This window comes from Podarcis melisellensis (genome assembly GCF_964234715.1).
Source record: "Podarcis melisellensis genome assembly, chromosome: 15".
NCBI classification, from domain to species: domain Eukaryota; kingdom Metazoa; phylum Chordata; class Lepidosauria; order Squamata; family Lacertidae; genus Podarcis; species Podarcis melisellensis.
The window spans coordinates 29,806,830-29,928,725 of record NC_138532.1 but is presented as its reverse complement, the minus strand read 5'-3'; the positions used below and the strand labels follow the sequence as shown (position 1 = coordinate 29,928,725).

Genomic DNA, 121,896 nt, shown 5'->3' with positions numbered 1-121,896 from the left:
CCTTGATCTAAAATGACACAAGTTGTTTGGACTGCTCCTGAGTTTCACCGCTCTCAATTATTTGGTATTTTGTTGTGTTTTTACTTATCAGAGAACGAGTGGGACACAAAAAATTCCAAATAAATAAAATTACACATATAACCCGTAATTCTAGTATTTAATCAATGTAGGATTTAAAAAGTGTTACGTGCTACACTAATACATTAAATAACATATTATGTAGTAATATGCACAACTAATTATAGACATAGCATGACTATTGTCTATGGTCTATGATCTATGAAATACTATATATTAAATCATTATGCTATACATATATTAGTGTATTTCATTAAAAAATGTATATCAGTACTGCGTTTTATATCTATCTGTATATCTAAACATAGGTTAAAAATAAATACTAGTGCTATGAATTATTTATATTATTTATATAAAATTATTTAGATTCTTAAAGGAAAACACTTAATTTGCCTCGGAGTAAGACATCATGAATATAGCATGAGGCGCTTATGCATATTCATGGCCTAGTTTGCCAACGCCGGGGCCGAGGCCTGCCACGATTTTGCATAGCAACCGTCTCTAACTGCCATCCAGGCCGCTACCGTTTGCGCCCGAGGCGGCTTCCTCCTGAGCGACGGGTACGCCGGACCAATGGGAGCTGAGAGGCGGGCCCCCGAAACCGCGGAGTATTCTAGAAGGGGCTAGGACGCCACAACCCCCGCCCTGTCGGCGCCTGCGCCTGCGCGGGGACGCCCCTTTCTCTTATCACTCCCTTTCCTTTTCCTCGAGGCGGGCGGCCGACATGGCGGTGAAGGCGCTGAACCCCAAGGCCGAGGTGGCGAGGGCCCAGGCGGCTCTGGCCGTCAACATCAGCGCGGCGCGGGGCCTGCAGGACGTGCTCAGGACCAACCTCGGCCCTAAAGGAACCATGAAGATGTGAGGAGAGGGGAAGAATTGGGGGGATGGGGGAGGCCGGTGGGCGCGCGGGGGGGGGGAGGGGAAGGACCGTGGATGCCGGGATGGGCGTGGCCACGTCGATCTCAGCCCACCCGCGTGGCGCTCGAGGGCGGAAATGGCGGCGCGTGCGCAGAGCGCGCCAGTAAACCCCGAGCCGGCTACGGGCTCTAGACTAGCGTGTGCATGTGTACAATGATTTGGTTAGCCCTGCTCAGAGTAGACCCATTGGAATTAAGATGATTTAAATACTATGCTTTAATGTTGTAACCCGCCCAGAGGAACATTCGGGTGAAGAGCGGGTAATAAATAAAAATAGTAATAATAATGATAATAATAATAATAATAATAATAATAATGACACAACTAGTGTAGGCCATTAATTTTAGTGGTCTGCTCTGGAGGAAAATGAGTAATAATATATAGTAATTTATTATTTATGCCCCGCCCATCTGGCTGGGTTCCCATTGTCCAACTCGTCATTAATGCTATCGTTATTGATTGATTCCTAATCTCCCCCCCCCCCCTAGAAATGTTGAACTGTAATACTATGGCATCTGCCACTACCCTGGGGGTATGAGGTGAAGCAGAGTCAGGCCATTAGCCTACCAGGCTCTGTATTGCCCACAGCAGCGGTGGATAGGCTTTCAGGCTTGATGGATTTGCTTAAGATTTTTACTATCTAGCATTGAGATCCTCAAGCTATAGAGCCAGAACAAAATGATGGCGCAGGCTGAGCTGTACACCTAGAGTTAAGGAGCAGGGTGTATCTGAGCATGTGCTCAGCCAAATAATTTGTTTTGGTACCACAGACTTATCTCATCTTGGACTTCCATTCACAATTACAAATCTATTCTTTGTGAGCTGCTGCCATTTAGATGAGACAGCAGTGGGATTGATGCATCCATGGTATGACTTGACCATATGTGATGATAATTCAAATGTGTCAAGAGTTCCCTCTCTTGCACAACTCCTAAGAGTACTGGAGTCATCTGTTGTTTGGTGAGGCAAAGCAGCTGCAAAGAAAATCAGGAAAGGAATCTGGGTCTGTTTGTTTTCATTTGTGTGTGTGTGTGTGTGTGTGTGTGTGTATATATATATACACACACACACGCACACACACACACACACACGCATATGCATATACATATACACACACACACAACAGGGGTGGGCATAAAGTTTATCTCTGAGCAACTTGCAGTATACTTACTGCTAGCTGCCTGGGCAGCTTGCAGTAGACAAACACATTTCTGACTCCAAATTCTAACAAAAGGCAATAAACAACCCACCCCCTTGTGCCTAAATTATACTGGATGGGGGTGTCCTGGAGTGGGTTTTTGTATAAAATGTCTGAGTTCAGTTTTGGCTTCCAAATAAAATCTTAGTCTTCTAGTTACGGTACTTAATTCTAAATGTATGTCTTTTGCAGCAGGGTCTGGTTGATGGATCTTGGGTGGGGCAGGGGGGAGCAGATCCCGGTCTGAAACTGGAGAGGTGCTGTCAGGAAGCGTCAACAATTGAGCTAGATGGAGAAATGTCCTGACTTGGTATAAGACAGCTTCTTATGTACTGAACGGAGGGCAGCAATTTTTGGCTAGCCTTCCCCAAAATAGAGGATAAGCCTGTCAGTGGTTGCATATTACCTCCAGTATTGGTGTACTATGCCTCTGAATACCAATTGCTAGGGCATCATGAGTGGGAGAGGCTCTTGGTATGCATGTCCTGCTTTTAGGCTTGCCAGAGGCATTTGGTTGGCCATGGTTTGATCAGAATGCTGGTCCTATATAGGCCTTTGGTCTGAATCAGCAGGGTTCATCTTGTATGCAGCTACAAGGACCCAGCTGGCCTTTCACAAGTGGGCAGGCAGAGGTGCTTAGAAGCAGCTCCAACATTGCCCCTCATCCTTCCCAAAGAAGGATGAGTATCTATGGTTGTAGCATGATCCCTTTACCTAAAAAATTGAGTCATTTTGCATATGCTGCCAGCAGCAGGGATGACTCTGCTATAATCACTTCCTGTCCTCAGCAAGAGGAGGCTGGGACCAGAGGGTTGATGGCTGTGCTCTGTCCCCACACAGGCTTGTGTCTGGTGCTGGAGATATCAAACTTACCAAAGATGGCAACGTCTTGCTTCACGAAATGGTGAGTTCTTCCCTCCCCTGGAGTCCACTAAGAACGTAACATTGGCATAATCTGGAGGTTTGTGGTGGTAACTGTAGGCATGAAGAATTGGCAGCAGGTTGAACATAACTGCCCATCAGAGGTTCATAACTTGGAAGATTATACGCAACCTTAAAACCATGAGGTGTATCCAACTAAGTCCTCAGAGTGCACCCATTTAAATGGACAATCTTGACTTAGATCCATTGATATCAGTAACTTAATTGCAAATGGCTTTAGTTGGGTACAACCCCAGATGTCTAGTCCAGCCTTTCAGTTGCTGTTGAGCTCTGGCTCCCATCAGCCACCACGTCAACATTTGGGGATGATGATGGGGATCCCAACAGTAACTGGAAGGCTCCTCCAGATTAGGGAAGGGCAGATCTTCTTGAAGGATCACTCTTAGGTTGTGTCTTTTTTCTTTTCTTTGAAACATAGTTTTTATTTTCCTCTTTCAACTGTTTAACATGGTTGCATTGGGATATATCTTTGTTTACCCCAGAGCATATGAAAATTAACATGCAGTTCTGAAGTGACTGTTCGCCATCAAAGCCTGGTTCCTTCTCTGGTTCGGATCGTGGCATAAGATGCCAAAAATACCTATGCAAGGTTCAGTGATGGGCTGATGGGAAAGCACACTGATGAGGAATAACTCTTTTGGCTATTGTTCCCCTTGTACCTCGCAGCAAATCCAGCACCCGACAGCCTCCTTGATTGCCAAAGTAGCGACAGCGCAGGATGACATCACTGGCGATGGGACCACTTCCAATGTTCTCATCATTGGGGAATTGCTCAAGCAGGCAGATCTCTACATTTCAGAGGTGTGTAGCAACTTTATTACTTTTTTATTTGCCCTTTGCTGGGTTGTGGTTTTTTTGTTTGTTTGTTTGTTTTTTAGGTGCTTGGCTGCTCTTTAGTTTCAGATTAAATAAGTTCACTTACAAGGTTTCATCGTTTAAGTGATGCTGGCACAAGCCTTTGGATGAAGATGAAATGGATGATACAGGAGGAATTTCTGTTGTAGACTCTGACACTAGAATGTATATTTTTGGAAGGAGCAGAGCTCATCTGTCTGGCATCTTTACTGCGGAGCTGGACTTCTATGTTTCTTTAGACCAGGGGCCGATGGGAGTTGTAGTCCGAAACAGCTGAAGGGCAGCAGTTTGGGGGAGGCTGCTTTCTTCATACATCTGCTTCTTTGTGGTGTAATCAACAGTTGTCTGTGTAAAAATTTATGGAGCCTTCAAATCCCATTGCACGGTGAACACCCAAGTGAGCTCTGTAGTTCCCTTGGCATAACTCTGTGCTAGAGTAACCTGTGCTTTACCCTCTGCATTGCAAGGAACATACTTCCTTTCAAATGTATTCAAAAGGACAGGACAGTTGATCCTCGGTGTCAGGGTTTCTGGGAGAGAGGAGGAGATGACAGAGGAGACGGAGAGCGAGTGGGAGGAGGGGCAGAAGGATGAGGAAGAAGATGATGGAATTCTGAGGGAATCCACGAGTCTGAGCAGCGAGTCAGAGGATTCTCAAAAGGGGGTTACCTTAATCAAGCAAAGGGGAGGAGAAGGGAGAAGCGGAGAGGAGCCCAGTGGAAGACAGAGGAAGCAAGAGACGTCTCAGCCGGAACGGAGTAAAGGGGGTGGAGTCGTCAGTCTCTCGGAGGGAGCAGGATTAGGAGAGAACAGAGAGAGGGGGTTGGAGCAGGGTGTTCAGCCGGAAAGGGTGGAGAGCAGAGCAGGGGGTGGTGTAGCGGTCGAAAGAAAGGTCAGCAGCAACGTACGCGCGCCAAGTTCAAACGTAGAGGCGCGCGGAAGTGGAGAGAGCTCAGGGGAGGAGCCCGGCCCTAAAGCCAGAAAGAGGGGGGAAGAGGCGGCAGAGGATTCAGCCTCAGGCGAGTCACGGAGAGAGGGAACCCAGGGGGGCAGGAAGACCCTGCGGAAAAGAAAGGAGAGGAAGAGGTGGTCTAGAGCCAGGCTATTAAGTTGGTGCGGAAGAGGGGAGGAGTCAGAGGGGACTTCAGCGGTCTAACGTGGCAGACGTACGGCCACAATGCTGAACTGTATGAGAAGCAGAAATCTACAATAAACTTTTCCTGTAAATAAGCTGCAACGGAGTGAGGTCTCTTGTGAGCTGGGACCCATCCTGGGTGGCCGTGACAGTAAGTCCCCTCTCCGAAAGCAAAAATTTTTTTTTTGCGAAGCTCACGAACGGGAGCAGCCATGAGCGCTGAGGAGCAGCTGGTTGCATTGCGGAATCAGGTTACCGCTCTCACATCGGCAGTCATTGCTTCGCAGAAGAAGAATGACGACTTGGAGAAGACGTGCCAGGATTTGCAGGCAAGGTGGGAGCGCGCGGACAAGGCGGGGGCCCCAGGATCCAGAGCGGAGGGCATTGCGCTTGGACGGAGGGGGGGTGCCCTAGTTCCGCATTTTAATGGCAACTTGCAAGACTATCCCAATTTCAGAGCGGACGTTGTATATGCACTGCACTTACTCCGTCACGATTTTAAAGATGAGGAGGAGAGAGTGGGGTTCATTGTTTCGCACCTGCATGGGGAGGCCAGGGCTTGGCTACGCAATTTGTGGCGCGAAGATGGACCGGCCCGTCGCGATTCAACTGCGTTCATCAAAGCGATGGATTCTTGTTTTCAATCCTCTGTGGATGTGGACATTGCGCGCCGTCAAATGCACGGGCTGAGGCAGGGGAAAGCGACTGTGCGCCAATACCACTCTAAATTTTTTGCATTGCTCACCGCCTTAGATTGGCCAAAGGACAGTAAACCGGTCAGAGATCTTTTTTGGGAGGGATTGAGCCCCCCCATCAAGGATGAGATCGCTAGGGGGGACAGACCCCAGACCCTAGAAGACGTGGTGCAACGGGCTTTAGCTCTTGGAATTCGACATGAGGGGCGTCCGTGGCACGAGGAGGACGGGCCCCAAGCGCGTGCGCAAGCAAGGACTCTCCCTTTTGTGCACAGGGACTTCAGCCGTGCGCACCCCTCGCCAATGGGGAAGGACAGAGAGGAGCCAATGGAGATTGGTGGTGCTAGGGCTCAGAAGCCATCCCAGAGCCCTGTCCCTGGTGCAGCCAAAGCGAAGCCTCCTAGAGGAACCAGGAAGTGTTACATCTGTGACAGTGCGCACCATATGGCGAAAGAGTGCCCCCAGAGGCTCCAGAAGCACACTGCAGCGCTGGCAACTGTAACAGCAGAGGTGCAACCAGGGGAGCAGCTTCAGGGAAACGACAGTGCCTGGCTGGAAGCAGAGCTACTGGGGCTCAGCCAGGCGGATCTGTAGACAAGCCCCCAGCATCACTGCAGAGCGTGGACCCTTTGCCTCCCAAACCGGCAGTTCTGCTCACAGCAACACTCCAGTTGCCTGATGGGAGACTCCTCGAGGTTCCAATAACGATCGATTCGGGAAGCAACGCCGACTTCATGGGACTGCAGTTCGTTAAGCAGCACAACATGGCGCTCCTGCCTGCAACGACGCCTCTGAACGTGGTCACGGTGGACGGCAGGAAGTTGCTGGGGGGGCAAGTGGTGCAGCAAACCCCTCCCATGATGATGCAGATTGGCAACCATCGAGAGCTTATTAGTTTCAATGTCACCCACTTATCGGACACACCCATCGTGTTAGGCATGAGTTGGCTGGAGAGGCACAGTCCCGCGGTTGCGTGGTACCAGAGGCAGATCAACTTTTGTTCATCGTATTGTGCTCAGCATTGCTTTCAGACCGATCAGGGAGGAGAAGCTGAGCAGCCATTGCATCTGGGTATGGTGCAAACAGTGCCTCACAAGTACCAGGAATTCTTGGAGGTTTTCTGTGAGAAGGAAGCTGACAAGTTGCCGCCTCATAGACCTTACGACTGCGCGATTGATTTAGTGCCAGGGGCGCAATTGCCTGCTGCCAAGCTGTACTCCATGTCGGAGGACGAAATGCAAGAGCTTCGGGAGTTCATAGACCATAACCTCAAGCGAGGTTTCATCCAGGAATCTAAAGCAGCGGGAGGCAGCCCTGTTTTCTTTGTGAAGAAGAAGGACACGCCCCAAAAAAGGCTTATAGTGGATTACAGGTTCATCAACAGCTTGACTAAGCCCAAAGCTTTCCCCATGCCCAAGATTGACGACCTTTTAGCGACCGTCAGGAGGGGCAAGATTTTCACCAAGCTGGACCTACGTGGAGCTTACAATCTCATCCGCATCCGGAAAGGAGATGAGTGGAAGACCGCCATGTTCACCCCTCTGGGCACATACGAATACAGAGTCATGCCTTTCGGCCTCCAAAATGGCAGCCACGTTTTTCAAGCATTTATGCACCACGTGCTAGCAGGTCTCCTCTACAAGAAGTGTGTCTGCTTTCTCGACGATATCCTGATTTTCTCGGAATCGCCGGAGGATCACGATAAGGACGTGAGGGAGGTCCTGCAGAGGCTGAAGGAACACAGGCTGTACGCCAAGTTGGAAAAGTGCCAGTTTGATGTCAGAGAGGTTGATTTCCTTGGCTACAAGTTGTCCGACGAGGGACTGGCCATGGACAGGGCTAAGGTTCAAGCGCTGTTGGACTGGAAAAGCCCTCGAAATCGGAAAGAGGTCCAGAGGTTCATCGGCTTTGCCAATTTTTACCGCAAGTTTATTAAAGGTTTTGCGAACGCGACGGCGGCGATCACTGACACCCTCAGTTCCAAGAAGAAGAAGTTCGTCTGGACCGAACAAGCGGAGCGGTCCTTCCGGACGCTTAAAGGTCTTTTCGCCTCCGAAGAGCAGCTGCTCCACGTGAATCCCGGCAGACCCATGCGGGTAGAGACCGATGCGTCAGATAGAGCGGTTGGGGCCGTTCTTTTGCAAGAGGATTCACAAGGCAACTGGCGACCGGGTGCGTTCTACTCCCGGAAGCTCAGCAAGGCGGAGCGCAATTATACCATATGGGACAGGGAGTTGTTGGCCATTCATGCAGCTTTCAAAGCGTGGCGACACTTCTTAATAGGAGCCAAGCACACGGTGCAGGTCCGCACGGATCACAAGAACTTAGAGTATTGGCGGACGGCTAAGTTGCAGACCCAGCGACACATGCGCTGGGCGGAGTTCTTTGCGGACTTCGACTTCAAAATAGAATACATCCCAGGAGACTCCAATGTTATTGCAGACGCGCTGTCCCGAAAGCCGCAATACTTGGAGGAAGCAGCTCCAATCGCAGCAAAGCACATTTTCGCACCGCAGGCGTGGACGTGCGCTACCATCGCAGTCGACCTGGACGCGGTGCGACGCGCGTTGCAAAGGGATCAGTTTGCACAGTCTAAGATGGAGGAGCTACGCGGAGGGTCGCGACACAACGATGAGTTTCAATTACAAGATGGACTTTTAACTCGTAAGGGTGCCCTTTACGTGCCCACCGACGATCTTCGAGCCAAGGTTCTGCAACAGTTGCATGACGCCCCTAGTGCAGGCCATTTCGGCAAAGAGAAGACGATGGAGTTGGTGGCTAGAGACTTTTGGTGGCCCCAGATGAGAGGAGAGGTGGCGGACTACGTCGCCAGGTGTGATATCTGCCAGAGGTCCAAACCAGTGCACCAGAAGCAGGCGGGATTGCTAGAACCGCTGGAGACACCGCAGCAACCATGGGAGAGGGTAGCGTTGGACTTTGTTACAGACCTGCCCAGCTCCAGAGGTAAGACGGCGGTGTTAGTGGTGGTGGACTTGTTCACCAAGATGGCGCACTTCATCCCTTGTGCCAAGGTGGCGACGGCAGAACAGACCGCAAAGCTCTTCATCGATCACGTCTTCAGAGTGCATGGACTTCCGCAGTCCGTCTTGTCCGACAGGGGGCGCCAGTTTGTTTCCACTTTCTGGCGAAAGCTTCTGGGCATCTTGCACGTCAAAATCAACCTGACATCGGCGAGGCATCCACAAACCAACGGTCAAGCGGAGAGGGTCAACGCGATCATGCAGCAGTACCTGCGGTGCTACGCCAACCAGCGACCTGCGGCGTGGGTGGACTATCTGCCGATGGCTGAATTCGCCTACAACAACACGAAACACGCTTCCACCGGGGTGACGCCTTTCTTCGCGAACAATGGCCGTCATCCCAGAACCTTCCCGAGATTTGCGGCACCAGGAGGGGGGGGGCCTCAAGATGCCGACCAGTTTGCAGCGGAGTTGCAAGAGGTGCACGAGGAGCTGCGGAGACATTTGGAGCTGGCAAAACAGGCGTATAAGGTGCAGGCCGATAAGCACAGGAGGGCGGGAGAGGACATCCAGGTTGGGGACTGGGTGTGGTTAGCAGCCCACGCGATGCCGGCCAGGTCATTGGCCAAGAAGAAGTTAGGACACAGGCAGCTAGGGCCATATCAAGTTGAGGCTAAGATCAATCCGGTGGCTTTTCGTCTAGCCCTTCCGGAAGGTTCCAGGGTGCACCCGGTCTTTCATAGGTCGGTGCTCACTCCCTACAAAACCCCACACAGGTTTCAAGAGTCAGGAGCACCCCCAGAGCCACGTAGGAGGGCGCCTGAGAGGGGGGAATCGCCAAGACCAGGACCTCTTAACGAGGTCACAGAGATACTGGACTCGAGATGGGGGGAGGAGGGAGTTGAATATTTTCTCGCCAGGGAGGGCACACCAGCCGCTGCTAATAGTTGGGTGCCAGGCTACGAGTTAGACGAACCCCTTTTGAAAGAAGAGTTCCATGCACTTTTCCCACATAGACCCATGCCAGCTGAGTACTTTGATGACTGGCTTTTCACACCCACATTGTCAGATAGCACGTTCAGGGGTTTCTCTTCCCCCGAGGAAAGAACACCAGAATCAAGCCCGCCCAGGGGATCGTGCTCGGGGGTGGACACGGAAACCCCTTATTGGTGGGAGGAGCAGCCAGAGGAGGAATGGCGTAAGAGGTGGCTGATAGGTCCTTGGCGGGCAGCACCGGAGGAAGTAGCGATGGAAGCAGAGACTGAGAAGCATTTGGGGGAAGAACCCGACTTCGAATACACTTACACAGAACTGCCAGCAGAGAACATTGACGTAGACGACCTGTATCCTGAGCCTACCCCCGAAGAGCCGCAGTTTCCACAACCGGTCCCCGGCGAGAGGGAGGGGGGAAGGGGGGGCTTCGAGGGGGGGATGGATGTCAGGGTTTCTGGGAGAGAGGAGGAGATGACAGAGGAGACGGAGAGCGAGTGGGAGGAGGGGCAGAAGGATGAGGAAGAAGATGATGGAATTCTGAGGGAATCCACGAGTCTGAGCAGCGAGTCAGAGGATTCTCAAAAGGGGGTTACCTTAATCAAGCAAAGGGGAGGAGAAGGGAGAAGCGGAGAGGAGCCCAGTGGAAGACAGAGGAAGCAAGAGACGTCTCAGCCGGAACGGAGTAAAGGGGGTGGAGTCGTCAGTCTCTCGGAGGGAGCAGGATTAGGAGAGAACAGAGAGAGGGGGTTGGAGCAGGGTGTTCAGCCGGAAAGGGTGGAGAGCAGAGCAGGGGGTGGTGTAGCGGTCGAAAGAAAGGTCAGCAGCAACGTACGCGCGCCAAGTTCAAACGTAGAGGCGCGCGGAAGTGGAGAGAGCTCAGGGGAGGAGCCCGGCCCTAAAGCCAGAAAGAGGGGGGAAGAGGCGGCAGAGGATTCAGCCTCAGGCGAGTCACGGAGAGAGGGAACCCAGGGGGGCAGGAAGACCCTGCGGAAAAGAAAGGAGAGGAAGAGGTGGTCTAGAGCCAGGCTATTAAGTTGGTGCGGAAGAGGGGAGGAGTCAGAGGGGACTTCAGCGGTCTAACGTGGCAGACGTACGGCCACAATGCTGAACTGTATGAGAAGCAGAAATCTACAATAAACTTTTCCTGTAAATAAGCTGCAACGGAGTGAGGTCTCTTGTGAGCTGGGACCCATCCTGGGTGGCCGTGACACTCGGGAGCAGACTTATTCCTTGATGAAAATTTGACAAGATTCTTGCAGGGGAAACTTTTTACTGCCTTCACAGACTTAAAGGCAGGTTTTGATTCTGATCTCCAGAGTCAGGTTATGGCAAAAATTGGATGGTGCTCTTGTGGAAGGCTTCTTTGCCTTATTAAGGCTTATAAGGATATACTCATTACCCTGGGAGTTAGGAAAGGTTGTATATTCTTGTCCCTACTCCATCCAATCTGTTTTTCAATGATCTTGTGGATCTGTTACGTTGTGAGATTTCATTATGGCCCATGCTCTCTCCCCCCCCCCCCGCTTTGCCCAATAGCACATGACTGAAAATATTAAGGGTGGTGGAAGTGTGCAGAAAATTTTTAATTGTTTGCTTTGGTGTTAGGGTTTGCACCCTCGAATAGTCACGGAAGGGTTTGAAGCTGCCAAGGAAAAAGCCCTCCAGGTCTTGGAGCAAGTCAAAGTGGTCAAGGAAATGGACCGGGAGACTCTCCTGGACGTGGCCCGGACCTCCCTCCGCACCAAGGTCCATGCTGAGCTTGCCGATATCCTCACAGAGGTGAGCATTCAAGAGCCCTTTTTGTTTTCCACTTCAGGAGAAAAAGAGGCGAGCTTTCACGTTTTTGATTGGGAGGAGAGCAGCAGTGGAGGCTGGTCCATTAGGGTGGGGGGGGAGGGGTTGCCCCACCAGCCTCTACTCAGCCTGGCCACACCTGCCGGCCTTCTTACCTGCAACCAATCAGGAGGTGGCTCTGCCTCTCATTGCCTCTGGCTCCACCTACCATTGGTGTTCTGGCCTTCCTCCCAGTCTTATGGCCGCCAGCTCCCACTGCATCAGCAGAGGGTAGATATTTGGGGAGAGGCTTGCTAGGTCTTGGAGTGGCCTTTGATGGGTGCTGCTTTTTCTCTTTCAAGGCCGTCGTAGATGCCATTCTGGCCATCAGAAAACCAGAAGAACCAATAGACCTGTACATGGTAGAGATAATGGAGATGAAGCACAAATCTGAAACAGACACAGCGTAGGTACAATGGAAGGGGTCTGCCCTTTAAATCATTCTTTACATTTCTTCTTCCACCTTCTTCCTATTGGAAATCACACAGCTGCCACTGTGTTTCATTTTCTGCTGCTGAGGAGATGGCAACGTGCTTAACTTTCCATGTGGCAAAGAGACAGAAGGCATATATGCCATGGCTAGCAGCCTCCCCTTTGTCTGTGCCAAGGATGCCGTTCTCCAAATGGTCTCAGTTAGAGGTTCTGAGCTGTGAGAGTCAAACTGGCGTAAGCTTGAGGGCATGGATGAATTCTGTGTTGGCTTTGACAGTGGCCAATGGAGTCAGACACCATGCAAAATGAAAGTTCCTGCTGTGGACACTCCTAGCGGTATGCTGCATATTTGGTAGCCTGCCCAAGTCTGGAATGGATACAGGTCTAAATTGTTTGCCACGTATTAGGAGTCAGGGTGGTAGTAGAAAGCAGGTGGCTGTGCATAGAATAAACAAGACACAAAGTTTGTTTTAATCAGTTTATGATTTGATGATTCAAACACAGAGTTAGAAGGGACCCAAAGTCTTTGTTCCTACCTAGGTATTTGGTTAAATTGGAAATACTAGTTGTTGCTGCTGTAGTTTTGCTTGTTTACAATAGAATTGTTTAGCTGCTTATTGGTCGTATTTAAATTATTTTGTAGTTAGTGTGTATTGTTTTCCTCTGTTTATTTTTATTCTGTGTTTCCCTGCTCTGGGATTGGAAACATTCAGTGAAGAGCAAGAAAGATGATATCGGAGGGGAGGGGAGTTTCCTTTGTAATATGACTTTTCCTTAGACAAGCAAAATTAAATATCAAATTAAGTAACCTAGGACAAAATTCTCAATAAAATACCGTAATACGTGAAATAAAATAAAAACTGCTTCTTAACAGGCTGATCAGGGGACTTGTCTTGGATCACGGCGCTCGCCATCCAGACATGAAGAAGAGAGCTGAAGATGCTTACATTCTCACTTGCAATGTATCACTAGAATATGAAAAAACGTACGTATGCATTGAGGGTGGCAGGCTTAATTGGCTGTAGGCTGGTCTGGTCTTCACATTCATGGGAGGAGATTTTTGGTATCACCTGAGTGTGCTTCCACCTATGTGCTTACTGTGGTGAGTTTCCAATCATGTTTTTTCTGTTCTCAGAGAGGTGAATTCTGGATTTTTCTATAAAAGCGCAGAAGAAAGAGAGAAGCTAGTTAAAGCGGAACGGAAGTTCATTGAAGATAGAGTGAAGAAAATAATAGACTTGAAAAGAACTGTGGTTGGAGACACAAATAAAGGTTTTGTAGTAATCAACCAAAAGGTGAGATAGTTGGAGTGAGGAGCTCAGAATTGATTGGGACAGTTTTCTAAGAATAGACCTCTCGTTGCATTAGTTGTCTTTCAAACTACAATCTGTAACATTTCAAAATAATATTAATTTCTATTTTTTCAGGGGATTGACCCTTTTTCCCTAGATGCTCTTGCAAAAGAAGGAATCGTCGCTTTGCGCCGAGCAAAACGAAGGAACATGGAGAGGTCAGTTTCTGGAAGGGTGGGAGGAAACATCTTGGGCACCAGTTTTATAAAGTTCATAAGATTTATCTACTACTTGATTGTGCAAGATCTCAAAACAGTTTACAAAAAGAATAAAACAATAAGATTTTTTTTTAGTAAAAATGAAACAATAAAAAAATTAAAATCAACAGTAAACTAAAAACATCAGTATTCTAAATATTTGGTAAGGCTTGTGTAAAAAAAATGTTTTTAGCAAGTGCAGGCACCTGCTGGATGTCAACAGTCGGGGAGTTACAAATGTGGAATGGATATTTTGGGGCACCTGTAGCAGTGTCAGTTCAAGAGGGCATATATGAGAAAGGTAATCTTACAAGTAGATTGGTCCCAAATTACAAATCAGCAAGCAGTGCAGATCTGAGCATATAGTAGTTCTTATAGTGATCGGCTGTTTGAGGGACAGCCTGAGGAAGAGCTTGAGAGAGCTGGTCTTGGGCAGAGTTGGTGGAGAGGGCCCACTTCTCCCACATGGAGCCAGTTGTCCTGGCTGCTGCTGAGCTGGTCTCTGGTCAGGGGGAGAGAAGGCCTGATGGACAATAAGACAATTGCGAAAAGGGATATCCCTTGTGCTGGAGTGATGCACAGCAGCTCTGGGAGGAGGGTAGACTTCTCTTGTGCCATGATTCTAAGTGCAATTGGAAGACCATCAGCACTGGTTTCAGTGAATCTTTGCTTCCAATATAACTTAGCACTGCTGACTCCAGTTAGTTGTGTTTAGCCAAGCTGAATTTATTCTTTAGTAGGAATGGGTATACCTAGTGCACTCTAGATGATGATGTACTGCAGCTCGCATCAGGGATGGCCCAGTGGTCAGGGATGATGGGGGTTGGAGTCCAACACCATCTCCGGGATAGTGCAGGCAGCTTTCAAGAAACCAGTCAACCAGTGTTATTGGTTAGGTTCAACCGCGTGACCTTAAATGCTGAAACATGGCTTTTCCCCACCTCCTAGGTTGACCCTTGCTTGTGGAGGCGTTGCTATGAATTCTGTGGACGACCTCTCTGTGGACTGCCTGGGACATGCAGGACTCGTCTACGAATACACACTGGTATGTGTCACCTTCCCCTTTCACATTCCTGGCAACAGTTTTGTTTCTGTGGCAAGTGTTGCAAATTGGGAAACTCCCAAATGAAGTCTTCTAATGCCTTCTGGATCAGTGAAGGCTTCAGTACCTGTTTAAGTTTTGCCAAATGGTGGTAAGATTCCCCCCCCCCCTGTAGTACTACACAATTTTGTTTTGTTGCTCAGTTAATTGGAAAATGCAACTTGGACCACTGCGTTAAAAATAAATAAAAGCATCTCGGGGAATATAGTCAGCTCTCCTTTCTGGAGCCTGGTAGATTGTTGTGGCATTTATAACACTCAAATAATTAATTCCCTCTTCTTCTTGGCCCCAGGGTGAGGAGAAGTTCACATTCATTGAAAAGTGCGACAACCCTCGTTCTGTGACGCTGTTGATCAAGGGGCCGAATAAGCACACACTGACACAAATCAAGGATGCCGTCCGGGATGGATTACGTGCTGTCAAAAATGCCATTGAGGATGGTGAGTGGGTATTAGAAGCGCTTCATAAGGCTTTGATGGGCAGGGCATGGTGGGTTAAAAGGGGAAACTTTGATTTTGCTACATCTTCTCTAGCAATGGTGGTGGTGGTTCAATTCCTAAAGGGGGAGAGCCCCCCCACAAAAGGCCCCAATTGGTGTGGAAATAAGAATACGAATTCTGTATTGTTAATAATATAAGAGAGCGTCCAAAGCATGTAATTTGAAAAGTCCTGTGCAACCCCTTGTAAAACAATGAACAGCAGAATGTTACAGTTGAAAGGAACAAACATATAATAGTCAAAAGGATGCACATGTTGCCTTGAATTCAAAGCCAGTGCGGTGTTTAAATGCTCTGTCACATTGTCCTTTTTGCAGGGTGTGTGGTCCCAGGTGCCGGAGCCGTGGAGGTGGCTATAGCTGATGCCCTCGTGAAGCATAAGCCCAGTGTGAAAGGAAGAGCCCAACTGGGAGTCCAAGCTTTTGCTGATGCTCTGCTTATCATTCCAAAGGTCTGCTTGATGGGAAAATAAATCAATTTAAGGTGTTAAATTTACTTAGTTTTCTACCCGGTGGTTAAGGCAGCTGGGCTGATGGAAGTTGCATTTGGAATGCACCAGGCTGGCAAAGGCTGGGTTAAGGGGAGAACCATCAATAAAATTTCCCAAAGTTGCTTCAGTTGCAGAGGGAAGAAAATGCAGATGGAAGGGCAGGTTAAAAGGAAGAAGAGGACAGACCGAAATCTGAAGTGACATGTGTTATGAGTGTTGGCAGTTGTAGGGAGAAACCTGAATTTTCTTTGTGTTGTGATTCTTTCTCAGGTACTTGCTCAGAACTCTGGCTATGATCCACAAGAAACGCTTGTGAAAGTTCAGGCTGAGTACGCAGAGTCCGGGCAGCTGACTGGTGTGGACCTCAACTCTGGTAAGGGAAAGCATGCAGTAAAATAGAGGTTGGCTTGATCTCAAGAAGGGTTGGGACCCTGATGTGTTGTTGGAAGTCCTTCTGGATTTCAAACTTGGTGGAAGTGGAAGAGAGGTTGGCTGAGGAGCCCCCAAAACGGCTTATTTGACTTTCAAGTATTCTTCGTGTGGCTCTGAGTAACTATTTAAGGAGAAACAAACTCTCACCCAGAACCCAGCCTCTGGAGAGCTGTTCAGAATTCCAGCTTGGTCTAAACCAGTTCATTTGGCATGCTTACCTCTGTGGAAACCACAGAGATGGAGTTAGTTGTATGAACTGGTAGCTGCAGTTGAGGGTCAGCTCTTCCTTTATGCAGGCATGAAATGGGTTGGATTTTTAAAAAATAAAAATAAAATAACCTCAAACTGGTCTGTGTGAGATGTTCTTCACTGTCTGACCTCCAAAGAACACAGTGAGTTCTAAACCATAGAAAACCTGGGCATTGAGGGCTATGGCAAATGTCCAATCCCAGATCCAGTCCCCACCATCTCCAGGTAGGATTGGGAAAGGCCTCTATATGAAGCCAAGGAGAGCTGCTGCCAACCTGTGTAGAGCAGAGGTTGCTTACTCCTCCCCAGCTCCATGGATTTGGACTAGTACTCCCCAACACCTCTGAGCAGTGGGCTCATAGGAGTCCCAAGAACGGCTGAAGGGCCCATAGATCAGCTACTTAAGGTGGTTACAGTTCTGAGCCAGGTGGGCCAATGGTAGAAGGTCTTTGGTATAAGGTAAAGGGACCCCTGATCATTAGGTCCAGTCGTGGACGACTCTGGGGTTGTGGCGCCCATCTCGCTTTATTGGCTGAGGGAGCCAGCGTACAGCTTCCTGGTCATGTGGCCAGCATGACTAAGCCACTTCTGGCAAACCAGGGCAGCGCACGGAAATGCCGTTTACCTTCCCATCGAAGTGGTACCTATTTATCTACTTGCACTTTGATGTGCTTTTGAACTGCTAAGTTGGCAGGAGCTGGGACCGAGCAACGGGAGCTCACCCCGTCACAGGGATTCGAACCACTGACCTGATCGGCAAGCCCTAGGCTTGTGGTTTAGACCACAGCGCCACCCACGTCCTTAAGGTATAAGGTAGTTGCCTATAGAAGCCCACTGTTCCTTCCTCCCCCCCCCCCCAACTCTCTTGGAATAAGATGGAGGTCATCATTTAGCTTCTCTAGGTTTTGCTTCAGGTTTTCTGTGCTCAAGGCAGAATTCAACCCAGGCTGCGCGGCCTAAAGCACACACGAGCTTGTGAATAAATTTGTTCAGTCTCCATTACTGTTGTTTGAAGTATGTCAGTCAGCTACAGCATTGCTGTTGCTTTTTAAACATTTCTTTGTTGTGTTTTCCAGGTGAGCCAATGTTGGCGGCGGCAGCTGGAGTTTGGGATAATTACAATGTTAAAAAGCAGCTGCTTCATTCAAGGTAAAGGTTTTTTTCAGCTAGCAGAAGTTGGCAGTTAAAAGAAGAAACACTTGGCTTTTAAAGGGCTTGGCTTGCAGTCCTTCATAGATCTGTTGGTCAGTCAAGTCCAGTTGCATTTAGTAATGCTTCCTTTTCAGCAGGCTGGGGTGGTTTTGCTCTAGACTTTGCCTGTAGTCCAAAACAGCTAGAGGGGAACCTGCTTGGCAAAGGATGGGGTAAACAAATGATTGGCTTGAAAGCTTTCAGGGGTTTCTGTGAGGTGGCAAATATGAAGCATACATATCCAGAAGGCTGTATGGGAAGTAATGTGAAGGAGGGAGGCAGGATGTTGGTTGCATTCCACAATCAATGAAATCTCTCCTCTCTCCCCCCTCCCCCCGTTTTCTCTTTTAGCACCGTCATTGCAAGCAACATTCTCTTGGTTGATGAAATCATGCGTGCGGGGATGTCTTCTCTCAAAGGCTGAGCTGAAAAGCTGGCTTGAGGGCAGAGTTTGTCTCTTACAAGCAGCCTCTGGAATGAGTTCAAGGTGTCCCCCTGTATCCCTCCCTGCACAATTTAGGTGGATTTTCAGGCCAGCACAAGGAATTGGAGCTCTGCCTTTGGGAAATTCTGGCCACTCACAGATGAAAATTGTTAGCTTCTGTTACTATTTATTTTTTACATGCACTGACTGACTTAATACATCTGAAGTTACTGTCTTTCTACCCAATAAACAGTTCTGCTCTCTGCTTTGACTGTAGCAATGTCAATTTATGCCAGTCTGTTCTTTCGTTTCTTGCTCTCAGTAGCTGTTCCTGGCTTCCTCTCTGTGTTGTTGGCAGGAGATTAAGAGTTAAATTCTCCGGCAGGTGTCTCTCCCTCCCCCCCCCCACCCTCCTTCCAGGTTGATTTCTGGCTCCATTATCAAGGAGGGTGTTTTCTCAGGTCTTGTTCATATTTTTAGCTGGTGGGGAAAGAGGGGTTTCCAAAACAATTGCAGAGGTGAATCTTGTCCTGATGCTTGTCCATCTTGCTCCATGGGGAAATGAGCCTGGTGAAAAGTTATTCTTAATGTATCTCACCACCTTTGACATGGAACGGGCTACCTTGGAAAGCGGCAAACTCTTCTCCATTGGAGATTTTTAAACCAGTTGGGTGGCCATCTGTCAGGGATTTGCTAGCTGTGATTCCTGCATTGTAGGAGGAATGAACTAGATGAACCTGGGGGGGGGGGGTCCCTTCCAACTCTACAGTTCTTGGACATAGTTTTCCCATCTGACAGGTGGGCACCAGTCACCCTGGCAGGTTACTTGAACAGTGAGTTAATTGAGTCACCAGCCTTTGCTAGCACCCACAACATTGAGGGTTCTAGTCTGACACTGGAGGAGTAAGAAGAGCCCCATGTGGGGCATAGGAGAAAGTGTGTGCATGCATACACACAGATCCACAAACCTTAGGTGGGTCCCATGAAATGGGCAGGGTAGGTGCATGGGGCTGTTGGCTCTGAACAGTCAAAAAGAGGAGACCCCCAACAATTTAGCCCCTGCTCCCCCCCCCCCCCACTGGAGACAGCTTTCCTTACAATATCCTGTCAGAGATTTTGGCTGTTAACCCATTACCTCATGTCAGTGGATGAATGTTCTTTTCAGGCTGTGGTAAGAACCCCAGAGATGAACAGAACCCGAAAACCAGAGAGAGGAGGCTTAAGGGGAGAGGGCATGACAGGTCCACAGAAAAGGAACAAATCTCTAAAGCAGATTTTTAAACCAGTGGTTCTCAAAGCTGGTGGTGGGATTACCTGGGGGGACCTTAAGAATTAAGAGGGTGATGGAAAGCTGATGTCACTGGGTCAAGTTCATTTAACTAGTTTGAATTGCATTTTGAATAAATGGTTGAATTTTATAGCATTATTTTCCTTAGTGGATTGTGAGATTTTCAACCTTTTAGGGTCCACAGCTCCCTTGACCACCTCCATTCTTTCTGTGGCACCCCTGTGGGGCTCAGGAGCCCAGTTAGGCCACCCTTTGCCTGCAGAGCTGGCAGCCTCTCACCCTTTTTCAAACAGCCCCCCCCCCTTTGTGGAGTGTTCCCTCAGCATTTTCTCTCCCTTCTTCGAATCCCTCCAGGCAACTGCTGCTGTGGCCCCTGGTCTCTGAGCTGCCCCCCTACCCCAAACCACAGTTTTAAAGGGTAGGCTATGGGGCACCGGGGATGAGTTTATGAAACTGAAGTAACAGGAACCTGAAAAAGATTGGGAGACACTGGTCTAAAGATTGCTTTTCCAGCAATCAGAACCTGTTTGGAAGCCCCCAAATGAAGATGTGAAAGCAGCAACCCACACCCCTTCTCTTTATCCTCAGCAACTGATTGCTCTAGACTGCATTTGCAGCTGGAGGTTCCATTTATGCAGCAACCCTAACATGGCCCAATAGACCTCTCCATCTTCCACATGTTTGCCCAATCTTCTTTTCAAGAGGCCTCAACCAGCGACCATGTGAATTAAAGCAGGAGTGGCCTTCCACGTGTTGATAAGATTTGGGGCTCCTCTGTGGCCATTTTCCATCCTTGGGAGGAACATCTGAAGGGCTGCAGGTGAGGCAGTCCTGCCCTAAATGAATGCCAGGATCCCTCCTTAAACATTCTCTACTCACATCCCCTTGGCCTTGTTTTTGTACTGGTATCCATGATCTGTCCAGCTTGCTCCTTGGGGCAGAGACCTTTAATTCTCGTGTCATTCCATAAGGCAGCGCTGGGCGGGTGGGTGTCACATGCAGCCTTTGCTACAGTGTTTTACTTTGAAGTAAGAAAGCAGAGGATAAAGAAAGACATGGTATTTTTTTATGAATATTACAACAGAAATTTTCAATTTCCAGCTTTCTAATAAGAAATTAGCTGCGATTCCTGCATTGGGAGGGGGTTAGAATAGATAGAACAGATAACCCTAGGGGGCCCTGTCCAGTTCTCCAATTATATGAATGCTTTGATATCTTGATGGCTGCCTTTTGATATAGCCCATCCATTTACCTGTTATTAATTTGGAAAGAGAGACCTGTTAAAAATAATTGTCACTAATAATTCAGGTTATTTATGTATGCAACAACTGGTCTGTGTTTTGTTAGCCCCAAAATGGAAAGTGAGCGAGGTCGCAACCAAAGAAGATTGACAACTTGAGATGACACAATATGTAGAACTTGCAGATTTAAGATATAGAATAAGAGAGCAAGAAGAACATTTAAATAAGTGTGGAAAACATTTATTGAATATATCGAAAATATACAGCTGAAAACGGTGGCAACAGAGTAGCTAAATATTTTTTGGCGGATGTAAAAGTGGAAAAATTATTTGAATGGTTATAGTAAAATATGCAGGGAAAATATGTAAAATCAACCATGGAAAGAGAAGAAGGGAAGTCACTGGATATTTTACAGTTCGTAAAATGTTTATTTGAAATTGTAAAACAAAGTTAATAAAAATTATTTTTTTAAAAAAATCCTTCCAAAACAGGGAAGAGGAGTCCCGCATTCAGCGCAGTTTTATTTTTTATTGGGGGGCGGGGGGAGAAAACGAAAAGAAAGCTTCCCACGTGCTCTTTCCTCGGCTGACCCCGGAAGCGATTCCTTGCCTTGCCCTCGGTTCCCTTTGCTGCCTTCAGCTGCAACTCAATTCTGGGCGCGGGAAGGAGCCGGTGGGCGCCTCTCCCGCTGCCATGACGTCCGGACCGGCGTCGGGGCGCCGCGGCGTCGGGGTGCTTTGGGCGGGCCTGATCTCCGCCTGGGCGCTGGCCGGGAGCAGCTCCCAGCAGCCCGGTGAGTCTCCCGCCCAACTTCCTCCTCCGGATCGCAGGCTGGAAAGTTTCTCCAGGCTGGTCTTCCTCCTCATCGGTAGACCCATGCCTGGCTTGCCCCGCGGGAGAAGTTGCATGAAACTAATTTCAGCCTTGCAGCGAATGAGTATTAGTATTAATATTATTATCGATGGTGCATCTGATGCATGAAACGGATTTCAGCCTTGCAAGGCAATTATTCGCATTACCTTTATTATTGCTGATGCATGAAACGGATTTCAGCCTTGCACAGAAATTATTCTTACTGAACCTTCAGCAATGGGGGCTGCTCAGACATGGCTTCATTAGGCTCGCTGAAGTTAATGAGCCTGGTTAGGTGCATTGAGTGTCCCTATCTTCAGGTGTACTGGCACAACGCAGGTGTGAGCACACGGACACTGATGCATCAAACTTATTTCAGATTTAGATACCCATCATCTTTCCCTTCCCTGTTTTCAACCACTGCAAATGGGCGCACTGGAACGATTCCCCCTGGTGCCCTAACATTTAATGGTGTCCTCTGTTGGTGGATGCTAATATAATTTAGGCATATTTTTTTCTGCAGAGACATCATTTCATATAATCGTAGCGTTGGAAGGGACCCAATGGGTCATCTAGTCCAACCCGCTGTAAAGGCAGAAATGTAGGAATCGTAACCACCATTTTTGTGTGTGCTGACTCTCTCTCCCTGTTGATTTACACCCTCATCTCAGCAGACGACAGTGTGGTGCGGCTGTCTGGTGGGGTGTTTCAAATCGGGGCAGGTTTCTTGGACAGTAAAAAAGGAGACGGAGCCTTCAGGATAGTCAAACCGTTTCTGGTGGACAAATATCCAGTCACCAACAAAGACTTCCGGTAAGGCATAAATCCCACGCTTGCTTGAGGCTGGCTGTGCTCCTGGGTCTGTGAGGATGTGGCATTGCAAAATTGCAAGGATTTCTGTCTCAATAGGACATATGAATAGGACTTCAGAGTGTTCAACATGTTCTGCATACAGTTTATTTTTAATTTAATTTATAAGAGTATTTCTAAGCTGCCAGCTCGTTCCCATGCCTGTTCTACACTGGCTGGCAGCAACAGGGTGATATTTCCAGCTCTGGCTGAAAACGTCAGGGATTTGAACACGAGACCGTCTGCACACCCTCTGCTGCTGAGCTACGAGGGCCCTTCCCTGAAGCAGCTGTCGAGAAAATTCAAATATTGGCTCTGTTGCACTATATAGTTTAACTGTCCAGTGGGAAGTGTTCAGATTAGGACCAGTGTAACTGATGGCAAAAAATGATGGTGCTTTCCTCTACATTTATAAAACTATGCATGAGGTTGAGAAAGCGGACAGAGAAAAGCTTTTCTCCCTCTTTCTCGTAACAATAGAACTCATGGGCATGCAGTGAAAGTGAATGTGAGAAGATTCAGGACACATAAAAGAAAGTCCTTCATGCAGTGAAGGGGGCAGGGAAATGTTCATCCTTCTATAAGAGTGATGTCACTGAAATGGTCCATGTTGACATCCAAGAAAAGGGAGTAAAAAGTGGCCATTAGCTGGAGCCCACAGATCAGCATAGAGCCTATATTTGGAAACTGCTTTGAGGCTTTTCAAGCAATGTATGAACTCTGTGAAATAAAAGAATTAAAATGCCACAGTTTACAACCTGACACACCAGATCCTTATTTCCATCCACCTGTCGCGACAAGTAAAAGAACGTCCTGCTTCATGCAATGCCTAGTTAAACTTTGGAACTCCCTCCCACTGGAGGCAATGATGGCCACCAACTTGGATGGCTTTTAAAGAGGATTAGATGAATTCATGGAGGAAGAAAGGGCTATCAGTGTCTACTAGCTGTGATGGCTGTAGTCTGTCTCCATGGTTGGAGGCAGTAATGCTTCTGAATGCCAGTTGCTGGAAGCCTCAGGAGGGGAGAGGGCTCCTGGGCTCAGGACATGCTTGCAGGTTTCCCATTAAGAGCATCTGGTTGGCCAGCGTGAGACCAGGTTGCTGCCTAGATGGGCCATAGACTTGGTCCAGCAGGTTCTTTTTATGATCCTGCTATTTCAGACCTCCCATCCAGTAGCCTCCCAGGATGTTTATGGTTGGGAACATAATAGGTAGAAAAAGAAAATGGGTCAAGAGAGGTGTTCAGATGTGCTGGATGAGAAAAGTTGGACTGTCAATCAAAGCTAGGCTTTGCCGGGGCTGATGGGAGCTGTCCTGGAGGGCACCAGGTTGGGGGAGGCTGATCTAGGGATTTGTGTCTAAGTTTCTGGTTTGAAAACCAACAGGGAGTTTGTGAGAGACCAGAAGTACAAAACAGAAGCGGAGCAATACGGGTGGAGCTTTGTCTTTGAGGATTTCGTCCCCGAAGAGCTGAAGAAGAAAGTGACACGGAAACTGGAGGTAGGGGACAGCCCTAGAGACGAAGGGTGTTCCTGGTGGGGCCTTAGGTCATGGGGGTAAATGTCCATCAGAAGCCTGTTCCTGCAAACAATATGTTTCCTCCCCCCGAAGATTCTGGATGTTGTCCCTCCAAAAACTGAGACTTGCCAAATCCTAAAGTTTCTGTGCCATGCTATATAAAAGGGTAGCTTGATGCTACCTGCCCATGGTTTGCCCTGCTCTCAAGCCATTGGCCAAGCTTCTGTGATGTCACTAGTAATACCTTTTTCCTAAAACGGGGACATAATTATTGTAAGGGGGGAGGTGGTTTGTATTAGCACTGGTGAGATTTTTGCTTTGAACACACTTTTCTTCCTCCTTTTAGTCTGCCCCGTGGTGGCTTCCTATTGAGAAAGCATTTTGGAGACAGGTGAGTCTTATGTAGGGGCAGGGGAATGTTCATCCTTCTATAAGAGTGATGTCACTGAAATGGTCCATGTTGACATCCAAGGAAAGGGAGTAAAAAGTGGCCATTAGCTGGAGCCCACAGATCATCATAGAGCCTATTTTTGGAAACCGCTTTGAGGCTTTTCAAGCGATGTATGAACTCTGTGAAATAAAAAAATTAAAATGCCACAGTTCACAACCTGACACACCAGATCCTTATTTCCATCCACCTGTCGCGACAAGTAAAAGAATGTCCTGCTTCATGCAATGCCTAGTTAAACTTTGGAACTCCCTCCCACTGGAGGCAATGATGGCCACCCACTTGGATGGCTTTAAAAGAGGGTTAGGCAAATTCATGGAGGAAGAGAGGGCTATTGATGGCTGCTAGCCAGGATGGCTACACTTTGCCTCCACGGTCGGAGGCAGTGATGCTTCTGAATATCAGCTGCTTGAAGCCACAGTGGGGGGCGTGTGCTCTTGTGCTCAGCTCCTGCTTGCAAGTTTCCTAGAAGAGGCCATCCGTAGAACAGGATGCTGCACTAGATGAGCCATGACGATGTCAGATGATTGACACTTGTCAAAGTTCAAGGGAGGTTGCTTTAACTTGCATCCATCTGTCAGTGCCAATTAGCTGGTTGTCAGTTACAGGGAGCCCCTCTGAAGTCTCTGCAGAGGGGAAATTGCTCCCCAAAACAGAACTTTATTTCCAGAGGAATCAGTTTGTCTTCAAAGCGCTGGAGGAAGCTCTTTCAATGCAAGCCACTGCCTCCTCCTTCCTTGGCTACACTAGGAGGCTAGTTTGGTGTTTGCCCCAGAGAGAATGAGCAACAGGATGGAGAGTGAGAAACCCCTTGGGAAGGGAAGGAACATTTTTCTCTGAAGCCCAACTGACTTGGACAAGAATCGACCAGATATGGATAACTAGAGGTCTGGCACCTAAGATCAGAAAGGTGGAAATCTGTCCAAAGACATGCTCCGACCATAACGCACTGAGAATGGACATGACATTGATTCCAACCGGTTCCTTCAGATGGAAGATGAATGATGGCCTGTTTAGAGATCAGGAGATTACTAAGAAGGCCCAAAAAGCTCTAAAGGATTATTTTGAGATCAATATGAACACCATAGTGGAAAAAAGAACTATCTGGGACGCAAGTAAGGCCGTGATGAGGGGGTTCCTGATACAACAGAACACGGTAAAGAAAAGGAAACAAAACGAAAGGAAAGATAAAATTTTGGAAAAAATCAAGGAGTTGGAGAAGAAGTTAAGACTTAATCCGAAGTCTCAGCCGATTCTGAGAGAAATCAAACTTTACCAAGCACAATATTGCAAACTGATAAATCAGGAAATAGAATGGAAAATCAAACTAATGAAACAAAAAACTTTTGAGTCGGCTAATAAATGTGGAAAACTGCTAGCTTGGCAGTTGAAGAGGAGACAAAAGTTAAACACAGTGACAAACTTAGAGATTGAAGGAAGATGTATCCAGAACCCCGGAGAGATTAGAAAGTGTTTCCAGAGATATTTCAAAAAATTATACACTCAAGGGCCACAAGATGAAGCAGCGATTAAACAATTTTTAAAGACAAATGGACTGGCAAAGTTGTCAGAAGAAAATAGATCAATTCTGAATGGCAAAATAACACGACAAGAGATTGAGCAGGCCATCCAAAACATGAAACAGGGCAAATCACCAGGACCAGACGGGCTGACCTCCAAGTACTATAAGACATTGAAAGACTATTTGATACAACCACTGATGGAGGTCAGCAATGAAATTTTAGAGGGGAAGAAGGCGCCAGAATCGTGGAAAGAAGCTTTCATCACATTGATACCAAAATCGGAAACTGAAAAGACACAGCTTAAGAACTACCGTCCCATCTCCCTTTTAAATGTGGATTACAAAATATTTGCAGACGTTTTGGCAAGTAGATTCAAGAGGGTTTTAAACAAAGTAATCCATAAAGACCAGGCAGGCTTTCTCCCAGGTAGACATATGTCTGCTAATACAAGGAACATTATAGATATATTAGAGCTTTTACAAACAGACATAAATACTAAAGCTGTTTTAATTTTTATAGATGCGGAGAAGGCCTTTGACAATATATCCTGGAAGTTTATGAAAGGGAATTTAAAAGAAATGGGAGTGGGCCGGGGGTTTGAGAATGGGATTGATGCAATATATTCAGAACAAAAGGCTAAACTGATAGTTAACAATGTGGTTACAGAAGAGTTTAAAATTGAAAAAGGAACACGACAAGGCTGTCCGATTTCCCCGTTATTATTTATTTCGGTCCTGGAGGTGCTCTTGAACACGATTAGAGGGGACAGGTTGGTGGAAGGGATACAGGTCGGAGCGAAACAATACAAACTTAAAGCGTTTGCAGATGACTTAGTTCTGACATTACAGGAGCCAGAATCTAGTACGAAAAGAGTACTACAACTAATCCAAGATTTTGGTCGGGTGGCGGGATTTAAACTAAATAAGCAAAAAACCAAGGTGTTGGGAAAAAACTTGACAGATATTGAGTCGGAACGGTTTCAGAGAGAGACAGAGTTAACTGTGGTTAAGAAAGTTAAATACCTAGGGGTAAACATAACAGCAAAGAATTTGAGTCTGTTTAAAGATAATTATGAAAAATGTTGGTCTGAAATTAAGAGAGACTTGGATAGCTGGTCAAAATTGAAACTTTCATTGTTAGGTCGAATAGCTGTTATTAAGATGAATGTATTGCCAAAAATGTTATTTTTGTTTCAGACATTGCAGATTGTAGATAAAACGGAGTGCTTCCGGAAGTGGCAGAAAGATATCTCCAAATTTGTCTGGCAGGGCAAAAAGCCCAGAATTAAGTTTAAGATATTAACGGACGCAAAAGAAAGAGGGGGCTTTGCCCTGCCAGACTTAAAGTTGTACTATGAAGCCGCAGCTTTCTGCTGGCTAAAAGACTGGCTACTTCTGGAGGACACGGATGTGCTGGATTTGGAAGGTTTTAACAATGCATTTGGATGGCATGCATATTTATGGTACGACAAGGTTAAGATCAACAAGGTCTTTAAGAACCATATTGTCAGAAAAGCAATATTTAATGTCTGGACAAGATACAAAGACTTATTAGAAAACAAAACACCGAGGTGGCTGTCACCTTTGGAGGCTAAGGCCCGAAAAAGACCCAATATGGAGGCCAATTGGCCAAAATATTGGGAAATACTAGAAAGGGATGGAGACAATTGGAAACTGCAGAGTTTAGAGAAAATGAAAGATAAAGTGCGAGACTGGTTACACTATGCTCAGATTAAGGAAGTGTTTAAGATTGATAAAAAGTTAGGATTCCAGGTGGAGAAATCGAAACTGGAAACAGAACTGCTAGAACCTAAGACCAAGGTACTTTCAAAAATGTATAACTTGCTGCTGAAATGGAACACACAAGACGAATTGGTTAAATCGGCTATGATAAAGTGGGCCCAGGATATTGGGCACAACATTATGTTTGAGGACTGGGAAAGGTTATGGACCACCGGGCTGAACTTCACAGCATGTAATGCTCTGAAGGAAAATGTAATGAAAATGATATATAGATGGTACATGACCCCAGTGAAATTGGCTAAAATATACCATTCGTCTGATAACAAATGTTGGAAATGTAAGGAAAATGAAGGAACATTCTTTCACCTCTGGTGGACCTGCCCTAAAGTGAAGGCCTTTTGGGAAATGATATACAATGAGTTAAAAAAGGTATTTAAGTATACCTTCACCAAGAAACCAGAGGCCTTCCTTCTGGGCATGGTCGGCCAGAACGTGTTAAAGAAGGACAGAACATTTTTTATGTACGCTACAATGGCGGCAAGGATACTTATTGCTAAGAGCTGGAAAACCCAAGATCTACCCACACTGGAAGAATGGCAGATGCAGCTGATGGACTATATGCAACTGGCTGAGATGACTGGCAGAATCCGCGACCTGGGAGAGGAGAGGGTTGAAGAAGACTGGAAGAAATTTAAGATCTATTTACAAAAGTACTGTAATTTGGTTGAATCCTAACAAGGAAGCCAGAGCAGAAATAACTGTCTACCATTAAATTATAATTTTTTATTTGAGTTTAACCTAAATATTGCACTTAAGAGCATAAACAAGATGATAATTTGCTTGGAAAAATTCGTTTTTAATGATGAAAGTGGAAGCGGGAGACGTGAGGGAGTCCACAATAGAATGAAAGGATGTTATGAAACCTATTCTGTTTGTTAAATATGTATTTGTAAAAAATCTTAATAAAAATTTTTATAAAAAAAAGAGAATGAGCAACAGGCTCGCCCCTCTACCACCCAGTTCAGAGCTATGGTTCAGACTTTTTCAGGGCCCCTTGGTCCCATAAATTCCTCCCCAGTGCCCCCTACCCTATAAAAAGCATTGTGCAGAATAGCGATTTGCATGACCCGCTAAAGAAGATCATAACATGGTGACATTCAAAACAATTACAATTAATTGCACATTTACTCAAAAATCCTGGTAAGACTATTTACGGTAGTTTAATTAACTCAACAAAACTGATGCACTTGATCCAGGGATACCAACTTCTCTGATAGTCAGCAGTGGCCGCCATCTTGGGTCTGCACTGGTGCTCTGTGTCATTGTTGTTTATTGATACTGTGGGCTGGTTCAAGGCCTACTCAGAGTAACCCCAATCAGCCCGCAGGTCCCGGATCTGGCATCAAGGAGAGGCTGGACTTCCCGGTGCTGCACGTGAGCTGGAACGATGCCCAGGCCTTCTGCGCGTGGAGAGGGAAGAGGCTGCCGACCGAGGAGGAGTGGGAGTTTGCTGCCAGGGGGGGCCTGGAGAGTACGTAAGCGAAGGGCCTGGGGTCACGGTGGTGGCAGCTTCATCTGGTCAGCGTATCCAGACCAGGGGAGAGCAGGCTAGTTTTTTTTTGGGGGGGGGGAACCTCATCCAAAGAGACCAGCCTCTGAGGACAAAGCTGGCTCTGAACGGCCTCAGACAAATTGTCAGGGCACGGGGAGGAGACAAAAACGAGGTTTAGAAGTATTTCGTTATTGCTGGCAGCTGTTTTTGTGCCCTGGATTCCTATAAAGTGGGGCAGGGGCTATTTTTTCTCCCCTTTCCTCTCTCTCTCTGCTACCTCCTTTTCTTTCTCTCCCCTCTCTCTGTGCCACCCCCTTTACCCTCACTTTCCGCCCATTCCATCCATGTGAAATTTAGGCCTTCTAGGACCACATAGGCAGTACAAATGGCAGCAGATTTATGAGGGGTTCTCTGGTTAAAGTGGGGAGTGTGGCATAAGGAGGACTCCCCCCCCATACACTCTAAGGCTACATGCACAACAGGATTCAGGGATCGGGGAGTCAATTTAAGTTTAGCCCAAAGGCATCAAAACCGTTCTGACCATCTCTCTCTCTCTCTCTCTCTCTCTCTCTCTCTCTCTCTCTCTCCAGGCATAAGGGGGGGGGGGTAAGATTTCCGGCTGAGCTGCTGCTTTTCCCCTTCTGCATCATCATCAGTCATTTTAATTTAACATTTTTAGGATAGGATTAAAATCACCCTTTCCTGCTTGCCTGGTTTGCTAAGAGAACGTGGTGTTTGTGTGTGTAAACATGTTGGACTTAAAAAATAACCTTTTCTAAAAAATAAAAATAAAAATGACCTTTTCTTTTTCCCTCCCTATCTTTTGCCAGACAGGTTGTATCCTTGGGGGAACAAATTCCTCACCAACCGTACAAACCTCTGGCAGGTAGGAAAACTGGAGAGCAGGGCTTTGGGAACCTTGGTTCTAGCCTTTTCCCAACCTGGTACCCCTGGCTGATGAGAGTTGTAGTTGGAAACACCTGGCATACAGCCTACTAGTCTTCCGTTTGTGTTTTGTCATGACTCCTATTTATTTATTACATTTATATCCTGCCTTTCCTCTTAAGGCGCTCTAGGTGGCTTATCTGGTTCTCTCCCTGTTTGTTCCTCACAACAGCCCTGTGAGTTAAATTAAGCTGAGAGGCAGAATGGTTGCCCAGCAAGGGTCATGGCTAAACATGGAGGGTGCGGATTTGAACCCTGGTCTCTCTGAGGCCCTAGTCTGACACTCTAACCACTATGCCACAGCTGGCTGTCACAGACTGGCCCCTTCTGCAGGAGACTCTGTGACTGCAGTATCTCCCCAGCCTCTGGGGAGTCTTAGGAAAGCAACGAAGCAACACTCAAACTTTGAAACTCCCTGCCTCTTGACATCAGGCAGGCGCCTTCACTGGACTCTTTCTGGTGTCTGCTAAAAAACATTTCTGTTTCGACAAGCTCGCCTAGATGTTTAGAAAGCTAATGAAAATTTTAATTCTGTTTTTAGTCTATTGTTATTTCAGCTTTTCGAAAGCCTGAAATGATTGCAGTTATTCTTGCTTATCAATAGCATTACTGTTTTATCATTTTTGTAATCCCCTTTGAGGTGTTTTTTTCTATATGAAATAAAATAAAAAGCTTGTATCCCACATGCCTTTAACTCTGTGGCGTGACCACACTTGGAATCTTCTGTGCACTTTTGGCAGCTGCATCTCAGAAAGCCACCTGACCATTTCCTGCTTAGTCTGAACCTCTGATCCTTCTGCTTTTATTATCAATAAACAAAATAAGCCAAAAACAAGGAGCATAAAGAAAGACCATTACAGCACGTTGAAAGCAGCATACGGTTGGACATTATCATTGAACTTGTTGTTACAAACGCTACGAAAAGTACAAACGAACCTGGTTTATATGCATTATTTTGCAATAAGTCAATTAATCATAGTTACTGTAAATAATTTTTTCTCGATCCATTTGGATATGCAGGCAACCCCCTATCTGTTCCAGGTCATCTCGCACAATGACGGAGCAGGCATAAGCCCCTGTTCTGGCCACTTCCCAGTCACTGTGTTGCATGCGTGGCTGCACATCAATTGGATGTGCTTAAATCAGTCATTGCCACCCACCAATTACTAGCTGTTATAATCTCAGCAGCAGCTATAACATTGAAACACTATTTTTTTATCATTTCCTGCAATAACAGGATAACCAAGCAGAAATATTTTAGGTTCCCAGGGTATATGGTATCCTAACATATCAGAGACATTAGCCTGAAAGGATTACCAGATTTCTGCAGCTTCTTAACGGACACAATCCTGAGTGTTTTTTCAAGGCTACTTCTCATGTTTTGCTGCTCTTAGTTACAACTGAATCAGCTTATGCCCGAGGTGTCCTTTGGGGCTTGTGACTCCAGCTGTGCAACACACACACACAAATATTGAGTGGATGCTCCTTCCCTTTTTCTCCACAGGGTGATTTTCCTGCTGTTGACACAGCCGAAGACGGCTACCATGGGGTCTCCCCAGTAGCTGCATTTCCTCCTCAGAACAACTACGGTAAGGAAAGTGTATTTATTGCATTGATATCCCCACAACTACCCTGCAAAGGCTGAGAGGTAGAGACTAGCCCAGTTATCTTCATGATGGGCAAGGGGGGATTTGAACCCTGGTCTAAATCCTAGTCTTGACACTCTAACTACTATGCCACACTGGCAACTCCTCCTCCTAGACTCCACAAAACTTCCTGGGATCGCTCAGTCACTGGAGCGTGAGGTTCTTAAGGTCAGGATTGTGGGTTCCAGCCCCACGTTGGGCAAAAGATTCTTGCATTGCAGGGGCTGTTGGACGAAATGGCCTTCCAACTCTATGTTTTTGTGATTCCATACTCTGTTACCAGGACTTGGTTCGAATCTTCCTTTAGCCGTCCCACCCACCTGAAAAGCCCTGGCCAATGAGCTACAGTAGTTTTGGTTCCTGAACATGTGTAGAGTGCATTTTCCTCCCCAATGAGCTTCTAGGAGGTCAGCAAGTAGCCTAACCAACTGCTGTTGCTCTGTATCCCAGGGTTATATGACCTGTTAGGAAATACCTGGGAATGGACAGACTCAGAGTATAGTCCAGAGGGGCCTACCGGGGTCCGCCACTCTGCTCAGGGGATGCGTGTTCTGCGGGGAGCCTCTTGGATTGACACGGTGGACGGATCAGCCAATCACAAGGCTCAGCTGACGACAAGGTAGGTTGGCCCTTGGGCTCCTCATTAGCATCGCCCCACCCACCTGCTCCACCCACTAATATTTAGCACTCATTTTGAAAACTGAACGCCTCAGCTGTCCAAAACGGACTCCCGTTTTCTGAATCTGACAGTCGTAACTGAGGTTTCACAATTTAAATCTCTGAAATTTTGGTTTTGTGGGAATGGCTTTTAAAAAACACACACAGGCGATATTTCTCACACTCACTTGACAGTACAGTGGTACCTCAGGTTAAGTACTTAATTTGTTCCGGAGGTCCATTCTTAAGCTGAAACTGTTCTTAACCTGAAGCATCACTTTAGCTAATGGGGCCTCCCACTGCCGCTGCACCACCGGAGCACGATTTCTGTTCTCATCCTGAAGCAAAGCTCTTAACCTGAGGTAATATTTCTGGGTTAGCAGAGTCTGTAACCTGAAGCGTATGTAACCTGAAGCGTATGTAACCTGAGGTACCACTGTAGTCCATATTGCAGTCAGTGGGGCTTACATCTGAGTAAAATAGCACTGATTCTAACAGGGATGAAGAACTTCGGGGTTGCAACACTGGAGCGCTGCTGCCAGTCAATGTAGATGGTACTGAACTAGATGGACCTGATGGTTTGATTCTGTCGACGGCAGCTTCTTACATTCCTCTGAATTTGTCTGATCCTCTTGTAGAGCCCTTGATTTAGATTCATGAGGACGAGGGACCTTCAAAGGGAGGGCTGTGAGCTCAGGGCAGCTGCCTGGCATGCAGAAAATCCCAGCAGCCTCTCAAGTAGCGCTGAGAAAAGACTCCCTGGAGAGCCATTTCTGCCAGTCAGTGCCAACAATACTGAGGTGGGCTGGTGGGCTGACTCAGTATGAAACAGCTTCTTGGGAACTAACCTTTCCCCCTTTCGCTCCTTAGGATGGGGAACACTCCAGACTCGGCCTCGGACAACCTGAGTTTCCGGTGTGCTGCCAGCCTTGCCGAGCAGCCGCCCCCGGCAACTGGGAGCGAAAAAGCAGAGCTCTGAAGGTGCTTCCTCCCAAAAGGACACAGACCTTTTCTTCCGTGGAGAGACCGGTTCCCCGCTTTGGTTCTGAGGAGGAGCCTCTTGTAAAAGGAGGTTTAGGAAGGGCTGAATTGATGATGCTGCAAGTTTGAGGCAAAGGTGTCTTCCCCAACCTGGTATCTTTCATATGTGGTCAGACCCTCAGGGTCAACCCTTGGCAATGCAGGAATTACAGCTCTATATCAGAATCATAGAGTTGGAAAGGACTCTGAGGATCATCTAGTCCAACCCCCTGCAATGTAGGAATATGCAGTTGTCCCATACGGGGATTGAACCTACAACCTTGCTGTAACCAACGGAAGGCCACCCAACCTTTTTATAAAAACCTCCCGCCAAGGAGAGTCCACCACCTTCCGAGAGAGCCTGTTCCTCTGTCCAACTGTTCTTCCTGTCAGAAGTTTCTTTGTAATGTTTAGTTGGAATCTCCTTTCCTGAATCCATTGTTTCAGTCTGACCCTCTGGAGCAGCAGGAAATAACCTTGCTCCATCTTCCACGTGGCAGCCCTTCAGAAATTGGAAGAGGGGTCTTGTTTCACCTCTCCAGGCTCAACATGCCCAACACCCTCAGCTGCTCCCTGTAAAAGGCTTGGCTTCCAGACCCTTCATCGTCTGGGTCACCCTTCCCTGCAAATGTTCCAGAGAGGTTGATGGGAGTTCGAGTCCAGTCACGTCCAGAGGGTACCAGATTGTGGGAGGCTGAGCTGCAGAACACTGCAGAATAAACGGATTATAACTTGGAAGCGCACAGAGGCGCCTGTTTGATCATAGCATTCTAGAGTTGGAAGGAGACCAAATGGTCCTCTAGTCGAATCCCCTGCTATATGAAGAACCCTGTAGACATCGCTAAGCAAGTGATTTGAGGAAGCAAGATGTTGCTGTGCAATGAACCAAAGTCCACATCCAATAATTAAAGCACATTTATTCATTCTTAAATCAATCCCTCCCCTAGAAAACCAATCCACTCCCTTCCGTGTGTGCAGCTGTAATAAATAGTCATAATAAATATTTCACACCCCTGAGCTATTGGGCTGATGCTATATATAGCAGGAAGTGCGGGGGACATCACTAGCCCTCCAGATGTTGCTGAACTGCAACTCCCATCAGCCCTGACCATTGGGTGTCCTTGCTAGGGCTGATGGGAGTTGTGGTTCATCAGCACCTTTTCTAAGGCTTGCTGGACACTCACTTTTTCGCTGGGCATCACAACACAGACATGAAGCAGCAGTTATGTTCCAGAGTCCATGGCAGGCCAACCAGAGGAGGCAAAGGCCTCCCTCCTGGTCCAGCATCCTTGTTTCCAGCGCTGGCTGCACAGACGCCTTCAGGAACACGAGAAGCCAAACTTGACAGCAAGAGGCAACCCCAGCTCCCCCTGCCCAATCCCATTGTTTGTGCCCTATGATCTGGTATTCTGAGGTATACAGCCTCTGACACTGGAGGTTCCATGTTTATCTCTCGGCACTCACAGCTCCTAGAAAACCATGCATTTGTCTAGTCTTAAAAGATTTCTTGGGGCAGCAAATTCAATATTTCTAAGAGGTTTAAGGGCCTTGGGGCTCCTTTCCATACAGCAACTTCTCTGCCTCCTCATTTAAGCAGCCATACGCTGGGGGTGAAAAGAAGCTTGCTTCACCTGTTGAGTTTCTTCAGAGGCCCTGTTGAATTTCTTCCTGCCATGCATCCCTTTTTACATTGCATGGAGATGACCCTTCAATGGCTGGAGTTACCGCTTCAAAATTGTTAACAGAATCAGAATTGTGAGCTGGAAGGGGCCTCAAGGGTTATCGAGTTCAAACCCTTGCAATTCAGGAATATTCAATGCCAAATTTAATTTCTGAGCATATATCGCCTTGCATATTTTTGTCTGCCCCTCTTAGGATGGGGCTGGTTACAGATTTAAACAATGTCCCACCTCCCACCCCCCCCCCCCGATCCAGGAAGAAGAACCAGACAAAATTCTGCAAGTTTCTAGAGCACTACTATACTGTTATAATTATGGTGTGTCTCAAGACTGTGTAATTAAGGAAAGTATATATAATGAGAGCATGTGGTATAGTGGTTAGATTGCCAGACTAAGACTTTGGGTTCAAATCTCCACCCCAGCTCAGCCATAAAGTTCTCTGGAGATTGCTCACCCTAGACTACCTCACAGGGTTGTAGGGAAGATAAAAATAGTGAGCAGGAAGTGTTGCTGAGCTCCATGGAGAAAAGGCAATGTGAGGTTTTTTTTAAAAGTAAATAATAAAGTTTTGCTTTAGCTGTTAACATGCTGGGAGGCTTCGCCTGACCACCGAGTGTGCTGGAACTCAGAACAGCTCTTCCTCGGCTGCCAAGCTGAACAGAACGGCCTTGGGAGTGTTTTCAAAGAGAGCGGCCCGGTTCTGGGCTTCACCCTTCTTCACCCAGTGCCCGTAGATCCGGAAGGCACAGCCGTCGATCAGTTTGCGGACAGGCTTCAGGCTGTAGGGGTCCCGCTGCAGCACGTCCCTGGTGATGGGCTTGACATTGCGGTAGTTGAGGTAGATGCGGACCGATGCCAGGACAGTCAAGCAGATGACCTGGAGACAGAACACGTTTAGAAACACTCAGTGACGAGGGCTGCAGGCTGATAAAATGAAAGGACAGCACATAGTTAAACTGCAGAACTCACTTCTGCAGGAGGCAGTGAGGGCCACCAAATTTGGATGGCTTTAAAAGAGGATTCGGGACATGGGTGGCGCTGTGGGTTAAACCCACAGCAGCACAGCTTTATGATGCCTGGGGAAATGAGTTAAGTGATAAAAAGAACAAGCAGGACCTTCCAGTGCACAGCAGGCCATGTCATAAAATTTTAGCGTTGGAAAGGATCCCAAGGGTCATTTAGTTCAACCCCCAGCAATGCAATAATCACAGCTAAAGAAGGGGAAAAGGACTGCAATTCTATGATGAAAAGCAACATATGGGAGTCAGACACTGGGCCAGGTGAGCCCCCCAGCAGGACCTGGCTAACTCGCTTACCCTGAATTTCCGGAAGGGGCTGAAGTGCCGGACCTCCTCCACAACGTACTGCTGGAAGAAGGGATGGGCGAGGGCATCTTCCACGGTGTAGCGGTGTTGCGGCTTCACCACCAAGAAGTGGGCGATCTGTAGGCAAAGGAAGAAGAGCTGGGGTTGGGCTGCAGGAAGGCTTCTGGGGCTGCTAAAGCATGAACTGGGGCCCAGACAATTTGCCATCTGCCCTGCGCCAGTCAGAGCTCACCAGCCGCAGATCATAGCCTGGCACATACCTAGCAATCAAACTCTTCTCTCTTCTTTTGCTTGCCTGATTATAAATTGTTCAGGCCTTGAATGAGAGGTCACTCGTGGGATTTAGAGACAGTGGACCCTTTCAGACTGTCTCTGTTTTCAAGGGGGATTCAATTGCACCCCAGAAAATTCAGGTGGTGTAGTTAAAGGTCTGGCATTATAAGTGTGGAAGGGGGGAAAATCTCAATTCTGTATCCTGTTTGTAATTGTTCTGACCTCTGTCTTTTCTTCCTGAGAGTCAGGAGACCTGGTAAGTGAACATAGGAAGCTACCTATACTGAAAATAAAGGAAGATTCTAGTCCTCTTGATTCTAAACAAAGGGCCAATTTAAATAGGAAGCTGCTTATACAGAGTCAGGCCATCTAGCTACGCCAGATGTAGGGTGGTGTGGGCGGTTCCCCCACATAGGGCACCAAGCCAAGGGGGCTAATAATAGAAGTACCTACTCCCAAGTACAAAAAGGAATTATTGTGAAAATAAGAAATATATGGGCAAGGGGCCCACCAAATGTTTTCCTTGCTCAGGACACCATATTGCCAAAGTCTGTCCCTGAATCTAGCTCAGTATTGTCTACACTGATTGGCAGTGACTCTTTGGGTTTCAGAAGTGGGACATTCCCTACCCTATGGAGATGAACCTGAAACTTTCTGCATGCAACGAATATGCTCCACCACTGAGCTACAGCCCCTTCTGCTTAAACAGCAAAATATTATACTTTAAATCTGTTGTTCACAGAAACTTAGGAAGCTGCCTTATATGCAGCCAGGCCATTGGGTCCACCTTGCTCACTATCGTCTACACCAGGCTTTCTCAACCTCGGCCCCCCAGATGTTTTGAGACTACAATTCCCATCATCCCTGACCACTGGTCCTGCTAGCTAGGGATCATGGGAGTTGTAGGCCAAAAAAATCAGGAGGGCTGAGGTTGAGGAGGCCTGGTCTACACTGAATGGCTGCAGCTCTCCAGGGTTTCAGGTAGAAGGGCCCTACCTGGAGACAGTGTGGGTTGAAGCTGGGGCCTTGTGCGTGCCAAGGAGATACTCTGCCACGGAGCTATGGCCCTTCTGCCCTCCCTCTTGAAACACCACCCACCAGGTCCTTGACGGTGTCCGACTGATCGTCCCACTCCGGGGAGCCGAACTTGTAGTCCCCGTTCATGATCATCCTCAGCATCAGCATCTGCTTCCGGTGCCAGAATGGAGGGGATCCTGCCAGCAAGGTGTACATGATGACCCCGGTGCTCCACCTGAAACAAGCAATCCCACCCCCATAATTAAATGCATCTGCACCTGAGCTGTGCATAATGTAAAGCAGACACAACGCGCACCAAGAGTCACGGAGAACGAAGGGTGGATGAAGATAGAAGTGTTGGGTAATTCCAATAGTGTGCCGGTGGGTGGATAACAAGGAGGGAGCCAGTCTGGCCTCTTTGGGGAGGGAATTCTGCAATCTGGGAGCAGCCACGGAGAAGGGTCTCTCATGGGTCACCACCAGCTGTGCTTCTGATGCTGATGGGATCAAGAGAAGGTGCTTCCCTGAGTACCTGAGCACCCAGGTAGGTTCCTTGTGGGGTTTGTGATCTTTTAGGTAAGTCTGCTCCCCCACCCCATGATGATATATTGGTTCTGCTTACATGTCAACTTCCTTCCCATAACCTGGATGGTCTGGATCCATGGAACATTCTAGTATTTCAGGAGCCAAGTAGCCAGGAGTTCCACAGATCTCTGCAAAGAAAAGGAATAAAAAGCTAAATACTTGTTAAAAGTAATATCAGTTAGTATTAATTATTAAAATCCTGCTATACTCATTGGCTCAAAGCAAGTTAAGAACCTAAGAAGAGCCTGTTGGATCGGGCAAAGACCTATCTAGTCCAGCATCCTGTTCTCAGAGTGGCCAACCAGATGCGTGTGGGAAACATGCAAGTTTCAGATGCAGCAGATTTGGACAGTATGATTGTGGGCTTGTAAGATGGGAAAGGGCTTTGACTCATTCTGAGGTTTTCCAGGCTCAATCTACAGCACCTCTAGGTAAGTGTTTGGAAAAGACCCCTGTCTGAAACCCTGGCTGTCCAGTGTGCGCAGTACTAAACTCAGAGCAGGGATGGGGAACTTCCGCCCTGGAGCAGAATGCATCCCTTAAAACTAAGGCTGTAGGAAGGAATTTATTTCTGCTTTGCTCTGTCTACACAGCATGCAACGCTGTTTCCCTTCTACTGCAGTTCACCTTCTGGCAAAAACTACATTATTCATCTCTTAGCAATGGCAAAATTTTACCTAATTTCACGCCATTCATTTCAGGGCAAAGGAACACAATGCAAATTAGCGGGAAATTCATCAACAATACATGGTTTGGGGGCAGAAAACAGCAACAGGGAACACCAATAATGTTTGTTGGATTTGTTCCCATTCTGGACACAAGATGAATAAAACAAACATGCAGCAATTTCCCTCAGAGTTCTCTGGCCTCCCTTAGGAGCTGTGCCATAACTTTGAACATTTCTCTTTCCAAGCTGTGACATTTTAGGATTTACAGTTTCTATTCTTTGTTTTCTTTCTGTCTGTCACGGTTGCACTTTCTTTTTGTTAACAAATCAATGGGTTACAATGGTGAATGTGTGTGTATGTGTTTAAGTTTCCATATTGTACCAGGGTAAGAGTCCCACCAGTTGCTCCACCCACTTTTTGCCTCTGGCCCCACCCACCCCAGCCAGTGGCCCCCGGGTGGTTTTCCTGTAAGGGAATGTGCCCTTGGGTTGAAAAAGGTTCCCACCCCTGATATGGAGCGGCTTCCTCCTTTTTTTTTTAAGGGGCAGGGGTTAGAATGCAGCCTCCATGTTCACCACCCCACAGTTTCCAATCTTTGCCATAAGCCCGCCATGCCACCTTTGAGCTTTTCATCTCTGTGCAGCTGACAGGAGAAGCCAAAGTCGGTCAGTTTGATGTTCATGTCATCGTCCAGAAGGATGTTCTCCGGCTTGAGATCCCTGTGGACAATGTTCATGCTGTGGAGATACTGGATGACTTCCAGGAGAGCACGCATGATCTTCCTGCAGGGAGAGAAAGCGGATGCTTCTTAGCAAAAGGAAACCATCCAAAGTAGAAGATGGGCGTCCCTGTTCCCTACTGCTTTGCTGAAGTACCGGTATGTAGATGCACGGATGGATAGATCGGGGAGCCTGTGTGGTACCCTCCAGATGTTGCTGGAATCTCCCATCATCCCTGACCATTGGCCATACTGGCTGGGCCTGATGAAGTCCAGCAACATCTGGAGGGCACCACATTGCCTAACCCAGAGAGAAAGAGAAACATAAACAATTCAATATTTTAGTGTGGCAGCACCAACAATTTGGAACTCCCTGCCTATTAACATCAGGCAGGTGCCTTCAATGTACTCTTTTTATGCACCTTCTTAAAACATTGATTAGATAACCCTAATTTGTTCAGAAAGCTGGCACGAGTTTTAATCTGTTTTTAGTCCATTGTTATTTTACCTTTTCAAAAGTCTTAAATTATTGTTAATTCTTCTTATTGGTAATTTTATTGTTTTGCAAAATTGGTAATTTTATTGTTTGCAAATCGCTCTGAGGTTTGTTTGGTTTTTTGTACAACCAGGTGGCGTATAAATTTTATGAAATATATATATATATATATATATATATATATATATATATATATATATACACACACACACACACACACACACACACACACACACACACACATACATAGGCTACAAAAAGTGAGGCTAGAGGGAAATTAAATGCACCCTAAATTTATAACGAGAAACAGATAAAGTTGCTATTGTAGTATACTTCTTTTGTCTTTTTATCAGTTGTTTTGTTTACAATTGTAAAATTATAACACAGACATAGAAATATAAGGCTGTCACCACACAGCCCCATAGGAGGATTTGTAGTGCTAGATTTGCATGAAGTTGAGGTGAGGAGCAAAAAGAGAAGGCAGGTTTTAAAATGGTGGCTTTCAACAACAGGAGCGATTTGAATAAAGTAAGGATGGAGGGAGATGAGATGCTCTGAGGTGATGGGGAAGTTGGGTGGGAGTTGGCAAGCAATGTGAGCAGGGGAGCACAGTGGCGTAGCGTGGGGGGTGCAGGGGGGGCCGGCCACACCGGGCGCAACATCTGGGGGTTAGGGTTAGGGTGCGCAAATCAACGTGTTAGGGGGCGCAAATTACTTGCCTTGCCCCAGGTCTGACAACCCACGCTACGCCACTAGGGGAGCAGCCCCCACCCACAGTTGTTGGTGATAACACAAAGATCCTGACATTCCAGGTAACACAAAGCCACTTGTCATGCCTAAATCAACCCTTTCTAATCAATCCTGTCCAAAGATTAATTCACAGGACACTTGTCTCCAGAGCAAAGCTGTTCTCTCTCTCGGGCTCAGACCCAGACTTCTTATTACAGCGGTTCGTGTCTCTAGAAAACCCAACTCCCAATATTTTGCCAGGCTCCAGTGTGAGCAAAAAACCAGACCTGGGGTGCAGAGGCAGGGGGATAGGTTGACAACTCTAATCAAGCCTCACAACAGCCCTGTGTGGTAGGCTGGTATTATCACCCCCATTTTGTCTCTGTAGGGCGGTTGAAACAGAGGGGGCTGAAATGCCTTACCTGGTTTCCTTCTCACTTAAGGTCACCTTCTCTGTGAGGTAATCAAAAAGCTCCCCTCTCTTCATTCTAAGTTGAGGGAGGGGAAACAAAATTACATCAAAAATAAGCTAAATAAGAAGCAAAGGGCATTAGCTGATGTGGCGAAGGTTGAAGGCTTCACAACTCCTCTTTCCCCTTTTACAGATCAAACAGCACTCCTAAAACTTCCAATGTTTACTTCAACTGGCCTCCAAATCTCAGGGTTTTGGGGTGGTTTTTTTTTAAAGCCTCTGGTCCTCATGGTTCAAAGGATAAGCTTGGTCAGAAATGGGGATATGGCCTAGTAAGATCTCAGCCAGGTCAGGATACATATTTAAAGTACTCATGGGAATCAGAATTTCTGCCAGAAGATACATTTGGATAAATTCTAACGACTGTATCATTATGAATGAATTATGGTATATGCTTTGACAGATAATAGATATGTGCAGAGAAGTAAGGAAAAGTGTGTCTGAAAAGGATGTTAGGAGAATTTGCTTACTCAGAGTGCATTAAACATGTATCGAGAATGTTTGTGCAGGAAAAACTCCGGTTAAAGCAGCCGCCACACCAGCTATTACACAAATGCGGGGCGGCTAAAAATAGACCCCCAAGGATCTGTGACAGCAGCAGAGACCTTAGCAAAGGTTACGGGGAAATCTGAGCCAGCCCCACAACAGAGAGGCGGAGAGACGAACAGCTGCTCCCTTCATGCCATGGGAACGTTTATCGTTGACCATTGCGAGAAACAGGAGGCTTGGCTTGATGAACCTTTGCTCTGATCCAGCAGGGATCTTCTTGGATTTCAAAACAGGTGACCCACAAATATGGTGACTCAAGCCTGTATGCAGGCGAGTAGCTGCATTTTTCACTAGCTGAAATGCTCCCCAAACCATTTCCAAACATTATATTGTTTGTAAGCCCCAGCCCGGATGCCCATGGCAAAATCTCGCTCTTTCAGTATGATGCGTTGGTTAAAAAACACACCAGTACTTACAGGTCAAACACCAGGAAGAAGAACGTGTTGGATTCAAAGCTGTCCTTCAGCTGGACTGCAAAATAAAATATGGTATTCTTAGCAATGTGGGATCACCTTTGAAGCATTCACCACCTCCATAAAATCTGGGCTTGAAAGCTGAACTGGGATGGGAGGGCTCTGGACAGCTCTTTTTACAAACTGTTCTATACCACTCTAATGCTGATGATGTCTTTCCTTCAAGATATCCTGTAGTTAAAAATCAGTGCGGATATCTGTGCAAGATCAACCGGGGAAGCTGGTTTATATCATTTCTGACCCAGTGTAAATTAAACTTTTAAAAGCTGGCAACACTAGATCAGGTCCATTCGTTTTGTTGTATTAGTTAAACTAAATAGCTTTAATTGGATTTTGAATAAATGTGCAATTCATTGTTTTGAATTTTATTGTGATGGCCTGAAAAGGTTTGGGAAACTCTGGTCTAGATCACTTTACTGGCTCTGGCCCAGTTATGAGACTGGGAAGGTCCTTCCTGTCCTCTGCTTTCCAAGGCCATTTAACTGGAGATCCCTGAGCAATGGTGCATTGCAATTCAGCTCCACCAGGCCTGCTCTTCCTCACCTGTCACCTGGGGCTAGCCGCGCCACCAGACTGGTCATGTGACCTCCTGGGGTTGATGGGCGTTTGAGTCCAGCATCATCCAGAAGACCACAAAGCATAATTGTCCCCCAAGGATTGAGGCCCCTAATGTCTAAAAGACCCCCTTTTCCCCTACAGACCCTCTCAGGTGTTAAGCTCTGCAGAGGGGACCCTAAGAGGTACGGGGAATGACAGGCTGGGACAGGGCTTTCTCTGTGGTAGCTCCTAGATTGGGAAACTCCCTCCCCACAGATGTGCATCTAAGCACCTTCACTGTAGAGCAGATTATAATTGTCACACACCTTATGGTGATCAGCAGGTATGAAATAATTTAAATTAAATTAAAATGGTGCATAAATAGCACATTGGGAGAGATGTGATCATATAAGGAAAGCAATAGATAAATTCCACTATGATGCCTGTAAAATGTTGAAATGTATGTTTGTTTAAAAATCCTTCGTGGATGGCGTGACTCAGGCAGGGTGACTCAGCAAAGTCAGTCTGGGACATTTTGGCTGCCTGAGGCAAAAGGCAAGTCGTTTCATGTACAGAAGCTGACTGGACTGGCAGTTAAAACTTATTTTAACACTGGCAATGGGATGGATGTCTCCGCCACACCTGAAGCCAACAGGCGAGTGATGGCAGAGGGAGACTGGGGGCCAGGGGCAAGGACAGGTCGTATGACATACAGAAGGTTTGCTGGCTGCTTAATGGTAGGCCCCATAGCTCAAGGACGTTAGCATACCCTCCAACACTTTGAAGCCAAAATCCAGGACGCCATCTTCCTGTTTTCCATCACACAAACCCAGCGGCCATTTTGGTTGCCTTGACCTCATGTGATTCATGCTGTGGTACCATCCCTCACCCCCAATGCACCTTTTTGGGGGCACAGGAATATAGGAAGCTGCCATATATCTCTTGCAGACTATTGACCTAGGTGAGTAATGTCAACACTGACTGTCTGTGGCATTCCAGGGTTTCATAAATTGAGTCTTTTCAGGATGCTGTCAGGGATTGAACCCAGGATCTTCTGCATGCAGATGCTCTGCCACTGAACTACAGCCCTTTCCCAAAGAACAAAGCATGATTCTAGTCCTCATTGTTCTGATTTGAATAAGAAGATAGAAACAGTCTTATATTCACTCAGGCTATTGGTCCACCTAGTTCTGCAATATCTACAATGTGTGGGACATTCTCATCCCTACCTGGAATTGCCGCCAGGGATTGAAACTGGGGCCTTCTGCATGCAAAGCAGATGCAGTAACTGAGAAATTGCTGCCATTTCATACTAATGAAAAGCTACCCCTGATCTCTCTGCCTCTAGGTGGTTCTGGCCCTGGAACCAATCAATCCTCTGCTTGGCTGATTCAGTGTGCACATGTCTAGGAAATCTTCCAAGGCAGAGGCTGTCAACCCCTTGCTGTCAAAACTCCCTGTAATCAGCTCTGGAATTACAAATGGGTCCCAGAAGCACATTAGGCACCTCTGTACAAATGCCATGAGGCAAGAAGCAAATAGCAACAAGAGGGAAGCCTTTTCCTGGGAGTGCCTGGTCCTCCTTAAGTTATAGCCTGTGTGTTACGGAAATGCTGATTCATCAGCACATCGAAAATATGATAGCTGGGGCCATGTGGGGATCTCGCAGGGGCTGGATTTAAAGCAGGGGGTGTCAAATGAGAACACCATCTATCACAGGGAAGAAAACCATGTCCACCATTGCGAATGACCAAGGGAAGCAGAACGAGGATTTTTTTTTTTATGGCATGGAAATTTTACTCTCTCGGCACTGCAAATGTCACACAAGGAATCGAGACACTGCCGCACAGGTGTTTATAACAAGATCCCAGACCAGATTTCCCCCCATCGTTCCTCACACCCATCAATTCATAATTTTCCAAATGCAATTTCTATTCTCATCGAAACATTTTGCACATATGTTTCATTTTACTTAAGTTGCATTGTTTTTATTTTATTTGTTACTCTTGCATGTCAATGAGGTGTGGGTTCTTTTTAAAATTGGAAAAAGGGAAGAAGATGACATTTAAGGGAAATGGGTGGGGTGCCAGAGTTTTTGTCGCATTTATGTTTGAGGAGATGGAGAAGGATTTCTGTGAGGGTTCTTTCTTCCATGCCTCAAATCATCTCCCCAGGGGTCTCTGCTGTGTTGCCTACCCAGCTTGTGGGCTTCTTAAAATGGGCACCTTGCTGGCCACTGTGAGAACAGATCGCTGGGCCAAATGGGTCGCTCTTGGCCTGATCCAGCAGCCAGGCTCTCCTTATGTTCTTACCCAGAGCATTTGAAACAGCAGCACATTTATCCTGAGAAATGGCGGGACACAGGGTTCAGAATCATAAAGACAAAGCAAATCCACAGGCATGATCTCAAGGTCTAGGTCCTTCACTTCAGTGAAAATAACAGCCAGCAGACTCCATTTTTTGCCGCCACCCCCCAATTCATAGCTGTTGTTCCGTCAGAACTTTCTGGAACCAAAGCCTGACTTACTAACGTTTGGGTGTCCAGACACCTTCTGGAGTATGTCAATTTCTTTCAGAGTGGCGTCCCTCAACTCCTTGACTTCTTCTGGAGAGAGATTCCCAGCCGTGATATCTATGATTTTCACTGCATATTCTTCTCTTGTAACTTTATGAATGCAGCGCCGGACGACGCTGCTCACTCCCCTGGTAGGGCAGAGCAGACAAAAGAGGTTTTAGGCAAGAATTAAACCATATATCTCTGGGATGCGGGTGGCGCTGTGGGTAAAACCTCAGCGCCTAGGACTTGCCGATCGCATGGTCGGCGGTTCGAATCCCCGTGGCGGGGTGAGTTCCCATCGTTCGGTCCCAGCTCCTGCCCACCTAGCAGTTTGAAAGCACCCTTAAGTGCAAGTAGATAAATAGGTACCGCTTTATAGTGGGAAGGTAAACGGCGTTTCTGTGTGCTGCGCTGGTGCTGGCTCGCCAGAGCAGCTTCGTCATGCTGGCCACGTGACCAGGAAGTGTCTCCGGACAGCGCTGGCCCCCGGCCTCTTAAGCAAAATGGGCGCGCAACCCCAGAGTCGGTCACGACTGGCCCATACGGGCAGGGTTACCTTTACCTTTACCTTTAAACCATATATCTACACCCTATCTACAAATATATAGGTACTAGGGCCAGTGTGGTGTAGTTGTTAAACTAAAATCTGAGAAAACAGGGTTCAAATCCCACTCCATCCTCAACCAAGAAGCTCACTGGGTGCCCATGGGTGCCATCCAGTGCCCCTCCCGGCCTAGCCCACCTCACAGGGTTGTCATGGGGACTAATTCAGTGTTTCCCAACCTTTTTTGGGCAAAGGCACACTTGTTTCATGAAAAAAATCTCGAGGCACACCACCATTAGAAAATGTTTAAAAAATTAACTGTGTGCCTATATTGACTATATATAAAGTAACTCTCTTTAATAGGCATCAAATAAACACAAAGAAAGTATTTTATAATTACTTTATTATGAAATAGGACGCACCTACTTTTTTGGGGGGGGAAATAAAGGAAAAAGGGCGCCCCGTGCTCCGCGCTGCCAGCTGCCGCCCGCAAGCCTTGCGCTCTCGGGGGGAGATCCCCCGGGTGCGCAAGGCTGGCCAACACCAGCGCGGAGCACGGGGTGTCCTCCGAAGGGCGCCCCGTGCTCCGCGGTGCCAGCTGCCGCCCGCAAGCCTTGCGCTCTTGGGGGGAGATCCCCCGGGTGCGCAAGGCTGGCCAACACCAGCGCGGAGCACGGGGCATTCTCCAAAGGGCGCCCCGTGCTCCACGCTGCCAGCTGCCGCCCGCAAGCCTTGCGCTCTCGGGGGGGGAGATCCCCCGGGTGCGCAAGACTGGCCAACACCAGCGCGGAGCACGGGGCGTCCTCCAAAGGGCGCCCCGTGCTCCGTGCTGCCGGCTTCCGCCCACAAGCCTTGCGCTCTCGGGGGGAGATCCCCCGGGTGCGCAAGGTTTGCCGACACCAGCGCGGAGCACGGGGCGTCCTCCGAAGGGTGCCCCGTGCTCCGCGCTGCCAGCTGCTGCCCGCAAGCCTTGCGCTCCTGGGGGAAGATCCCCCGGGTGCGCAAGGCTGGCCAACACCAGCGCGGAGCACGGGGCGGCCTCCGAAGGGCGCCCCGTGCTCCGTGCTGCCGCCCGTGCTGCCTTGCGCTCCCGCCGCCCGACTCGCCCGCCTCCCTCCCACGGCACACCAGGCAACGTCTCGCGGCACACTAGTGTGCCGCGGAACACCGGTTGGGAAACACTGGACTAATTGAGGAGGGGGAGAACTATGCGCTATGCTATCTCCTTGGAGAAAATGAAACAAAAAATCAATCCTAATATTACTACATTTGTGTCCTACTTTTCCTTCAAGGAACTCAATGACAACCATGGGAGGTAGGCTAGACTGAGAGACAAGTGACTGGCTCCCAAGTCCATCCACTTTCAGGTGGGGATTTTGAACCATTTTGTATTATGTCATACCCTCCACAACAGCCAAGTTGTGCTATAACCCCTGCCCCCAGCTGCCATTTTGTGTTATGCCACACACTCGCATGGCAGCCATTTTGCATTATGCCCCGCCGCAGGCAGCCATTTTGTGACTGGCACTTTCTCAAAATGCCAACCGGTCCAAAAAAAGGTGATTGGCAGGGTCAATAGGATCCCCCTGCACCTGTCAAAGTGGCTGGCCATGGAGTGGGGGAACTCAGGATTGGGCCCATCAGCCAGATCAAACCCTCCACCCCATGCTATGAAAGATAATAGTGCATCAACAGCTATAACTGTACCCCTTCAGATGGAACCTCCAAGTCCAATAGCAGTATACTTGAGAACTACAATTGCTAGAAATTGGACTCTTGACAAGTTCCAACAAGACTTGTTTTGGGTTCTTAGTACTTGTGCTCTCTCTCTATATATGTTATATTGTCCAGGCAAAAGCTTTCCAATTGCCACAACTGGTTGATTTGACATGCATATTCTGGTTCTGAGGGACATGCAGCCTATTAACCAGCAAGATTAGTCCCATATATTTCATTTCATTGCATTACCTTCCCAGGATTTCCTTTGGCTCATATTTCTCATAAAATTCCCCAGATGCATGGCTGTCTGGTACTTCTTCAGTCTTGGTCATCTTGGCCTGATTTCCAGCAACCTTCTAGAGGTTTACTTCAAGATGACAAAAAGCTGTAAAGAAACAAACAAGCAAAAACACCCACAGGAAATTAGCTGTCTTCTCCAACATATACCAAATCTTATTGCAGGAGAGGGGATCCAGAAGGCCTGGGAGTCAATTGCGGCCCTCTACACTTCTCTAACTGGCCCTCAGGACTCTTCCCATTCCACACACACCCTTCACAGGCCATGCCCCTCAACAGCAGTACTCTGTATCCTCCTCAAGTGTTTATGCCCGACTGGGATGTGCCCTTGAACTGTGATCACAGCACTTGCCTTACCTGGACAATGAACAGAGAAGGGTATGTGTGAAAAATTGCCTGCTTAAAAAGTTAAAATTCACATTCCTTGCTCTGCCCACTTTTGCCACTGGCCGAGCGCGCCACAGGGACGTGGCCCTCAAAAAGTTGCTCAGAAGGGAAAGTGGCCCTTGGACTGAAAATAGGTTTTTATTTCAACTTTATTATCAAAGAAGAAGAAGAATTCCTTGTGTTGATCTTGTATTATTTTGTTGTCACTGCTTGTTTTTTCCATTGTGTGCATAGTCTGATTTTGTTGCTAGATACAATTTCCAAAAAAGGTCCCCCATTCCTGACAGGGGATGTTGCCCAACGTTAGTCAAATCCACAGTATCCTGAAGTGCAGTTGGTGCAAAATGCTACAGCACAATTGCTGACAGGAGTGGGAATCTTGTCAGCATTTAATGCCTGTGCTCTAAGATCTGCACTGGTTGCCAATTTGTTCCCGAGCCAAGATAAAGGTACTGTATTACGATTAGTATACAAAGCCCTTTGCAGCATGCAACATTGCCTTATCCTATATACAAGCCCACTAGACTGCTTCCACCTGCGGAATTGGCACTATTACACATGCTAGGTGATTATATTCATTACGTTTTGGCAATGAATAAATCTTCTGGTGTGGTGGGACCCACACTTTGGAACTCCCTGCCAATTGACACCAGGCAGGTAACTTCACTGCACCCTTTTTGGCACTTGCTAAAATGTTTTCGTTTAGGCAAGTCTACCCAGACATGCAGAATATTGGTGTATGTTTTAATTGGATTATTTGTTTGTTTATTAAAATGTTTTCAATAGTTTCAATAGCTGATAATTTTATTGTGTTGTTTTTTAAAAACTGCTTTGAGTTTTATAGCAACTTATCTTGCAGTAATAGGATTGTGTCAAATTGGCTTGTAGTTCCCCTTGAAGTCTATGGGACGAATGAAGCCAGTGAAGTCTAGTGAGAGCCAGAGTAGTGCAGTAGTAGTGTCGTGTTGGACCAGGACCTGGGAGAAAGCGGGTGCAAATCCCCAGTTAGCCTTGAAACTCCCTGGGTGACCCTTGAGGGGGTCAGTTGCTGCCCCTTAGCCTAACCTTCCTCACAGGGTTGTTGTAGGGATTAATTGATGTGAGGGAGGACCATGTACACCACCTTGAGCTCCTTGAAAGAACAAGGTGGGATATAATTGCAATAACCAAAAAACATACATCTGAAATCTCATTGGTTTCAATGGGCTCAGCCTTCTATTGCGAAGGAGGGAATCTTCATTCCGGGACCCAGGGTTCCTCACCCTTCTCATGCCCTGACCCCCCATACAATTAGGTAAAGGTAAAGGGACCCCTGACCGTTAAGTCCAGTCGTGGCCAACTCTGGGGTTGCGGCGCTCATCTCGCTTTATTGGCAGAGGGAGCCGGTGTACAGCTTCCAGGTCATGTGGCCAGCATGACTAAGCTGCTTCTGGCGAACCAGAGCAGCGCTCGAAAAAGCCGTTTACCTTCCCTCCAGAGTGGTACCTATTTATCTACTTGCACTTTGACGTGCTTTCGAACTGCTAGGTTGGCGGGAGCAGGGACCAAGCAACGGGAGCTCACCCCGTGGCGGGGATTCGAACTGCTGACCTTCCGATCGGCAAGTCCTAGGCTCTGTGGTTTAACCCACAGTGCCACCCGCATCCCATACAATTAGGCTTGCTTAAAAACAAACAAGCCATTAGTGACAATTGAAAATTTAAAAAAGCCTATGGTCACAACCGAACGGCACAGAAGGGGAGGGTTAACCTTCCCCTCATTTTCTGCTGTGGCACAAAATCACACTCCCACCCGCAATTGTGGCATGAGGTTTCAAAATAGCCTGCCATTGGCTCTGACAGCCCAGTCCACCTCAGGACATAATCCTTGGAGGCATGTGCAGAGTACAAGCTTCTCATTCCTCTGATACCCACACAGGCAGCTCATATGCATTTGGGTTTTAAAGCAAGCAGCTTTGAGAGCTTCAGGGTCAAAAGTCTGACCTCGGTTCCAGATGTCTCAGGGACTAACTGTGATTTCTGAGCAGCGAGGAAAAAGCCACACTCTGGACAAGCTGTGCTCTGCTTTAGTTCAAGCTGAACCCAAGTGCAAATTCAGCTCTGTTTCCAGGCATGCTCAGCCCCACCCCACCCCACCAACACATTGTCTTAGAAAGTAATCATTACACCTGCATAAACGTAGGATGGTCTCCAACTAAGCCCTACTCAGAGTAGGCCCACTGGAATTAATGGGCCTGTGTATATCATGCTCATCATTTTCAGGGAGGCTGTCCTGAGTATAAGAAATGCCTTGCCCCCCCCCCCAAATCTCTTTGCTGAATAGGAGCAATTTCTGGACGAAGTAAACTGGTACTCACCATTACCTTCCTTTCTCTCAAACTGTTCACTTAATCCGGCAGGCAACTCCAGAAACAAATTGCCTCGATTATGTTGAGGCTACAACAAACCAGCCTTCTGTTAACTTGCTGTGGCCGCTGTTCCGCCGCTGCAGGAACACCAATGCCCAAAATAAAAACGGTCATGCAACCTGGGAGCCGATCCAGCCCTACGGTTTGAGCATGCTGAACTGCTGGAGTGTTTATTTAGGAGTGACCCTGCTTTGAGGTGAAGGAGCAGCTCAGCAGAGGCAACAACGCTCTGTCTGAGTTGCTGGAGTGACACTGAACAGGGTGGTCAAATCCTCACCTCTAAAAGGATACTGTAGAGTTGGCACACAAAGATAAGCTGGGCGATGCACACTGAGATAGCCAAAGGTTAAATCTGGGACCATAGGGACTCACATTCAGAATGACTTCTGAAGAAAACAAAACTGGACCCAAATCACATTCAACCAATACACACACCTTATTGACTCGTCTAGTTTTTCTTTTTGCACATTTAAATATTGCCTTTCTTCTGCCAGGTGGCATCCAGGTCATCATCCAGGCACTGACCAGACCCCAAGCTACATGTAGCAGTAAAAAAAACCCAAGGTGGCGCAGAGCTACATTTTGTTATTTCATGGTCCTCCACACTTCTGGGTGAGAGATGCAGAATGTCTCCCTTCAGTCTTTACTAGCAATTATTGAGTGCCTAGCTATGTAGCTTCCAAAGGGGGCAGTGGAATTACCTGGGGGTGCTAAGAGGCAAGTGTGGGGCAGGGGTGTGTGTGGTGGCAATAGAGGTGTAAGCGACTATCAGACTTCAAAAAGTTAGCATCACTGGATCCAGTTCATCCATGTTATCAACTTAGAACTTAAGTTTTAATTGGATTTTGAATAAAGGTGCAATCACTGCTGTTTTGAATTTTATCGTTATTTGCTTTGGCAGGTTATGCAAACAGCTATTCTAAATCATGCTTTTTATAGGGTAGGGAAACTTGGGGTGAGTTTATGGAACACAAGGGGGTGGTGGCCTGAAAGTTTGGGAACCACAAGTCTTTTAGTTGCATCATATTCTACACAGTGTAGCCACTGGTGTCAAGGCAGCCTTGCAGGAACAATATGGCTGTATCGATTTCTGTAGCCATGTGGAATTTGCCTATTAAGGAGGCTCATGCATGACAAGCATGTACAGAGGGGTTGTGCCCGGGCAGCTGGTATCGCATTGTAAGATAGTTCATGGCTAGTCCTGGGCACTCCTGGGCGGAATGGCCCGTTGCCCCACCTGCTTCTCCAACCCCCTTTTAAAACTGCACTGTGCTCAGCCAACCATGTATTACCACTGCAGCCTGCAAACAGCCATTCATGGCAGTTACATAACCCTGGCTGCAGCCCAGAGAACAGGCCCTACCTTGGCTCACAGGCAGAGATTTATTTCACTTTCATTGCCTGCTGTTCCTTTTTGGAAGGATGCCCACTTTAATTTGCACTTGCTTCCATCTTCAAATAAGGCCTCTGCACACATAGAGGGCGAGTGTGCAGAAAGGGGCTACATATTTGGCTCCCCCACACCAATGTTTAACTCCTCTCTCATCAGATTCTGGAGTAGAACTCCTCCTCCAAGCATGACTGAGAAATCTGGGAGATCAGGGCTCTATATAAACCAGGCAGGAAGCTCCCCCTCGTGGAGAAGACACCCTGTTGCAGTTCTTACACTCCATGCAGAGCAGCTTTTGGTCAATCCCCTTTTCACCACTCCTCTGAGACATGTTCTCCACCACTTGGCACAGTGCTGGCATCAAGAGACTCAGCTGCAGCGGATTGGCATGACTTTCTTTCATCAATTTGTTTTGAGCTGCAGAATTTGGATTCCCACCCAGGAATACTCTGCTTCCTGTATTGCAGAGGTCTGGGCTGGATGATCCCTTGGATCCCTTCCAACTCTACAATGCTATGCTTATATTCTACCATGACACTGAACAGCACTGGGGAAAGGATGACATTCATCATACAGAGGGAAAATGGAGACTGTCTGCAATCCCACCATCTTCTGTTTCCCAGCTCAGCCATACTCAGAGATCCATGATGTGACCTAGAGAACAGGCACTTCAAAACACGTTTTCTAGAGAGAAATTGACTTTTATTCAGAGGCGCATACTGATAAATGCAAGCAGGGGACGATCACAATCCTAGCATTCTGTGTGTCTTATCTCTCCCCACGCAACAGATGTCCCACACTCTTGCCAGAAGCATCCTTCCTGCTGTAAAAAGCACTCCAGGTTTCCTTCCTCGGGAGACGGACAAGTGGCCACACATGAAGGAATGCCAGGCAGCTTTTAAGATGTTAAAAGAAGAAAGAGTTTCACTAGCGACATGTCATTCAACAAGGGGGATGAGATTCATCTCGCAGAGCTCTTTAGGCTAAACCTGTTTATTTGAAAGAGAAAAAGAGAGAGGAAAGGAAACTGAATTACTATCAAGACACACATAAAAGCCAAATATTCAGAAGAGGTCTTGCTGTGTCCAGCAGACCCCTGGCTTCTCAATGTGTTCTCCAAAGACTGCTTCTGCCTCATCCCCAGCCACCCCAAGCCCCTAATAACATTTCTGATTTTTCCACAAGAACCTAAACACAATCCACCTTGCTGAAATGGAGCTCCAGAGCAGTATTATTCTATTTTGCGGCAGGGTGGTGGTGGTGAAGTACGTAGGAGAGTTCATGGATTTCAGTACAGAACCTGCATATCAGAAAAGGAGCCCAGGATGGAACCCATCTAACGCAAATGTGGCCTTATTTGTAGATCAGCCTTCGCTAACCCAGCACCTTCCAGATGCTCTGCTAATGGAAGCTAGGTCCTAAAACATCAGGAGGGCACACATTTCAGATTATAGGAAGCGTCTGTTCCCCACACCTCAGTCTGGTGCTCTGAAAGCAAACAAACTGGAAAACCAGCTCCTTCAACTGATCTGGAATCAGCCATTAATGAGAAACTGCCACAGAGGGAGAGGTGGGTGGCAGGTCTCATTCCATCAGCCCAGCTGGAAAAACTGGTTCCACTGAACTCTTCCTGTCCCTGAACCGCTTTGACAACAGCTAGTTCATGATAAGCACCGCCTTTTAACTTCAAAAATCGGTGGCTGAGCTGGGCTCCCCCTCCTTCTTTCCTCCTCATCCATTTTTCCTTTTGTGCTGTGATTTTTAGACCATTAAGCAAGTGTGCAGGAACCGTCTTGTTTGCCTTTGTGGCTGATACAGGGTATAAATAAAGTTGAGTCTATGCACCAATATTTCACCTGGGTACAATGCACCCAATAAAGAGGACCTAATCCAAGACTGTGGAGCAACAACCCTCCCCCATAATCTGTGTGAGGCTCCCCCAAACCCTCCCTAGCAGACTCTTAGGACAGGAGAGGAGGCGGGACTGAATACAACCCCGAGTCAAAACAGCCTCAGTGTGATTAACAGAGAGAATGAAGCCTGTCTGGGATCCCACTTTGGTTCAAAGAAATCCCAGCGCCTATTCAGAGGCCATATATTCTGCCAGGAATTGCAGTATATACTTTTACTGCAAAGTATATTAGCAGCTAACTAAAACATGTACAAAGGACAAGGACTAAAATAGCACACAATTATGCAAGTCAGTTTTGTATTACTCTCTCATTTGCTCTATACTGACTGGTGCAGCTCCTTGTTCTCTCCCCCTCAACCGGCTTAAGGTTTACCTGGCAGGGTCTGGAAGAACCAGAAGCACCTCCTCAAAAGTGTTACACTGGCTCTTGAGACCCCTCAGCCCTGATCAATTGCAGCATCCTAAGTTTGCTCAGACCTCTGGGGAGGCCAAAGGAGCTACGCACCATTTGCAAACCGGCATTGCTTCAGCACCTCGCTAAACCCCTCGCACAGCTTCAAGTCGGCCTGGTTCTGGGCGCACTCCAGGAACTGCTTCATCTCGTACTGGCAAGGCGTGAACTGCGACTGCTGCATCGCAGGCTGGGCTGTCTGAGGCTCCTGAGGAGGAACAGCAGCACAATTAAGATGGGGATATGTTTTTTAAAAGATTATATTTGCTAAGAACCTCACCCGCCTTCAAAAATGTTTTCAGGGTGCCAGAGTATGGTGGCTCCCCAGCAGAAAAGGGGAGGCATCAACAGGCACAGCAGCATCCTCATTCCAAACTGCTGGAGGACAAAATTTCCAAATTTCAGGAATGCCAACAATTTCCCTTCCTAGTCAGTTGGCTAAATCCTCCAGTTACTAAGGACCGCCAACACTTTTTATACCTTATGCATTCAGAATTAGCTTTCAATGTTTGTTGATTACATTTATATTTTCACCTTGTCCAACAATCTCAAGCTGCTGTAGATGGTTCTCCACCCAATTTTACCCTTACAAACAACCCTGTGAAGTAGGCCTGGCCCAAGATCATCGAGGTTCCATGGCCAAGTGGGGATTTGAACTGTGGTCTCACAGGTGACAGCCCAACACTCTGATCCAGGGGCGCACAACCTGTGGGCCTTCAGATGTTTCTGGATAGCATAGCCAGTGATCAAGGATGGCGTGAGTTGTAGTCCAGAAACACCACACTAGCACTTATATGCTGCCAATACAACTGAGGTCCAAGGGAGAGGGGACTGCTATAAAATGATGCCTTCTCATGATGCCCAGCTGGCTTGTTAGTTGGATTTCTGCATTCAGTTCTGTCAGGTGTCAAGGTTATTTTACGTATTATTTCAAATTTATAACCAATGCTTTCTCCCCAAAGGAAATCCAGGGTGTCTCACAGTACCAACACAACCCACAAAAAATTAGAATAGCACTATAAAATACTGCTGAAAGCAATTAAAAGCAGTAGTGTGAAAAGGTTCATAAAAACTATTGTCCCAAATATTGGATAAATAAGAAAGCCTTTACGTTTTTCTTCCTGAATGCAGGGCCCTGCCCGATCTTCACTGGGAGGCAGTTCTGTAGTTGGGATGCTACCACCAAGAATGCCGTTTTGCATTCTTTGTGCAATTCCTACTGGTAGGAGACCATAAGCAGCGTCTTCTTCCCAGGTAACAATGTTCTTACTGGTGAAGGCACCCTTTCAAGTACTTGGGTCCCAAGAGGTTTAAGGCTTTGTACACTCATACTGACATCATCAAATGGGTGTAATTCATCAGTACACAACTGCACATTATCTAGTCTCTTGACTTTCAGAACTGATGCAAATTCATAACTATACCAGATATAAATATATGCTTTACTCCTGGATTGGCAGGTGCTCAAATGGAACACACGTTGCATGTATTCTTTTGTTCTTGAAAAGCTTTTGTTAAGTTGCATCCTTCCAGCAAGGCTCACTCGTAAGCCATGTCTGAGCCCACTTCTTTGACTTGAGGGGAGGAGGCACAGCTCTGCCCAGAAAATTTGACACGGGTTTCATCAGCCAGGAGGAGAATTCTGTATGGCTCAAGGTCTTGCTCCGAGCACATAAAAAGCTCAGTTAAACAAAAATATATAATTTTCTCTCTCACCTGGTAAGTGATGTCAGGCCTTGCCGCTTCAGAGCTTCCACCTCCAAACCCTCCGGTCATGGCGTGCCCCAGAGTGTGCCCCACAGCAGAGCCCACGGCCACGCCAGCAGCAGTGGTGGCCATCTGGGCCATTAGGCCAGGCTGCCTGGGGGCAGGAGAAGCCACTGCAGAGGGAGGGGCAGGGGCTGGAACAGGGGCATGAGAAGCTGGTGGTGGAGCAGACCTCATAGGAGGCGCACGGCTGCAAAGGCAGGAGAAGAAACACATTGAAAAGCAATCCTGGATGCAAACATTTGTTACAGCGGCCCAGTGTGGGATTTTTTAAAAATTCTAACTGTTTTTATTTATTTGACTTCTTACCAGTCCTTCAGCATAAGGTCCCATGATACATTACGAAAATACAATCATACAAATAAAAATAAACAAGTATAGCAATTCCAAAGCAAAGTCCAGTCTTTCCTCCAACCTGGTCCCCCCCCCTCCAGAGGGGGTGGGGGAGGCTGATTCTAGGGATTTGCTACCTCAGTTTAACTTTAACACATCTCCCTACAGCATGGTCTGAAGCCACCTGATGCAGCCATTTTGCTGAAATCAGAGCTGTTATGTGAAAAAAGCTCAGGAACAATGACTTGGAAAGCAGTACATATGTACCTTTCTCCTGAACGCTGATCCTGTGAATGCTTCCAGGGTAAGAAAAATACCCTCCTATACTCTCCTTGAAGAAAGGTGAGCCCCAACACATGGGGCTATGCTTCCCCACCACCTATGTTCATGTGAACACCATCTACATCAGCCTTGAATCTTTCTCATCCTCCCCCAGATGTTGCTGAACTACAACTCCCATCAGTCCCAGCAAGCATGGACAATGACTGGCGATAACAGAAGTTGTAGCTCAGCAACATCTGGGAGAGGAGGGGAAAGGTTCAAGGCTGATGAGGATGTGTTCACACACACCTGATACATAAGCTTTCATGCCCACACACTTGTATCTGCAAGCAGGCTAGTTCCTGGTCGATAGTGCTCCTGTTCAGAGAAGAGTTGCTAAAATGCTCCTGATGCAAGAATCCAAAGTTTCTAAATCTTTGCATGTACAACCTTCTTGCCCACCTTTATCCCCAAAGAATATAGCCCTCATTTCCACCAAAGAATGCAGCATTAAACATATTATGTACTAAGAGCTAAATTGGAAGCGGGGCGTCAACACAAAGCATTACAAAACTGAATTGGTCCTTAAGCTGGCTAAACATTCACAGAAGAAGACACAGCCTCTTATCAAACCTGCCTTGTACACAGAGGGAGTGAAACATGATACTGCTGATCTTTGGTCAGAGCTGGTAGAGAGCCAGTCTGGAGCAGAAGTGGGGGACCTGCGGCCCTTCAGGTGTTGCTGGACTACATTTCCCTGTATCCCTGACCACACTGGCTAGGACTGAGTTGGGAATCCAGCATCCATCTCTACATGTCCCAAATCTGAAGGTGGGATGGGATGCTGGTTTTTGCAACATTTGGATTTTGCAACTGAAACGTAGTCTCTTTGGCAACTGCCTGCCAGTCTAGTGACCTGCCTGATGGAACAATGTGGGTTTTTTTATACTTCTGTGGTAAGCGATGTATACATTTAATAAACCTAACATAGCAGTAAAGCTGGGATAATGGACTGGGGTAGTACGGCATAAGACTCTTAATCTCAGGGTCATGGGTTTGAAATTCACGTTATGGTTGGACTAGATGACCCTTGTGGTGCCTTCCACCTTTACAATTCTGTCTAAGCTGCTTGGAAGGAAGCAGCAACCACATTCTAGCCTCTCTTGGTGGTAAGTAAAGGCCAACTTGTAAACTCAGTTTTACAGACTTGATGTACATAATAATAAGAAAGGCAAAACCAACTGCCACTGCTTTTGCAGTTCCAAAGTCTGGTCACAGCCACCCTATGCATTTTAAGCACTCTGGTACTCTTAGTAGCACCCTGAACAAACTATAGTTCTCAGAATTCTCAACGACTGCTAAAAGTGGTCTAAAAGTGCTTTATGTGTCTGTTGTGGACGTCCCGGATTTGCAGTGCTTTACCAATGCAATGTGGATCCCTCTCTTAGTCAGAACTTTTGTTCAATAGAACGCCAAGGTTTTTACTCCAACTGCCTGCTCCTTGACCCACCAATTTCACTCCACAAACTTCAACTGTTACTCCTTCCCCAAACTTAACCTGCCCTTTCCTCCTGCACCCTTACCCACCTCTTCCATTTCTGCTTGTGATCTGCCCCTCCTCAGCTCTCACTTTCTCTGGCCACACCTCAGAGATCTCTGCCTTACCCCTAGGCAAGAACCAGGCCCAGCGAGGTCAGCCCTTGCCTAAGGTAAGCCAATTAGTACTTTTCCAGCTTAAGCATCAACTTGCTGTCTGAACAGAAACTCTTAATCCCAGAAGCACCAAAGCAGCGCTGACTTTTGCAGCACATGGTCTTCTAGAAGATTCCTCCTGTGGAATATTCTAGAAGGTCACAGTCCAGTCCACCCAAATCATTTGGCATCCTTCAGTTGTGCTGGGAGCACTGTACGCTGTGAGGTTACTGAAGTTAAGCATTTGATAAACAGGACTCTCATTTAGACCCTTAAGTGACATTCAGCCTATTTACAAAGCAGGATGCAAGCGTAACACCAGAAATAAGCTCTGATTTACAGATCCATAACACAACTTCCATTCCACAAGTGAAATGCAAGGCCTGTATTATACTTGGCAACCCACCGATCCCTCTCTTCATCTTTCATCACCTCCACGTGTGTTGCTGTAATCCTCACCCGAACTTGCCACATCCGCATGGAGACTTTGGATTCCCCCATCCCATCCCTTTCCTCCTGCATCTGCTCCTAACATGAGATTACAACTGTCTCTCACTCTTTATTAATAAAGGGTAGAGACTCCCCCCCTTATTACTACTACATGTGGCAGGGAGATAATATACCCCCCCTTAATACTGCTGCCCCCTGCAATCTCCAACATCGTCTTTGTTTTGATCCCGGACTTTTATCTCTCCCCCCTTCCTTCATCACCCCAACTTTTATGGCACTTCCCTAATATCTCTTTCCCCCTCCTCATCTCCACTGAGTTGGCAGGGCTGGGGGCGAAATTAGGAGGCCATGGAGGCGTCACGTGGCTCCCTCCCAGCCCTCCTGCCACGAATATCTCCAACCACACCTCCCCCTCCCGACCCTTCCCAGATCACCCTCACAAATCTCCTCTCCTGGTCCCGCCCCCTTACCTGGCAGGGGGCGCCATCCGGGACGTTCTGCTCCTGCTTCCCCTCGGCATGGTGGCGACAATAATAAGAGCGGCTCTCGAGTTGCTGTTGCTGCAGCTGCTCTCTCTCTCTCTCTCCAAGGGCTCCGCAGTCCGGCCTTTTTCTACTTCCGCTTCCGGCTCTCTCTCGCGTTCTCTTTCAAGGTCACCGCTAGAGGTCGCCTCTCTCTTCCACTACGCATGCGCAAATCATTCTTACTGACGACGGCGTGCCGATGGCCGAGAACGAGGCTGTTGCAGCTGCCCCCGCCCCCTTATCTAAATAGGGCGGAGCCAGACCGTTACGTCGGAGAGGGGAGGGAAGCGCAAGGTGGTTGTGCTTAATAGGTGTGGCCGCGGCTGAACCAATGAACGAGCGGGGGGGGGCGGAGCCAAAAATATGCGAGCTGTATAAATAGGCGAACCTGAGCGTAAGGGTACGCTAATTCTAAGGCTTTGTAATGGGTGCGGGGTGGGCTTTGCTGCTCTAGAGCTAGAACTAGGCGCCGCGGAAGCGTGGTCGCCATTTGGGGGCTGGGTGGGTCAGGGCTGCTTGTACATTTCCTTTATAGTGAACTCAAAATAGGCAGCTTGGCAAGCGGAATTAGAAGTGCTTCTTGTCTCTCCCTGCCTCTCTGATAGAAAAAGCTTAGCTATATTTAGTTTTCTTCTGTCTGGCGGTTATCGACAGAGGGGAAGAGGTAGCGCTGTTTTTTGTCTTTCCCCCCCTTGTGATTATTTTTCCTCGGGAAACCTTTTTGTTTTGTCTTTAGTCTAGTTAAAAAATACCAAGCAGTCCAAACCAGAAACGAAAACTTGGGTTATGAACAGCCAGGTTGTAAACTGAGAAGATTAAAAAAGGAACGGGAGAAATGCAGTAGGATTTATAAAATGGGTGAAACAAGATTATAATGGGACTTAATACTGTGGATAAATAGGGAGATAAAGGTGCCTAGTACTTTAAAAAAAAGTTAAGTGATTTGTTGGGTAACTTGATAAACAGAAATGAGGATTTAAGATGAGTAGAATGTGAATGTAGAAATAAGACAGGTTTGGTGAAAATGAGGGAATGGAATAATTGGTCCAAGAGAAATATGAGCTAATATATCAGCATGAATTACTTTAAAGTGCTTAGAAAGCTGCTTCATGTTTCAGAAGTCTAGTCATACAGTTTTTTAAAAAGCCGCAACCTAAAGTTAATAAAATGGCATGGAAGCACACTTTAAAGCAGGAAAAACATATGGGAAAGCCTGGGCAATAAATATGAAGGAAATTGATTCAAAAGACTTGAGCTTTGACTCACCCTTTTCTCTTGTAAAATATAAAAATGCCAAAAATCAGTGTTTAGTATTTGGTTAACTAAGTTTTAGATTTGACTGAGCTTTTTTTTTTTGCCACATTGGGCTTCTCCAGGAAAGAGAAGCAAGATGCTGTCAATATTAACATGGTGTAATGAAATGTGTAATAAACCAGCATTGTTCTCTACCACTCAGTTTAAAGAACTGTTACTAGCTGCTCCAGCTACCATATTAGCATTTAATTTCAGATAGTACAATTAGTTACATTAAGGTGGTTCCAAATCCACAGCTTTTCAAAGTAAGACATGTCCTAGTGCACGTATAAAGAGAAATTACTATCGGCTCCTCAAAAAATCTCAATTGTGTGAAATTACAGACATTGAGTTGTACCCAAATTCTCGAGTAGACCAGCTGAAATTATTTATGCCCATTAATACAACTCTGGGTTTCATTTACTTGAATTTTTAAGTTTCTTGTACCTAACAGTTAATAAACGTAATGGATATCAATTCCAATAAAAGGAATGTGGTGGGGAAAATGCTTTCTATCATAATAGAGAATTGAAAGGGAAGGGTTTTCAGTCCGGGAGAGGGGGAAATGAACTTAATTGGGTATGTGAACAACAATCCAGCTCAAACTGTTAAGGGCTGTAGCTCAGTAGTAGAGCAAATCCTTTGCATGCAGAAGGTTCAAGGCCCAATCCCTGACACGCCTTAGTGGGGGTGGGAGAAAGCACGCCTCAAATCCTGGAAGGCTACTTGCCAGAGTAGAAAGTAGGTGGTTGTCAAGGATTAGGGACACAAGCCCTCTCCAGACCAGGAAATAGGAAAATTCAACTTGCAGTAGAAGGCAAATAAAGTACAAGAGAATGGAGCAACTTTGAATTGACACCCCAGAGCAGTATAAAAAGTATATATGAATAAACCAAGCTTTTCAATCACAAACTTCTAATTAACTGTAAATGCATGTAGAAGCAGGGTTGCAAGGGAGAGCAGAAGTTTTTGAAACTTGAGGAAATGATAATGATAAACAATAATTGGGATGAAGATTTTAAAAAGCACTCCCCCCAACAGGCATCCATTTTGTGAAATGGAAGTACCCAGGAGTCAGAAAAATTATGTATGCTGCTAAAATGCTGTGTGAGGTCCCCAATAAGGTTTGGGAATTGAAAACTATTGAATATGCAGAGTTCTTAGGTCTAACAAGTAAAATAAGATGATGAAGTATATAAGGAGTGGGGAAAGTCCGTCAAGTATTTGGAAATAATTTTAAACAAGTGAAAACACTAACCAGGATTAAAATAAATTCAACAGTATAATATACTAAATGGATGTGCAAGAATGCAGGAGTGGTGGGAAACTCAAAAGTAACTGGGGAAGGGAAGGTGTTGAGTGTTCTATTATAAAGAAATATCACAACTGGATTAAAAAATTCAGGAGTATAACAACCAAGCATGCTGAACTAATAGGGTTGTGTTGTCTAGACCCTGTCACAAAGAACCTAACCAACAGCACCTGGGATTTACTAATTAGGTCAGCACAAGGCCAATTGGAACTGGACAGTAAATGCTTAATATTGGTGTCTCTTACTTACAAGAGACCTTTAAAATGTGCTATAGGTTCTAATATAAGTTTGAATACAGTGTTTGGGAAAAGGATAGTGGTTGGCAATAGTAGGTAAAAGCTTGGCAAGCATTGTGGTTGAAAAGCCTCCAATTAAGGTGATAGTTTTGTGAGCACTATTCACCAAAGAAAGCAAGTAAATGATGTCAAGGCCTTTGGCAACTTGGACTGGGGTTACTTGAGGTTCTCAAATTATAGCTACTCAAGTGTTCTATAGAAACAGTCGGGTCTGTAGTATTTAAATTATGGTAGTTTAACCACACAACGTTTAACAGGTTAAAGCCAAGGGTTTCTTTTGTCACCAATCTTCACGTTCTTAGCAAATATAGTTGTAAATCTCAAAATTTAAATGCACATAAAAGTAGGGGTCAGTTTCAATTTAGTAATTTTCTATTGATAACAGCTCTTGCTGGGTGAAGCGTTGGGTTCTTCAATGGCTGTGACTAAAGAATATTGTGAAGTAGCTAGCCACCCCAGTATGATGCAACCCTTAAAGGGCTCTGGCTGCTCTGAAACTACTTTGATCTCCAGTTCCATGATGTTGGCAGTTGCCTTAGGGTCCCAGTAAGCAGACATGGGGCTATGATGGAGGGCAACACGAGTAACAGGGCAGGCTGTTGAGTGTGTGAAGACAACAGCCCCTAGAAGTGTAAAGGGCCTGCCAGAGGAGCCTCCATAACACTACAGGACAGGCAGATGGTTTGAGGGTGTGATGGGTTACATGAAAAAGGAACCATGAAGGGCGTTGGGTCTGAAATTCTTGAAGGGCCAGCCAAGCTGGAGCAGGAGCGTTAACAATTTGTGAAGTGACGAGATTGTCCATTCTTCACGAGCTTCCCAGATGGGGCTCGGGGGATCTTGTGTCTGGGAGAGGTTCTGGAGGTTATTGGAGAGGGGAGCCATGGAGAACGTAAGGCATTAGGTCCTGGGTGGCCACTTTGCCTGTTGGGAGATCATTGTGTTTTGGAGCTTTAGGGTCTCTGTATGGATCAGGTCCTCTTCCACCAACAGTAGCTCTCCTTGCAAGTGAGCTTTTAAGAGGTCTTTGAGCTCCAGTGGATGCAGGCTTTTCACAGCGGACTGGGATGGGGTGGCATCTGCAACACTTAAGCCCTGGTAGTCATTATTGGAAATAGGAAAATTGGCAAGAGGGCCTTTGATACCTGCAATGATCTTCTGCAAGGGCAGCCTCTTCTGTGTAGCGTCACCATCCTAGTCTGCGGAAAAGAGGAAACAGCTTTCACCTCTGTCCCTAGCCTGCAGGAGATAATCAGTGCAGCAAATCACTTCCGCATGGTTGGTGGGGGGGGGGGTCATTGTGTCTGATGATAACCACAGCAAAGAGGGAGAGAAAAGGGATGCAAGAGGTGTGTGGGCGGGGGGGGGGGCATCACAACTACTAGGGCAGGTTGTTGGGAGTCTAAAGACCTGCCTGCTGCCCCTGGAAGTGTCACTCTTGCTTTTTCTGCACTGAACCAGGGCCAGGCAACCCCTTCCCCCCTTCTGAGTCTGACTTACCCCCACCCCCTCGCCCATGCAAAAACCTGCACAGCGGACGTGACTTGCTCACTGTCCCCACTTGCTCTCCTGCTCCACTCACTGCCTCCACTTCAGTCAGAGCAGCCCTCACTTAATGTCACAAGAACTCAAAGTAGTTCAGGGGAGAAACCATAGTGGTGCTTAGAATGCGAAAAGTCTCCGAGTGAGGGGAGCCAGTCTTTTGGTGAGGTGGCATCTGCAACACTTCAGCCCTGGTAGTCATTATTGGAAATTGACGGGGGAAATTGGCAAGAGTCCTTGGATATCCTCGACTATCTGCCGCAAGGGGAGCCTCTTCTCTGGGGCCCCATCAAGGTCTGAGGAAGATAGGAAACAGCTTTCACCTCTGTCCCTAGCCTGCAGGAGATAATCAGTGCAGCAAGTCACTTCAGCAAGATGGGGGGGTGTCATTGTGTCTGATGATAACCACAGCAATGAGGGAGAGAAAACTACTGTTTTGAGTGTGATTTTGAGATGTCTTTGAGTAGACGATGGGTTGGTGTGGCATCTGCAACACTTCAGCCCTGGTAGTCATTATTGGAAATTGAGGAAGAAAATTGGCAAGAGTCCTTGGATATCTTCCACTATCTGTCGCAAGGGCAAACTCTTCTGTGTAGCGTCACCATCCTGGTCTGCTGAAGAGAGGAAACAGCTTTCATCTCTTTCTGTAGTTGTAAAACTAAAGTTTTAAAAACGACATGGGAATTTTACTTGCTCTTGTCCAATTTGAATGTACAAGGGAGGTAGGGAATACTTAAGTTACTGAAGAATACTTTCATGAATTTATGTCGGAGACGAATATTTGCAGACAGGCTTAGATGTAACTACTACATTAACTCTTTGCATAGCATTTTGGATGCACCACTCTGACAAATTCCCTTGATTTTCTAGGACTGGCCTGGCAAATTCTGGTGTCTCTAGCAGCTGAGGTTGCATTAGAGTGACCTTTGATCCAATATCCCTTAATTCAACTACCACCTCATTCAATGCCACAAGTCTGCATGTAGTTCCACTTCGGCTGGTCTCTCAGGCTGACTATTCAGTTTGCTCAGGTTCTGTGGACTGACTAGTGACAGGTTCCACTTCTTAAAATAAATTTATCGCTTTTGGTTGAATCTGTATTTTTGGGGATTGCCTTTCTGTAGTTTTGGACAGTGTAAGGCTTTGTGTATACCTTTCTCCCGACTGTGGAAAACAGACTACTCCTACTGTTGATATCACAATGACCCAATTGTCAGGGTTATCTGGATCGATCCCCCCCCCACATTTTGAAGACAGTGTCCAGGGATGCCCAGGAGCAAGGCAAGGATTTGAGGCTTGTGCTCCTGGCTTCAGATTCCAGGGTGGAGGTCCGCTGGTTGTCCATTCTTCACAAGCTTCCCAGATGGGGCTCAGGGATCTCTTGTCTGGGAGAGGTCAAGAGGTGATGGGCGAGGGGAGCCATGGAGAACGTAAGGCGTTAAGTCCTGGGTGGCCACTTTGCCTGTTGGGAGATCATTGTGTTTTGGAGTTTTAGTGCCTCTGTATGGATCAGGTCCTCTTCCACCAAAAGTAGCTCTCTTTGCAAGTGAGGTTTTAAGAGGTCTTTGAGCGCCAAGTGGATGCAGGCTTTTCACAGCAGACTGGGTTGGGCTGGCATCTGCAACACTTCAGCCCTGGTAGTCATTATTGGAAATTGAGGAAGAAAGTTGGCAAGAGTCCTTGGATATCTTCCATTATCTGCCGCAAGGGCAGCCTCTTCTGTGTAGCGTCACCATCCTGGTCTGCTGAAGAGAGGAAACGGCTTTCACCTCTTTCTTTAGCCCACAGATGATCAGTGTGGCCAAGGTGGTTTCTCCTTAATCCACCGGTGAAGTCATGCTCCCAAAGGGATAGCCCCGTTAGTTACTTATCTACTAGTTCCCATGCAGATAGATATAGTTTATTATGGCCATAGGCCCATATTCAATACATCATACAGCAAAACAGGTATAACAAAATAAAATTAATAAATTAAAATACGTTTAAATCGAAGTACATCTCAAACCATGTTTCTAAATTCCATTAAAATAAGAACAATATAGTGCTTAAAATATCAATTTATCAGTATAAATCAATATTATTTAGGCAAAATTAATAATCATAGAGTAAGCTAATACTGTTATCAGAAATCTGGCAATAATAAGGGACCTACTCTGATCAAAATCTTGCAGTAAATGTATTAGCTGTGTTTCCAAGGAGTCACCCGAGATTTCCAATAATAAAGGGGACAAAAATCTCATCCGAGAAACTGAATGTAGTGAACAGAATAGTATATGTTGTAAGGATTCTATAGATCTATTATCACATACACACCGCTGAGATCTGACCATTGGAAAATCTATTATTCAAGACATTGGAAGGAAAGGCGTTAAATCTTGCCTTAAAGGCAGATCTGTGGGCCGCTACAGACAAGTCAAATAAGATAGTATCTGCTGAGAGGGCACTACGCCAAGATTTAATGGTGAGCAAGTGCCGCTACCCAAAATGGTGTTTTGTTGTAGGTCAATCTCCTCAGGTTTTTGAGTGAGGGTTTTTTTTGCTGTGGCTTGGTCCAGTTCCAATAATTCTGATGGAGATAATCCATAGGTCACTGCTTTAGAATGGATCTCTTTTGCCCATAGGACGGGAAAATCATCTCCAGAGGCATTGGATCAGAATACAGATTCGGGAGCCTATGCCTTAAGAACAACCAGTAACAAAGGCTGTGCCTCCAAAGAGTATTTTCTAAAGATGTAGTTTTTAATTCTAAGCGAATAGCTGTTACTAACGCACTGAGGAAGTTTTAGCAGTCGTCTTAGAAATTGATTTTGGATTACCTCCAAGGGCATCAAGTTTACTGCGGTCCCCCATAAAGGAACAGCATATGCCAATGTTGCAATTACTTTAGCTTTGAATACTTTCAGGGCAGATGGAACATGAAGAGCCCCGTCCGAAAAGAAAAAGCGCAAAGGATAGGGCCTTGGCCTTGTTTAAAATATGTGCAATATGCGCCTTCCAACCCAGGTTATATTGGAGAAAAACTCAGGTATTGAAATTTATAGACCTGTTCAATAGGTTTTCCATCTAATTGCCACTTACAGGATTTCCGACTTTTTGAGAAAATTAGTACTTTTGATTTAGATTGATTTATAGTAATGGAATTGGTTTTACAGTATGAAACAAAAATTTTTAATGCTCTCCTGAGGTCAATCCTTGAGAAGGATAAAATCACAGCATCATCAGCATAGAGTAATAATGGGCAACGATAGTTTGCGAGACGGGGGGCATGGATGATTTCCTGAGATTCAGCCAATGGTATCCTCATGTCACTAATGAATAAATTGAAAAGAAAAGGAGCTAGGATACATCCTTGCCGGACTCCTCTGTTGATGGGCACAGAGTTTGTGAGATTGCCGGCTGGGGTTATTCTCACCCTAGCAGCCGACTCCTCATGCAGCTGGCTTATTAACCATAAAAGTCTTCTATCAATTCCCCATCGGGCCAGCTTTTCCCAGAGTAACCTTCTGGAGATGCTGTCAAATGCAGCCTTAAGGTCGATAAAAGCCGCACAAAGTTGGCCTGTTTGAAGAGGAATATTTTCGGGCTAGATGGTGCAAGACTAAAACATGGTCCGTAGTTGACTGGTTCGGTCTGAATCCTGCTTGCTTGGGGCCTATCAGTTTCTTTTCTTCAGCCCATTGGGTAAGTCCATTCAGCAGAAAACGTGTGTATATCTTTCCAACTATTGACAGTAGACTAATATTCCTATAATTCTCCGGATCGTCTGGGGAGCCTTTTTTATATATTGGAATTATAATAGTGTCCTTCCATATTTTTGGCACCCTTCCAGTTGCATTAATAGCATCGAAAGTAATAGCCAGGATTTTTGCCCACCAGTCAGAATGTAGTTTTATGGCTTCCGCCGGAACCAAATCTGGCCCAGGGGCTTTGCCGATTTTAAGTTTAGAGATTAAATTCAAGATTTCATCAGGGTCAGTAGGAGACCAGATGGGGAGATGATCAAATACATCATCAAGAGCGTTGGTATTGGGTTCTGGTGACGCAAAATGTTTCCTTAAAAAGGATTCCCAGACCGGGGCAGGAATTATTGTTAAGGGGTATCTCCTTGATCTTCTATTAACGTTCCCATGCAGATTCCCCCCTGCCCCCAAAAATGTCTGGGGTTGACCTCCTTACTACCCCAACATTTACCGAATTTATTCCCGTTTTAAAATACAGTTAATCATTCTTTTAAAAATTAATTTAGATTTTTACATTTTGGAAAAGTTGCCACTGTGATGCATGGAGCTTGAGGCTTCTCGTTTTGGAGCTGTGTTGGATGCTGACACTTCCGGCTTGAACTTGCCCCACCCTGTTATTTTCAGAGCTACACGGGGGCAGAAAAGATGGAGATTTGCACTTCTGGACCCTTCAGAACCCCCAAAGACCTTTCTTGGGGGTGCACGGCGCCCTTGTGCTTCCCCCAATTGCCTCACAATGAGCAAGCCGTTCCCAGAATTGGGCTTGCCATTCGATGCTGTTCTGCAATAACCTGGAAGGTGGAATCAATATGCTGTTGTGGAGGTGGAGGGATGATTTAACAAAACAAAATCAGTCCTCCTGGCAAACTGGGAAAATCTCCTCACTCTTGCAGTTTAGGATATTCCACACTTTTTCTTAGCAATTTCTTTCTAGGCTCGCCTAAATATAAACTAAGCTTTAATAAATAAAGCTAAAAAAGTAACAATGAGAAAAACTAAACGTTTTAAATACCTTGATGTGATTTTTTTCAAAAATGCTGAATCTTAAAGAAACCAAACCATTCCAGTAGCAACCCCCCCAATTACAGATATCGTAAAAGCTTTGTGTGATAGCCACACACCCGCCTAAATCTGTTTCCCCTATCAAGCCTGCCTGCTCCCTTAGCAAAAATCCTGGTTACGCCTGTGGAAACTTCTCAATAACTTCATACGTGGTTGGGTGGGGAATGACCCACATAGGCACAAAGAAAATAAGGAATTTGGTATCTGGCAATGCCAAATCTGCAGATAAATCGGTGCCTCCTGTTTTAGGTTCTTTACCATTGTTCCAAAGGTGGTGTGGTCAGTCTGGATCAGTATGGAAAATCAAGATATTCTGTTAAGTGCTTGTGTGACCTATATTTGGTTCAGCTCTCTGAACAAGTAGATTCAATTGCAACCCCTTTGTAAAATGTGACTTGACTTTTTAATTTGTATTATTTTCAACTAATTCACATTACATGTTAATTGCCATACACCTTCATTATTGTACATAACATGAATATATTCTGCAAATTCCCTACATCGAACCCTGCAACCAACCTCCCCTTATACCCAAATGTCCGTGTGACTTCCTTCACCCTCATGCGTGATACCCAACTTACTAAAAACCCTCTAACGTGTTCATTTTTAATCCTTACGATAGTCCTTCATCTATTAAAATCGGGGGGGGGGGGGAGGAAAACAATTTAACTTAATGGGTTCAGTCTATACTTATCCAGAGATTTCTAATAGAATGATTTTGTCCAATACATTTTCGAAAACGATTTCCATTCCTTAATTTTTTTACTGCAATCTGATTGCATCTTGGCTAGTTCAATATATTCGGGAAGAAATGAGGAAGTAGACAGATTTAGAATCTGGGTAATGTCTGCAGGAGGGAAAACTGTTCTTTTTGTATTCTGCTAACTTGCAAAATGATGTAATCTCGCTTTGTACATGCTCTTGTACCCATGTCTGGAAGTTGTTTGTGACACAAAAGTGAGCCCCAAAAAGCAACTGCCATCAGGAAACTGACATCCTGGGCAGTCTACCTCTACTGGATCAGGTGCCTTTTGGAAGCACCCACAAATAATGGGTATTTAAGAACACTGATGCAGATCCAAGGCAGGGAAGACTTTCCTTCATCATGGGTCTGAGTTCCATCTGCTTGGCCCCAATTCTTTGCACTAGAGAATCTCAATGGGTCCTGTGGCCTAGTAGGCAGAGACTAAAAGACAGCACCAAGAAAGAAGGCAGGAAATGTGGTAATTGCACTTTATAGAGTTGTGTGCTATTTGCCCCAAGTTGTTTGACCCTTTTTAAGAGTTATTTTCCCTCTTGAAAAAACCCATGCAACACTCAAGTTTTAAAAACGACATGGGAATTTTACTTGCTCTTGTCCAATTTGAATGTACAAGGGAGGTAGGGAATACTTAAGTTACTGAAGAATATTTTCATGAATTTATGTCAGAGACGAATATTTGCAAACTGCCTACTGTGGTTGCAGCATGAATTCTATGCTACATTAATTTTTTGCATAGCATTTTAGATGCACCACTCTGACAAATGCCCTTGATTTTCTAGAACTGGCCTGGCAAATTCTGGTGTCTCTAGCAGCTGAGGTTGGATTAGAGTGACCTCTGATCCAATATCTCTTAATTCAACTACCACCTCATTCAATGCCACAAGTCTGCATGTAGTTCCACTTCGGCTGGTCTCTCAGGCTGACTATTCAGTTTGCTCAGATTCTGTGGACTGACTTGTGACAGGTTCCACTTCTTAAAATAAATTTATCGCTTTTGGTTGAATCTGTATTTTTGGGGATTGCCTTTCTGTAGTTTTGGACAGTGTAAGGCTTTGTGTATCCCTTTCTCCTGACAGTGGAAAACAGACTACTCCTACTGTTGATATCACAATGACCTGATTGTCAGGGTTATCTGGATCGATTCCTCCCCCACACACGTTGGGGTTCTTCCGTGAGCTGTCCGTTCCAAGGTCGCCTGCACATTCCCTGAGGACTGACTTTGCTGCTCGTCTTCATATACCTGATCGACTGTAATGAGGGAGAGATCCTCAAATGGAGTCTGCTCTTCGTCTTCCATGCTAGGGGAGAGGACCTCAAAGCAATTGTGTATTTCTAAACAATCAAGAGCGAACCCTGGGCCTCCTACTTCTTTGAATCACGTTTCTCCATATATCTGGCTCCTGTGTTGGTGAACTAGCCTCCTCAGGGGAGTCCCCTGTCTCCTTGGTGGAGACTGTGCTCTGTTGCTTCCAAGAAGAGCTCCAGCTCTCTAATTCTTTGGAGCGTAGCTACACGTTCCTCCAGTTGCTGGACTTTGTCTTTTAAGAGGGCAATCAACATGCAGGTGCTGCAGGTAAAGCTGCCTGCAACCTTTGGCAAGATGGGAAACATTGCGCAGGAACTGCAGGCGACTGCAGCTGTTCCCTCACCCTCCATCTTGAGAAAGTGTCGTTGGGGGTGACTATAGCAGTCCTCTCTTCGTAAAAAGCGTGAAGACAGGACAAAGAAATCCCGCCCAAAAAACCTAGGTCTCCCCCAACAAACGTTTGAGACTAGCTCCCCTAAATCTAAAAGATGGATCCGCTGCCCTGCAAGCTCTGATAAGCTCTTCCCACAGCTAATCACCTACCTCAACAGAAACCCTGCCCCTTCTGACCTTTGCACAGGGAGATCAGCCACAAGAAACACAAACAAGAAAACCTTTTTTGCTCCTTCAGCTGCTGCCCTGCAAGGCAAGGATTTGAGGCTTGTGCTCCTGGCTTCAGATTCCAGGGTGGAGGTCCGCTGGTTGTCCATTCTTCACAAGCTTCCCAGATGGGGCTCAGGGATCTCTTGTCTGGGAGAGGTCAAGAGGTGATGGGCGAGGGGAGCCATGGAGAACGTAAGGCGTTAGGTCCTGGGTGGCCACTTTGCCTGTTGGGAGATCATTGTGTTTTGGAGTTTTAGTGCCTCTATGGATCAGGTCCTCTTCCACCAAAAGTAGCTCTCTTTGCAAGTGAGGTTTTAAGAGGTCTTTGAGCGCCAAGTGGATGCAGGCTTTTCACAGCAGACTGGGTTGGGCTGGCATCTGCAACACTTCAGCCCTGGTAGTCATTATTGGAAATTGAGGAAGAAAGTTGGCAAGAGTCCTTGGATATCTTCCATTATCTGCTGCAAGGGGAGCCTCTTCTGTGTAGCGTCACCATCCTGGTCTGCTGAAGAGAGGAAACGGCTTTCACCTCTGTCCCCAGCCTGCGGGAGATAATCAGTGCAGCAAGTCACTTCAGCAAGGTTGGGGGGGGTGTCATTGTGTCTGATGATAACCACAGCAAGGAGGGAGGGGAAAGTGATGCGTTTGTCTTCTGGATGGATTTCCTATGCAGGGTCTGGGCTGGAGAAGTTGAACACAGAGGGATGCCCAGGAGCAAGGCAAGGATTTGAGGCTTGTGCTCCTGGCTTCAGATTCCGGGGTGGCGGTCCGCTGGTTGTCCATTCTTCACGAACTTCCCAGATGGGGCTCAGGGATCTCTTGTCTGGGAGAGGTCTGGAGGTGATGGGCGAGGGGATCCATGGAGAACGTAAGGCATTAGGTCCTGAGTAACCACTTTGCCTGTTGGGAGATCAGCGTGTTCTGCAGAAGAGATTGTTAGACAATTAAATGCATGACTCTTCGGATAAGCAGCACAACTGCACAGGAAAAAACTTGGAAGCCGTTTAACCAATTTTCAAGTTTTCTCAACCCTGGGGGACTTACACTTGCGTTTACCAAAACCATGCTTCCTTTCGGGTTTTTCATGGGACTCATCTAGCAGGAACAGCTTGAAATTTTTGAAGACAAGTTACCTAGGATCATGTGCTTGAGTCTATTAGATTTTAACATCCACCCCATCTTTACACTCCAAGGTCCCCCACAACCTCTTCTTATGGGTATTAGCCCTCCTATTCCAAGCCCATAAAGGAAGACCAGGAACCCCTTCCCCCTGGCCGCAGTAACAATCCATAGACTCATCACTATCAGAATCAGACCTGAATCTGAATTCCTGGACTTTTTGCTCTTCTTGCTGGAGTCTTATGGCGCTTCCTGATTGGTATTGCAGCATCTGGAAATGGAATCAATACCGCCAGATGCTGCCCAGCAGTAACGTTGATAGGAGAGGGAGAAACTGGCCTTTCTGCGCCTCTAGTAACCCTTCGGCTCGTGTGCCGAGCCTGTGTCACCCCAACTTGTGGCGGATTCTCATTACTACCCCTGTGATGCAAGCGTGATGTCCCAGTGGGCTTTTTATTGAGGGACCAGGATGCAGGGGTTGAATAGGTGTGAGTCGCTGAATAGGCCCTGAGAGGTAGAAGGCATCTCATCCCTGTCATCACTGGCCAGAAACATACTAGAACTGGCTCCAGTCAGGGGTAGATTGAGGGTCAGACACTTGCAAGGCCTTGGCCTAAACTGCTGCATCATTGTATCAAATTCATTAAAAAAAACTTGGTAATGTGTGTGGATTCTTGGCCACACCCGCCAAAGTTGTACCTAACTGCCCCACCAGTGAAGCACCCTTGTCTGCCTGTGCCAATTGGGATCAGGTAATGGGAGCGCAACGCTTGGAAAACAGCTTGGAAAAGTTTTACCTCAAAGCTGGACCAGCAAATGCTGGGCAAAATACTCTGTATCAGCCATCATATTTCTAGTCGGATTTGGGGGTATGCGCAACACCAGCCAGGAAATAGCTTCCTAACATGGAAAGTGTCACAGGATTCGGGCTGCCACAATTACTGAAATAAGAGTGCAGACTTGTGAAGGCTCATGGTCTTAAGGGCCAGGCCTTTTTGTTTCAGATAAACCAAATACTGTATTTCAAGACATTAAATCCCTTAGCATAATATAATGCCCATAGCTGGAGCAAAACCTGGCTCTGGCCCTTTTGAAATAAGACGATGCTTTTGTGTAAACCCTCAGTCTGGAGGGTACAAGGGCTCTCAATGCTCCCTGCATCACTTGGCTTGTGCAATTTTCCTTTTAAAAATGATAACTGTCAGTATCAAGTGGACTTTCTCATCATTTACTGGAATAATCAACATATTTCTTTAGCACTCCAAATCTCAAACAGTACTTCAAGGTTTGCACTGACAATCTTCACATCTGGGTCTGTATGAAGTGGCACCTAAGTGGGAAAATTGTTCCATTGTGACCTAACTCTTTGGCCATGATCACCCTGGAGGCAAGAAATGCATCTATTGTTCGGCCATTTATCCAGTTTCGTCCTCTCAGTGTCTGTCATAATCATACAGAGATGTTGGCAACTGAACCCACAAGTCCCATGGTTTGTAGACATGAGTGTGGTGAAGGTACAGTTGTGCCATGGGGGAACTGATGTACAAATCAGTGATTTGTCCAAACGCTTCTCACTTTGTGTTGAATATGGGGCTACTATATGTCATATTTTCATTTATTGCTTCGCATGCTGTGAATTTCCAATTTTCCCTCCAAAGCTTCTCTCACTGTGTTACTTGAATGTTTTTACCCAGATCCATAGCTCATTTAATTATTACTTCCTTGATTTGTTCGTCCTTAATTTCCCATTCTAATAATAATACATACATTTTGGAAATTACCTTAACATTGTTATTACTTTTTATCTAGTGAGAGTTCTTGTCGCAAATCCTTTTTTCTTGTCTTCATTAAATTTACCATATAACTAGTGATATTGAATACCCTGCCAGGTGATCCTTTATTTCTTTGTAATCCTTTAATTTTAATTTATTAACCTTTTCCTCTAGCAAACTGTATGTAGCTCAGTTTGTTTCCATATTTTTCTTTTTAATTGTTACTGGTTCTTGGGAGACAGCCACCAAGGTACTTTGAGTTCTAAAAGTTCTTTATATTTTCCCCATAGTTTATATAATGATTTTCTTATAATATGGTTACGAAAACCCCTGTTTACCTTCACTTTTTCATACCCTAGGTGTGTTTGCCAGCCAAAACGATTATTGAACCCTTCTAGGTCCAATAAATCTCACTGTTTAGTGTTAGCCATTCTCTCAACCACATGAAGCAAGCTTCATCAAAATATAAATTTAAATCGGGTAACGGCAATCAGCCTACTTTTACTATCTCTTAATAATTTAGCTTTAATTCATGGTGTTTTGTATTGCCAAATAAATTTTGTTAAATCTTTTTTCCATTGCTTAAAACGTCATAGCTTTCATCTTTCTTAGGCCGCAGAAGTTCTCCCCTTTGTACAAGATCCATGATTTGTGATGGATCACAAGCTATATGAGGAAAGACTGTGTTCTGGTGATCTTGAGTGCCGGATAAACTGAGGCTGCAAATGAAGGTTTCCTGTGTTAAATAGTCCACGAAAAATTACTCGAGTAAAGTTTTTGCATTGCATATATGGATAACACCATTGCTTCAATCATCATTTCTTTCCATTGTGAAAGTCTTTTTTAGAGCTGCATGAAAACTCAGACAGATTTCATTACAGTATATATGTTCAGTCTCTTTGAAATCCAGGCCCCAGCATGAGTTACTATTGCTTGGTGCAGGTCTTCATTAAAGTAGTCCAAGAACACTTTGCTCCACCTTCTACTGAGTTTATTTAATCTGAATGTGTAGCCTTTGCTCAGAATTTGACCTCAGAAGATGAAAGTCAGCAAGGTATACCTTGGTATCTTCTGAACTGGCCCCATGTTTTTTCAACCAAAACACGATCTCTCTGCGGATGTGATTCCAGGATTACCACTCTGTGGCTCTTGAGCAAAACATCCAAAGCCTTTTCAATTCCTTTTTCTCAGACACTGAGACAACTTTATCTGAATTGAGCAAAGGACACTGCTTTGAAAGGGTTTCCAAAAATATCCTGTAATTGTTCTCTCGCCTGCTGTCATGTATCATGAACGTTACAGGAACCAGTGGTGATTCAGTGAAAAGCGCATTTTGAAATAATAAAGTAGATAGGTAGAAGTCTCCCAAATTGTGTTGTAGCAATTGGTTAGGCCAGTCAAATGACCACACAGCAATCAGAGAAATAAAGCAATAAATTTTTAATTGTTTGCTGGCAGCAAGCAATGGCACAGAGGAATAAGTTCCAAAGTCCGGCCCTTCCCAACAGGGAAGGCTTCCCTTTATACATTCTTTAATCAGGTCTTTATCCAATCAAAAATTACAGCATTGCACATACTCGGATAGATACAATAGATTCTGCCTAGAGACAAGAACTGCTTTGCCTGGAGATTGTTCCAGATAGATACATTAGGTTCTGTCTAGAGATAAGGCATAAGGAGTTGGGACACTACCCTTCCATGTCCCATGGATATGGGGGCCTGGCGTAGATCAACAAAATGGCTTCCTTGCTTAACATTTTAACTCTCAAAATGGCTTCCCTGAGCACATAGCCACAGTGTCTCATGAAAAAAGCATAGGTAAATCTGTCTTCAGTGATACTACTTTCCCAATTTCAGATGAAATATCCTGTAGGCCCATAACAACAATCACTGTAGGACACAGATATGGATGAAGCCTTCAAGGAGTTCTGTAAATTCCAATATACTGTACTGTCTTATTTATATATTTCGTATAATTGTTCGCTTAAGTATTAGGAAGAAGGAAACGGGGCAGAGGCAATTGGTATGTGTTTTGTGTGTTGTATGAGGATACTCCAGTGGATGCAGTGAATGAGCGGTCAGGGCTTAGTGTCCCTTTGGCCAAGCGATTGTAGGGTTGTGCATTTTCTGGCAGGGCGACCTCGTCCAGATCACAATCCGCAGCGTGTGGAGAGTGGAAGGAATTTTGAAACCCGGTTAGGAGCGGAGTATCTGAAAAATGGGGTCTGAAGCAAGCCAATGTAGTCCTTTTGAATGCTTTTGATTTGGCCCAAACTACTTACAATCAGAGAGAGGAGGCCTCAAAGGAATAACCACCCCCAAACGTTTCTGATGCCTACTCCTCAGTCAACAGGCATCAAATCTTTCAGAAGCATAGGGGCCCTAGCTGGGACAGGGCAGCAAGGAGTATCTCTTTGAGGCTGAGTGCCTAATTAGGGAAGAGTTTCAGACTCAGATTCAGCTTTGGAGGGGATGGGAGCGATGGAGGGGATCGCTCGAGAGATCCCTTAGGTTATTCAAGTTGGTATATTGAACTAGAATGCATACAAACCTTTCAGATCTCTGGACCTCAATGAAGGCAAGAGTTCAGCCAGGCAAAGCTGGAGGGCTCTCTGCTGAGCTGTGGCTTTGGTAGTAAGGCAAGCCTCCTAGCTTCTCCAAAGTCCATCACTGAACTGGGAAGCACATGAGCCTCGCAGACCTCCAACAGTTTTGATCCCTATAGTAGCTACAGTTGAGGCAGGGAGGACAACCTACCTGGTGCCCTTAACCAGGCACCAGCTGGATGGCTCAGTGCTCAGGTGTGTCTCAGAGAACACTGCAGCAGACCCCTAGCTTGAGGCTCAGGCAGAGGAGCCTCAAGAGAAGACCTGCATCTCTGTGGCCACCACAGTGATGAAGGAAGAGATGAAATAAGCTGGACACCTGAAGCTGACACAGGGTGTGAGCAGCCAGTGGCAGGTGTCTGCTGGGAGAACTACTAGAAGTAAAAAAAAAAAAAAAACTGCACAAAACCAAAAGAGGAAGAAGAGCTTTCTCTATTTAACTTGGATGAGTTTGTGACCATGGATGAAGTTCTAGAAGTTCACGTGATAATAGAGAACCCCCCCCCCCCGGCTGAAGAAATGTAAGACTGATCAATGCAAAATTATGAAAGGAGCACAGGCAGGAAAACGTATGTTCCCAGTGCCGTGGTGGCCCCCTTGGGAGGACAGGGACAGCCCCATATCCCCAAAGCTCCACCACTGCCTCAGTATGCGGCCCCAGGAGCCGAAGCAATAAGAGGAGGGCTACTAGCCAACCCAGGAGGAGACAAGGCAGAGCCCAGTGACCAGATCCTGGACAAAATATACCCCGACCTTAAAGAATTGAGGGAAAAGATGAGCAAATATAGGACCACGACCACAAAGTATCGAGAAGTTGAAAAAGCTTATCGCAATGCTCGAGCCAAAGCATTGGGGGAGCACCTAAAGCGGTCCAGGTCCACCGCAGAGGCAAGAGAAGAAGTCCTGATCCCCCCTTCGTGTAGTTTGGGACAACCCGCTCCCTGCGCCTCCGTTCACCCTCCAATACGTCCCCTTCACCACCACTGATTTGATGAATTGGAAGACCCACACCCCTGCATTCGCTGAAAAACCCCAGGCAAATGGTGGACTTGCTGTCCTCCATATTTGCAGCAACTGGGGGATGCCTCCAGGACCAAGGTGGAGGAGCTGCAGCACCAGATGGCAGAGCTTTCCTCTGTGGCTGCCAAAGGAGACCCAGGAAAACTGGGGAGGCTTAAGGAGAAGGTCCGAGCGGGGAGCAGGAGCAGGCCCACCTGAGGCTGCTGCAGGCCGAGCAGCAGAAGGTGGCAGAACTGGAGAGAACTGGCAGAACTGGTTCACCAGTTCCAACCGGGTGACAGCGTCTGGCGACCCCCTCATCCCCAAGTGCCGAGGCCTGTATACCGTCCTCTCCACCCCAACTGCGGTGAAAGTAGCCGACGTCATCCCCTGGGTGCATCACACGTGTCTGAAGAAGTCTGAGGGTGTCTGGACTTCTAATAACTTTGCTATGAATTTCCTAGACACGTTGTCGAAGGCTTTTTCAGCATCTATAAACATCATTGGCGCTTTTTTTTTGTTTTGTTTTGGACTCCAGGTATTCTATTATATTTAGAATATTCCTTATATTTTCCTTCATTTGTCTACCTGGTAGGAACTCTGCCTGATCTTGATGTACATACTCGTTTAGTATATTTATTTTAAATCTGTTAGCTAGTATGTTTGCAAACAACTTGTAATCATTATTTAACAAAAAAATAGGCCACTGCCGCTTTCCTAGTTGTTGCTCCCTCCTTGCCTGACATCTCTTATCAGTTGGTTCCCAGTGTTGTAGGAGTTGTTCAAGGTCACACCTGCAGGTTCTGAGTCTGTTGGCTCTCCCCCCTCCCAGATTTTTTCTAGTTCCCCTTTCTCTTTTTTCTGCCTTCTCCCTCCCCACCACAATACATCATACAATTATATAGCAAAAGAAGAAAAAAGGCAGAAAAAACCATTCAATAAATCAAAGTATGAAATGTGCAATTTAAAGAATGAAAAATAAAAAAAGGAAGTAATGAAGTAATTTTAAAATCCAAAAAGCAGAGGGAAGAGAAAGGATAAAAATGTTAGGCCAAGTCATTTTCAAGTTCATGTCTTTAAAAGAAGAAAAATGAAATTGTTCATTGAATTGTACTTGTCTCCTTATAAATGTCTCAAACAGTGGTGACTTGCAGTAGTTCCAAAAGTTATATTTCCATTTTATTTCTTATTTGTAATCCCATGGCATTTATGTTGTAGTTCAGTTCACAGAAGTGCTGGGGTTTCAGTTAACAAATCTTGGTGAGCTCTTTCAGTCTTTGGGGTATCAAAGATGCTTTAGAAACTGTTCCAGGCTCACCGGCAGAATCCGAGACCAGGGGAAAGAGACAGTGGAAGAGGACTGGAAGAAATTCAAAACATATCTTAACACTCCTCAATTTTACAACAGTTTTTAAGATGTCAAGGGGTAAGAAGTAGAGAATTACAGCTGTAACTAATAAGTCTAAGGAAATCTAATGAAAGGGAACTAATAGATAAATTGACTAAAGGGTTGCTAAAGAATTGTGGAATAAGGATGCAGCGAAAGGGAGGTATGGGGAAGTCGGTATATGTTTAATGTTGTGTATGTTTTTGTTTTGTGTTGTGTTTGTTTTTTATTATGTTTGAAAAATGAATAAAAATTTTTATAAAAAAAAATAGAAACTGTTCCAGGCTCTTCCCACTTTCTGGGGTTACCCCCCAGAAGAGTCCCCTGCAAGCTTCCTTCCTTTACCCTTTTCTTCTTCCGCTCCACCAATTTTAAAAGACTGTTCAGATTCCTCCAGCTGTCAGTAGCTGTTTAACTTTGTATTCCAGTAGGTAACCGAATACAGTTAATGTATAAATCCGTTAGAATGCAACCATCCACCAAGTCACGAGTTAAATGTTGCAACTCTCCTTTGCTGTAGGCAATGTCTGAGTCCCATTCACACAAAAAGTTCCCTTTGCAGAGCTCGTCCAGCTTCCGTTTTGCCAAATTAATTTTTTAGACTCTTAATTTAAAGTTCAAAATGTTCTATTTGACTTTTACCTCTAATTGGAAGATCTGCTGCTTCTGGTGACGGATCGTAGCTTCGGCAGGAGGCTGCGTTGGTGCCGAGAGCGAACTTGAGCCTCTTCCTCTTCCCTCCTGTGTGCACAGCAGCAGCCGGGAGACGTTTGTGGGGGGGGCAAGATTTTCCTGCTCCGCTGGAGCCCTCAGGTCCCCACTCTACTGTGTGAGGAGGTTAGGGGGTGTGCTGATCTCTAGCGCTGCCATCCCCTCTCTGCCGACTCTGTGTCATGGATGACACTTAGCACACCGCCATTGTCCTCTTTAGCCTTGACCAGTAGCAGGAAGACATCTCAGCACATCCCACGTCTTCCATGACCCTCAAAACGGCCCAGTGAACGATGCTGTGGCCAATGATCCAAATATTTAAACGCAGGAACCTAAGATGAACAGCAAAAATCAGGCACAGGAAAACTTAACGCGATCTCATGCATCCTTTATTAGCCTCTGATTTCCAGCGTTCCATTTTTTTTAAAAAAATATTCTGTCGGCAAATTTTTGAAGGCTTAGCACTTGTATCTGAAATCTTTCCTATTACTGAAGGCATTGTCCGTACATGTGGTCCTATCAAATTTCTCTTTCTGTTACCATGAGGAACTGCATGGAATTCCTTCTCATTTCCAATATAGTGTAACAACCATTTCACAAGAAGGTTGTAGCAGTGTAATAACTGTGCCTTACAAAGTTGCCTGTACTTGAACCAGTTTTGATTTTATGGTAACATTTTCTCAACTCTGGGTCCTTTCTTTGCCTTAGCCGGGCACCACAGTTGATCCAAGAATATTGATCACAGTGCCAATTGGGTTGTTTTTTTCCGGAGGAGAACCTTTGAATGAATACAGGAAGACATCACCACCAAGAGGCTTGCATGGCGGATCATTTACAATCTTATAATCAGGATGAGTTAGAATATGAAGGGCTTTTTCTGTTGGAATGTTCAGGGGGGCAGGAGAGGATATATTTTTTAATTATATCCTTCCCAACTTGTGTTAACAAGTTCTATAATTTAGCGGAGTAGCATTCCCCTTTTAAATTTGCACAGCAGATAATGTCATTGCCTGGCTTGCATAAGCCTCTAAAATAAGTTTCCTGGTAATTTCCTTTTATTCCCTCTTAAAAGAATAGACACGACAGTCTTGTATAAAAGTATATAAAATAATTTACTCAAATTCTGTTTGCAGAAGGATCCCAGAAGGCAGACTTAAGTTGCAAAATATATACACCTGGAATCTATCCCATAAGGAGATAGTTCCTTTGTCCTCTCTAAGCCAAGAGAGCATCTCAGGCTAAGGAGATGATGCCTAGTGTCCTTTACTGCGGATGGCCCCCTATTTATTATGCATTGCCTGAAGCCGTATAAGGGCCCCCTTCCCCTGTTGATCAGTTTTGAGCGACGGACATGCAGAACTAAATCGAGCAGGATAAAGTCTGGATTCCCGGGCCGCAGAATCCGGCTGGCCCTCGCAAACCACCTCGCCAATGCGCAAAGCGCCAAAGAAGGCAATGGAGTAAGCGGCAGAAAATAATTGTGCCTCAGATTTGTGTGTGTCTGTGTCCTGCTTGTGCTACATTCATTGTGAGTGTCAACTCATGGTGCAGGGGTGCTCCAGACCCCTTCCCACCATGTTCAATGTCAGAATTACTGTAATACTTAGCAAAAGCTTTCTCAGCAGTTTCAAAGCTTTAGCGGCTTCTTAGCATTTTCTTAAAGCTACAGGTTTCTTAAAGTTACAGGCTTCTATAAGTTCCTTTTCCCAGTCATGGGATGGCACAACAGCACTTTCGCACCCTAGCGCCATTGAGCCAGCCCTCAATTAAATTTAGTGCAACCATCTCACGGTACACCAGTTAAGACGAATTTCTACAATTTACCCCAAATTGTGGGAGACTTCTGTGAGGGAAAACTTAATGATTTAGAGTGTCAGGCAGGAGTTGATCAAACAAACATGAAAAGTTTTTATTAAAGAAAGGCAGTTTATGACACAAAGTGGGTCAGGAAACAAGTTCTTTCAGGTAGAATTTAACTTTATAAGATGTCTCAGGCTTAAACACATAATTATAGGTACAACTCTTCTTAAACTTCAGTTACTAAACATTGGTTAGCACACCAGGTAGATAAATATTCAGGTTTCCAGAAAAAATGTTGAAATGCTCAAATCAGTGTCTATCGCAGCTTGATGCTTTGGTTCATGAGTAAGGGGCATTTTTCTTAAGTTGCTCCCTCTCTTAACAATCCCATAACTGAGGTATTATAAATGGTGTAACAGACCCAGGGGATCCCCTCTCCCCTTGTTACTGGGTTGAAAGTCTTCAGTACCTAGAAGAATTCTCCTTGGCTAGACTGAAACCCAGGGAGCCAGAATTCCCTCAGGATCTCTCTCCTGGTTCAGACTCAGCCCTCCCAGCACACTCCTGTCTGGATCTCTTCCCCAGACTCTCAGCCTGGTCTCCCTATCCCAGCTGTGAGGCTCTGTCCTCTTCCCATGGATAGTCTCCTGAGTGTGTATCTCCTTTCCCTCTCAGAACCCCTTCACCTACTCTCCCAACCAGAAACCTGTCTTAATCTCTCCAAACCAATCATATCCCTCCCCTGGAACTCTGGCCAATCAGACCCTATTGCCAGTCAAATCATTTGCTGGCAGGAAATAAAACCACTTGGTGACCCAAACTGCCCAGCAAACAAACTTTTCCGTCACAGGCCTTGGGTGTCAAGGACCTTTGTGGGCTCGATAGACGAGCCCAGCTTTTCAAGGATAACCTGAAAGACAGTCGAGGACAGAGGAGAACAGTCAACCTGTGGACATCAGGAGGACTGCTCCAACCCCAAACAGTTGGCACAGGGTTGCATCACAACAGGAATTGGCAATTCCATGTCAATACCCATGCAAGCTTTCCTTCCACCCAAAATCATAGCTATAGACCTTCTGCCCACCTCACGATTGGATATCTCCTGTAGCTTCTCACTCCACAATTAAGTATGGCAGCCATACTTGTTGAATATTTTAAGGATCTTCATACCTCTACAGTCTCTAAAGTGGAATATTGGCATGCCAAATCGTTAAACAAAGCTCATGCTTATGTTCAGGTTTGGGAATCTTCATTGCATAGACTAGCTGCAAAGGGATGCTGCTGGTCAGCTGATTTCTGTCTCTTCATGTTTTCAGTGGCAGTGTAACATCTCAGCTTCTGTGGGAGGAAGCAGCATATCAGAATCACGGGGCTGGTCTGGACCAAGGAGGCAGAGCACAGCTTGTGGCAAACCCCCTCAGTGAAGATGTGTCATAGAGCTCTGTTGTCCTTATTTATGCCAAAGGCACAAGGCCGCCTGTGAGATCATCGTTGGGCTCTCTGAAATGTGCCCTCTTTCCATGATCAGAGAGAACCAAGGAGTGGAATTTAAGTTAGTTCTCCTTGGACATCAGGACACAGGTTTTAAATTTTTTTAAATTAAATGTAACAAAAAAATAGAAAAAAATAGAAACAATACATAACCACACATACAAACATTTTATCTACACAATTTTCCAGAATGCAAAGTACAAAAGAAGACAAAAGATAAAAGAAACAAGAAAAAAAATGAAAAGAGAAAATACTTTTCATAATCAATTATTCCAAATTCATACATTACAATATTTAAATCTGAGTTAAAATATTATAAAGGACTTCCACCGCATTCACCACACGTCTCTTGGTTATCTAGTTAACTTTTACATCTGTTCTTCAGTCACTTCCTTTCCTTAAATTCTTTCATAGTAGGACACAACAGGCTTATTTGATTCCAAGTACCCTTGTCAAGTCCGTGCCAAATGTCCTCATTAGCCATTGTTTCAGCCAGACCCGCAGGACGTCTCCCCAAATTCTATCCAATCTTCTTGCTTGCCAGAATCTCCTGGGCAGCGAGACCTTTTCAATAGGCAAGGCTTTCCTTGCCCTCATAGCAGGTGCCCAGGACATTGGAGAAATGCCTCACCCCAGGACAGTTGCTGAAATGGGCAAATGTCAGGCTGTCACTTCAGGGAAAGAGCTTTTCAGCTTTTGGGACTGCAGAATGGAAAAAACTAGGAGAGTAATGGGTATTCCAAGATTCTGGGTGGGGGTGAGTGTTTTATAGTGGGAAAGATGGGTGACAGCTCTTTATTACAACAGTCAGCACTGCTCTAAGTCTCTCTGAACAACAGTGAAGCTGGCTGCCTTATATAATGCTCACTAATTTGTAACAGTAACAAATTCCAACTAACTACCCAATCGGTGAAAGCAACTCTCAATCCTTCATTTGCATACTGGTGGCCCAGAGTGAGAACTGCAGCCAGTCTGAATACATAACAGTGAGTAACACCATGCAGCTTGGGCGACAGTCATGTGGGTTATCCTGGTAGATCGTGGTTGATCACAGGCAAGTAATGTCCCCTTATTCCTCCCCCGGTGCTTGGTCCCTTTGTTGGCGCTGCAGCAGTAGTGAACACTATGTAATGCGCAAAGCGAAAGTAAAGTTAGCCTGCCTAGGAAAATTGGGGGGTGGAGGAAAGAAAGAAGAAAGCCCGTTTCCTTTTCCCTCCCTGTAGCGCCACCTGCCGTGGAGGCGGGCAAAGGCAGGGGGCGTGGCCAGCTCGGGAGGGTGTTGAAACTGGGGCTTTAAAAAATGGAGCAAAGTCGGAGAGAGCGTGGTTTCCACAAAAGTTGGCAGTCGATCACCTGTTGATTGCTCAGCCGCTTCTCTTAAGTGTGCAGCCAGCTGGATTGTGGCTAGTGGCCCCTTGTTGGAGATAAGAAACTGCGGGTCCATGGCTCCAACTTTACACTCTTACGCAGCCTCTGGTCCTGCAAACTGGAGACCTGCGTGGAACAAATTCCTGTCTGGTTTGGTGGGGCGTCTTCAGACTAAAGTGCGCCTGTTAACTAGGAGCTACTTGGGTTTGCAATAAAAAGGCGACATACTTTATTGAAGGGGCTCAAAAAACGTTGAGGAACTCTGACCGTTTGGGAAATGAGGGGAGTTGATTTGCCTGGAGTTGGAGAAGCCAGTCACAGCATTATCACCTTACAAGAAATCTCCGAATTTGAGGGGCCGTTGCCGGAGCTAAGTGAGGCTGAACTGAAAAGGAAGGCAAAGAGGGAAGCTGGGAGAGACTTGAGAGTGCAAGAATGCTTCCTACTTGATCTTCCTACTTGGACCATGGCGTTCTGGCCAGAAGTGCCCAATGCGGAACAGCACTCATGTAGCTATCAGGAAGCCCGTTCCGAAGGCACTAGCTTGGGTGGATGGGTCACGCCATCATCCTAACGTCAGCAAGCGGCGTAATCTTTGCTGCCCTCTCCCATCATTGCAGAAAACTCCAGAGCTACAGCTTCCTCAAGTGGCCACTAGGATGAAGAAGGAGAATGGAACCAGAGCCCTAAGCAAATGCTCTTCAGGATGCTGTTGTCACAACTGGAAAGGAAGGAATCAGCTTTTTCAAAATAACAAAAAATGTAAGCCGCAAGGAAGTAGCAGGAAAATCCTACTGTTTGTTGGAGCTAGCAAATCTGCAAACTATTGACCTGAAGCAGATAGACCCATGCGGTGATATTACTATAACGCTTGGTTCCAGATTCCATCGTCTTTGAATGTTTGGCTTACTGCATTTTAGCACAATTAGTGCTTACCTACAGGAGAAGAAAACAAGTGTTTATTGTCTGCACAGTTGTTGAATTTGGGGTTGTTTTTCTATTGCTGTTTACCACTTGCATTTCTCTTACTATTTTGCACTGGGTGCAATTGCATTGATGGGGGAAAAAATTGGTTCAATAACTTTGATCAGCCTTCTCCCCCCAAAAGCTCAACAGCTTATGGCAATTCCCCCCTAAAAGCGGAAGCTCCTCCTCCCTCCAATGACATTGCTAGGTTTTTAAAAATTGCTTTATTAAACTTAGAAAAACATAACACAATTTAGTTATCCATAAAAAACAAAACAAAAGTATCAATATCTGTTACACTCTTTCACAGTCTTCTTTTAGTTCCATTGACATCCCGTCAGTTCCATATAACTTTGATTATACTGTATATTTATCACACTATTCCTATCTATTTCTCATAATTGCTTATCAGAAATATTGTATTTTCTTAAACTTATTCAGTGGATTACAGAAGCTATTCAAAGGCTGCCACAGAGATCATGCTATTACAATCTTGGATTTAATTTTTAAAGAAACCCCATTTATCAAAAATGTTTGGTCTGCTTGGTCTACCTTTCCTTGTTAGCTTAGCGGGGCATGAGTATTCCATGAATTTCTGTTGCCACTCCAATTTTTCCCTATATATTTCATCCCATAATTTCTAAACCTTTTTGCATGTCAACCACATATGCAGCATAGATCCCACTGCTTCTCCACATCTCCAACATTTATTTGATATGTTTTTATACATTTTGGATAATTTTTGAGGGGTCATATTGTGGGGATGTTTAGGGAGGCAGGAGAGGATATATTTTATGATATCCTTCCTAACTTGCACCAGCAAGTTCTATAACTTAGCAGAGTTGTTAAACACCCCCCCCCTTTTAAATTACCCAGCGGTTAGCTAGTTGCAGGCTCGTCTGATCCTCACTATTTAGGATTCTTGGTTTCCTTTTTTATATCATTCCTAAAAAAATAGACACGACCATCTGATTAAAGTTAACATAAAACTAGTTTACTTACAATCATCCAGTTCACAATAAGATCCCTGAAGGCAGGCTTAAATCTGAGGAGTCCCAGCCTGCGCAGGAGTCCCCGCCTCCAGGGCCGGCTGAGCTGGGGCAGGGGCTTTTGAATCTGAAGGGCCTGCACCTGTGCTGGCTCCTTAGGAGCAGACACCATATGTATCCACTCTGGCTCAGGAGGTGATTGAGGACCCATTACCTGCAGGTGCGCCTCTCCCAGCCCTGTCAGGGGAAGGTGAAGCTGCCCCTGGGTCCAGTAACCCTCCAGCCTCTCCTGAGCTGCAGAGGCTCAGGGCAGAGAGGTGGAGGGAACTAAGTTCTCTCAGGAGGAGTGCTTGCCTTAAGGCCAGGAGAGGTGGGTCACCTGTGGGCCGGGACCACCCCAGGCCCCAGAGGAGTTAAAGGCCAGTCAGCCCAGTCGCAGGTTGTGGGAGCAACATCGTTGGAAACCTGTCTCTGCCAGCACCCAGACCTGTTTTTCTGGAGTTCCCGACCACGCCCGGCTTCTTGCTTTGGACCCCGCTTCCCCCTTGGACAGTCTCCAGACCCTCAGCCCAGGATCGGACTTTGACCACGCCTCACGGTACCCCCCCCCCGGGACCAGCACACCTAGACAGGAGGATTGACTACAGAGGGCAAAGGATATGTGCTTGAAGCCATATAAGGATACATGACTTTACATCTTTATATACAGGTCTTTGATTGCGCCAATTTGTTTAACAGGTGTACGGGGTGTTAGGGGAGGTGGTGCCCTGCACTCAGCTCTCACCTGTGGTTCCTAAAAGCTGTCAGCATGCGACAGCAGCCACACCCAGGAAATGGCTTGGACTGGCCAGCTAAACCACATGAGGGTAGCTGATGGTTCTCAAACTCTCTGGGAGTCCCTTTCTCTGTGAAGAGATCGAGTTGGGTATAAGAAGCTGCCTTACATAGAGCCAGGCCAATGATCCATGTAGCTCAGTATTGTCTACATTGACTGGCAGCTGCTCTATAGGATTTCAGGCAGACGTCCCTAGGGATTGAGCTGTGGCCTTTCCCCATGCGTTGACCGTGTGGGGCATTCGGAAAAAGTATTTCACAAGTGATTAAATACCACTGTGCTGGTCCCGTGGGTTATCCGAGAGGTGAGGTCCAAGTCTGGTCCATGGTCAGAGGTGCAACGTGGAGGCAGTCCGTAGTAGCCGAAGCTGGGTGCAGGGCAGGGAGTCGGGTGAAGTCAGGAACAGGCTTGCAAGCAGGGAGCCAGGGCTGGTCAGGAGCTCTGGCAGTGTTGTGACGTGGGGTTTGTGATTTCAGCTCTCTTGACATAATATGCTGGAGACAGTTCTCTAGTAACACTTCTTTATTCAAGCAAACAAGACTGAGACTGAGGAGGGGAAAGCTACATTTATAGGGACAGGGAACTAACTAGAAAGGATACATTTTGGAGGGAACAATATCAGGCAATCACAGTCCTGCCTTTTGGAGGAAACCAATAAGACAGAGGATCCAAATACAACAGCTTAAATGAACCAATAGTAGCTGTACCCTCTGGAACCAAAAGGCAGTTACTTTAACCTAATGCAAAGACAGACAATAATAATACAGACATAAAATCCTTTGACTCAATGCACAAGCAGGACAGGCTTCAGGCAGGAACTAGCAACCAACAACGTTGTTCGCACAACTTGGGACTGGGGTTGGCCGGCTTTCATCTGCTCCGAGGCATAGGGCGGCCACAATCCTCTGGTGACTCGCCTCTTCTGGTCTGGAGGCAAGCACTCCTACGGGAACTTAGTTCTCTCTGCCTTGAGCCTCTGCAGCTCAGGAGAGGCTGGAGGGTTAGCAGACCCAGAGGCAACCTCTTCCTCTGACGGCTGAGAGTGGAGCACCTGCAGAAAGTGGGTCCTCCATCACCTCGGGAGCCAGAGCAGACTCAGCTGATGCCTGCACCTAAGGACGCAGCACAGGTGGTGAGGACCCTTCAGGCTCATGCCCCAGCCCCAGCTCAGCTGGTTCCGGAGGTGGGGAATCCTGTGCAGGCTGGGATCCCTCAGGTTCAGCATCGGAGTCTGAATCCCAGGCCATCACAACCACTTTGCAATGATTCCTGCTGGAATACCTTAACCAGAGACAAAACATGTGCCGCCATTCTATGAGCGGACACGTCCTTCCTCGCCATGTCAGAGGCTATTTTTGCCCAAAGCATCATGCAATCATAGAATTATGGAGTTGGAAGGGACCCCAAGGCTCATCTTGTTCAATCCCTGCAATGCAGGAATCTCAGTTGAAGCTTCCACAGCAGCTGGCCATTCTATGAAAGGTCGCAGTCCATCACACTTCAGCTGCTTGAGAATACTTGCGTGTAGGCACCTCATTAGAAGCTTTTGTCCATTTAGCAGACTTTCTTGGAAGCAGTGGTCAGCAATTGCAGTTACACTTTGAGATGAAACACTCACTGACGCAGTAAAACTCAGTCAAGTGGTTTATTGCTTGAACCAGTCATAAACGCATCACAGTAGTTAGTGCTATTTCAATCAATTTCCTTTATTTGACCGATGGTCAGAAATAAACATTACACAATACAGAATTATAAACTAAAACATCATAGGGGTACATAAATAAGGTAGGGCCACAGTACTAGACCTCTAACAGATAACCCACATCAAAGCATTCAGTTATACGTTTCCGACACTTGAGTGCCAGGAAAAGGAATTTAGCCACTGACAAAGTTGTTTTCCCAGAAGACTTATTTAGCAGTTATGCTGTCTGCTTTCCTCTTTGTCGGGAACTGAGCTGGGGTAAGTATGGAGTTATAAGATACTGTCTTAAATCGTTGTAGAAGGGACAGCTCAGTAAAATGTGCTCTGTGGATTCTACTTCACCCAACGCACAGTGGCATAATCTCTGGTCATATGGGACTCCTCCATATCTTCCCTTCAGAACCGCCGAGTCAAGAACATTCAACCTAGCTGCAGTAAATAGTCTGCGGTATTCCAGGTAGTGGATATCCGTCAGGTAGCGAGCTGGAGCAGCCCGATACAACTGCTCCCCCAGAAACAACCCAGGTTTCACACGGGCTATGTCCTCCTGTCTGGCAATATCCCTTAATCTTTGAGCAGTTAGTGCTATTTACAATCGTAGCAATAGCGGTAATGGCATACTTGACTTTCACTCCCTCTTCAGCAACGATGTAGGAAGACACTGTCCATCGGCAATCAATGGACAGAGCAGTTTGCAGACAGCATTTGTTGCTCAGTTGTCTGCCGTCCGCTCTGTAAAGTGTTCTCCAAGCTCAATCAGCTGTGCAAAAAGATCACATGTCTTGTACTTCTCATGCCCTGTTGTTTTAATTAATTCCCCCCCCCCACCTTTTTGATGGATAGTTTTATTTCCAACCATATCAAAATTCATTGGCGTTTCATCCATATTTCCAATACTACTTAACGCATAGCCATGTTTAGTGCACTGTTGTATTACGTATCAATGGAAACTATTTACTTTGCTATCAAGATCTGCAGGTAATTTTTGAGCAATTTTCATATTTTAGATCAATGCTAATGTCATATTGTAAAGTTAGCTGTATCGCTATGTGCGAGTGGCAGCGTCTTGTATTTTTTGGAGTGTTTTTGTCACCCCACCCCCCCAAAAAAATTTCTCAACATCTCAGTGCCCCCCCCCCCAAGCTCAATAAGTTTGATCAGTAAGGTGGTTCATAAGTTTATTTTTTAAAAATGCCTGCTCTGAAGGTCTGGTCTTGCAGCTATCTAAAATTTCATGAATTTCGTGAGGTAATGCCTTGTCCCCCCTCCACTGAATTGAAATTTCAGCCTTCATGACATAGGAAAAGAGCCAAGAAAACAGCTGTTTTTGTTACTTTATGACCAATTCAGCTTTATTTGGCATGAATTGCTGTTTCAGAAGAACAGTAAAAGATGCTGAATACAGATTGATACTACAAACGCCAGTACTTTTTTTTTTTTAAAAAAAACCTTTTATTGACGATAGTATTGGCATTTCAATCAAAATGTGACTCATACGATCCTACAACAATTATTTCCACATTTAAGCAAGTGGATACGTGAGTATTGAATACCAACTTTTATTATGACTTAATACTAATAATGACATGCAAAGTTACATTTACATTACTTCAAGAACAAATAAAAAAAATAAAGCTGTGAATGTGAACTATTTTGGGATGAAATCCTCCTTTGATTCCTGTTTCGGGTATTTGGCCCGATTCTCCATTGATTGATTTTATAATTAATATAGACCAGTGTTTCCCAACCTTTTTTGGGCAAAGGCATACTTGTTTCATGAAAAAAATCTCGAGGCACACCACCATTAGAAAATGTTTAAAAAATTAACTCTGTGCCTATATTGACTATATATAAAGTAACTCTTTAATAGGAATCAAATAAACACAAAGATAGTATTTTATAATTACTTTATTATGAAATAGTAAGTAAACAGAAATGTGAAAAATTATAAAATACTTTATTCAGTGCGCAACCTGGGCCTGTTTGGCTGAACACAAAGCTGATATTCTGGCTGGAATCGAAGAAAGACACACACGTAGCTCTTCGTCAACAGCTCTCAGTCTCTCTCTGTATTTAGTTTTTATAGCAATCATGCTTGAAAAGCTCAACTCACAGAGATATGTAGTGGAAAATGGGAGCAATGTCAAAATAGCTTTGTTTGCCAGAAGGGGGAACTCCTTGGCAGTTTCCAACCAAAAACTGTCCAAAGGTAGATCAGCAAATCTTAGCTTGAAACCACGATTTTGTCTCAGTTCAGTTAGTTCCTCCTGCTCCTGTAAAGTCATGTCCTTTCCACCAACTGATGCTGAGCTATAAGGGTCCCTAACCCAGTCAAGGCATTCAGTGGAGACTGAAGAGAAATAAAATGACAACTTCCCCTTGAGAGTTTTTAAATGTTTACCTATTATCTCACACAGTGCAGCAGTGTGAACACCTTGCCATTGCTTGGTGAGTGTGAACATTTCAAGATTGCCACTTTCCACGTGTTGATGCCAGAGTTGCACCTTTGTTTTTTTTTTTAATATAATTTTTATTAAGTTTATAGTATACAAAATCCAACTTCCAAACACTTATTTCCATAAATCTAGTGGACTCCCCCCATCTTCCGAACACTGCATTCTCTGTAAATTTAAAACCTCAGCAAATTGTTAACTTATTTTAAACATAATAATATATCTTCCATTTTATCGTGATATCTGGTCTCTAAACATTTCAGTCCAAATCCATTGTTTTAGTTTCAACACAATAAAATTATTTCATTACACCACTTCTGTCTTGTTGTTCCTTATTTTCCAATTCAAAAAATTAACCGATGCTGAAGCTGTAATTTCCTAAAAAGGAGCATTTTTTAACATTCATACAACTTATAATGCTTTTTCAAATAATCCTTGAACTTTTCCCAAACTTCCTCCGTTTCTTCTTCTCCCGAGTCTCGGATTCTGCCAGTCATTTCAGCCAGTTCCATATAGTCCATCAGCTGCGTCTGCCATTCTTCCAATGTGGGTAGATTTTGTGTCTTCCAGTGCTTTGCCATCAAGATCCTTGCTGCTGTAGTAGCGTACATAAAGAAAATTCTATCTTTCTTTGCCACCCTCTGGTCCACCATGCCCAGGAGGAAGGCCTCCGGTTTCTTGGGTAAGGTAAATCTAAGCACCTTTTTTAGTTCATTATGTATCATCTCCCAGAAGGCCTTCACCTTCGGGCAGGTCCACCAGAGGTGTAAGAATGTCCCTTCCTCCTCTTTACATTTCCAACATTTGTTGTCAGACAGGTGATATATCTTTGCAAGCTTGACTGGGGTCATGTACCACCGGTATGTCATTTTCATAATATTTTCCTTCAGGGCACTACATGCCGTAAATTTCATTCCGGTGTTCCATAACCTTTCCCAGTCTTCAAACATAATGTTGTGCCCCAAATCCTGCGCCCACTTTATCATGGAGGATTTAACAATCTCATCCTGTGTATTCCATTTAAGCAACAAGTTGTACATTCTCGAAATTAACTTAGATTTTGGCTCAAGCAGCTCTGTCTCTAATTTCGACTTTTCCTCCTGGAAACCCACTTTTTTGTCCGCTTTAAAAACTTCCTGAATTTGAGCATAATGTAACCAATCTCGCACCTTGTTTTTTAACTTTTCCATACTCTGCAACCTCCAATTATCTCCAATTTTTTCAATTATTTCCGAATATTTAGGCCAGTGGGCCTCCATATTGAGTCTTTTCCGTGCTTTGGCCTCCATCGGTGAGAGCCACCTCGGAGTTTTACTTTCCAATAAGTCTTTATATTTTGACCAGACCATAAAAATTGCCCTTCTGACAATATGGTTTTTGAATGATCTATGAACTTTAACCTTGTCATACCACAAATATGCATGCCACCCAAAAGCATTATCAAATCCTTCCAGGTCGAGGACATCGGTGTTCTCCAATAAAATCCAATCTTTCAACCAGCAGAGGGCTGCAGATTCATAATATAACCTCAAGTCCGGCAGGGCAAACCCCCCTCTTTCTTTCGCATCCGTTAGTATTTTAAACTTAATTCGGGGCTTTTTGCCCTGCCAGACAAATTTAGAAATGTCCCTCTGCCATTTTCCAAAACATTCCACCTTGTCCACAATCTGGAGGGCCTGAAACAGAAATAGCATTTTCGGCAATACATTCATCTTTATAGCAGCTATTCTACCCAACAAGGAAAGTTTCAGTCTTGACCATGTTTCCAAATCTCTTTTGATCTCTGACCAACATTTCTCATAATTGTCCTTAAACAAATTCAAATTTTTGGAGGTCAAGTGCACCCCTAAATACTTTACTTTTTTAACCACATTTAATTCCGTTTCTTTTCTGAACTCCTCTATTTCAATAGTTGTCAAATTTTTTGCTAGAACTTTAGTTTTTTGTTTATTCAGCTTAAATCCCGCCACCCGACCAAAGTCAGAAATTAATTCTAACGCTCTTTTAGTGCTAGAGGCTGGCTCCTGTAGTGTTAATACCAAGTCATCTGCAAATGCTTTCAGTTTATATTGTTTCTCTCCGACCACAATTCCCTGTGCCAACCGGTCATTTCTAATCTTGTTCAATAGCACCTCCAGGACTGAGATAAACAACAGAGGAGACAGAGGGCACCCCTGTCGTGTCCCTTTTTCAATTTTGAACTCCTCTGTCACCACGTTGTTCACTATCAATTTAGCTTTTTGTTCTGAATAAATTGCTTCTATTCCATTTTCAAACCCCCGCCCTACTCCCATCCTTTCCAAATTTTTCTTCATAAACATCCAAGAAATGTTGTCAAAGGCTTTCTCCGCATCAATAAAGATCAACACCGCTCTTGTATTTGAATTTGTCTGTAAAAATTCCAGATATCAATGATGTTTCTTGTGTTGTCAAATAAATGCCTACCAGGGAGAAAGCCTGCTTGGTCCTTATGAATCACTTCATTTAATACTTTCTTAAACCTACTTGCCAAAATGTCTGCAAAGATTTTGTAATCCACATTTAGGAGTGAGATAGGACGGTAGTTTTTAAGTTGAGTTTTTTCAGTTTCTAATTTTGGTATCAACGTGATGAAAGCTTCTTTCCACGTTTCCGGTGCCTTCCTCCCCTCCATAATCTGGTTGCAAACTTCCAACAGTGGTTGTATCAAAGTGTCCTTCAATACCTTATAGTATTTGGAAGTGAGTCCATCTGGTCCTGGAGACTTGCCTAGTTGAAGATTCTGAATGGCGCATTCAATTTCTTGGAGCGTAATGTTACAGTTCAGGGTTGCTCTCATTTCCTGAGGTATTCTTTGTAATCCATTAGTTATGAGAAATTGATCCACCTCCGAATCTTTTTGTGGCCTTTGTGAATAAAGTTCTCTGAAATATCTCTGGAAACACTTTCTAATTTCCTCAGGTTTCTGAACCATTCTCCCTTCAATCTCTAGATTTGTAACTGTATTAAGCTTTTGTCTCTTTTTCAACTGCCAAGCCAACAGCTTCCCACACTTATTAGCTGATTCAAAGGATCTTTGTTTCATTTGTTTAATTTTCCATTCCACCTCTTGATTTATCAATTTCGAATATTGTGCCTGGAAAAACTTCACTTCTCTCAACACTTCCTTCGATTTAGGCCTGGATCTCAGTTTTTTCTCTCCTTCTCTTATTTTCTCCAAAATCTTCTTCTTTTCATTCCAGAGCCTTTTTTTGATCGTGTTCTGCTGTATTAGAAACCCTCTCATAACTGCTTTACTTGCGTCCCAGATTGTTCTTTTTTCCACAGTTGTCTTTAAATTTATTTCAAAATAATCCTTTAAAACTTTTTGGGCCTTCTTAACAATCTCCTGATCTCTTAACAAAGCGTCATTCATTTTCCATCTGAAAGATCCGGTTGTGTTTAATCTCAGTTCCATTCTCAAAGCATTGTGGTCGGAGCAGGTTTTTGGGCAGATTTCCACTTTTCTAGTCCTAGGTGCCAGTCCTCTAGTTATCCATATTTGGTCGATTCGCGTCCATGTCATGTGGGCCTCAGAAAAGAAAGTTCCTTCTTTCCCTAGAGGGTTCTTGATCCTCCATATATCAGTCAAGTCCAAATTGTCAGTCATTTCGAAAAAAGTTTTTGGTAGTCTGCCGTCTTTCGTTATGTTAGCACTTTGCGACTTATCCATATTCACTGAGACGACTCCGTTCATATCTCCCAACATGATAATGTTGTTGTAATCCAAATAGTCCAGCATAGTCTCATGCAGCCTCTTGAAAAATTCCGATTTCCCTTCATTTGGGGCGTAGATTCCTAAAATTAAAAACTTTTCTCCTTGTGTCTGAATTTCAACCGCCAAAATTCTGCCCTGTTCATCTTTAAATACAAATTTTGGTGACAAGTTCTCCTTTGCATATATCACCACTCCTCTTTTCTTAACTTTGTCCGATGAAATAAATTCTTGGCCTAACCTTTTATTAATTAACACTTTTCTGTGGAGTCTTGTCACATGTGTTTCTTGCAAGCAGATAATGTCCAATTGTTCTTTTTTCAAAATATGAAATACTTTTCTCCTTTTTTCTGGAGAATTCCCGCCATTTATGTTCCAACTAAGAAGCTGTAGAGACATCCTGGTCTAGTACTTGAGTATCACAGTTGGGTATCTATGTTATCCTCCGTTCCCGAAGGATGTGGTGCCGGTCCGCCTCCAGATGGTACGTGTCCTGGTGGTAATCCCGGTGGTGGAGGCCAAGAATCTGCGGCTCTCTTTTGGAGGTCCTCCTCGTTGTCGTACAGGAACTTCTGCTGGTCCTCTAGTGTTTTAATTCTTACCTTCTTTCCTTTATAGGTGAATGATAAACCTTGAGGGAATTCCCACCTGTAAGGAATTGCGTTGTACCTTAACAGTTTGGCCAAGTCTGTATATGAGGCTCTAAGGTCCAACAGATATTTGGGAATATCTCTATAAATTTCTGCTCTTTTGCCTTCAACTTCCAGAGATTTTTTAAAATGTTGGCCTAGTATCTTGTCTCTTTCCTCTCTTGTTCTCAAGCAAACCAAACAGTCTCTGGACTTGTCTTTCTTAGCCGATCTTCCCAATCTGAAGGCCGTCACAATTTTGAAGTCTTTGTCTTCCTCAACCCCCCAAAATTTAGAAAATAACTGCGTCAAAAATTCCTCTAGGTTGCCCTGCTCCAGTTCTGGGACGGCCCTCAGCCTAAGATTGCATTCCTTACTTTTCAGTTCCACCATTGACAGGTAGGCTTGCTGTTCTCCTACCTGTCTTTTCAGAGGTCTTACTTCCCCTTTGATCTCCTCAACCTTTTTGCACGCTTGCTCAGCTTTTTGATTGGCTTCCGCAGCTAATTTATAGTTCTCAGCCGTAGCTCCTTGCAATTTCTCAATAGCCTGAGTATGCTGGGAAACCTGATCTGATAACTTACTGATAGTAGATGTAGCTCTATCAATTTTAGATGACTGATCGTCCACCTTCTTATTCAATAGTGCCAATTGTTCCAAGATTTGTTTCAAGACTGGATCAGTTCCTCCAGTTGCCATTTCTTCTGTAGCAAGCGTTTCAACTTCTCCCTCCTGTGCCGTCAGCACAGTTGGTACAGAGGATCTACGTTGATGTGTTAACGTTGTTTGAACAAGCTGCCCAGCTCTCTTATCTTTTTCTTTAGCTTCCTTAGCTTCCTTAGCTTTGGCTGCTCTTGTTTTCCCTGGGCCGCTCATTCCCCAGCTGCCTCTGTTCAAGGTCAAGTAGTCTTTCAATCCATGAGAAAGGCAAGTCCAGAATGTAAACAATTAAACCACAAAGAATCTCGATATAATACAGTTCCCAGGCCTCTATACCTCTGCAAATCCACCAGGGGGGGTGTTTCATGAGAAGGAAAGTTTCTTTTCCGCCATCAAAGTTCCTATCAACTTTTATAATCCCCAAGTTCAAAAAGGAGGTTTCCAGATAGTTCTGTTTCAAAATAGTGCCACAAGGTGACAGAAAGGTTCCAGTATCAATATTAAAGCGATAATGTATCCATCCATGCAACAATCTATATACTTCAGAAGAGGTTTCAGCAGCCTGACAGTTCTCCTTTGCAACACTGGCAGCCCGACAGCTCGGTTGTCCCCTTTAACTCCACGTCACTCCGCAATAGGGGGAAGGTTCCATAGCAAAATAAACCAAATGATTTAATCCTTCATTCCTTTTAATTTCTAAAAACACAGTCTATTGATGCCCCTTCATACTGTTTTCAAAGTCTCTTTTTAAGCGCTTCAGCCCACATCAAATTCTTTGCTTTGCTCTGATTAGCAGGGTCGGGAGACGGACTTCCTGTTACTCGCCTCCCGTTTTCAGCCGAATTAAATAAATTTAAGTCAATCTTTAGTACCCCTTACTCACGGGTAAATTGCAGCCAATTCCGATACTTTTCAAGAAGAAAGGTCGACGCTCATCAGCAGCAGCAGCGCGGCTTCACTTCCGCGAAAAGAGCGATGAACTCACAGCGCCGCTCCCCCTTTCATGTTCCGGAGCCTCTTACGAGGTCCCTTCCTCGCTTCTGGGGGGGCTTCTGGCACCCGCCGAGTCCCACGGCCGCAGGCTCGCTCTGCCTGCGGTTTATCTTAATGGGTCTCCGCTTTGCCGTAGCGGACGACCCTTTTTCGCGGAGCCCCTCTTCACTGGGTAAAGAGGACCGCCATTGCCGTTTTGCGCCGCCTCCGGAAGTCCAGAGTTGCACCTTTGAACGGAATCCATTTATTTTATCTGTACTTGTAAGCAGGTTTTCATTTCGGCCTTGCATTCGTGTGTTCAGTTCATTCAGATGATGAAATATATCTTCCAGGTATGCCGGCATAGGCGCCGACTCCATGGGGCCTGAGGGGGCCCGAGCCCCCTCAAAAATTCGTTTGGGGGGGCTCTGCCCCCCCCAATAATTTAAGAAAATTATTACCGTATTTTTCCCTCAAAAAGAGGAAGCGGCTGCTTTCCTGCATTCTGCCTCAGGGTCTTACTGCCCACCCTCCTCTGTTTTCTTGCTGTGTTTGCTCAAACGGAACAAAGAGCAGGGAAAGCCCCTCCCCTCCAGGCAAGCAGGCAGGAGGGAGGGAGAGGGAGAGAGAGAGAGAGAGACTACAGCCTGCCTCCCCAAATTCACACACCCACTGTTGCCTGGGGCTGCAATGGTGCAAAAACGTGGTTACAAAACATGGATCCACAGGGATCCTCAGGATCTTTGCATTGGGTCACCCCAAATTCACCATCAGATCACATGTCTGTGGCCACAGCATGAAGCACAAAAATGATACATCATTAATATTCACCGCCCACGGCGGCAGCCAATCGGCTGCCGCAAAGGGCGGGCCCTCACAGGTTCACTTAAGGTCGGGGCAGCCCGGGGCTCGCCCCTTTCGTTCCCCCAGCAGCAGCGGTTTGGAGGTCTTGGGCCCCCCTAATATTTTTTGTAAGTCGGTATGGGCCCCCCCAATATTTTTTATAAGTCGGCGCCCCTGTATCACCACTCATCACTTGCAAGCAGCTTTGCGTAATCTGACCTCTCATTTGTCAGAAACACTTTAAGTTCCTCCCGCAGCTCATACACACGAACCAAGACCTTGCTACGCGACAACCACCGGACCTCCGTATGAAACAGCAAGGTTTTATGCTTCGCTCCCATCTCCTCACACAAAGCTGCAAATATGCGACTTTTCACGGGTCGTGACTTTACAAAGTTTACCATGCGCACAACATCATCCAACACATGAACTAGGTCTGCTGGTAAAGTCTTGGCTACGAGGGCCTCACGGTGCAAAAAACAATGCGTAACAATCACATCTGGATTTCTTTCCTTCACTCTGCTTACAAAGCCTTTGGTGTGCCCGACCATGGCTGCAGCTCCATCGGTGCAGACACTTGTGCAGTTTTCCCACTTAAGTCCTCCTTGTTCAAGGTATTCTGATGTGACCCGAAAAATTTCTTCTCCTGTTGCTTTTTCTGGCAATGCCTTGCAGAAAAAGAAGTTTTCTCTAATTGCATCATCATCAACAAAACGCACATTGGCCAAGAGTTGAGCATGTCCACTGATATCAGTAGACTCGTCAAGTTGTAATGCAAATTTCTCACTGCTATGGATCTTTTCCAAAACCACACTTTCAATGTCTGCAGACATGTCATTAATATGTCTGGAAATTGTGTTGTTTGAGAGAGGGACTTTGGCTATTTCCTTAGCTGCTTCAGGTCCGAGCATCTCCTCTACAATAGCTTTGCAGGCGGGAAGTATTAATGTCTCTGCCACAGTGTGCGACTTTTTTGACTTGGCTATAAGTTCAGCAACGTGATAGAGGTCTTCATTTACCTTTGAGGTTTGTCTCATGAAAGTTGCCTGTTTCTCCGTGTTTTCACGCAGGCGAACAAAATAGTCCGCATTCTTGTTTTGAAGCGAAGGGTGTTTCGTTTGGAGATTGGGACCATAGCACTGTTAGCTAGCTTTTCACCACACACCACGCACAATGGAGTTGGTTGGTTTGCATCTCCGGTGAAAGTAAATCCAAATGAAATATAGCTTTCGCTATATTGCCTTGTGCCAGAGAATTTGCTTGAGCTAACCATCTTTGCTTTCTTTTCATGCCCACTCATACTTGGGCTCTCATCTGGCTCCAAATTTTGTTCAGAGTCCAGTTCTTTTCTTTTCAAAAACTTTTCCATCACTGCAGTATCCGACCATCCAATTGCCACTGACAAACGGATACAGACCCCCCTTTTTTTTTACAGCACAGCTCGCACAAATGTACATGGAATTCCCTTTTCGAATTAAAACACACAGTCTCACGAGAGCAAGGAGCAGCGATTTTATATTTTACGAAAAGAAGTCGCTAGTCCTCATGGTGACAGGGTGGAAAATATTTAAAAGCAGAACCACCTTGAGGAAGGTGGAGCCATATCACATCCCGGCACACTAGTGTGCCGCGGAACACCGGTTGGGAAACACTGGCTTAAACCACCAGCCGCAAAATAACGAAAGGGGAAGCAGCCAGCTAGCGCTGCGTGCAAAGCGAAGCGCACATTCCTCAGCTGAAACAGGCAATAATAATCGGTAATAAATTGTTTCCCTCCAAGTTTGCGTCACTGAATGATTAAAAGAAAGGACCCAATGCTGAGGAGCGTCCCCTTTAACAGCTTCACTTAAGATGGCGACCGGCAGCTGCCTGGCTGCCGGCGCATGTGGCCAATTCCAAATGGCCGCCGCTGCCGTCCACGTGCTCCCAGCCACCAATGGGGACCCACAGGCACCAAACAGGAAGAGTAAACTAAACACGCTGCCCCAATCTGGCTCTGCTCCTCCCCCCATCAAACTGGCGGGTTTCTCCCTCATGGCACAATCTCTTTAACAGTAAGCCCCCCAGAGCCCAGGCGCTGTAAGGAAGCTGGAGGCTTGAGCTGGAAGAACAGCAGTGAGAGGCACGATAAGACCAATAAATGAGGAGCTTTTGAAGGCAAACCGCCACCTCCTAACACTGCCCCGGAGCCTTTATGGAAGCCTCGCGGGGGGGGGGGGCTGAGAAAGGAAACACAAGTGGAAATACGAGGGGACAGTAGCCGCGCACAGCAGCCCAACAGCTGTTTACAAAGGCAGACTGCCGCGTTGTGACTGCGACTGGATGGGGAGGGGAAAGACGATTATTGACCTGCAAAGGTACCAACAATTGCGGCCCAATGTTGGCTTGCTTCACGAGATGAGGTAAAGCCTTAAGCAAAAGTGGCTCCAAAATGAGTGGCTTCAAAAGAAAATTAGCTTCTCCCGCTGCAGCACTGATGTCCCGGTAAAAGCCTCCACCAGACGCAGTTGCGAAGCTGGGATTGAGAGCGGCACACAGGAAAAAATCAAATCCTCAAGCAGCACAAACAAAACCACGATGGAGTGAAGTTCCGCGACGTCCCCTGATTGAGGAAGTGAGCCAAAGAGGAAGCCCTCTGGCTCGCTCCTCGGTTTAAACGGTTCCGGCCATGACACCCGGCCAGCGGATTGGCTGGCCGGGCTCTGACGTGGCCAGGATCCCCTGGGCAACGGGGGACACAGTCCCCCGCCCCCGGTGGGGAGTGGGTGGCCACGCGGTCCACCGCAACTCCTTCCCACTGGGAAGTGGAGCAGATTTATAGTTGTATCACGTTGCTTCATACCACTACATTCTTGCTTCCTTGATAGTTCTCTCCGCCATTTGTGTGTGACACAGGGGCGCCGACTTATAAAAAATATTGGGGGGGGCCCATACCGGGGTCCTGCCCCGGGAAGTTTTCTAAATTTTAGATGAAAATTAGTGAGTTTTAAAGTTTTTAAAAAGTATTTTAGAGTCATATGATCAACATTAGAACCCCGAAAACTCGACTCTTTATAACTCCACACTCCAGGAAACTCGACAAGCCTGAAACACTTTTTGGCTTTGAAAAAAGAAACAAAACATAAACACGCACGGTATTTTCATAAAAAGCTAATTTAATTTACAGTAACAATTATGCTTATAGACTATTACAGAGCAGTGAATATATAGCTCTGAAAAGACTGAAATGATACTTAAATAAATCCTAAACTATCATTAAAAGAATAAAATATTGCTGTCACACAGTAATAGCACTTTGATTAATAAGTGAAATAGCTAATTTAAGCTTACTTTGAATAAGGCTGAGGGTTCATTAAATAAAAATAATATCTCAAAGTTAATGCTTTAATACAGTTAATAAAGTTAATACAGTATGCCTAATACTGTATGTAAATACTGTAATACTGTATGTAAATAACGGGCTGTAATTGGGTCTTACACCCTAAAAATATTTAAGTATTTGAAAATAACTAATACAGTACTATAGTAATATAGAAATACAGTACTAAACTAGTACTAATAATATTTCGAAACTGAAAATTTAACATTCTGTATGTATTTAATTCTCTATTTTATAAAGATTTTTAATATTGCTCTAAATACCATTATTAGGGCTAGAGTGTCTTTAGAAAGGTGCAAATGTCGACCGTCTGACTGGATTACTGAATATGAAGTCGTTGATGACTGGTCGGATATCCAATTCATCCAAAACATCTCGATGGGCTTGAAGAACAGCCAAGTTGTTCAATCGCTTCTGTCCCATTGTTGATCGGAGATATGACTTCAGACGTCTAAGGGCGCTAAATGACCGTTCTGCTGTTGCTGTCGTGATTGGAACTACTTGGAGAAGCTTAATGCACTTCACTACTTAACATAACATTTCTCCAACTGCAGGCTCTTGTGTAATGTACTTTCTCACATCACGCATGTTTTTTAAGACCAGTTGTTTTTTATTAGCGATATCGGCTAACATATTCAAGTGTAAGTGCAGTCTCTCAATGTCTAGGTCATTTTTGAAAAACTCAGTTGATTTTTCAAAATTTGTTTCACCTCTGTTTACTAAAAGCAAGCACTCTTGTTCAACTGCAATGACCTGTGTGAATCCAGTTGATGCAAACCGCTCAGTAATGCAAGATTGCACCGTTTCACAAACTTCAATGTAAATAGCTTTGTAGTATTCCTTTGGGGTTTTGAAAGTGTGCGGTGAGCTGGCTTCGTTGTTTTCATACTACTTTGGTATACGTCGATTCCGAGGAAGCAAAGGATCATCAACTTGTGAAGGTTTTTCTTTTAAACACAATTCCCAAAAGTGTTCAAAACTATCACGCCTTCCATTCAATATACAAATCAAGCCCTCATATATTTTTTCCAGATCAGCAACACTTAGATGAGGACATTGAATTTTTTCATTGACATCCTCTACTGGGTTCATTGCATGGCATTAAAGACGTAAAAAGAAGTAAGTTTTGAATTGTAACATCGACTCAAGGTAGCCTGCACATTTGTAACCTGCCTCTGTTTTGTCCTCTGCAGAAAATGTTTCAAAAAACTCTAGAAGTTCTTCAAAGTTTTTCAATATTCTCAAGATACTAGAAGCTCGCATAGTCCATCGAGTCGGGCAAAGGGGTCGTAGACCAGCTTGGTCGTTGGCGCTCTCACAGCGTATGCTTCTGAAAAGTCCCATCCTTTTGTTGGATTCCCTTGCGGTGTTTTTTAAGTCCTTGGCTAAGGCCATAATATCCCTCATAGACGTAGGATGGCGGAGACTGTCTACAACTGCCAAGTTTAAACTGTGAGCAGTGCAGCGCACATAACGTGCTTTTGGTTGTATATCCAAAACTAACCTTTTTAGTCCTTTGAACTTTCCTCTCATATTCGAGGCACCATCATAGCACTGTCCTCTTAAGTTATCCATTGACAAATCAAGACGAGCAAATACGTCTTTTAAAATACTAAACAGAGTTTGTGATTCAGTGTTGGGGGTCTCGTATAAGCCAATAAAGTCTTCGTTGATAATTAAGGAATCATCGACAGTACGAATACAAAATGACACTTGTTCGTGAATCGAAGAATCACTTGTTTCGTCAACCATAATAGAAAAATGTTCAGTCTTCTTGATTGAAGCCAATACTTTTCTCAACACAGACTTTCCTAGTAGATCAATGATCTCGTTTTGAATATCGTGGGACGTCCACTTATACCCCAAACGCCCTAACCAATCTTTTAACTCGGGTACGTCATTCTTTCGGAGTTCCAACAATTGAAAAAAATTTGAGTTTACATCTTCGTGCCCTCTAATTGCTAGTCCTTGTCGGCATAAAAATTGCACGGTAGTAAAAATCGTCTCGAGAGCTAAACGGCCTTTCTTCATATCACTATCTAACTGTTCATTCAATTGGGAGGCCACACTTCGGTTAGTGATGGAATTTAGTTTCAGAACACCTTCTTTATGCGTAAACGTATTTTCATGAAGACAGAATTTTTCCAAAGCCTTTTTCCAGTTAGAAAACCCTACGGAAATAAATGCATCTTCTTTTTTTGAAGAAAATTGTAATAGATTTTTAGCATCTGCCTCTTTGCAGGTTTTGCAAAAAACTTTTTCGGTACATGCTTCATATTCTAGCCATGTATATTTGATCAACCAAGACTTCTGAAATGATCTTCCCTTACCGGATTGTCCAGGTTTCGGCTGTGAACGGTTCTCGCCTGAAGACGACGAAGCAATTGACGACACAATTATTGTCGGAGGTTGATTTGCAGTGTCATCAACTTCCAAGCGCGCCTTTTTGGTAACAAATTTATCTGTGCTGGTCCCGGGGATAAGGTACCGTGGGTGTAAGCAGAGTCCACACGAAGAGGAGCGAGGTCCGAGGCGGAGAGCCGGGCGGGGAACAGGAACGCTGGAACAGGAGGCTGAGCAGGGAACAGGAACACCAGATGAACAGGAACAGGAGGCCGAGCAGGGAACTGGAGCACCGGATAGTCAGGAACAGGAGGCCGAGCAGGGAACAGGAGCACCGGATGGTCAGGAACAGGAGGCCGAGCAGGGATCAGGAACACAGGAAGGTCCGAAGCCAACAACGACGTTGCTCCCGCAACCTGGGGCCGGGCTGACTGGGCTTTTATCCTCTTCTAAGGCCAGGGGCGGTCCCGGCCCCCAGGAGCCCCGCCTCCTCTGGCCTTAAGGCGAGCACTCCTCCTGGGGGCAACCAGTTCCCTTCGCCTCTCTGCCCTAAGCCTCTGCAGATCAGGAGAGGCCGAAGGGTTACTGGGCCCTGGAGGAGGCTCACCTGTGGCCACTGAGTCGTCAAGCCCCTCTGGGGCCAGAAGGGCTTCACCTGGGGCCAGCTCCTGATGCTCTGCCACAGGTGCAGGCTCTTCAGCATCTAGGCCTTGCCCCAGTTCAGCCGGCCCTGGAGGCGGGGACTCCTGTGCAGGCTGGGATTCCTCTGGTTCATCCTCTGAATCGGAATCCCAGGCCATCACATTATCCATTGCAAACTTAATTCACAATACACTAAGAGACTAAAGTAAACAAATAAAATATAGTCATATAAAAGAGTCCACTAAACACTAAAGTCGGAACGCTAAACACGTCTGCAGCATGCACTGAACGAAACTATCCACACTGAATGACTGCGCCAGCAGGGCGTGGGCTTTATATAGCCGCGGCGTCGTAATGTCTCAAAGCGTCAAGGCGACGCGAGGTGGAGGATTCCAGGCGCTTCTGCTCCAGTCCTTTTGATGTCGCCGCAGCCGCAGCGCTGGCCCGCCAGACTTTACACGAAGGTTCGCGCACCGGGACAAATTCTAAGTGTGCCCGCAGCACACACTATCATGATTCACACCACTCTTTTCAGTTAACCTGCTTACTACCGTAATAATTATTTGTTTTAACTCATTACTGAATGTATTTTAAAAGGTAACTATCATCAAACAAGGAAAATAAAAAATACCAACATAATTTTGTGATTTTTACAAAGCATAATATAATAATTTTCTTAAATTATTGGGGGGGGGCAGAGCCCCCCCAAACGAATTTTTGAGGGGGCTCGGGCCCCCTCAGGCCCCATGGAGTCAGCGCCTATGGTCACGTCTTTTCACCCATCATAACAAAATCCACCACAAAACAAAGTTGGCGCTGCTTGAACTTCTTCCATATAGTACTTAACTGCTCTATGGACTTTTGATTTGTCTACTATTTCTGGAATAGTGTATGTACGAAGAATGGCATTGACAATGGAAGCCGTGGCTCTATCAGAGATCGAATTCTGCAACTTGGCTTCCGCTATCTCCTGAAGATCCCTTCCTCAATTCTTCAAAGAGATTTTGGCAACACTAGAAGGACTATAGGTCAAGGTACAGTACTTGGTTTCACCTGGAAATCTAAGTCTGACTTATTTGCAGGACAAATACCTTCCTCTATTGTTTCAACTTTATCTTCACCACAGTCACTGGTATCAACAATATCAACATTCTCGGCAGCAACTATTTGAAAGTGAGATTCTTGTTGTCGTCACTGTGCAGCCCTCGTTTCCTCTGCTTTCTTACTTGACTCTTTCTTCTGTTGTTTTCTGGTAGCCTCTTTATCCACTGTACTACTTATGGTCATATTCTGAATGGATCGCTGATCTTTGAGAAATTCACTCTCTATCTTTGACATTTGTCAACAACTTCAAACTGAAGGCGTGGAGACCAGGGGCCACCTTGGTAATATTGAAGAGCCAGGCTGAGGCCATCTTTTAAAGAGCAAGCTAAAAGGCTAAAAACTATCTCCTGTTTGCAAAAGCATTTTTGCAAGTGCAGCAAGTGTGGTCAGAGCACTTTGCACCTGTAGCTAGCTGTTGACCCACATTCTAGTAAACACCGAGAGGAAAGCGAGCAACAGGAAAATCTAGCTCACCACAAGATGCTAAAAGCAGACTTGAGGAGAGACCTGTTAAAACCACCAACTGATTTGCTATCTTTCCCAGAACCAGATGGTCAAAAGAGGTTTACTGGAAATTGTAAAGTAGGTCAGATAGTTTATAAGCCTGCAGCGCCATCTAGTGGATAAAGCAGCTTGGAACCGAACAAGGCAAACACCAATTTTCATTGGTTGAGCTTTAATGAATATGCATAAAGGGGAATGCCGAGGGGGTGGGAAAAGGGGCTGAACTGTTGCTTTGCCTGAGGGTATAAAAGTTGTCTGCCTTTGATTGACGGGGGGGGGGGCATTCTCTCATTTCTTCCTGAATGCACCCCTTTTTGCTTTTTGTCTGACAAAAACCAAATTGAATATAAAACTTTTCTTTAAAAATATTGCTGCCTGGAGTTTTCCATTTCTGGTCTGTATTCTGAAGTCCCTAACAAAACAAACAGGAAATTCCTTTCAGAAACACATCTTTTTTAAAAAATTAATAAATTTTAATTGCTTTTTCACAAAAATTTAAACAAATACACACATATAAACAAACAAACAAACATAGATCATAGCTTTTATAAACCTTGATCTAATTAATATTGTTTAGTGACTTCCTCATGTCCTCCTGGTTGGATTTCAATATGTATCATTTTAACGGTTTTCCAAATCAATGTTCTTATAGAATTAACTTTTATCTCTTGACATCTTTCTTTCTTCCCAATTCAGTATTAAACCTATTAATCCATCACATAATACATATTGTAGTTCTAAGCCTGTTTGGTATTTGCAAGGTTTTCCCAACTAATTTAACTTAACATATTTAACTAAATAATCATTAAATTTCTTCCATTCTTCCTGGAACTCCTCCTCCTTCTGGTCACAGACTCTTTCGGTCAGGTCGGCTAGCTCCAAAAATTCCATCATTTTCATCTGCCATTCTTCCACTGTTGGCATTTCCTGAGTCTTCCAGTTCTTAGCTAGTAAAATTCAAGCAGCAGTTGTGGCATCTGCAGGAACGCATCTTTCTTGACGCTTTTCATACACTTTCAGAACACGGGCCCTAATTGTGTCTTTTCAGACTGTTGGTATGGATGCGCGTTTGTAAACACCTTCAACACAACAATCTGCAATAATACTGTGGCCTTGGATGTTTTTCTATGTCCTATGTGAAGACTGAAATTTCAATTCAGTGGAGGAAGGTCAAGATACTGATATGCAAGATATTAACTGATATCCAACAAGGTGCCACTAGTCACAATCTGGCTGGCTGCAGACTTGGAGAAGCTCTCTCTGACTTTGCTCCCTTTTTTAAAGCCCGAGTTTCAACGCCCACCTGAGCTGGCTGCGCCCCCTGCCTTTGCTCGCCTCCATGGCAGGGGGCGCTGCAGGGAGGGGGAGGGAGATGGGCTTTCTTCTTTCTTTTCTCCCCCCTCCCTAGGCAGGCGTGTGCTTAGCGTATCACCTGCCACTCAGGGACCTGATTGAGGTTATTGACCATTTTGGGGGGGGGCACTGAGTTGTTGAGCTATTTTGGGTGTGTGTGACAAAAAACACTCCAAAAAATAAAAGCCACTGCCACTCGCATGTAGCGATACAGCTATCTTTACAGTATGACATTACTAGCAGTGATCTAAAACTATATTACAAGGCTGCGTGTCTAACCTGTATTAGGGATTGGTGCATATTACAAAACTCTTTTTTATTTTATTTTTTTAAAATAATTTTTATTCATTTTTCAAACACATACTAAAAAACAAACACAACACAAAACAAAAACATACAAAACATTAAACATGTATAATTTCATATCCTTAATTTCATACACCTTCTTTCTCCGACTTCCCCATACCTCCCTTTTGCTGCATCCTTATTCTGCAATTCTTTAGCAACCCTTTAGTCGATTTGTCTATTAGTTCCCTTTCATTAGATTTCCTTAAACTTATTAGTTACAGCTGTAATTCTCTACTTCTTACCCCTTGACATCTTAACACTCCTCAATTTTACAATAGTTTTTAAGATATGTTTTGAATTTCTTCCAGTCCTCTTCCACCGTCTCTTTCCCCTGGTCTCGGATTCTGCCAGTCATCTCTGCTAGTCCCATGAAGTCTGTCACCTTTGCCATTTTTCCAGAGTAGGTAGTTCTTGCATCTTCCAATACTTTGCCAGAAGAATTCTTGCTGCTGTGGTAGCGTACATGAAAAAAGTCCTGTCCTTCTTTGGCACCAGTTGGCCAACCATGCCCAGGAGAAAAGCCTCAGGTTTCTTAGGAAAAGTCCACTTAAGGACCTTCTTAATTTCATTGTAGATCATCTCCCAAAAGGCTTTAATCTTTGGGCAGGTCCACCAAAGGTGGTAAAAGGTACCTTCAGTCTCATTACATTTCCAGCATTTGTTATTGGGCAGATGGTAAATTTTTGCAAGCTTGACTGGGGTCATGTACCACCTGTAAATCATTTTCATTATGTTTTCTTTTAAGGCATTACATGCCGTAAATTTAACACCAGTGGTCCATAACTGTTCCCAGTCAGCAAACATAATATCATGACCGATGTCTTGTGCCCATTTAATCATAGCTGATTTCACCGTTTCATCCTGTGTATTCCATTTCAACAACAAGTTATACATTCTTGACAAATTCTTAGTATTGGGTTCTAACAGTTCTGTTTCTAATTTTGACCTCTCCTTCTGAAATCCTATTTTCCTGTCCTGCTTAAATGTCTCATTTATCTGATGGTAATGTAACCAATCTCGAACTTTGAACTTTAGTTTCTCATAACTCTGAAGTTTAAGCTTCTCACCATCTTGTTCTAGGATTTCACAGTATTTTGGCCAATTAGAATCCATATTAAGTTTTTTCACCGCCTTAGCTTCCATTGGTGACAACCACCTGGGAGTCTTACTTTCCAGCAAGTCTTTATATCTAGTCCAAACATTGTATAATGCTTTCCTGACAATATGGTTTTTGAAACTTTTATACACCTTTACCTTGTCATACCATAGATATGCATGCCAACCAAAGTTGTTATCATACCCTTCCAAATCCAAAATGTCTGTGTCTTCAAGAAGTAGCCAGTGTTTCAACCAGCAAAAGGCTGCTGATACATAATAGAGTCTTAAGTCCGGCAGGGCAAAGCCCCCTCTATCTTTTGCATCAGTTAAAATCTTAAATTTTATTCTGGGCTTTTTGCCCTGCCAGACAAATTTAGATACGTCTTTCTGCCACTTCTTGAAACAGTCCATCTTGTCCAAAATTTGTAAGATCTGAAATAAGAATAACATTCTAGGCATATTACAAAACTCAGACCTGCTAGATAGATCTGGAAAGCTACAACAACTGTTACAGTCGGCATGCTTACCTAGGGTACGATAAAGTAAAGATTCATAAGAATTTCTTAAATCATCGTATTATAAAAAGGTCTCTTTATACGATCTGGGCAAAGTATGAAGAGCTTTTGGAACCTAAAACACCATGGTGGATCTCCCCCCTGGAAGCATTTGCTGTGAAAAAGAAAAACACGGCCGGTATATAAAGCACTACTTGAGAGTTTTTGCAGGAGTTTATATACCGGCCAATTTTCTTCAATATTTTTCTTTTTCACAGCAAATGCTTCCAGAGGGGAGATCCACCACAGTGTTTTAGGTTCCAAAAGCTCTTCATACTTTTCCCAGATTGTATAAAGATACCTTTTTATAATACGATGATTTAAGAAATTCTTATGAATCTTTACTTTATCGCACCCTAGGTAAGCATGCCAACCATAACTGTTGTGGCCTTCTAGATCTAGGTAAGCATGCCAACCATAACTGTTGTGGCCTTCTAGATCTAGTCCGAGTCTTGGTAATACTGTATGCACCAATCCCTAATCCAGGTTAAGCAGGCAGCCTTGTAATATATTTCTAGATCACTGCTAGTTATGTTATTCTGGGATATGATCGCAATTTCTTTGGAGTTGGACGTGCCTGCTATATCGGAATTAAAGCTATGTCAGCAAAACAACCGATATGAATGCAAAAATTAAGCTAGAAGCGCAGGAGCGCTAAAATGAAATGTAACTAACTGAGTTCTGGCTAACAACATATTGTATGCTTCTTTGAATGAGGTAATGAGAATGCATATGATTGGAGGAAATTGTAATGCCTTGTGTAAGAAACATTTAAGTAACCCCACCCATGGTGATTGGGGGGGGGGGTTCAACCTTTGTGGAACAATCCCACGGAAACACTTTACTGCAGTAAATAAACTTTGTGGATTCTTGCTTCAACCCGACTCACGAGTAGTTAATGGTACAAGGGAGACAGCAGATTTGCCCTACTTCGCCAGCACTTCTAAGGCCTACATTTACTCAGTCTTGCCTCTGTGTTAACTCTCACACTTTATTCTTCCCAGCATACCTAGCTAAACAACCATCTGTCACCTCACAGCCAGTTAGCCTGGCACCCTTCCAAATCCCCAGAAACCCCTTTTGCAGGGATAGCCCAAGTTTTATTGCCCTCTATGAGATCTAAATGGTGTGGTTTGATTGTCTGCTAGGCCTGAAATCTTCAGAGTAGTTTATCACAATGTGTGAGGTAGGTTGTAAGTACCGCCATTCTTAGGCTAAATTTGAAATAGCGCATTGAGGGCTAACTAGGGTTGAAAGGTATTACAATTGGGTGGTGTGAGTGCGAGCAGACAGCCTAAACTGCCACCTTGTGTATTGATGTCATCAGCCCCTTCTTAACCCTGGGCCAGTTGTTTCCCTCGCAAGTCATGACGTTTCTTCAGAACTTTGAGGCACCTGCTATTCCCCTCTGCAAGTTTTCTGGGTCATATCTCTGTGTCCATTTCTTAATTTCTCTCCCAAATCAGATATATTCATTTTTCAGCAGTTATTTTTTTCTGCAGGTAACTTCTCAGCATCTCAGTGAGGAAGAAGGAGCAATGTATGTCAGTCTGCATGGGGTCAGATACCACCGATGGATTATTTTTAACGTTAACCCCGTGTTCTTCGCCAAGATGTATTTATATGGAGGGTGATGCCAGAGTCTAGTCCAAGTGTCTCCATCCATAATGTAGTCAATATCTTTCCCCCACATCAATTTAGTACCATTTAGATGGCTAAATTCAAAACAAATTTACATGAATTTGATATTATTTTTATTTTCTGTTTTTGTTTATAATAAACTTTTGAAAAAGGTTATGTAATGCAATGTAATTAATTTCTATGCCGCCCTATACCCGAGGGTCTCAGGGTGGTTCACAGAATAAAATCAAGATATAAAACCACAAAATACATAATAAAAATAAAAACAACAACCCAATAGCCCCCCAACCCAATGGCGTTGTCCCGAGCGAATCTCCACCCCCCCCCGTCTCTCCCACTTCCTCATTCATCACATCTACAGGTGCTGCTACATGCCCTCTATCTTTGAGCTCTTTGCTCTCCTACTTTCAAGGCTTGCTGGGTTCTGGGAGGGGTGGGGTCTGGAGCCCTTTCTAAAGACACCGCTGTTGCGCCGCTGCTGCTGCTACCTCCTCCTATTATTATTCCCCAACTCTTCCCCCCCCCCATCTGCCTACTGAGTCACATTCTCTAAGAAGGATTTGTTCATTACATTCTTGCCAGAGTAGCCATGAGAGGGGCTGTTTGCCCAGTCTATCACTTTAATTGCTCTTGGGAGGTCAGATCTCTATTATAATAAAGGAGCACACACAAAAAGTACAGTTTAATCATTTGCATGTTTTCTTAGGTATGCCATGTATTATATCATGTTGGATGACACACTAGAAGGAAAAGCTGAGATAACCCAGGGGTCAATTAAGTTGCTTTCTGTGTCCAACGTTTAAAAGTTGTAAATCTGCGTTTCTTAAAAATTGTTTATTTTCAGATTACAAAAAACAATGAACAAGAGTTCATAACAACAATGTTCATTCCAATCAGTGAAATCAACATGTACAATGTCCTGTAATAAACATTTCAAGTATTATTCCAAAAGGTCTTGCCACATTTTTGTATGTGTTGATGGGGGACTTTTTTGTGCCCGGTATTTTTACATAATCCAATAAATGGTTGCCAATTTGTTATAAATTGAAAAGAGACAGGTATTCCCTCTTAGCCAAGAAACCGACATGCCAATTCAAAACTGCTAACACAACTGACCGTATTCTAGTCGAGTGGCTCTCAAAACGTCTTTCTCTGGGCCACACTTTCAGAATAAAAATTAGCTCACGCCGCGCCAATTTTTTATTGAGAAGAAAAAACATGAGAAAATAGAAACGAACTCTTAGCAGTGCTGATTTATAACATAGAACACAACTCCCATGTAACATGATTATGGGATATCCAGAAAGTATAAAACAATGCAGCTACATAAGAACATGAACCGTTGCCAAAATACAAAATTATTGTGTCCAGCACTCAGTTTGAACGGCGATTCTGGATCACAACGATTGTCCTCGGCATCATTTTTTTTAAAAAAAATACATACAAACTATTTAAAAGGCAGGTACAGAATAAACATCCATGAGCCATCCAGTTCAATTGTTTCCACATTTAATAACCATAATACTTAAATAGAAAGTTGCGTGAATGCATGTCAATAATAAGAACAACAAATTCCCTGGAGAAATTAGGCTTTCTAACTACATTGTTAAAGTTATGCCAGAGCTAACTTTTGAGACAAGCTATTAAAAATATTTTCCTAAGCAAATAAAGCATAAAGAAAATGAAGAAAATATAATAGCAACTGACCAAACTACTGCACCAAGGAAAATATAAATCCTATTACCTGAACTGCATGGAGAGCCAAATTAATTTGAGTGTACTTTGCACACATGCACTTACTGTTATCAGAGAAAGAGAACTGTAGCGTTGGAAGGGGACCCCTAGGGCTTCGTAGTCCAACCCCCAGCAGTGCAGATAGGCTTTCCCATATTTTGCATTTCCCCTGTACTTGACACTTTGAAAGCTACAATCCTTAAAGGTCATACAATCTCCCAACTTGCACTGTGTGACTGACTTCTGAGTAAACATGCATAGGCAGGCTCTGCTGTTTTCGTACAACTTGGGGAAGCAGCCAAGTGCTTAATTGTCTTCATTGCTTCATGTTAATTGTCTTCATTGCTTCATATACGCGGGCAGAAATGTTTTTAAGATGAGGATGCTACATATATATTACACAAAATAATGGAAATAATACTTGACACGGCCTGATTTTATGCACGTCTCCTGCTATTCCAGTTCTTAAAATGTGACTGCTGCCCTGCAGTTGATACAAAAAATGCTTTGGTCCTAAAATACACAAAAACCACATACAAAACTGTGCTTAAGTCAGCAGCCCATAAACACTTTGTATAAAAGGTAATGCTATTTTTTTTTTAATGTAAAGGCAACGTGTAGAGCAAAGCAGCAAGGCATTTGATAGTAAAAAGGGGATAAAATTGGGAAATTGCATAGGACACCTACTTCTTCATAGTGGAAAATGTTCATTGTCTGCAAAATTGACTGCTAACATTTGGAAGCGGGTAAGCAAATAGAGAGTAATCCAGAATGTACTTTGGTAATAACTCTTTGATAAGCCCCCTTGGAGTCTTACACAGGTAATAATGCAAAGTTTCTGGCGTCACTGGCTTATACCACGATTGCCGTTCCGGGAACTGCACAAAAGAAGGCGCCCGAACTCTTCCTAATACGTAATTGGCGTCCTCATTTAGTCTTTCGTAGGAGCCAATGAAATCGTACCTGACCGCGCAGGGCTGGCACAGGTTGTAGATGGGCATCCAGTGCTCATTCATCCTCTCCACGTCTTCATCTAAGAGGTACTGGATGAATTCGGAGAAGGTGACGTCGTCGCCGGCGCTTTGCCCAGGGTTCTTCCTGTACCGTTTCACTATTTCCACACCGTACCTTAACTGGTATTCTTTGATCTCCCCAAATTTATTCCTGTAAGCGGACAGCAGCCTCTCCATCGGGTCCCGGACAAAGATGAACTTGAAGTAGTGCTTGAGGCGGTAGCGGATCTCGTCCGGCTTCATGTCCCCAAGGAAAACCAGGTCCCTCCGGTGGTCCATCTTCAGCTGGGTGTTCACGTTCTCCAGGGTGCCGCCCAGCACCTTCAGAATGCGCTTCCAGTTGGAGCAAGCCACCTTGGGCACGTAGCAGTACAGGAAGCGGTGCTTGTCGCTCACCAGGAGGTGCTTGAGCACCACGCGCCGCTGCGCTGCCGAGAGCTCCCACACGCTCCGAGGGGTGCCCGCTTGCCCGCAGGCAGCCCGGATGGTCCGGTTGCGGATGTCGTGTATCACCTGTGCAGCCACGTCCTCCTCCTCCTTCGCCACCCCGGCGCTGCCACCACGCCTTGCCGGCAGCTCTCCGCGGGCAGGGTGCATGGGCAGGGGCTTCACCTCTGCCAGGATGCCCTTCTCGATCATCAGGAGCAGGCTGCTCGATGCCACAATCACACCAAACATCAGCATGGAAGGCAGGAGCTGGCGGGGGCCGCTGCTCCGCGGCCGGGCCCTGGGAGTGGCCCCCGCGGGTGCGGAGGGGCATGGAGACATGGTCTGCTGCGTGGCCTCGGGCCAGAGGGGCTGTTGGATGGGCTGGGCCAGCCCTGCCGGGGCAGCCGCCTGCTTCGCCTCTTTTTGCAGATCAGCTGGGGCTGCAGCTGTCAGCCTGCCCAGGGACGGTCAAGGATGGCAGGAACTGCCCCCTGCAGCTCTGCCTCTCTCTTTGGTGTCTTCCGGGAGCTGCCGAGGTGGGTGCTGGGCGAGGAGAGCCAGTGCTGCTGCCGGAGGAGGAAGCCCTCAAGTTAGCCTTGCAAACTGGAAACGCGAGGGTTAATACCACAGAGCAGCCTTTCCCAAACTTGCTTCCTCTCCCCACCAGGAAACAGATGTTGCCCATCATCTCTGACCTGACTGTGGGGCCAGGGCTGCTGGGAGCTGTAGTCCAACAAGCCTCCGAGGGGCGGAAAGGGGTGGGCGGTTTGGGAAGTGGCCTCACTGGCCACAGCCTGGAGGAAAAGCTGTCTGCAGTGTCACTGGATGCTCTTAATCTCATTTTGAAAAGAGATCTATCCATATTCTGCAAAAAAAAAAAAAACCCTCACCCCAATCTTTATACGCTGCTATACTGAAATCTTCAAACGTTTCTTTGTCCTTGATTGCCATCATCTCCTGTCACACCAGGGTGGCATGACGCTTCCTTTGAGAACCCCTGCCTATTATGCCAGGATTCAACATTTAAACTCGATTGTTTCTGGCAGCTAGTAACTTTAATTCTCACTGCTGTTAAAGAGGAAGGAGAGCGGATCATTGTTCAATGATCTCTGGGTCTGGGTGACTTTAATCCCCAGCAATGCTAGTTCTGGTGTCACATCTATTTTTATACCACAAATTGAATTTATTTCACTGGGTACAGTGGACAAAAATAATCTAATGACTCCACCATGCAACCACAGGTACCTTGGTTGTTACACCCCTCTAGCAGCTTTGACTGACTGACTTGAATATGTTGAAGTGCTATCTATGATACCCATCTTTAAATATTTCAAGGGTTATCAGATAGAAGAGGCAACAAGCTTGTTTTCTCCTGCTCTGGAGGGTAGGACTTGAACCATTGGATTCAAGTTACAAGAAAGGTGATTCCGACTAAACATTAGGAAGAAATTTCTGTGACAGTAAGAGCTGTTTGACAGTAGAACAGTCTCCATTAGGAGGTTGTGGACTCTCCTTCCTAGGAGGTTTTTAAACAGGTTGGATAGCCATCTGTTATTGGATGCTTTAGCTGAGATTCCTGCATTGTAAGGGGTTGGACCAGATAACCCTTCCATTTCTATAATTCTATGATTTTATGACTCTTGGGAGTGTCACGGCCTCCTCAGTACACACAAAGCACAATGGTGGGGGAGGAGCCCTAGTGGCTGGTCAGCAACGCCATCACATTGGCGGGACCTGCACAGTGATGTCATGAAGTGACATCATAAAGCTGGGAGGGATGTTGGAAGCTCACAGCTGCTTCCTCCAGGAAGTCGCGCAACATTTCTGGGACCACTTCAGCCTCTGAAGTCCCAAGGACTGTGTTGCGTTGATAACATCGATTTAGCCATTACCTAGACAGGAGAATCGACTACAGAGAGTGAAAGGTATGTGCTTGAAGGCATAAGGATACATGACTTTACGTCTTTATATACAGTTCTTTGATTGCAGCAATTTGTTTAACAGGTGTACGGGGTGTTAAGGGAGGTGGAGCCCAGCACTCAGCTCTTACCTGTGGTTCCTAGAAGTTGTTAGCATGCGCCAGCAGCCACACCCCGGAAATGGCTTTGACTGGCCAGCTAAACCAGGTGAGAGTAGCTGAGGGAGTCCCTTTCTCTGTGAAGAGAGCCAGTGTAGGGTTTAAGAAGCTGCCTTACATTGAGCCAGACCACTGGTCCATCTAGCTTAGTGTTGTCTACTCTGGCTGGCAGCTACTCTCTAGGATTTAAGGCAGACGTCACTTGAGATTGAGCTGTGGACTTTTCCCATGTGTTCACCGTGTTGGGCAGTGGGCAAAAGTATGTGCCCAGCAAGATGCATGGCTGAGCCACCCTGCCCTTAGTTAGCAAGGAAGCCTTAGGACCATTTTTCCAGCCCACAGCATTTTTCATTTTGTGGGTTTGTGTGTCAGGGCTAACGTCCCTTTCTCACTGCTAGGAAACTATAGGAGAAAATGTCAGGACGTTATTTTCCTTTCCTATCTCACCTTTTCCTCCAAGGAGCTCAAGGTGGTATATGTGGTTCTCTGCCTCTTCATGGCATGACAGGCCCCCAAGGCCACCTTCAGTAAGCTTCACGGCCAAATGGGGATTTGAACCCTGATCCGACACTCTGACCAGTACCCCACAATGGATAATGAGAGGGCCTTCTTGGGAGTGGCATCCATCTTTTGGAACGCCCTCCCATCAGGATGTCAAGGAGATGAGTAACTGTGTGTAACCGTTAGTAGACATCTGAAGGGAGCTCTGTATCACAGAATTGTGGAGTTGGGACCACTAGGGTCATCTAGTCCAACCCCCTGCAATGCAGGAATCTTTTGCCCAACACGGGGCTTGAACCCATCACCCTGAGATTGCTCAGGCAACTGAGCTTTTCCCATATTTTGTACATGGAAGTAGTGTTTTACAGTGGTCCCTTGGTTCTCAAACTTAATCCGTTCCAGATGTCCGTTCTAAAACCAAAGCATTCCGAAACCAAGGTCTGCTTTCTCAAAGAAAGTAATGCAAAACGGATTAATCTGTTCCAGACTTTTAAAAACAACCCCTAATAAAACAGCAATTTAACATGAATTTTACTATCTAACGAGACCATTGATCCATAAAATGAAAGCAATAATCAATGTACTGTACTATAAAATAGACAGTATTGTAGATGATAGAAATTAAAATTAATTTTTACTTATGTGCACTGATGATAGTAATTGTTTGGAGGGGGGGTGTCGCTTTTATCCATTTCCGCAGTCACACAATTAACCAATCAATCAGTAGCTGAACTGGGTTCCACACAGTCACAAAAACAAATTAACCAAAAAGCCTCAAAAAGAAAAACGCTAAATAAATAGCAAAAACAAAAGTGCCAGACTTAATCTGTTCTAGAAGTCTGTTTGACTTCCGAATGTTCGAAAACCAAGGCGCATCTTCTGATTGGTGCAGGCACCCCGGAAAAATAGCCAACAGCCACATCGGTCGTTTGGCTTCCCAAAAACGTTCAAAAACTGGAACACTTTCAGGTTCTCGGCATTTGAGTACCAAGGCGTTTGAGAACAAAGGTACCACTGTATTATGGTTTTTCTATATGTTGGAAGCAGCCCAGAGTGGCTGGGGCAACCCAGTCAGATGGGCAGGGTACAAATAATAACAATATTAATATTATTATTACTACTAGTACTAATAACTAGTACGTTTCAAGGAGGCTCCTCCTTTTAAGACATTACAGAAGAACATAAGAAGAGCCTGCTGGATCAGGCCAGTACACTCACGGTTGCCAGCTAGACTGGAATCGCGCAAACAGGGCCCGAGTTCGAGGTCGCGTTACGCTATGGGTCAACGTCTTTTTATTTCACAGACTTCTTCCGAGTGCTGGGCTCACCTCGATGGAACCAGACATTCTCCAAAGCCACGCAGACACGAACCCGTGTGGCCGAGTCCCTGAGCCGGGGCCCCAGTCCCCAGCGCCTGTGGGCAAGGGGATGCCCAGGATGGTCCAGGGCGGGCTGAGCACCCTGTACCTGCACTTTCTCTCCTTGCGGGTGGGGCTCCTGGACTGGTATTTCTGCTTCAAGCAAATCCAGTGGGACCTCCTGCGGTGGATCCACGCCTCCTTCGAACTGGCCACCGACTTCTTTTTCTGCTGGGCCCAAAACATCCTCTTGGCTTCCATGATGCTTCTGCTGCTGGCCTGGAGGGCTCGGGACGGAGCCAAGGAGCGCGGGTGGACATCAGTGCTACGGGGCTTGGTGAGGGGGCCCCAAAGGAGGTTGGGTCCTGAGGAGGAGGAGGAGGGCAGGGGAGCTGGGGCTGAATCCTGACCCTTCTATGTACTTGGAAGCCTTTATCAAAAGCAGCTTCTCCAGAACCTTGAAGAGAGCGACTTGCAGCAATAGCCAGTAATGGAAACATAGTGGTGAAGGAGGTGAGGCCTAAGGTGACTTCAGACCTAGGTGGGGTAGAATTAGAAAGGGTCAATCTCGTCCAACCCTCTGCAATGGAGGAAAGATGCTCTCTGCCTTCAGACTTAGGACCCCATCTGCCCTCTCCACTTACAGCATCATCGTGCGACTTTAAACAGGTAACGGCTTTTCACAAAAGAACCCTGGGAAGTGCAGTTTCTTAACGGTGCTGAAGGTTGCTAGGAGACTGGGATTCCCCTTGCGGAGCGACAGTTTGTCAAGAGCAGTTTGACCGTTGCCGTTTTCCCTTTGGGAACCGTAGCTCTGTGAGGGGAATAGGGCCACCTAACGATTCTCAGAATCCTCGACAAAATGATGTGTCCTGGGATTCAGCATCCTTGACAGACTGTTTCCCAGAATTCTTTACGGGGAGGGAAGCTGTGATTGTTTAAAGTGTTAAGATGCTGAAGGAGCATCTCCACCCCCGTTGTTCAGCCCGGACACTGAGGTCCAGCTCCGAGGGCCTTCTGGTGGTTCCCTCCCTGCGAGAAGCGAAGTTACAGGGAACCAGGCAGAGGGCCTTCTTGGTGGTGGCGCCCGCCCTGTGGAACGCCCTCCCATCAGATGTCAAGGAAATAAACAACAAACTGACTTTTAGAAGACATCTGAAGACAGCCCTGTTTAGGGAAGTTTTTAATGTTTGATGCTTTATTGTATTTTTAATATCTGTTGGGAGCCGCCCAGAGTGGCTGGGGAAACCCAGCCAGATGGGTGAGGTAAAATTATTATTATTATTATTATTATTATTATTATTATTATTACTATTATTATTATTATTAAGATGGGACCTTAAATTCTGAAAGGCCCAGCACAAAAGGAAGAAGGAATTGGGGAGGGGGGAATAGGCCTGCCATGGCGGCAAGGAGGCTGGCCGTGGCTATAGATAGCCTCTGCAGGACTTGTCACCGCTGAGGGAAGGCCCACCATGGAATATTGAGAGTGCCTGGCCCTGTCCTTTACAAATTTCTTTTTTTGGGGGGGGCTCTTGGCCTCCTGTAGATGCCCCCCCTGTTCTTAGATGTTCTTTCTGGTGGTGGTAGCAGCCGGGGAGCAAGCTCCTGCAATGCCGCTCTTTCTCTGGCTGACGGTTGATCCCGAGTTGGTTGTCCCCCACACCTCCCCACTTCCTGGGAAGCAGAGAGCTGGCCCCACATTGGCCCTAGATCACCAGGCAGAGGCCAGAGACTGCTTCCCGTCTGATCTGCCATCCTAGAGCAACTTCTTCTTTTTGTCCAGCTTAGCAAACTTAACTGCAGGAAGGAGTAAGGATTTTAATTTGGTAATTGCGTTTGTAGACAGAAGTACCCTTTTATGAGCTCTGCTGTTTAAAATTATTTTGATTAGCTTGCCATTTTAACGATTTTGGATGGTTTAAAATGGTGATTTATTGTATGCGATTTGCCGCAATATTTATTATACGTTTATTGCAATTATATCCCACTTTTCTCCCAAGGGAGCTCAAGGTGGCATACATGGTTCTCCTCCCACTCCTCATTTAATCCCCAAAACAATCCTGTGTGGTAGATTAGTTTAAGAGAGACAGTGACTGGCCCCCAAGGTCACCCAGTGAGCTTTAGGGCTGAGAGGGGAATCGAACCCTGGTCTCCCAGGTCCTAGCCCGACACTCTTAACCACTACACCACATTGGCTCTGGTGGTGTATATAAATGAATGACTGAGTTAATTCATGAGCCGTTCCTCCCAGCACTGCTGTTTGCCCTGCTGGGTGTGTGTGGCATGTTGCTAGTCCCTAACGAGCCCTTGCCTTTTCCTTGCCAGGCTCCGAAGGGTCTGATCACTCGGGTTTTTTCCCTGCTGAATGCCTGCTGCCGGTACCTCGAGAGCCTTGTAGCTCGGATCGTTTGGGGTCTGGCTTTCCGCTTGACTTGCCCCATCGCCTGCATCACCCAGGCCCTGGAAAGCACCTTTCAGCATGCTGTCGAAATAGCAAGCGAGGAGGAATATGAAGATGAGGAAGAGACTGTGCTGGTGCCAATGCCATGCCGCGCCACCCTTCTCCCCAAACAAGAGGAGCGGACCTAGCTGGCGTCCAATAAATGGCACTGGAAGCAAGCTTGGCTGTCTGCTTGATTCCTAGGAACGGTACGGTACGATATCTTCATTGTCATAATCCCATACATAACAATGAAATTGAAAAACTACGTAAAACATTCAAAACCCAACAAGCCGCCTATCCCAGCCATCCCAACCTGGTTAGCCCCCTAAAAACTCTGATACCCATTTTAAAATACAATATACTCCCATACAGACTCCTTACAATGCATTTAAAACCAAAATCGCATTTGGGTAGAAACTTGTTTCTCAAGTGACTAGTCTCAGTGGCGTAGCATGGGTTGTCAGCACCCGGGGCAAGGCAAGTAATTTGTGCCCCCTAACCCGTGGATTTTAGCACTCGAGTCTCTTCCATTAGATTAGTTAAAGAAACCCTAACCCCCTAAGCACATGTATTGTTTGTTATGAAAATACTGATGTAATTAAAGTAAAATGCATCTAAATACAAGTTTATTTTCAAACACTTTATTGAGTGCGAACATGCATTACACATTCTCCACATTTTCAGCAGGTCTATGAATACAAATCTACAAATGTAGTAACCTAGCATGGGCCATGCTATTATATGTCGTCTCACAACCATCGTAAACAAAAAAAAATATCAAGAACAAAAACTAAACATCAAAATGGAACCATACCCTGGAGATGATCCAAGACTGGGCTAGATGGAGCCAACTTCCTGAATCCTGTACCTCTAATTGTAATTCTTTAATAGAAGTGCAAGATATCAATCTGTAGATACAGATTAATTTTAAT

General features: G+C 45.5%; 6 protein-coding genes and 1 long non-coding RNA gene across 11 annotated transcripts; 3 read left to right on the top strand and 4 right to left on the bottom strand.

The window, feature by feature from the left end:
- Positions 1 to 763: 763 nt before the first annotated feature.
- On the top strand, positions 764 to 18,259 carry CCT6A (chaperonin containing TCP1 subunit 6A). The gene is made up of 14 exons (XM_081889479.1): positions 764 to 936; positions 3,035 to 3,098; positions 3,803 to 3,937; positions 11,401 to 11,574; positions 11,931 to 12,034; positions 12,935 to 13,045; positions 13,196 to 13,355; positions 13,488 to 13,570; positions 14,558 to 14,654; positions 15,004 to 15,151; positions 15,526 to 15,659; positions 15,969 to 16,071; positions 17,456 to 17,528; positions 17,922 to 18,259. The coding sequence occupies exons 1-14, from the start codon at positions 803 to 805 to the stop codon at positions 17,992 to 17,994; spliced, it is 1,593 nt and encodes a 530-aa protein (XP_081745605.1). The 5' UTR covers positions 764 to 802; the 3' UTR covers positions 17,995 to 18,259.
- Positions 18,260 to 21,139: 2,880 nt separating this feature from the next.
- Positions 21,140 to 34,014, top strand: SUMF2 (sulfatase modifying factor 2). Of its 3 annotated transcripts, none has more exons than XM_081889489.1 (9): positions 21,140 to 21,316; positions 22,050 to 22,188; positions 23,611 to 23,725; positions 24,090 to 24,134; positions 28,837 to 28,987; positions 29,839 to 29,894; positions 31,458 to 31,542; positions 32,050 to 32,218; positions 33,127 to 34,014. In XM_081889489.1, the coding sequence occupies exons 1-9, from the start codon at positions 21,217 to 21,219 to the stop codon at positions 33,233 to 33,235; spliced, it is 969 nt and encodes a 322-aa protein (XP_081745615.1). In that variant the 5' UTR covers positions 21,140 to 21,216; the 3' UTR covers positions 33,236 to 34,014. The 3 variants fall into 3 exon arrangements, with proteins under 3 accessions (XP_081745615.1, XP_081745614.1, XP_081745616.1); XM_081889488.1 differs by having other exon boundaries at positions 22,047 to 22,188; XM_081889490.1 differs by lacking the exon at positions 21,140 to 21,316 and adding an exon at positions 21,486 to 21,525.
- Positions 34,015 to 34,173: 159 nt separating this feature from the next.
- On the bottom strand, positions 34,174 to 50,957 carry PHKG1 (phosphorylase kinase catalytic subunit gamma 1). 3 transcript variants are annotated; one of them, XM_081889481.1, is made up of 10 exons: positions 50,658 to 50,957; positions 47,867 to 48,002; positions 45,325 to 45,500; positions 42,204 to 42,258; positions 41,189 to 41,254; positions 39,442 to 39,605; positions 38,193 to 38,283; positions 37,652 to 37,805; positions 36,272 to 36,397; positions 34,174 to 35,832 (listed from the first exon to the last, which is right to left on the bottom strand). In XM_081889481.1, the coding sequence occupies exons 2-10, from the start codon at positions 47,947 to 47,949 to the stop codon at positions 35,581 to 35,583; spliced, it is 1,167 nt and encodes a 388-aa protein (XP_081745607.1). In that variant the 5' UTR covers positions 47,950 to 48,002; positions 50,658 to 50,957; the 3' UTR covers positions 34,174 to 35,580. The 3 variants fall into 3 exon arrangements, with proteins under 3 accessions (XP_081745607.1, XP_081745608.1, XP_081745606.1); XM_081889482.1 differs by having other exon boundaries at positions 50,664 to 50,957; XM_081889480.1 differs by lacking the exons at positions 47,867 to 48,002; positions 50,658 to 50,957 and adding an exon at positions 47,301 to 47,630.
- A 1,821-nt stretch (positions 50,958 to 52,778) lies between these two features.
- CHCHD2 (coiled-coil-helix-coiled-coil-helix domain containing 2) lies at positions 52,779 to 59,604 on the bottom strand. Its single transcript, XM_081889493.1, has 4 exons — positions 59,435 to 59,604; positions 56,178 to 56,418; positions 54,516 to 54,669; positions 52,779 to 53,087 (listed from the first exon to the last, which is right to left on the bottom strand). The coding sequence occupies exons 1-4, from the start codon at positions 59,482 to 59,484 to the stop codon at positions 53,077 to 53,079; spliced, it is 456 nt and encodes a 151-aa protein (XP_081745619.1). The 5' UTR covers positions 59,485 to 59,604; the 3' UTR covers positions 52,779 to 53,076.
- Positions 59,605 to 91,090: 31,486 nt separating this feature from the next.
- Positions 91,091 to 97,938, bottom strand: LOC309357472. The gene is made up of 2 exons (XR_014163141.1): positions 97,846 to 97,938; positions 91,091 to 91,654 (listed from the first exon to the last, which is right to left on the bottom strand). It is a non-coding gene; the product is annotated as an uncharacterized lncRNA (long non-coding RNA).
- Positions 97,939 to 112,221: 14,283 nt separating this feature from the next.
- CHST14 (carbohydrate sulfotransferase 14) lies at positions 112,222 to 115,320 on the bottom strand. The gene has a single exon (XM_081889712.1). It carries the CDS (start codon positions 114,919 to 114,921, stop codon positions 113,848 to 113,850), a length of 1,074 nt encoding a protein of 357 aa, XP_081745838.1. The 5' UTR covers positions 114,922 to 115,320; the 3' UTR covers positions 112,222 to 113,847.
- A 1,166-nt stretch (positions 115,321 to 116,486) lies between these two features.
- TMEM270 (transmembrane protein 270) lies at positions 116,487 to 121,138 on the top strand. Its single transcript, XM_081889713.1, has 3 exons — positions 116,487 to 116,507; positions 118,465 to 118,855; positions 120,847 to 121,138. Exons 2-3 carry the CDS (start codon positions 118,493 to 118,495, stop codon positions 121,108 to 121,110), a joined length of 627 nt encoding a protein of 208 aa, XP_081745839.1. The 5' UTR covers positions 116,487 to 116,507; positions 118,465 to 118,492; the 3' UTR covers positions 121,111 to 121,138.
- The last annotated feature ends 758 nt before the right edge of the window (positions 121,139 to 121,896 follow it).

Coding starts and splice junctions, on each gene's coding strand:
- CHST14 (XM_081889712.1), bottom strand. CDS start 114,921: ATGTCTCCATGCCCCTCCGCACCCGCGGGGGCCACTCCCAGGGCCCGG.
- CCT6A (XM_081889479.1), top strand. CDS start 803: ATGGCGGTGAAGGCGCTGAACCCCAAGGCCGAGGTGGCGAGGGCCCAG. Junction 15,660..15,968: donor CTCTGCTTATCATTCCAAAG/GTCTGCTTGATG, acceptor ATTCTTTCTCAG/GTACTTGCTCAGAACTCTGG. Junction 16,072..17,455: donor TGGTGTGGACCTCAACTCTG/GTAAGGGAAAGC, acceptor TGTGTTTTCCAG/GTGAGCCAATGTTGGCGGCG.
- PHKG1 (XM_081889480.1), bottom strand. CDS start 47,389: ATGCAAAATGGCTGCCATGCGAGTGTGTGGCATAACACAAAATGGCAG. Junction 41,255..42,203: donor TTCTTCCTGGTGTTTGACCT/GTAAGTACTGGT, acceptor CCCTCAACTTAG/AATGAAGAGAGGGGAGCTTT. Junction 35,833..36,271: donor GCCCCTTCCGGAAATTCAGG/GTAAGCGAGTTA, acceptor TTCTGTCTCCAG/GTCATCTGCTTGACTGTCCT.
- TMEM270 (XM_081889713.1), top strand. CDS start 118,493: ATGGAACCAGACATTCTCCAAAGCCACGCAGACACGAACCCGTGTGGC. Junction 118,856..120,846: donor CATCAGTGCTACGGGGCTTG/GTGAGGGGGCCC, acceptor TTTCCTTGCCAG/GCTCCGAAGGGTCTGATCAC.
- CHCHD2 (XM_081889493.1), bottom strand. CDS start 59,484: ATGCCGAGGGGAAGCAGGAGCAGAACGTCCCGGATGGCGCCCCCTGCC. Junction 56,419..59,434: donor CGGATGGCGCCCCCTGCCAG/GTAAGGGGGCGG, acceptor CTGCCTTTGCAG/CCGTGCGCCTCCTATGAGGT. Junction 54,670..56,177: donor GGCCTGACATCACTTACCAG/GTGAGAGAGAAA, acceptor GTTCCTCCTCAG/GAGCCTCAGACAGCCCAGCC.
- SUMF2 (XM_081889488.1), top strand. CDS start 21,217: ATGACGTCCGGACCGGCGTCGGGGCGCCGCGGCGTCGGGGTGCTTTGG. Junction 21,317..22,046: donor GAGCAGCTCCCAGCAGCCCG/GTGAGTCTCCCG, acceptor CCCTCATCTCAG/CAGACGACAGTGTGGTGCGG. Junction 22,189..23,610: donor GTCACCAACAAAGACTTCCG/GTAAGGCATAAA, acceptor GAAAACCAACAG/GGAGTTTGTGAGAGACCAGA.